Raw genomic sequence first — 144,179 nt, 5'->3', positions numbered from 1 at the left:
ATATCCGCAAAGACTTTTTTTTCCCTCAAATAAATTAACATATCCAGGCCCCAGGGATTAGGATATTGCTATCTACTGGGGAGCCATTGCCTGCCTATCATAACCCCGCATCCAGAAAGTTTTACTGCCAGACGCCATTTGGGATATAATCAAACTGCATAAGGGACCTGTATAAAAACCATCTCCAAAGTTTAGTAAATTCAACAAAGGGCCATCCCTCAAAACCTATTTTCTGCAAAGAAGCACTGGAATTTCAAAGGCTGCTCTGTGAGCCCCACCCAAGCACTCTGACAGATCCTTCTGTTACGGACTCACAAACCCAGCCCTGACCCACTTGGGGCACCTGTCAAACATCAGATACTCTGCCCCACCCCAGACCTGTGGGGTCCCAGTCACCAAGGGAGGGACAGGAGCTTGTGTTTTTAACAGGCAGGATCTGGTAATTCCCCTGGTGATTCTAACCATTAGACACAAGCGAGAAGCACTGCTTAGCCCAGCAGTCGTAGCCCTCACTGCGCATTACATTCATTTGGCGACATTTTTCTACAATACTGAGTCCTGGGTCCACCCAGACCAATTCAATCTGATTCTCTTGAGGTGAGTAATTTTCAAAGCTCCCTAGAAGATTCTGATGTGCAGCCAGGCTTGAGAACAACTGATTTTACCTCTCCAGGATCACATAAGTGAGTTAGCAGGGATTTCATAGACCCAGGTCAACTGCCCATTAAACTAAGCTGATCCGGGCTGCTGCCCTTTTCAGAAGATGCATCAAAGGGCCGTGCCTGCAAAGCACTGGGCACTTAGGAAACCGCTTTGGAAAATCAGGCCCCCGGGAGTTCCCACCCCCAGCTGTTGAGAGCTCACGCGCCCACTCTTGCAGCAATCGGCACAGCCATGCCAAGCCATCCTCTCCCTCACTCCACTTCCCATCCCCCTTTACCACAAGGAACCGATCTTCTTGTCTTCACCACCTCCTTCCCAACCCTCTACCCCCACACATATGGTACTTTCTTCTGGCCCCGTAATGCCAAAGTGATAAAGTTGAAGAAAGATTTTAATATTTATTTACTAATCAAAATGGTCCCCGCTGCCCCAGCTTTGAACATCTGAAAGTTCACATTTTTTATCTTTCCCACAAACAGGTTTTATTCAGCTGACAGCCCAGACATGGAAAGGTAACAAGACAAGCTAACAGTTCTGAAAGAAATCAGCAGAACGGACGTCAGGGAACGGAAGAGAGAGTCACTCTTCTCGCTGTGGAAAAGGACTTGTGCTCGAGGGAAAACTATGCGTTATCTATAACTCACTCTTCTGTGTTATCGGACTCGGAGTTTATGGGAGCTATTCCTCAAACCTGTACCACGTAGATGACTGATAGCCATGTGAAATAACCTTTGTCTCCAGTTTTGCCTCCACCTGCACATTCATGTCAACTTTCAGTCCATATAAATTTGTACTTTTTAAATTTTCTCCTGTGAACCATTTGTAGCCACATGAGTTCAATAAAATCTTTAATGCATGTTTATTTTTATAGCTGAGTCATGATTTTTATAGAGAGTCATGATTTCCCCCTTTTTTGAAAATTATCTTTTAACGTTGCTCATGACCACTTTAGATGCCAAGGAGGTCGAGACCCACTGTGGCCGCTCAAGCTTGCAGATTCCCCCAACACGGCCAGGAGAGGGCTGGGGCGAGAGGGCCCTTCTCTGGGAGTGAGCCTTCCAACTCAGTCTCTAGCTCCTCTTTCTTCCCTGCAGGTCAGGGAGCGGGGCTGGCAGTTCCAAGCTCCTAATCAATGCTTGGTCATCCAGGTGACCAAAATCCTTTCTAAAGCTACCTAGGGGCCCACTAAGAGTTGCCCCACTGTAACAAAACTCTCCTGTCACCCTTATCACTCAGGACATTTCAAAAGTTTTAGGAGCAAGGAATGGTATTTCTTACACCACAGGCACCTAAGTTTCACATGGTTTCTCCACCGCCCTACCAAGCACGTACTGGTGCTCATGAACCTGGACCTTAGGGAGAAATCGGAGGCCAGATTCAAATCCTGCCTCTGCCATTTATTGGCTTCTGTGACTATGGACAGTCTTAGTGTCTCCCAGTCTTAGTGTCTTCATCTCTAAAAATGCAACTAATAACTAGTTTGCAAGGTTCTATAAACATAAGAGAGAGAGCATAAAGTTACCACTCGTTCAACAAATATATACTGAGTCTATGGTGTGCAGGGCAGGAACTACCCTGGCGTCTGGAGATACATCGTGGGACAGAATGAACAAAAATCCTGCCTTCATAACACTCCGCTCCAATGGAGAAGACAGAAAATAAACTAATAAATGAGAATTCACACATCATGCAGCTGATGGTGCTATAGACAAAATTTCATCAGGAAAGGACAAGGGGTGGGGGAAGGAGAGGGGCGAATGCATCGTTTTAAATGAAATAGTGAGGAAAGGCCCAACCGAGCAGCGGGTATGTGAGCAGAGACCTGAGACCGTGAGGGAGGGACAGGCAGCTGTCTGGGAAAGAGCGGTCCAGGCAGCGAGGAGAGCAAGTGCGAAAGCCCTGAGCTGGAAGCTCGCCCGCTGTGTGTGTGTGCCAGGCACAGCGAAGAGGCCAGAGTGAGCAGAGGTGACTTACCGAGAAGTGATAGCCCCTGTTCAGAGTTCCAATTACACTCCCTGCTAGGATGGCCCGTCTGGCCTTCCTGCCGAGCCGCTGCTTTTCAGATGTACATTGCTTTAACTCCCCAACTGTGTTCTAATTATTTATCTGCTAATTAATTAACTCATTGCAAACAGAGCTCAGGATACTTTTGCAGATGCCATTCCTGTCCCAACCGAATGCCTCAGACATGGAAGGACAACTGTCCTCTGGAAACCTGACCACACACACACAGACAGATGCACATGAGAGCAAGCAAATTGCCAATTCATCCTACTTACTGAAATACTGGTCTCATTACCCCTGTTTTCTCACCTCCATGGTATGACTAAATCATTTTAAATTTATTTGTGTTAAGAAGTGTTCACTCTTGGGGATTCACTTTTAACCTGGCAATCTCTGCCCCATCTGCTTTCCTGAAATCCCTTCAACAAGGATACTGCTTACCTTGACTGCCTCAACAGTTAACCAACGCTGGTGAGAATGAACTCAAGTCCCACACACCTACACACTTTTTAGCATGCAGAATGCCTTATTGGCAACACATGATTTCTCTGAAGATCGTAAACTCCTGCTGTACCAAGGACCATAACTTGAGGAACGAGCTGCCAGAAATGCATGTGTGGAGATAGTTAGAAAAAAATCATCAGTCTTCATAATTGCTGTATAAACCAAGAATTGGCACTCCAGTTTACATCACTACCATTTACTGAGCATTTACTATTGGCCAAGTATTGTGCTTAGGGCTTCGCTTTCCTACCCTACATACCTGAATTCTTCCCAGTGCCCTGCAAGGTAAGTATTGGCCCCATATTACAGATAAAAAAAATGGCATTTCAGAGAAGTTAAGTCATTGGCCCCCAGTCCCGTAACCACTGAGGAGTAGAGCCAGGATTTGAACCCAGATCACCCGACAATGCAAACAGCACACCAACTGCATATGCAACCAAGACCCAACAAGTGATCTCACCCTGAGATTCAGGGCAAACTGCTTTTTCCACAGGTGGAAGGAAGGTCCTTTCTGGTAGCCATGAAGAGCTAGGGCCACATACCCGGCAGCACTGTGACCAATCCCTAAGACAAGAGGGAGAGGTATGCTGGGTGCCCGGACCCCTGTCACAGGAGCGAAAGGACAAACGAGTTATATTTGGGCCCACCGTGCCAGAGCCTCTGACCACAGATTAGCTGTGGGCACTCGTGTCGATGACTGAGAGCAGTTACACCACTCACAGCAGACGAGAGCGTGTGGTACCAGCCAAAATGAATCGACGTGTCGCAGCAGCAAGGCTCTTGGACAAGAGTTAGAAAAATGTTGTCAAACAATGATTACAATATTACTGGGGGGATGGGGCCAGCAATCCCATCTTTCAACCCTCATTTCTAGCAGTTGTTGTTTTTTTTACGCTTATCCAGTGGTCACTGTTACAGTTGCCGTTTACAGATGGAGAAATGGAGACACAAAGAGTTAAGTTGTTGGCAGAACCTGTGAGGTTTCGAGAGAGCCTAACAGAATCCCTTGTCCTTCTGCGTCTTGACCCCAGTAAGAAATAAAATAGCAGAGGCAGAGATGGAGCACAGAATAATACCATCTTCATTACGAATAAAGGTCAGTTGGAAGACAAATGCCCTGGCTACCTTCCTCACGACCAACAAGGACACGCCACCGGAGGGGACGCGGTGACGGAGCCACTGCCCTGCTACTGGCACGGAGGGAGAAAGGAGGAGAAACCCCTGATCTCAAGACCAACAGCTAGCTATGTCAACTCGCCACTGAAAACCACGGACTAAAGGCCACTGTCAGCCACAAGGTGACTCACTTCATCCAGTGATGACAAGACACTAGGGAGTTTGCCGATTTAGGTGTGTCACACTCTTCTGTGACCTTTCTCATCAGGGTCTTCGGGTAAATCTAAATTGCTCTAAGTGAGAGAGGGGCTTCCCCTGAAGAGAACTGTTGTCACCCCTGCCAATCATCCTGGGAACAGGCTGACCCAGGCCAGGAAGTAGGATGCAGGGAGACAGCCCTTGGTTGAGATGAGACAAAAGCCCTTTCTTTCTAGGACTGGAGGTGGTATCAGAGCTGAAGGTCCTGTCTGCAGGGCTGACACAAAAGAAAGTGCCTGTGCTTTCGCCTTGGCTCACTCCTGGACCTTTTTTTCCAGGCCCCGGTCTGCCAACGCTGCCTGACTCCACAGGGGCACAGGCCCGCCTAGGCCCCCTCAGTGAGGACAGAGAACCAAAATCTGACCGAGGGCCAGGCAACTCGAGTGGCCGTTGCAGCCCTGAGCGGACACCATCAGTCGGAGTCGCCAGGTCCACAGGCCGAGCCTCACCAATCCGGGCACCGCCCTGTCTCCTTAGCCTACAGCCTGCTGCCAAGACCCCTACCGAGACCTCATCCCAAACATCCTCCTCCAGGGTCCTCTCAGAGGAAAAGCCGTTTTATGTGCCTTTCCCAACCAAAATATTCTGTTCACCCAACTAGACGATATTCATTGTCACAGTTTACCCTAGCCAGGGGTGACCAACCCGTGGCCCACAGGCCGCATTCGAGGACTTTTTTGCTTATCTGTGGTGGTAGATATCACAAAAATTATGCACAGACCTTTGTTTTGCTCATCAATTTTCGTTAGTGCTTGTGTACTTAATGTGTGGCCCAAGACAGCTCTTCTCTTCCAGTGTAGCCCAAAGATGCCACAAGGACGCCCCTGCTAGACATTTACTTTAAACAGACAGTTAGCTTCCAGTTGCCTTAAACCTTTCTACTGCAGAAGAGATTCCTGCCTTTATCTGTACGTATCCAGTAGGCCTACTGAAGTATGGCTTTTGTTGTTAAAGAAGAAATCTTCTCTCAAAAGTCAAGTCAGACTTCCAGCTCCAGGAAATCAGCAAAAAATGCTGGCAAATTTTAAGGGCCCCACAGTAGATGAGTAAATAAAAATACCTATGATACAATTACATAGTGGAATACTATGCAGCAGTAAAAAAAAAATGCTTCCCTTTTGCACCAGCATGGATGGACCTGGCGAATATTACGCTAACTGGAATAAGCCAGTCGCTTACATGTTGAATCTAATGAACACAATAAAGAAATGAACAAAACAGAAACGGAAGCCTAGATACATAGAACAGACTGACAGCTGCTGGAGGGGAAGCGGGGGACTGGATGGAAGACTGTGAAGGGATTAACCAAAGAACATTTACGCACAGCCCGTGGACACAGACAACGATACGGGGATTGACTGAGGGAGGGAGAGGGAAGGGCTGGGCAAAGGCGGGAAAAGGGAGAAAAAGTGGGAATAACTGTAATATCATAAACAATAAAATTTTTAAATGCTGGCAAATTTTAAACAGCTATTGCCCACCTCCATCCCAGCCACTGCTTCTAGACCTCAAGGTCTCAAAAACTATTGGGGGGGGTCCCATCGAATACAATTACTCAAAGTAGAGTTCAGACACAGATGTTTTTCCTGTTTCCTTCTGACCTTGACAGAATCTTCCTATTTTTAGAGCTCTATCTGTCAACATTTTTTCTGCCCCAATACACCCAAGGAAGATAATAAACTCTGTCAGTAACAGCAACTCACAGACTCAAGCAAGGATTCTCATTTTGAGGGTGACATAGTAGAATCTTTGAGGGAAATAAAATGTGTACTTCGAAAAGGTAATTAAAATACCCCTCCATTCAATCCTCATCTCCCCCCTAAATAAGAATAATTCTTTGGAGGCTCTAACTTGCATGCTTTCTGCCCCCCATTAGATAATTCAACCGGAAGAGTATGTGTTACAGTCCTCGCCACTCCTTCCGCAGCCCAAGTCCTGGGGTCACACTAATGTCTTGCTTTCATTTTCCCTTATTCTCTGCCCAGCAAGTCTCTAACATCTAAGGTGCAGGGCCTCCATAGAGAAGCCTAATGCTCAACTCATTAGAACCAAATTTTATACACGTAAAGAGCAGAACACTGCCTCAAAACACAATGATCTGATTCCTTCTCTATTCTCTAAAGCCTCACAGGCATCCTAAAACCTGGCGCGCATTTGAAATAAGAGCTTGGAAGTGCGCTGCCCTCCCAAACTTAAAGCCTCAAAGCCTTCCTGTGGTTTTTCACCTTTTCACCTTGGGCTTCAGAATGATAGAGTCGTGTCGGGAGTACTCCTTCTTCAAACAAGGCCAATATATAGAAATTATACCCAATATTACCCAAAAGGAAAATAAGTGCATATTTACTTTGTCAAGTCATTTACCCACTGACTTTCTTTACTAGCAAGTTTCCCTGGTACTTATGAAAATAATTCCATTTATTTGACGTTTTGACTTATACACACAGCGGGGAGATAGCTGTATAACATGAAGTGAGGTACCCCTATACCCACCAAGAAAATCCTTCCTCACCAATTCAGCAACCTTCCTATGCATTCTGAATGTTTATTTAATGTTTGCTGGAGTCACGCATTGCCCAATAGATACAGAATATGAGTGACTGCACAGACACAACCGCTAGCTGCCATCCGGGTACCTGCTGCAGAACACCTCGGGTTTTTACCTTACATCAGAAAAAGACTGAGCTCAAATGTGCATTTTCAGACCCAATACTTTTTAAAAGATTTTATTTATTTATTTTTAGAGACAGGAGAAGGGAGAGAGAAGGAGAGGGAGAGAAACATCAGTGTGTGGTTGCCTCTCATGTACCCCCTACTGGGGACCTGGGCTGCAACCCAGGCATGTGCCCTGACTGGGAATTGAACTGGCAACCCCCTGGTTCGAAGGCTGGTGCTCAGTCCACTGAGCCACACCAGCCAGAGCCAGGCCTAATACTTTTAAGTGTCTGATAAGGTTGAGTTAGGAGTTAGTTGTCTCAGGGGGCCAAGAGGCTCTACCCTAACATTTACTCCTAGGAAAAGAAAACAGCTACGCTGGGTCACAGGCAGAAAGATGAGAAAAACACTAAGTTTTCAGACCAAGGTAGTCATTCATTTTGCAACTGTGCTCACTTCTGACAGCCTGGACAGGCAAACATTTGGGGGAAAACTCTGCATAAAGGGAACAAGTTGCCATTTGGAACTCTTGTGCCTGGCACCAGAAAAAAAAGAACCCCATCCTTATTCTGCACACAGCACTTCCTGCTGCTCTGTTCTTTATTTAGGTCTCTTTAAAGTTCAGCAGCATTTTAATTCTTTTTAAATTCTCCAAGATCTAAATCACTCCATACATGACAGAATTTTGAATAAATCCTCATTTTCTCAAAATATGAAGTCCTGGGCCACCACTGGAAACAGCAGCCGGTGGCTTAGTCAGGGCCCCACGTGGCAGGTGGGGCCCTGAGCACCACGTCTCCCTCCCTGCTGACCACAGTCGCCTGCCCTCACTCACACACGGGGCCTCCCGCCGCATCTCTTCAGGTTCTCAGGCCTCTCTCACGGCCCATGCTTATTAGTCTCACCACCCTCTCTTCTGTCCCAGCAGAATTTTTCAAGTACCCTGTCCTCCACTCAATCGTGAGTTTCAAGGAAGAGGGTGGGAAGTCTGAGCAAATGAGCACATTAACACTCAGAAAAGGTTGAGCTGAAATGTCAGTTTTCAGACGAACTGCTTTTCTGTGTCTTGAACTTACGAAAAGTTCAAGCCAAGCAAGAACTGGGTAAGAAATAAGGGCCCCCCATTTGTGTTTAAATTGCATTTGCCTGTTCCTAGCCCACCCTCCAGCGGGATAGCCGGGACTGCTCCCTCCTGCATCTGACAGAGCACACACAGGGCAAGCATGAGAGTGGTTACCTGTTCCCCAGGATCTGGGAGAGAACACAGCTGGAGCCCGAGGGGACAGGGACCCTGCAGACATACATTTGCCGTCTCTCCAAGTTCCCGTCACTTCGTCCCTGCTCACTTCCGCTTCTCCCTCATTTCCTGAATCGGACCTTCGGTTATGGAGCTTTTTCATTAATACCCACTAGACTGGCTCACCTGGAGCAGCAAACCCCCGTGTGGAGCCAGCAGGGTGGGTGAGAGGGAGCTCCACCTGGTTCAGGCAGTGTTTTCTTTCAACTGAGGGCAATTCTCAGTCCCAGCTTATGCTCCAGAGTAGAGGGAGGCCTCCTCACTTCCAGCCATCTGCCATCCCTGCTCTTTCACGTAGAAAAACCCAGGGCGCACAAACAATGCATTACACGTTTGGAATTATGCCCGGCAGCATCTCTGCCTTCCTCCCTGACTTCACGTCATAGCTGCCTCCCCACACCCACTCTGCCTCCTCTCTGTTCAACTGACAGACCATATTCTGCCCCCTTAGGTCTCCGCACACCCTGCTCCCTTTGCCCCTGGTCTCTGCATGGCTGTCTCTTTCTTGTCATTCACCCAAAGTGCTGTCTTGCCCTAAATGTCACCTCCTAAGAGGTAAATTAGGCAACCCTAACACGTTCTCCTAAAAAGATGGGGTGCTTTCTTCCACTTGCCATAGGCAGCTCTTGTGGGTTAGTGTGATAAGGTACTGAGACCAGACCTGGGGCTTAGAAATGTAATTCGCATGCACACACGCTGGAAGCTATAACCTACACTGTATAATTTCCTTCTCTTTAAGAGAGAAGTGCATATATAATCTATTTTATTCTGTTCATAAAGTTTATAAAGGGAGCAAAAAGGACCCATGAGGGTCCTTCTCAGGTACGAGATACCTTACATACATTCTAAACAAAGCTATTTTTTGAAGATTATATTTCATTATTTTTAGAGAGAGGGGAAGGGAGGGAGAAAGAGAAAGAGAGAAACATCATCAATCGGTTGCCTCTTGTACACACCCCAACCAAGAAACAAAACCTGCAACCCAGGCGTGTGTCCTGACCAGGAATCAAACCAGCAACATTTCACTTTGTGGGACGATGCCCAACCAACTGAACCACACTGATCAGGGTAAAGCTATTTTTTTTTAATCCTCTTTTATTTCCTGGTGGTACCAAGGGCATGGGCTGAGATGGAGAGAAAGTCCCTCCCAGTGTCAAGTTCTGCTTCTATGACACAAGTTTCCTGCACTTGACCTACTACAACTCATACTTAGCTGAATTTTTCTTCTTAATACCTTAAGAGAGAAAGGAAATTATTTCTAAACATTGTAGGCTAACAGGTTCACGGTCCCATAAGAAACAGCATCTTTCAAAGAAGATGGAATCAATACCAATACAATACATAGCCACACAACAGGGATGTAAAGCAAGAAGGCAGATTTCCCAAGATTCACCCAGCCTATTAGTTTCATTTCTGCACCTGTGCTTTATATGTCAAATGTCTCCAGGGGGGAGAACTGGTCACCTAGCGGCATAGTATCCTCACTCCTCAAGCCATAAAACATCTGCATTTACTATGGCAGGAAAGTACACCGTATACCAGGCATCACTCTCCCCTAAAGCTACTTGGTGGTGGGACATTGCGGGGAGGGCAGGAAGACCACCAAGTCCAGGTGCTGATATAGCACATCTTCCTTAAGTTTAACTTTACTAAGAGATTTGAAGAGGGGAAGGATGTGACCAAAAGTGGAAAGTAGCTAAAACCATAATTCAAAGTGTCCATGAATTTTAAAGATTAAATGAAAAAATATATGTGCACTTTCTAAAGACAGGAACAGGTTCTGACTGCAGCCCCTGTTCTCCCCGGACCTAACCAGGCTGGTGGTCATTCCACTTTGCCTTGGGGTATTTTTAAGCGGGAAAGCTTAAGAAGCATTGAATCCTTATAGATTTTCAGAAATATGGAATGAGGGTTAAAGCCAAAAGGGACGTTTGTGTGTACTTCAAATAGAAAATTCATCCAATCAGAAGACAGCATCTCTCCACTCTAGACCCTGTCCTCCTGTTTTCCCTGCTGCACCACATCACTACACCCAAGTCCTGCAAAAGACGCCCATGCACCTGACCCCCCCGGGCCCCCAGCGTTCTCAGCCCGCAACGCTTTCTCCGCACAAACGATAGTGTGCATTGCACATGGACACATCTATCTCTCCCCGCATCTAACAATCACTGGGCTGGCAACCTCTGAGGCTACAAAGAGGAGTGTGATGTTATCCCTACCCTGAAGAAATGCACAGGCCTGTGTGAGATCAAGATATCAGTTTTAAATGACTTCATAATGTGATAAATCCATTAATAAAGTGGCAAAGCGCTGCAGGAGCACAGGGGGATAAAGAATTACCTGCTCCTTGTGGGAAGGACTGTCAGGAAAGATTTCTCAAATGAAGCGGCATTCGGGGCTCCACAGTTAGAGGTGTTGGCAGCTGCAAGGGAGCCTCCATCTGGATGGAGTCCAGGTGTCTCTGGAAGGAAACCCCTCCGCCTGGCGGCCTTCCTCCCCACGCCTCTCCTGAGCCCCAGCCCTAAGTGTCTTCACTGCCCGCACTTCACCCAAAGACACTCTCCTACTTTTTAATCACTGCCTTTGCATAGCTTTTAGTCTTAACGTTTCGTACTCCCAATGACCATATTTTATTATTCGTACTCTACTCATGAGGAGATTGGGTCTCAAAGAGGTTAAGTTTCAAACTAGATCAGTCTGCACTTTTCATTGTACTCCTTCTCTCCCCTGGGCTACAAAGCTGCCCTACCAGCAGGTAGCTGGCATGTCTGCTTTCATGAATGAAACGCCAACATCTAGTCTGGCTCCTAAAAGGACTCAGGAAGAAGAGGATCATTTCTGATGAGAAAATAAAAAAGTTTTTACAGATATTTCTTCCACTTTTACATGTTTCAAAAAACTGGGTCTTTGTCTGAGTGTATATCCGTCACAAAATGGAAACTGAGCAATATTTACGTATTCATTTCTCCTGGAAGAAGTAGTGCCACACTCAAGAAGATAATAGAGAAACCGAGATTTGAAGGTGAACAAGGAGCGGGAGACACAGAACACGAGAATGAAAAACAAGAAGCCAGAGGTATGCAGGGAGGCCGCTCACAGGAAAAGCTCCCACGGCCCGGTCTCCGTGCCTTTGAAATTCTAAAGGCCCAGAAACCGTGTCCAGAAATTACCGATCTGATACCTGGAGGCATCAGACTACAAACAGAGCCTGTGGGGTGTCAGAAAAGCAAGGCTCTCTAGACGGGGGGGTGCAAATGGCTCAACCAAGCAACCCCTGGTGAGCAGAGCTCCCTGCTCAGAGTGTACAGTCAGGCTCGAAAGGGACACCAGCCTGGGGTGTCCTGCCCATAGTCAGATGTGGAGAGAGACGTCCCTTGTGCTGGCGCTGTCAGCTCCTCTGAGCCTGGATGTAAAGCCGGCAACATGACACCTGCCCGTGCCGACCCCAGAGCGGGATCAGCATTGCCTGAAGAGCGCCCAGCCACAGCTGTGGGGCCAGAGGTCAACAAGCCAGAGAGAGAAGTGCGGGAACACCCTCCCCTTGTCAAATCCCTGCCTTCTGTCGTGGGTCCTGAGGATGATGAGGGCAGCACTTCCACTGCCACTTTGGCAGGGAGCATTTCTCAATGAGGGTTTGTCGAGAGACCGAGGTGGGCTGTCTGCCAGAGCCCTCTTCCTTCTGCTGCTGGAAGGCATCTCCAGCCAGAGGCTCGTCAACAAGGAAGCTAAATTTGACGTTTTCAAATCTTCTTTGATTTCCACTCCATTTATGTGAGGTTGTTTTAAAAATCCATGCAGGTTCATTAAATGCTCGTTTAGCCCTATTGAAAGTTGAAGAGGATAAAAAGTCAGTAACCCAAACAGCCTCATCATTCCTTTCTCCCGTAGCTGCCACATCAGAGGGGGGCAGTTCAGACCTAGCTGCTATTTCCAGAAGCTGGTTATCACAAAGGAAAAGGCTTTTATTTAAAGTGGGGGGAAAGCCAGAAAGTAAACCAATTTATGGGTATCGGAAGCAGTGAATGTCAGGGGCTGGGTGCAGATAAGACTGTCTGAACTACAAGGGTGGCAGGGATAGCCCTTCTCCCATCCATTTCTAACTTTCTACCTACTGATAAATTGCCAATGAAAGAAGTCCTCAAGCGGGTGTCTGTCAAAAGGGACATTCAGTAGTCGGACCGAAAAACTCAGAGAAGAGGTATCAGCAATATTCCAGGAAGAAGATGAGAGAAGAAGTTATATGAATGAATACACACACACACACGCACACACACACACATGGCATCAGGGAGCAGCCCTGCTGGTAAAAACAGATGCGGAACCCTGCGGTATAATGAATGCCTGGTCCTGGAACCTCAGCAAAATGGAGACTGTCCTCTACCTAACCCTGAAAAGCCAAAGGAAACGAGTCGAAAAAAGAAAAGATCCACTTCTCCTGGTCGGGCGTGTCAGGTGCTATGTACATTTGATGCAGATGAAGAAGCAACCAGACGCAGAGTTCTCCTGACACCCTGAGCACAGGTCCCCTACAGGCTGCAGCTCCTGCTCTCCCCTCTGGTGGCAGGGACAGGGAGCGTTTTCCTCTTTCTAGGCGAACTTCTTCAACCGAAGGTGAAATACATCCTTCTCGACAGTCACGGCCCTGGGAAATGAGCCTTCGCTGTGAACTGGAGCCCATGGGATGGCCTGCGTGCAGTCACTCTGCCCTGGGATCCCACGCACAGCCTGCCCCTCCCACCCTGCACTCTGAGTGGTGCTCCCTGTGCTAATGACAACCTCTCGGGGAACAGTCACTTGCTGTCTCCTTTTCTGTGCACCTCTATCTAGCTCACTTTCCCACCTCTCACAGAGGACGCACTGCAGGCAGGTGAGGGTACAAAACTACCTCCCTGCAGCCCAATGTTTCCCCCAGGAAGCTGTTATCCTGGAACCCAGGTAGGGCTAATTCTAGAATGATTTTAAGGTTGTACCTGTGTTAACTCAAAGTGGCCTATCGTGGAGACTGCAATTCTACCATAAATAATTAATTTCTGGTATACAACTTAATAAAATGTACCCTTCTAAAATCCCACAAACAGAGAACACTTAAAGCATTATTAATGTGCAGTGATAAATTTTCCCAATTCTGCTGGATGGTTTTGTTGTGAATCTGGCATAGGGAAGAACAAGGAAACTCTCAGAACGGCTTCTGCAACCCAGAACTACCCTGCTCCAGCCCAGCACCTCCCAACTTTCTACCCTTGATGCTCAGAGGCCATGAGAGAAAGCTGAAAGTATCTTCACATGCAACATCAACTTTCAAACAGTTCATCTTTAAATGTCATACTAACCCCTCTGCAACTCTGCATGACCGCAGTTGTTCCTCAGTGGACTTTCGCTCCCAGCCATTTCCATTCTGAAACCAGGGAGCCCGTCCTGGAGAACCTTTCTTTGTCTTTGGCCACTCCCTAACAAGTATGTTTCTTCTTTCTCTTTCCTCCCCTCTCCCCGCTGCCCTGCACCACTCCTTCCTTCCCTACCCATCTCCAAAATCACTCTTCTTTATGTGACAGAACAGGATGAGTGACATTGTCAAACATACCATGGGAAGCTTCATCCCACATGGATTCCCAGGGAGTTATGAGAAACTCGGAGTTAACATATCTTGTGCTCCCACTGAGCTGAATAAAGCCCAGATGTTAAGAGTATGGAAACGGGGAAGCTGGTAAGAGTATAGGACCGGATGGACTGCACGAGGGCTGCATCACACCCTGCTGATAAGGAAATACCGTGGACCGGGCTGAGCTTCAGAGGCTGCAGGACGTGGGAGTCGGAGACAACTGGATTGAAATCCTGACTCCACCACTTAACAGCTATACAACTTTGCACAAATTGTTCAGTCTTTCTGAGTCTCATTTTTCACCTCTATGAAATGGGACTTTACCAGAGCTGTGTTAAATGAGGCAATAAATGCGAAGAAATATATTAAGTGTAAATATGTGGGAGTTTTTTAAATTCACTCTCTTCTTCTGTGGGTTTTTTAAATTATTATTATTATTATTATTATTATTATTATTATTATTACTATTATTTTGAGAGCAGAGAGCTTAGTTTCCAGTTCCATTTCTAGGATCCTGGGACTTCAGTTAAAAATGAAGCTTACTCCACCGTGCACTTCTGGGAGATGACACTGAGCATCAGCCTGCACACGGTCCATCGGTGAAACATCTCCCAAGGACTTCCTGCAGCCTCACTGGGGTGGACCACACCGGATATTGTGAACTAATCCCCGAGCTGCAAGGTTTAAAGGTACTGATCCATGAATTTGTTTTGTATTTTAAAAGACCCCCTAACTTGCACCTCATTAACCTAATTGAATACCCCAGCCAATAGACCTCAAGTTAATTACCCAGAGCTGGGCTTTTGCCTTGCTGGTTTTATGTTAAATGTCTTATCTTTGGGTCTGCATTTACCTTGCTGAAAGAGATAAGAAAAATGTTCTGTTTTGTTGCTATTATTTCTTAAGTAAATATTGCTACCATTTTTATAAATGGATATAATTAACTCAGACTGGCAACTTTCTTTGACATTTTCTCTCTCTTCTCCTTTCTGAGCTTATTCTGATCTCTGACTGTAACCTGTGAACATCTGTCTGTAACTGATGAAATGACCCCGGCTGGGTCCCAGCCAGCTCAGTGGCAGAGTCGGTTGTGCCGAGGGGCTGAGTGTCACTGATATGAGGCAAGAAGCAACAAACTGAAGTGCTGTGGAGGAGAAAAGCTCACGGGCAAATCCCTCTAAAGAGTCCATTTACCACAATCCTGAGACTTTCGGAGAGAAGTGTTAAAGGAAAATAATTACTAGAATAATAACTTATACATGTGATCAAAACACTCCATATACTGAAAGTAGGGAACTTTCTTCAAGGATTATTCTTAATATAATGTGCCGAAGGCTCCCCCTAAGTGTCCTCAAGCCTGCCTGCTTCCTCTGTGCTGCCGTAAAAGGATAGAATTGGACCCAATATGTCACCTCACCCTCTGTACCTCTGCAGAAGTCCCTTCATCTAGAGGTTCCCAAGTGTTTTTACAAATGTAAATCAACCAGCCTGGTCATCACTTCACTCCACAGGGATGGTTCATTTAAATAAGACAGACATTTACCTAAACAGCCTACTCAAGGTCCCCTGAGAGGTCCTTTGTGGAATGTGGAAATGGATGTTCAGAGTGTAAAATTACTTTGCAGCCTCACTGCAGATCCAAATGCACTGCATCCTTTGGCAAGTACTGCTGGAGGGAGGGACGAATCATCTCCTTTAATCTTTACAGAAAGACTCCCACTCTTTAGCCTTTCCTCAGCCTCACACACCCACTTACCTGGAGACCCAGATTTCAGCTCTCCTCTTGCCTATCTTATCTATTTTAAGAGCTGAGTGAAGATAGATGATGAATTTTTAAAAGATTTTTTATTAAAAAAATCTTTTGATTTAATCAAAGTCAGTCACTTTGATTAAATAAGTAGTTGGCCATATAGTCTTGTTACCCGACTCTCTTCTGTTTATGAAACATTTATTTTGTTGCCACTCACTGTGCAGACACAGGGAGACAACAGTCAAGCTGCTGCCTGCCACGGGTAGGACAGACAGTGACAAGAGTCAGGTGCCTGCGGTCAGTGCTGTGAAGATGACAAACATGATGGGCTGGGTGACGACACAGCAGGAACTGGTGGGTCAGGGAAGTTTTTCTCTAAGCAAGTGACTTTTGAACTATGACCTGGAGCATGAGAATAAGTTAGACTTTTCATTTTAATTTAATTTTATTTTTGCATCTTACAGATTTTTATTTCTAATAAAGGTCAATTTTCAATATCTCACGTAAACAAAAAGTTCTTTGGGGGATCCTTTTTTTTTTCTTTATTTCAGAGCAAAAGGAAGGCCAAAAAGTGAGAAAACCACTGCAGTTCACCACCAGCCATGCTTGGCCCATGTCTCACTCTGACCTCAGAGGGCACCACTGTGATGGAATCGCAAACCACTCCTACACGGGGCCCTGGCAGGGCTGACGTTTTTGTCCACTGATACCCAGGAAGCTGACTGTGGTGACCTATTGGACTTGGACTTGGTAAAAAGCTTTGTTTTTACCACTATTTTCTCATTTGCTTTCTTTTTCTTATTTTTTTTGTCATTTTTGTGATTTTCTTCATTTTCCCTTATGATTTTTCTTTTTATAATTTTTCTTGTTTTTTTCTTTTTGTGTCATTTTTCATTTTTACATTTTTTTTCTCATTTTCTTTCTTTTTTTTTTAACTCTTATTTTGAAGTCACTGTGACTAATGACCTTACCGCCATCTTTGGCAATAAGGAGCACCTTACTGGTGATTACATACACCTGAACACCATCGGCAAGCTAGCCTATGCCGAGATGTGTTTGGCCTGGCACATGATGGGGACAGAGGTGGCTGTCAAAACCATCATTCAGTAGGGCTTATCTAGACATTTTGAAAAAGTCCACTGTCTTAAGGGCTTCTGACCACCTTCTGTGGTGCCATACCCCATATGTCCCCAGAGATCTTGTGGCATCAAACCTATGATGGCCCAAAGCTTCATGTCTGGAGCCTGGGTAGTTGTGTACAGTATGGCGATGGGGGATTTGCCATCTGTGGGGAGCAACTCTGGGAAAATGAAGAAGGAAATACTGAATGGGAAGTTCTGTGTACCATGCTTTATGTCAACAGAAGGTCAGCAACTTAAAAAAAAAAAATTAACCTTCAACCCCAGCAAAAGACCAACCCTAGAAAATATAATGAAAAATCTGAGTCAACATGTGCCAAGAAGAGGAACCGAGGTCATACAGAGAGCCACCCTGGGGTGACCCTGACCCCCAGGTGACAGAAATAATGAAAGACATGGGATTTAAAAAGCACAAGGTCCAGGAGTCATTAACACAAAAAAATATATATAACAGGATAATGGGAACATACCTGATCCTTAAAACAATGAAATCAACATGAAGGGCCACACCATCTGGGTGAGGACCCACCCCATCAGCAGTGCTTCCCAAAGCCAGGAGATTCAGCCATCAGGGCAGAGGACCAAAGAGCCTGCCATTCCCTCAAGCTGCCCAGGGTCAAGGATGACCATCCCCCCACCTAGCCTGGCATCCAGGACTACCACTCCCGTACCCAGTCCAGAGTCCAGGATGGCCACCCCCAGCCGAGCCGTCCAGTGTGGCCCTGGTGGCTCCCCCAACCCGCAGCAGCAGCAGCAGCAGCCCCGGCAGCAGCGCTGGAGGAGCCCCAGAGGAAACCACCAATGAAAATGCCTCCAAGCTACGCAGCCTGATGTGGGGGCCCAGCCTCTCCCTTTGGCCAAAGCCAGGGCCTGAAGGGAGTGGCTCAGAGAGCCTTCAGGTTTTTCTTAAAATCCTTACACTCTAGGCCATCCACTCTCAAGTATCATCTCAAAAGGACGAGAGTCAAACAGAAATAATTTAAAATTGTGGATGGCCAAAGCAAGGCCACAAACTCCGGGGAAGTCAAGCCACACTCACCATATTTTAAATGCTGAACCTGAAGGTACTCAGCTCCAGGGAGGTCAGCCACATGGTGCAGGAGATGAGCCAGCAGCTGGATGCAAACAGCTATGGGTGAGAGCAGTGCCAGAAATACACGCTGTGTGTGCAGGCACGAGGACTTGGTTCAGTGGACGATGGAGGTGTGCAAACTGCTGCATCATTCTCTGCATGGGATTTACACCAGGAGGGGATCCAGCATCTCTGTCACCTTCCGAAGTATCTTCTGCAAAATACCTGCTGAGCCTGGAGCCCCCTGGGGGTCAAGAAGAGAAGCTGCCCTCTCTGAAGGTCTGCCCCTCGGCCCCCACTGGAATGAAACTTCAGGGATTGGACTGTTTTTTCTACTTTCCCTTCTTCCCTCCCCTACTCTCCTTTGCTCCGATGTGTGTGGAAGTTCTTATTAAAGTATTTGATTCTCCCAAATTTTATAATAAACTTGAGCCAGAAAAATAAATGAAGCTTACTGAAATAAACAAAAAACCAAAATAGAAACAGTCTTATAGATACAGAAAGCAGATGATGGTTTGCCAGAGGGGAGGGAGGTTGGGGGGCTGGGTGAGAAAGGTGAAAGATGAAGAACTACAATCTGTTAGTCACAAAACAGTCCTGGTGATGTAAAGTATAGCGCAGCACAGGGAACACAGTCAGTAATGTTGTCATAACTATGTATGGTGCCACAAGGGTACTAGAAATATCAGGGGGACCACTTTGTAAACTATATGATTGTCTAACCACTATGCTGTACACCTGAAACTAATACAAAATGATATTGAATGTAAAAAAGAAAATGAAGCTTATTATATGGACTTCTTTATTCAGATGAAATCAAGGTCAAATAAACAACATGGAATCAGATGAAAATTCTTGCTCAGGCTCTGCATCACATCTCTCCCTACCTTTATTTCCAGAAAAAATCTACTTGAGTCATCAAAACCAGCTAAAAACACCTTCTCCCTGAAGCCATTCAAAACTAGTCATTGCATGCCATTGCATGCCACCGTCCCCACTGGATGAAATGGAGAAAACAGAAAGTGAAACAGAGATGAGGGCTGCCCCCAGAAGCAAGGCCATGTTCATAGATGCACCTCATCCACAGCGCTCCGGGATCAGAGCCAGGAAGCCTTCATTTGGGGTCATCACACCCGTGTCGGAAAAAATGGTTGAATGAATGAATGATGGGTTAAACACAACCTCTTGTAAAAAGTTATGTTCTTTTAGAAAAAGAGGAGTCAGGGATAGTTTAACTATCATTGTTTGGGGTTTTTTTCACTTTCAAAAATGAGTAGGTTTATTCCTGATATATATCTAGTCGACTGGCTATGGTCTTAGTCTGCTGGAGCTGCTGTAACAAAATGCCATGAAGTTTTGGAGGATGAGTAGTCCAAGATCAAGGTGCCAGTCAATCCAGTTCCCAGGGAGGGGTCTCTTCCTGGTCTGTGGATGGCTGGCCACCTCCAGCTGTGTCCTCACATGGCAGGAAATGCAGAGAAAGGGGGCTCTGGTCCCTCTTTCTCTTTGCATGAGGACACCAGCCCCATCGTGGAGGAGTCCATCCTCGAGGCCCCCTCTAAACCGAATCTCCTCCCAAAGGCCCCTTATTCAAACACCATCACAATGACAGTTAGGCCTCCACATATCATCAAATTTGGGGGGCTGTAAAATACACCAGACCATAAGATGCACCTAGGTTTTAGAGGAGGAAAATAGAAAAAAAATTTGAAGCAAAAAATGTGGTAAAATATTTAATAACATAAATAACACAGGTCACCACCCCCATACCCCACCACAGCAGGCCAGGTGAGCTACATTCGGACTATAAGATGCAACCCCCTTTCCTCCCAAATTTGGGGGGTGCATCTTATAGTCTGAAAAATACAGTAATTCGCCGGTGGGGACACAAATATTCAGTACATAACAGTGCTAATCTTTCCTAATTTACCCAATAAAGGGCAAACAAAAACTTTGCAAGACAGATTTTTTTTAATAATTAGGTTTTTAAAATATTTTTTTAATTAAAAAAAAAAAGACATTTTCCCAGGGGCAGAAACCCCATTCCTTGGACTAATCATGCAGCAGTGGCAGATCCAAACCATAGTCATGTGACCATCCCTGTTGAATGCTGATCATGTCACCTCATCTCCTTGTTCCTGGATGGGATCTGGGCCAAGTGAACCCTGGGTCCCGCCCCAGTTCCGCCACACTGAGGCTCTTGTGGCACAGCCACCCTAAGCATTGTTTTTTAATTTGTGCATCTCGGTTGTTGCCTTTCCTCATCAATCTCTGATACAGAGTAACCAGAGTTCCACAAATGACGACAGTGACAACAGCTGTTTGCACTCAAGACCGCATCACCCATCACAGAAGCAACTGCCCTCCTCGCCTGTCCCCAATGTGAGTGGCCCCCACCCTCATTAAAGCACCCAGGGCCCTACTGGACGCAATCTGCGCTCACTCTATTTAGGAAAAAGACAAAAACAGAAACCAAACCGAAACTCTTTCAGAGGGTACCTTGAACTTGAAAAAAATACCTAATTCCACTTACATAAGAGATGCTCCTTAGGAGTCTGTAAATGCTTATATTCTAATAATTGACAACCCCCAAACCACATAACTTCTCAGTTTTTACAAAGATGAGGCTGATGCAGCACTGCCGTTGACACGCACTGCAGTTTCTATTCTGAACCCTGCAAATGTGTGATTGCAGTCAAAAAGAGATGTACCCACAGGACCCTCAAAGAACAGGAAGCCCCCCTTTGAAGGCCTGCTGTATGGAACGTTCACACTGCTAGTTCGGGTTTCCTCTCTGTGTTTCTCCCAGATAACCTGAATCTCAATTGCACATTTTAATAGAGGTAGATGAGTGATAAAAGTTAAAAGGGCTTCTCTCTTTCCCCCTGCTGCTTTCTATTAACAGTGCATTGTGCTGTGTTACTTTCCAATATTTACTTAAAACACCTCATCAGTATTAGAGAAATAAGCTAGCAAGAACAGTGACCACAAAATAATAAGCAGCTGAAGATCAGACGTCTGAAGGTGGAAAGTTCACATAAGCCACGCTCCCGAGCAGACGGGCGGTCCAGCCCCCTCCAGGGCAGTGCCCTCCGTGAAACCCCATGGGAGAGAAAAGCAGACTTACTCTCTTTTGCGCCAAATCCTACAGTCACTCCCTTCATGCTGGTGGAGAGTACCCTGCAGCTGTAAGTGAAAAGCATGAAATCAATGACAGGACATTACAAATAAGCAGTGTGTGTACCAATATGCAGAAGGCTCCATTCCCAAACACCCATCACCTGGCAGACCCAGGGCCAGAAGCCTCCATGTACACTGCCTCATGCAGCTCTTACAACACTGCGAAAAGGCAGTATCGTTTCCATTTTACAGGTAAGAGAATTTAGGAAACTTCCCCAAGGTCATTTAGTTGGTAAGTGATAAGCACCCAGTTCTCGTAGATTCCCAAATTCATGGTCCTGTACACTATGAACAGGGAGCATTTAGGGATAAAAGGACACTCTATACTATGGACTGAGTTACATCCCCCACCCCACCCCACCCCACCCCACCCCACCCAAAAATCCCAGTGTTGAAGTCCTAATCCCAGTGTAGCTATGTTTGCAGATAGGGCCCTAAATGGAGGCAGTTAAGGCAAAATGAGTTTGTAAAGGTGGGGCCCTGGTCCAACAAACTGTGTCCTAATAAAAGGAGACACTGGAGAATCCCCACCCCAGTCCCTCTCTCCAAGGATGCACAAAAAAGAGGTCATGTGAGCACTTTGCCAGAAGGCAGCCATATGAAAGCCAGGACATGGACCCTAACCAGACGCCCCATTGGCGGGAACCTTGACCATGGATTGCTGGCCTCCAAAACTGGGAGAAAACCAGTTTCTCTTTAAGCCACCCAGTCTATGGTACTATATCTTATTATGGCAGCCTGAGCAGACTAAGATCTCCTACATATCCTGCAAGGCCCTTCAGCCCTCTCTAACCCTCCCACCCTTTCTTCTCATCTGTTGCAGTCTCCTTGGCCACTCTTCTGTCCCATCACCAACATGATCTTCCCGAAGGCAAACCTTATCCTCAGTCTCCCTGAAAAGCCTACTTTTGCTGGACAGTTAGGCTGTTTGCAGGCTTTTTCTATTAGAAGCAGAGCTACAGTGAATAGCCTTGTGCATGAACCACTTCACACCTGTAACACTTAACCTCTTTGTCCACTGCACCAGCACGACAGGTGCATGTGACAGCATTTGCTCTGGGGCCTTCAGAAGTAATGCTGCTGTTAAACAATCCCCCTCGGGCCCATTTTCTGCCATTCCAGTATTTTTTCTTCTTTCATCTCTGTCCTAATCACGTGCCTGTTAACTAGCAACATTCCTCCTGTTTTGCACTTAAAGAAACCTGCGTGCGAACACGCAGCAAACTGCACACCTTGCTGTGGCCATCACCTCCCTGTTGAAGGAGGGCAGAGATGACGTGTTTTGGCTCCGGAGTGCAGCTTTGTTCCTGATCTGTGACTTCAGGTGCAACTGTGAGTAAAGGCTCTCCTACAACAGTAATACAGGCCATGCATTCTTCTGGACAGAGCCTCTAAATCCTCCAAGCCTGTCTAGGTTTGGCTCAGAGGCAATTCTAATGAATCAAGCCCTCTGGGTTCTCACCCTAGAGGATTAAGAGTAGCACATAATAAAGCCAGAACTAAACATTAATAATGGCCAGAAGTGATGACTGACAGTGAAGGTGAGGCATCTGACCTATAAAAACATAAAACAGCACTCTAAGACGGTTTAATATAGAAGAAATAGCCGTACGTAAGGAAACTGCTCCTGAGGGCGCCCCTTACAATATTACAATATGAGGAGCTGATGAAGCAAAGTCACTGAAATACGAAGTCATGATTACTCTGTTCTTTTTAAGAAAACATAAAAGGGGGGAGTGTCAATATACAAAACGATAGGGAACACCTTGAGAAGGATTTTCATGTTACATCACCTCATGAATCACCACTGCCTATGGGTAGACATTATCATTACCCTCTCACAGAACAGAGTTAGAGGTAATCACCCAGGGATACCCAACTACTCAAATTCAGGTCTAACTGATTCCAAACTCCTTGTTTCTCACGCAGGGTCACGCCCTTTCTTGCCATGCTCACTGCCACGTTAAGAATTAAAGTGCTGTGAGCCAACTCAGGAACCCAATGTCGGTTCACAGCGTCGTTTCAATGGGAAGAATCGGTGACCTGTGTCAAGCAACCTGCACATGAATTTTAAACACCCAACCTATCCATTTCTTGAGTTCATCCTGTAGGACATCTGTGAGCCCTGAAAGATCTACTCAGCCCAGTGCAGGAAGAGAAAGGGCCCCACAAATATATTGTGTCAGGTTTTTAGACAGTTTCCCATATGACTGTTCAAATAAAAATTTAATCGATTAATTAATTAATCATTAAGTGCTGAAAAAAATGGAAACACTTGAGTTGTGGCCAGAGGCCAACATGCGTTTTAGATGCATATTAGCATGAAGTCAAATCAGGAGAAGGCTGGGATCTGGCTCAGGAACTGAAAGTCTAAACAGATAAGACATTTCTGGGACACTTTTTCCACAAGCCTCGGATGGTTCCATAGAATCAAAGCCTGTTTGGATATACTCTCTATCCAAGGAAGTAGTGAGATGAAAAATGTAGGTTCTGTAGCTGCTCGGGCATCCACACTACCTTTGCAGAGAGCATTACAGAGGGGGAAGGAAACTAGTCTTAGCAAATTTTCAGATTTTTGATGGGGCACATCAGCAACAAAGAGAAGCACATCCACTTAGGAACTTACATTCTCTTATTCACTAATTCATTCAAAGAATATTTATTAAGCATCTACCATGCCTTGAGCACTTTTTAAAGCATTAGGATTTTAACAGTCAATAAGTTAATTCCCTACTCGTATGGAGCTTACATTTTTAGTAAATCCTTATTTTTATTTTTATGGAAATGACATATTTTCAATTATGTATTCTATACAGTGGATGAAAACATTTCCTTCTGCAGATCTATTTATAGAAAGTTCTCTCCTAGAATAGTGCCAGACACACAGTAGGTGCTTAAGAAATGGCCAGTGAATGAATGCCTAAATTAATGAATGCAAGCATGGCTTTCAAAAGGCAACTCCACTTTGGCAAACTTTTGACCGGGGAAAGTAAACGGATTCACTAAAAACCGATTCATGAATGAGCAATTTTCTGGTGTTACAGCAAAAGTGAAACAAACTGATGAATTGATTAACTGACAAATTAATCATTTGGTAAACTGACATTGTAACTCAGGTAAATGGGTCACCTGAAAAATCAGTTGTTTCTAAAGCACTTCTTGAGCAACAATGGAGCCTGGCATCTCAAAAGCAGGGGTGTAGCCCAGGAGGCATCTGTGGCAACGTCCCTCTGACCGGGTGTATGTCACAGTCTGTCCATCTCGGTTCTCCCTCCCCCAGCTGGGTAACCCTGCCCTTCCCTTTTCATGTCCTTCTACTTCTCCAGCTCTTGTCTCCTGTCACAGCACACTTCCCTTTCTCTCATCTCTGGGACATGCCTCCATCATTGCTGTCAGGTCTATAGCTCTGAGCACAAACTGGTGAATGTGTTTTTCCTTTCGGCACTCGCTCCTTCTCACCCTAGTCCCACCCTAACCCTCCACGCACATTATGGTGCATTTGAGGCAAGCATCTGGTGAGGGAAAAAAAGGAAATGTGTGTGTTGACAGAAAACTGCATTGTCTAGAGGCTACCCCTTCAGGCCACGTGATTCCAGCCTCTCACTGTTGAGCACTGCCTGCATACAGCACACTCGGCCAGGTTGTGGGATTCCAGCCCTGGTCCTTGTCTCTATTTTCCAGCTCTGTACAGATGTCTAGTCTTTAAATTCCCTTTCAAACCAGTTACAATGGCTGCCTAGTTCCTTCACTGAATGAGCTAAACAAAATCGTTAACGTGTTCATTGTTACATCTGTATGAGAACCATGACTTTACCTTTTCTTGAAAATTATCTTTGAACACCTTCCATTTTCGCTAGCTCACCTGCCTTTGCGCAGTAGTAAGAGTAGCATCACTGAGCTGGGAGTGGGGGCAATGCCTGTGTGGTTTTGTCGATGGTCTCGAATGGCCATTACAAGCCACGGGACCTTGGTTCACCGGTGGCCCTTGACCGATTACTTCTAGTGCTCATGGGGTTTTGTTTCCCTTTACTTTTTATCACAATAAAAATATTCGTAAATATTTGAAATGGAACCATGAGTTACTTAAAACGACTTTATTAGTATATGATTTATATACCATAAAGTTCACCCATTTAAAGTGTGTAATTCAACAGTTTTCAGCACATTCACAAAGCTGTGCAATCATTTCCACAATCAATTTCATCAATGAGAACATTCTCATTACTCCAGGAAGATTATCAGTTGCTCCTGATTTACCCACAACTCCCTGAGCCCCTGGCACCCACTAATCTACTTTACATGTCTACGGATTTGTCTATTCCAGATACCTCACACAGATGGAATCATACAATATGTGGTCTTTTGTAACTGGCTTATTTCACTTTACACAATGTTTTCAAGGTCAGTCCATATGGTAGCATGTGTCAATACTTTATTTCCTTTTGTAAACAAATTACCAAATTATATTCCATTATATGGCTATAGTACATTTATTTTTCTGTTCACCAGTTGATGGGTACTTGGGTTGTTCTACTTTTTAGTTATTACAAATAATGTTGATAAAAACATTCTTCACAAGTTTTATGTAGATGTGTGTTATTTTTCTTAGGTACATACCTTGGCCAGGTCACGTGGTAACCCTATGTTGGACCTTTTTAGGAGCTGCCAGAATGTTTTCCAAGGCACCGTTTTACACTCCTACCAGAAAGGGAGGTCCCCTTCCCTTCAAGCTCTGACAATAAAGAGTAAAAGCAAAAACTAATTCACATAACTACTGTATTTGTTTTCCCTCAAATTGAGAGAGTTTTCCCTCAGATTGGTGTCAAGTTAATAAAGTCACTTTAATCTATTATTCAAATCAGAACTGGCAATTTTATGGTCACTTAACTGTTCTTCATAGATGGTCCCCTGGCAATGACTTTGGCCTGAAAAATAAGCTTCAGCTATGAACTTTTTCTATTAAAGAGATCATATCACCTACAAAAATATTTTTATTAAAAAATTAAACATGCACAGAAGTTAAAATTTATCTCTTTACATGTATAGTGACTCTACCAGCCATTCAAGAAAACAATCTTCACATTTGAATATTATACAACATCTAATTTACCAAAATAGTTAAATAATGTATGGCTTGGTACCTAATATAGAGATATTTCATTTCTTGTACAGAGCTATCCCTCCACGTCACTTCAAGAAAACAATCAGGGGAAATACATTTTAACTCTGTCTAGAGTGTAAGCACAGTAAGCAGACTTAGGCAGAAATGCCGGAGCTGCACTTCATTTGGGGCTCTCTTGGGTATAGTCTTAGGTTCGCTGACCCCAAGATCAATTCATTTCTGCTGGGAGACACCACTTTGGGATGAATGGCACTAACAAGCAATTCTTGTCTCAGCGTTCTCACAGTTACGCCTTGTCTCAACAACCTCACTGAAGACTTCCTGGAACAAAGACTCATACCTCCAAGTGTCTCCAGCATCCATCCCGGCACCCCACACAGAATTCCAGTGATGGAAGTGGGATCCTTGCCAAACACCTAGTCTCTCAGGCCTCATCTTCCTTCCTCCTCAGTAAAAGAGGAATAACACTTGCACTTTACAGGGCTGTTGTGAAGATTAAATGAGATCATGTAGATGCAATGCCTACCACCCACCCTAACTCAGGCACTGTGGTCATTTATTATACCATAGCCTTCCATTATGAAGCAGATAGTGTTTCTAGACTTCAGACATTTTTAACACAAAAGGAGGTGAGAACTTAAAGCACTGGATCAAACTAACAACCAAAGTACATTTTGAGATAGACCATTGTATCAGGGTCTAAGGGTGACACAACTGTATTAAGCTCACCTGGGGCTGCCCTGGCCCAGGCTGTTCCTCTGCCCATGCTGCCCCAGGTCTGAACAACGGCCCTTCCCAGCATGCAAAAAACAAAAAGAAATATTTTTTCAATTGTACTAATTCGTAAGGAATCAAATTTAAAACGCCCTCTAGCATGATTTTAAACACGATGAAATAAGAAATAAAACTTACTTAATAGGGTATCAAGTTTATCAAAGACAAAGCTGAAGGTTCTTACAGCCACCCAAAAGAAATTACCCAGGTTTACCTACTAAAGCAAGTTATCATCTACTGTGGCTGATGATTCCGTGGGGTCGAAAGGATATAGTGGACATAAAATTGTGTGAACTATGAGTCCAACTGCAGAAGCTGATGCAAGCCGTGACTCAGGGACTCACACTAGTCTCAGCCAGCACTGGGTCTGCATCTTTCATGTCACCTGTCACAGCAGTTGCAACTGTGGGTACCAGTTGATTGCCATAACTAGAGCTGATGTCAGATAAAAATGAATCATGATGTCCAAGGAAAAGCAAATAAACATTAAAATATTAATCTGCATAATATCTTTGGCAGTTATAAAAACATAATGGTAATAACCTGAGTCTGAACCTTAGTAGGAAGTTGTTCAAGAAATATTTTATGCTTCTAGAATATCCATCGTAAAGAGCAATTTAATTCCTTCAGCAGTCATTAATCTTTCTACATAGTAATGATTAAAAACGGTGGGGGGGGGAATAGGGGAAGAGGACAAAGGAGAGAAAGGAGGAGGGAGAAGGCATGCAAAACAGGTAAGCACTATAGACATTTTCAAGAAAATGAAGGACAAGAAAGACCGTCAAAGTCAAAATAATCACACTAAAGAAAAATTATAGTTGCGATGAGTTTTCTCTGTACCAGTAAAAATCTGAACACTTCTATTTCCATGATTAATTTAAAACCTTCTGCCCTGGCTGCTGTGGTTCAGTGGATTGAGTGCTGGCCTGCAAACCAAAGGGTCACGGTTTGATTCCCAGTCAGGTCACATGCCTGGGTTGCGGGCCAGGTCCCCAGTAGGGGGCACATGAGAGGCAACCACACATTGATGTTTCTCTCCCTCTCTTTCTCTGTCCCTTTCCCTCTCTAAATTTAAATAAATAAAACATTGTTTTAAAAAATCTTAAAATTATCCTTTCAAAAATTGACAACATAAATGTACTGGCTGCATAACCCAAAACTTTTTACCTGGAGGCCATGGAGTAAGAAGAAACTCAAGTTCCAGGTAAGAGAAATAGTACCAAAGACTTTTTGATAATGAAATAAATGCATAACCTAAATTACTTCAGATATTAATGGAGAAATGTGCTAGATCCTCATTCAAATAAACAAATTTGATTGCATTTAAAACTTACCTTTACAAAAACCTTCCTTGCAGAGGTTTATCCCAGGATGCTGTGGGCCCAGAGCTACACCTGGTGGTCATACCCAGACTTACAGGAAATCATTCTAAACCTTCTGAAGGAGATTTGAAAGTTATTCTTCTGTTAATCAAAAGTAAGCATCTCTCAAGAAATATCACATTATTACTTGATAGCTAGGGGAAATCTTATACTTTAAATGAAAAAGAAGTAAAATGACTGAGATAGATAATTACACAGTATAGTTTATAACAACATGACAGTGGTAGAATGTAAATGATAATATATAGGTACTCCCAGTGAAATTCTTCTAACTTTGCTGTATATTGGAGAAGTGTTCTGTTGTTCTTTTTTTTTTTTTGAGAAGTGTTCTTAATAAAATATTGGATAAAATAATAATTTTTTAAATCTTATTTATTTTTATTGTTCAAGTACAGTTTTCTGTCTTTTACTCCCATCCCCGCCTACCCCCCAGTGCTCCCCACCTCCCTCCCATTTTCACCCCCCTTAGTTTTTGTCCATGTGTCCTTTATACTAGTTCCTGTAACCCCTTCCACTTTTCCCCTGAAACTCCCTCCTCTCTCCGCTCTGCACACTGTCAGCCTGTTCTCTATTTCAGTGTCTTTGGTTATATTTTGCTTGTTTGTTTGTTTTGTTGTTTAGCTTCCTGTTAAAGGTCATATGGTATTTGTCTTTCACAGCCTGGCTTATTTCACTCAGCATAATGCTTTCCAGTTCCATCCATGCTGTTGCAAAGGGTAGTAGTTCCTTCTTTCTGCTGCATAGAATTCTATTGTGTAAATGTACCATAGTTTTGGGATCCATTCATTTACTGATGGGCACCTAGGTTGCTTCCAACTCTTGGCTATTGTAAATTGTGCTGCTATGAACATTGGGGTGCATAGGTTCTTTTGGACTGGTGTTTCAGGGTTCTTAGGATATAATTCTAGCAGTGGAATTGCTGAGTCAACAGGCAGTTGCATTTTTAGTTTTCTTAGAAAATTCCATACTGTTTTCCATAGTGGTATCAGTCTGCAATCTGGTAATTTTTTAAAAATCAATAATTGTTTTATTACCTATATTTTTACCACAAGTAGCTTTTTAGGTATTTTTCCTTATGTATAAGTATAATGTGTCTGCATAATTCATGCTGTGTAAGAGTTTATTATATGATGTACAATGAATTATAAAACAAGGTACATGTTCTTCATTTAGTCAATTTCCAGTTGCACATTTACATGTGTATTTTTGTTTCTGTTAAATCATGTTTCTGAGACAAATCAGCTACTTCCTACTACATTTGTACTGCTTCTGTAAACGGAAACCTGCTCCAGTTTAACCAATATCATAGCAACCAGCCATTTTAAAATTGTGCTGCTCTACAAAGCATAAAAATATTACCCAGAGATTAATCTGCACCTCTTTTATTTAAAAAAATTTACATATTTATTTCTGTACTTATCTATTAGAATCCTATTATTTTCATTGTGTTGATTTTTCATATATTCTCATCTGTCAGTCTCATCCTTTGTGATTTCTTCAATCCATTCATAACTAAGAAATACCATATAATGTCACCTTTAAGTGGAACCTAATCAACAAAACAAACAAGCAAGCAAAATAGAACCAGAGACATTGACATTAAGAACAATCTGACAGTAACCAGAGGGAAGGGAGGAGAGTATACTGCAGGGAAGGGGGGAAGGGTTTTCAGGAACAACTATAAAGGACACATGGACAAAACCAAACAGGGGAGGGAGCAGGGGAGGGAGGTGGGGATGGCTGGGTTGGGGGGGGAGTGGAGGAGGGTAAATGCAGACAACTGTACTTGAATAACAATAAAACAATTTTAAAAAAGAACTAAGAAATACCATTTCTCCACAAGTACGGCAGATATTCTAAATTTTTTGTTTCAGTCTATACACATTCAAGCCAGAGAGTGAAGCTCCCTTTAAGAAGGTAAGAGGGGAAAAACAAATGCATGGCTGGGAAACTTGAGACTGGATTCTCCCACAGCACTACTTCTACCTGTGGTCCTCCCAGACCAGCTGCAATGGTGGAGATAGTTGGAGCACCTGTTATTAAACACAGATTCCCAAGCCTTGTCTCTGACACACTGAGGTAGAACCACTGGGTATGGACACTGGGAAACTTGCATTAGAAAAAAATAACCTGTATAGGCTTCTTTGCCTTGGCTGGCTATATTGTATCATTTAACAGGTTTCCCCTATTCTCTATTCCACAGTGTACTGCTCATTTTCTATAATCCACGCCACTTGTTTTCATTTAGCACACTACCCAAAGTTCTATATCCCCTATTCATGTTATCCAGATCACATAGAGTCTGTCATATGATTGTTGCTCTAATATTATTGTAAATAATAGCTGTTCTATACAACTGTAAATATTTCACAAAACATCTCCCGGACCTTAGCCCACTTCACAGTTTCCTGAATTCTATTACTGTAATGGTTAACTCTATTTGCTCACACACTACACCTATTTACTATCCTTTTCTCTCACCTTACCTCAGAATCTGACCTCCCGCAACTTCACTGCTTTCTAGATCCAACTCACAAGCCTTCCCTTCCCAACAAGAGACTTATCTTTTGTCCATCCTTTCTTAAAAGTGGCAAGTTGGGTTGAAGATTACAGTTAACACTATATGTAGCCTAAAGATCTCCTATCTCTTCTCTACTGGCTGTGACTGTAAATATCATAAAATACTCTCCGGCTGTCATAAACCATTTTGCCTTCCCCTCCAACTGATTACAAAAAAAAAAAAGGAGTAGGTGGAAACAGAGAACACCAGGATACCCAAAGGAGACTGCACCACTGAATTTCACAGGTATTCTACCACAGAAGTTCACACCATAAACCCAGGGAGTCAGAACAGATCAATTTAAGAAGCTGAGGCAAACAAGAAGAGTCTCACATTTGGGGAGGACAAAGAAACAATCCCCAAATGAAAGGAGGAAGCCTCAGAAAGAATGTTAGATGAAATAGAGGCAAGTCAGCTATCAGATATTGAACTCAAAGCACTGGTTATCAGGAAGTTCAAAGAGATCACAATGAGCTACCAGAAACTACAGGGGAGCTATAATGAACTCACTGCAAACTATATCAACATGAAAAAGGAAATCAAAACTATCAGCAAGGGCCAAGAGGAAATGAAGAATACAATTTCTGAACTGAAGAACACAGCAGAAGGAATCAAAAACAGGCTTGATGAAGCAGAAGATCGGATCAGCGAGTTGGACGACAAAGTACAAAAAAACTCCCAGAAAGAGCAAGAAAAGGAAAAGAGGCTCAGAAAGAATAAAGAGGGAGTAAGAGAAATGCATGACAATATCAAATGTAATAATATCCAAATAATAGGGATACCAGCAGGAGAAGAAGAAGAGCAACGGATAAAAAACCTATTTGAAAAAGTGATGAGGGAAAACTTCCCGAATCTGATGAGAGAAAAAGTCACACAAATCCAGGAATCACAGAGTCCCAATCAAGAGGAACCCAAAGAGGCCCACTTCAAGACACATCATCATTAAAATGGCAAAATTCCAAGATAAAGAGAGAATCTTAAAGGCAGCAAGGGAGAAAAAGGAAGTAACATACAAAGAGCCCCAATAAGGTTAGCTACTGACTTCTCAATGGAAACGCTACAAGGAAAAAGAGAATAGCAAGAAATATTCCAAGAAATGAGAACCAGAGGCCTGGTTCTCATGCAATCAAGGCTACTTTACCCAGCAAGGCTCTCAATCAAGATAGAAGGCCAAATAAAGAGCTTCCAAGAGAAAAGAAGTCTAAAAGAATATGCCTCCACCAAACCAGCTCTGCAAGAGATGATAAAAGGACTGCTTTAAGGAAAGGAAGGAAAAGAGGGAGGCAGAGAAAAACACAGGTACAAAAATGGCAATGAATAAGTACCTATCAATAATAACATTAAACAAATGGATTAAATGCTCCAATCAAAAGACACAGAATAGCTGAATGGATAAGAAAGCATGACCCACACCACACATATGCTGCCTACAAGAGACCCACCTCAGGAAAAAAGACCTACACAGACTAAAAGTGAGGGGCTGAGACTTCCGCCAAGATGGAGGCATAGGTGGATATCCGTGCCTTCTCACACAACCAAGTTTAGAGACAACTAAATATTAGCAACGGAAAACATAGCCAGAACACAGAAAATTGAACTTTTCAGAAGTCTGTTAACAACAAATTCTTCAGTCTGACCAGTAAGGGGCAAAACCAGCAGCTGGTGCACCCGGGTTGCACAGGAGGTCTCGGTCAGACGGACTCAGGCGCGGAACAGGAAGGGAGCAGGGCTGCGGGTTGACTGTGGTCACGCCTTTGTGCCCGGATAGACAAGCAAGGGAGTGGGCGATTGGACTGGGACCCAGCAGGTCCCAGCGGCAGGCGGCAGGGAGGGCGCCGCCATTTTCCTACTCTGACCCCACCTCCACATACAGCGTCATAACCCAGCGACTCTGAGTGGCCCGGCCCAGGTGAACCACCTACAGCTCTGCTCCTACCCAGCCACAAGAAACAGCAGAGGGTGCTGCCATTTCCCCGCTCTGACCACACAAACACATACAGCGTCACAACCCAGCGACCTGGGAGTCCAAGGCTCCGCTCCTCACACTTAAAGGGTGCGAACAGACCAAAAATGGCTCAAGAAGATCTCAAAGCCCCAGAGCCTATAAATCTAAGTGATGAAGAAATAGCAAAACTCTCAGACACACAGTTTAAAACACTGGTCATCAGGATCCTCACAGAACTGGTTGATTATAGCCACAAATTAGACAAATATATGAAGGTGAAACTAATTGAAATGAATGGAATTGCACAAGAAACCAATAGCAAAGAAAAGGAAACTGGGACTCAAATCAATGGAGTGGACCAGAAGAAAGCAAATAATGGCCAAACAGAAAAGAATCAAGAAGCAAGAATTCAAAGAAAGGAGGAGAGTCTTAGGAACCTCCAGGACATTTTTAAATGCTCCAACATCTGAATTATAGGGGTACCAGAAGGGGGAAAGGAACAGCCACCAGTGGAAAACTTATTTGAACAAATAATAAAGAAAAATTTCCCCAATCTGGCAAAGGCAATACACTTCCAGGAAATCCACAAAGCTCAGAGAGTCCCAAAGAAGTTGGACCCAAGAAGGACCACACCAAGGCACATCATAATTACATTAGCCAAAATTAAAATGAAGGAGAGAATCCTAGAAGCAGCAAGAGCTAAGGGGACAGTCACCTACAAAGGAGTCCCCATCAGACTGTCAGCAGATTTCTCAAAAGAGACCTTACAGGCAAGAAGGGGCTGGAAAGAGGTATTCCAAGTCATGAAATCCAAAGACCTACAACCAAGATTGCTCTATCCAGCAAAACTTTCATTTAGAATGGAAGGACAGATAAGGTGCTTCTCAGATAAGATCAAATTCAAGGAGTTCATCATCACCAAGCCCTTATTATATGAAATGTTAAAGGAACTTATCTAAGAAAAAGAAGTTAAAGAAACATGAACAGTGAAAGGACAACAAACTCACAGTTATTAACAACCACACCTAAAACAAAAGCAAACTAAAAGGACAGCTAGATCAGGAGTGGAAACATAGAAATGAAGATCTCAAGGAAGGTTAGCAACAGGGGAGTGGGAGGAGGAGGGGGGAGAAGGTACAGAAAATAAGTAGCATAGACAGTAGATAGAAAATAGATGGGGGGGGCAAGAATAGCATGGGAAATATAGAATCTAAAGAACTTGAGACACATGGTCATAAACTAAAGGGGGGTAATGGTGGGGATGGGGGGGTAGGGTGGAGGGTAATGAAGGGGGGAATAGAACAACTGTAACAGCATAATCAATAAAAAAAATTTTTTTTAAAGAAAAAAAAAGTGAGGGGCTGAAAACAAACTTTCCAAGGAAATGGATGAGAAAAAAAAGTTGGGGTAGCAATACTCATATCAGACAAAATAGACTTGAAAAAAAGAGCCATAAAGAGAGACCCAGAAGGTCACTTCATTATACTCAAGGGAAGAATCCACCAAGAAGACATTAACATCGTAAATATATATGCACCCAACATAGGAGCACCCAAATATATAAAGAAAATCTTAGAGGACTTCAAGAAAGATATTGACAGCAACACAATTATAGTAGGGAATTTTAACACCCCACTGTCAAAAATGGACAGATCTTCCAAACAAAATATCAACAAAAATATTGTGGCATTGAACTATGCCCTAGATGAAATGGACTTAACTGATATATATACAGCCCTTCATCCCAAAGAAGCTAAATAAACATTCTTTTCAAATGTGCATGGAACATTTTCAAAGATAGACCACATGATAGGACACAAAATGAGTCTCATCGAATTCAAGAAAACTGAAATCATACCAAGCATTTTCTCTGACCACAAGGGACTGAAATTGGAAACCAACCTCAAAGGAAAAAACCCAAAACACTCAAAGTCATGGAGACTGGATTGCATGCTATTAAACAATGAATGGGTCAAGAATAAAATTAGGGAAGAACTCAAAAAGTTTCTGGAAACAAATGAAAATGAACTCACAACCCAAAACTTATGGGATACAGTGAAGGCAGTCCTGAGAGGGAAGTTCATAGCCATACAGGCCTATCTAAAAAAGATAGAAACATTTCAAACAAACAACCTAACCCTATGCCTACAAGAACTCCAGGAACAACAACAAAGACAGATCAGAGCAAGTAGAAGAAAGTAAATAACCAAAATCAGAGCAGAATTAAATGACATAGAGACTAAAAGCACAATTCTAAGGATCAATGAATCCAGGAGCTGGTTTTTTGAAAAGATAAACAAAATCAACAAGCCTATAAGTAGGATCATCAAGAAAAGAAAAGAAAAGAAAAGAGAGGACCCAAATGAACACAATCAGAAATGAAAGAGGAGAGATTACAACTGACACCACAGAAATAGAAGGGATTGTAAGAAACTACTACGAGGAACTATATGCCAAGAAATTTGAAAACCTAGGTGAAATGAACAAATTTCTAGAAAAAAATATGATCTTCCAAAACTCAGTGAAGAAGAAGCAGAAAGCCTGAACAGACCAATAACAGCAGATGAAATTGAAGCAGTAATCAAAAAACTCCCATCACACAAAAGCCCTGGACCAGATGGTTTCACAGGAAAATTCTACAAAGCATTTAAGGAAGAGCTAACCCCTATTCTTCACAGACTATTTCAAAAAATCCAAAATGATGGAAGATTCCCAAACTCTTTTTATGAAGCCAGCATCATTCTAATGCCAAAACCAGATAAAGACACAACAAAGAAAGAAAACTTCAGGCCAATATCGCTGATAAAAATAGACACTACAATCCTCAAGGTAATATTGGCAAATCACATCCAACAATACATTAAAAATATTATACACCATGACCAAGTGGGATTCATCCCAAGGATGCAAGGATGGTTCAATATTCGCAAATCAGTAAATGTAATACATAAACAAAAGCAAAGACAAAAATCATATGATCATATCATTAGATGTAGAAAAAGCTTTTGATAAGGTGCAACACCCATTTATGATAAAAACACTCAGCAAAGTGGGAATAGAGGGAGCATTCCTCAATATAATAAAGGCCATATATGAGAGACCTACAGCCATCATCATACTCAATGGGCAAAAACTAAAATATTTTCCACTAAGATCAGGAACAAGACAAGGTTGTCCACTTTCACCACTTCTATTCAATATAGTATTGGAAATTTCAGCCATAGCAATCAGACAAGAAGAAATAAAGGGCATCCAAATCAGAAAGGAGGAAACAAAACTGTCATTGTTTGCAGATGACATGACAGTGTACATGGAAAATCCTATAGACTCTACCCCAGAACTGCTCCACCTAATAAATGAATTTGGCAGGATACAAAGTCAATATCCAGAAATCAAAGGCATTTTTGTATGCTAACAAGGAAAAAGCAGAAGCAGAAATCAAGAAAAAAATCCCGTTCGATATAGCGAAAAGAAAAATAAAATACCCAGGAATAAACCTAACTAAGGAGGTAAAAGACCTGTATGCAGAAAACTACACAACACTGAAGAAAGAAATCAAGGAAGACAGAAACAAATGGAAACATATATCATGTTCATGGATTGGAAGAATTAAACATCATCAAAATGTCCATACTACCCAAAGCAATTTACAGATTCAATGCAATACCTATTAAAGTACCAATGGCATATTTCACAGACATAGAACGAACACTTCAAAAATTTATATAGAACCATAAATGAGCCCGAATAGCAGCTGCTATTTTGAGAAAGAAGAACAAAGTAGGAGGGATCAGGATACCTGATACCAAACTGTACTACAAGGCCACTGTAATCAAAACAGCCTGGTACTGGCATAAAAACAGGCACATAGACCAATGGAACAGAACAGAGAGCCCAGAAATAAACCCAAGTCTCTACAGGCAATTAATATTTGACAAATGGGACAGTAACATAAAATGGAGTAAAAATAGCCTCTTCAACAAAAGGTGTTGGGAGAACTGGACAGCTATGTGCAAAAAAATGAAACTTGAGCACCAACTTACACCATACACCAAAATAAATTCAAGGTGGATAAAAGACCTAAATATAAGCTGTGATACCGTTAAAATCCTAGAGAAGAACATTGGCAGGAAAATCTCAGATATTTCATGCAGCAACATTTTTACTGATACGTCCCCCAAAGCCAGGGACATAAAGGAAAGAATAAACAAATGGGATCTCATCAAAATTAAAAGCTTTTGCACAGCTAAAGAAAACAGTATTAAAATAAAAAGAGATCCAACTGTACAGGAAAACATATTTGCCAATGATACCTCAGACAAGGGTTTAATCTCCAAAATATACAAAGAACTTACACGACCCCACTCTAAAAAGACAAGCAACCCAATTGAAAAAATGGACAAAGGACTTGAACAGACACTTCTCCAAGGAGGGCATACAGAGGATCCAGAGACACATGAAAAGATGCTCAATATTGCTAGCTATCAGAGAGATGCAAATTAAAACCACAATGAGATACCACTTTACACTGGTCAGAATGGCCATCATAAACAAAGCAACAAACAACGAATGTTGTAGAGGTTGTGGGGAAAAGGGGCCCCTAGTTCACTGTTAGTGGAATTGCAGACTGGTACAACCATTATGGAAAACAGTATGAAATTTTCTAAGAAAACTAAAAATGCAACTGCCTTTTGACCCAGCAATTCTACTGCTAGGATTATATCCTAAGAACCCTGAAACACCAGTCCAAAAGAACCTATGCACCACAATGTTCATAGCAGCACAATTTACAATAGCCAAGAGTTGGAAGCAACCTAGGTGCCCATCAGTAAATGAATGGATCCCAAAACTATGGTACATTTACACAATGGAATTCTATGCAGCAGAAAGAAAGAAGGAGCTCCTACTCTTTGCAACAGCATGGATGGAACTGAAAAGCATTATGCTGAGTGAAATAAGCCAGGCTGTGAAAGACAAATATCATATGATCTCACCTTTAACAGGAAGCTAAACAACAAAACAAACAAGCAAGCAGAATAAAAACAAAGACACTGAAATAGAGAAAAGGCTGACAGTGTGCAGAGCCAAGAGGGGAGGGTTTACAGGAAGAAGTATAAAGGACACAGGGGCAACAACTAAGGGAGGTGGAAATGGGAGGGAGGTGGGGAGCACTGAGGGGGTTGGCTGGGATGGGAGTAAAAGACAGAAAACTGTACTTGAATAATAATTAAATAATAAAAAAAAAAAGAAGAAAAAGAACCTGGCAACTTTTTCTTGATATTGTCCTTTAAAGCACAAAAAAAAAGTGCAATATAATAAATTCCAATATCTCTAATTTTTCTTCTCTTGCTTGGGTTTTTTACATCATATCTTTTAAAACCTTGCCTAACTCAAGGTCACAGACATTTATGTCTATGTTTTCTTCTAAGAGTTTTATAGTATTAACCTTCCCTTTAGGTCTATAAAACATTTTGAGTTAGTTTTTGCATACAGAGTGAGAAAAGGGTCCAGTCCTTTACATGTGAAAATACAGTTGTCTCCACATCATTGGTTGAAAAGACCTTTCCTTGCCGACCTGTCTGGGCACCCTTGTTGAAAATCAGCTGACTGTATATGGAGGGATTCATTTACATTTAAATTCATAAATAAAAATAAAATAGAAACTCAATCCTATTCCATGCATCTATAGTCTATCCTTATGCCAGCATCCACACTGGCGTATTGTTTTTTATAGTAACTTGAAATTAGGAGTGTGATTCTCCCTACTTCTTTCCTTTTTTTTCAGTGTCGTTTTGGCTATTCTGGCTGGGTCCAGTCCATTTCCACATGAATTTTAGGGTCAGTCAATTCCTGTAAAAGCAGCAGCAGAGATTTTGATAAAAATTGTGTTGGATCTCTAGATGATTGGGGCATATTACTCTCTGAACATTATTAAGTCTCCCAATCCATTCACATTTATTTGAATTTGTTTAGGTCTTCTTTACTTTCATTCTCCAATGTTTTATAGTTTTATAATTTACAAGTCTTATACTTACATTAAATTTATTCCTAATTATTTTATTCTTTTGATACTATTGTAAATGGAATTGTTTTCTTAGATTCTTTTTTGTTGTAGACCGCTCTGTCTAGTTTTAGGAATTGTATCTCTACCCCTTGTAGCTAAGGGCAAGAGACAACCTCTGGAGTGCCAGCCACAGGAGACAAAGCCTGTCTCTGGTAGCAAACGCTGCCTCAGTTCCTCTCCCTGCCCCCAGAGCTTGGTCGGAAGTCAATGACGGGTAAGACCCCTCACAGTGGGGGGCAACCTAAGCCAGACTCGATCACCTGGGAGGCCTTCATGGAAGGACTCAGGGGGCTGCAACAGAGAGCAATGGACTCTCGCCCCCCAGCTTTGTCAAAGCCCGAGGCCCCATGTTCTCTGGGAGAAGCGCTTCCTGGCTCTCAATCCCCTTAAGCCTGAATACCTGATGGGGGGAGATGCAGCTCCTTGCCTGGCCAGAGGGTGTCCTGGGGAAAAATCTGGCACCACAAAGACTTGCTGATAAACCTGTGAAGTCTGCTCTGCTAAGAGTGCTTTCATTCATATGATAAAGGTCCAAGAGGAAATGAGTATGTCTCCCAAAGTTTCTGCAACTCTCTTCCTGACAGACACTGAAGCCCTTCCTTCAGACTCTGAAGCCCTCAGATTTCTTTGAAATGTTATCTACTGTTTGATCCTTGCCACCCTGTATTCCTGTGTATTACAACCCAATAAAAGGCTATGGAAGAAGGCGCTTGAGGCCTTTTTCTCCTCGGAAAAACTGGCCGCTGCTGGTCTCTTTCTCCCCAGAGAAACTGGCCACAGCCCACTCCTCCATCCCCAAACAGATCTCATCTTGTCTTGGCCATATTAATTCACTCACGCGTGTCCGTGGCACTGGGGGGACCTCGTGAAAGTAGTTGCCCCCACACTTTTTCAGTTATAGAAATTTCTAGGGAATATAAATACAACTTATTGTTACGTAATGATCTCTTATCTGTAACCATGCTGAACTTATTAGTTATAAAAGTTTCTTAATGAATCAACTTCTTAAGGTTTTCTGTGTACAAAATCATGTTATCTGCAAATACAACTTTACATCTTCCTTTCCAGTCTGGATGCCTTTTATTGCTTTTTCCTGTCTGACTGCCTTGGCTAGAACCAGTCAACATTAAATAGAAGTGGAAAAAATGAACACCCTTGCCTTGTTCCTTATTTTAGGGGGAAACATCTAGCCTTTTACCACTAAGTGTGATATAAGCTTTAGGTTATTTATAGATACTTTACCAGGTTGAGAAAGTTCCTTATTATTCTTAGTTTATTGAGTATTTTTATCATGAAAGGGTGTTGGATTTTGCGAAATGCTTTTTCTGCAGGTATTAAAAGGATCATGGAGTTTTATCATTTGTTCTATTAATAATGTTACATTAATTGATTTTCAAACATTAATCCAGCCTTGCATTCTTCAAATAAATCCTAGCTCTTTAGAGTGTATGCTTTTTAAATGCGGCTAGATTTGGTTCACTAATATTTTGTTGAGGAATTTTGCATTTATATCCATGAGAGATATTGGTCTATAGTTCTCTTCGGTGTAATGTCCATGTCTGGCCTTGGTATCAGAGTAATAACGGCCTCATGGAATTAGTTGGGAAAGGTTTCCTCCTCTTCTATTTTGTGACGAAATGTAATTACCTCTTCCTTCAATGTTTGGTAGAATTCACCATAAAATCATCTTAATCTAAGCTTTTCTTTGTAAGAATTTCCCAATAACTAATGCTTTCTTTATTATTGATATATTTGGACTTTTTACTTTTTCTCATGTCAGGTTAATAGGTTTGTCTTTCTAGGAATTTGTCCATTTCATCTTAATTATCTAATTCATCAGCATACAGTTGTTCATATAATTCCTTTGTACTTTTCAATTCTGAAAGGTCTGTAGAGAAGTCCCCTCTAATAATTAGAGTAATATCAGTAACTGAAGTCTTTTTTGTCAATCTAGCTGAAGTTTTCTCAATTTTGTTGCTCTTTGAATATTCTCTATTGTTTTTCTACTCTACATTTCATTTATTTCTGTTCTCATCTTAACACTCTCCTTCCTTCTGCTTGCTTTGGGTTAAGTTCACTCATCTTCTTCTAGTTTCTTAACTCTAGAAATTAAGGTTGGGTTAGGCTAGGGCATTGATTCACATCCTATTTTTTCATTTTTATAGCTATGGATTTCCCTCTAAGCACTGCTTTAGCCTCATCCCAGTGGTTCTTTGGTATGCCGTATTTTCATTTTTGTTCACCTTGAAGTCTTTTCTAATATATGTTCTTTCTTTCTTTGACCCCTCAATTACTTAGAAGTGTGTTTTTTAATTTCCATATGTCTGCAAATTTTCCAAACTTCCTTGTTATTGATTTCTAATGTCATTCCACTGTGGCTACAATACATACTTCTTACTTAAACTCTTTAACATTTTTTGAGGCATGTTCCATCCTACACAATGTTCCGTATGCACTTCAGGAGAGTGTGTATTCTTCTACTCTGGGGTATAGTTTTCTAAAAATAATCCTTACTTTAGTGTTGTTCGTGTCTTCTATTTGCTTGTTGATTTTCGGTGTAGTTGTTCTATCTATTATTAAACATAAGGTAATAAAATCTGCAATTGTTTTTGTTGTCTGTTTCTTCCTTCAGTTCTGTTTTTACTTCTCTACTGCTTCAAGGAAGCAGTAATGGAAGACCTATTGGTATATGGGCATTCTGCACCAAGTATACCCTGGATGGCTTTATTGTCCACCATGAAAGTACAGTCTAAGTGCTCTATGATGGAATGAATGGTGAGGACAGAGTTATAAGACTGTTATATTTCAGCAGAGGAGATACTAGGGGCTAGGTATACAGAGAACTATAATTTAGTCTTCCTACTATATTCTATCAAGAGCCACTCTGTTAAAATAGATGTAAATCCTGATTCAACGCCTTCTCCAAAGTTTCAGAAAATCAAAAATCCCTGAAAATCCATTGTGCTGTTCTTTGGGATCCTCTGAAGTCCAAGGTCAACAATCTTGGACCACTCCCAAAGTAGTGAGGTTGGGCATAGCTGTGTGCAACATCCTCCTTTCCTCTAACAAACTGCTCTGGTGGAATGAGCGGTGGTACTTCTTTGTATGAGTCCCACCTGTAACAGCTGGTTCTCGGTATGAAAAGAGTGCTCTGGGCACATGCTGCCCAGCTCTCACCTCACTAAAAAGGTATCAAAACATGCATTCAAATGCTCCATTTCAGCATTCCCCCAACTGATCCTTTTTACTGTCTAGAATGATGCCATTTGGCTGGATTCCATATTCCAGGCAATCGGGTTCCCAGAAGCATCCCCACCCTGGACGCCAGCTTGGCCTGTGTACATGGAAAGGCACTCCCTCATGCTCCCCTGAACGTGTTGCTATTGCCCTGTGGAAATGACCCTAAATTGGGTCTCTTATAGATAGCACATAATTTGATTGTATTTTAAGTGTGTTTCCAATTTCTACCTTTTGACTGGAAAAAGATTATTATATTTGTATTTAACATTATACTACAGTAAGATTTATATCTTTCATTTTGATACTTGTTTTGCCTTACATATCATTTGTCTTTCTGTATCTCTGCTACTGTCTTCTTTGGTGTCAGATGTTTCTAGTGTACCATTTCCTTCTTGTTTCCTTGATTATGTTTTTATTTTCTTAGTGGCTGTCCTGGTAAATACAATTAAAATTTCTCAATAATCTAGTGTGGGTTAATAGCAACTTAATGCCGATAACAAAAACTTGACCCCAATATTCCTCCATTGGGCCCCCTCTCCTTTGTACTGTTATTGTCATACAAGTCACATTCTTGTATAAGTCCATTAATACAGTTTTATACTTCTTTATGTACTTTTTTAAGTCATATAGAAGAAAACGAGTTACAAACAAAAATATGGTTATATTATTGTTATTGTATTTACTTATATAGTTCCCTTAATCAGGACTCCATTTCTGTGTGGGGGCTGACGTTACTACCTAATGAGCTTTCATTTCAGCCTGGAAGATGCTGTGTGTGTGTGTGTGTTGTAGGGCAGCTAAGTGTTCTAGTAATGAATGCAATTTTCTTTATCCGGGAACATCTTAATGTCGTAAATTAAAGTCTTAATGCTGCCTTCATCTTTGCTCTTCTTGGTCAACAGTTTTTCAGCACTTTGAAAATGTCATCCAGCTGAATTCTAGCCTTCGTTACTTCTGATGAAAAGTCACCTGTTAATCTTCCTGAGCATGACTTGTACTCAGTGAGTCTTTTCTTGCTGCTTTTAAGATTCCACCTTTGGCGTTAGCTTTCCACAGTTTATGACATCCAGTTGTGAATCTCTTCAAGTTTACCCTAGTTAGAATTTGCTGGGTTCTTGAGTATGTTGATTCATGTTCTTCATGAAATTTGGGGATTTTTCAGCCATTATTTCTTCAAATAGTCTTTCTTCCCCATTCCTGCCTCTCCTGGGATTCCCATCATGTTGCTGGTACGCTTCATGGTATCCCACAGACCTCTTAGCCTCTTCGGCTTTTTTATCTTGCCTTTCCATTCCTGTCTAAATAATTTCAATTGATTTACCTTTAACTTCACCAATCTTTTATCAATCCAAATCTGCAGGCGAGTCCTTCTAAATGAATTTTTCATTTCAGTTATTGTACTTTTCAGCTCCCTCATTTCTATTTGGCTCTTTAATTTCTGCCTCTTTATTGATAGTCTCTATTTGGTGAGACATTGTTCTTATTCTTTAGATATGGTTTTAGTCCTTTGAACTTATTATAGTTGATATCAAGTCTTTGTGTACTAAGTCCAACATCTAGGCTTCTCTGGGGCAGTTTTGTTTTTGTTTTTTTAAGATTTTATTCATTTATTTTTAGAGGGGAAGGAGAGAGGGAGAGAAATATCAATGTATGGTTGCCTCTCATGTGTCCCCCTACTGGGAACTGGCCTGCAAGCCAGGCACGTGCCCTGACTGGGAATCGAACCACATTCATCTGGTTTGCAGGCCCGCGCTCAATCCACTGAGCTACACCAGCCAGGGCCGTGGGGGCAGTTTTATTCTTTAGTTTTTCTTGTGAATGGAGCATATTTTTCTGTTTCTTCATGTCTTTTTCTTTTTTTGCTCAAAACTGGACCATTTTAAATATACTAATTTCCAGCTATGGAAATCAGATTTCCCCCCCTCAGCCTAGAGTTTGTTATTACTGCTAGTTGTTGAAAAGGATGATAATAAATGTTTGCTGAGTGACTTTTCTGGACTAATACTGTGAAGTCTTAGCTTCGTACAGCTTAGCTTAGTGGCCAGCTGATAACTGAACAGGCATTTCCTTAAATTCCTGGACCCAGTAACTCTCCCAACCTTTGCCCAGAGGCTGTATGTTGGGGTGCATCTTCACCACTCTGTAGTGCACCAATCTGCCTTACCCTTCACATCCTGTGTCTGGGGCCCCAAGGTCATCCGGAGGTGAAAGATTAGGGCCCTCTGAAGGTCTTGCCTGTGTATGCACACAGCCCTGCTCATGTGCATGGTCTTGAGAACCCCAGTCATTTGCTGGAGTTTTTCAGTGCACCCCATAAACCTCATTCCCAGATTTTGCTACTAAACTGTTTTCCCCAACAGGTATCACCACCTCTAGAAGCTGTAATGTTAAATAGCTGCCATGACTTTTTTCAGCAAGAACCCTGGGAAAACTATTTTTCCCACTAAGCAAGCTCCAAGTCAGGTCAAATAGAGACAAGCCCTTTGAGTGGGGATTTCCCAATAGTGACAATTCTCTGGCAATAGGGTTTTTTGAGAAGCTCGAAACATTTGCCACTTCCACGGGCTGTTTAGGCCCCTGGTCACCATAGCTAATGTCGTGGCTACAGCAGAGCTGGGGGCAGGGGATGGGACTTGGGCACATTAAAACACTGCAAAGCTTGTAGCTCTCACCGAGATTCAGCTGTTTTTTCTTGAATAAATGCTCTTAGACTTGTTGTGAGTCCTTGGTTAATTCCCAGAATTCTAAAAAAAAGTTGATTTTGACAATTTTTGCCAATTTGCTTTTATGGAGATTTTCAGAAATCATTACCCCACCATTTCAGAACTGCTTGCCCATGTAGTTTTAATGGCAAAAGATATGGCTATAGCAACAATTAAGAAATAATAATACATGTCATTTGATGAGTTAAAAGAGATCCTAAGAAAAAATTTTACAAATGTTAACATTTAAATACACACTGAAATGACCTAACACTGATACTATGAAATGGATCAACTGCTGCCCTTAAGTTTCTTTTGAGAAAAGAGTTTATACTGGTTAATTCTCTCCTTTTTTTTTTTTTTTTCAATATCTTGATCTAAAATGAGACATTTTCTTTGCCTCAATTATTTTAGTGCAGCAACTTTCAACTGGTGTGCTGCAAGAATTTTTAAGACATTTGATACTGGACATTTGATGTAGTCGGGGGCACTGCCCTCTTCTCCCTTAGCTTGTCAAATTAAAAAAAATGACAACAGCCAGTACAATAGCCATCTGGTTTGAATGAATCAAAATTATACCTAGTTTTTGTCAGATCAGCAAAAGTATGTATTTTTGGTGTGCCACAGAATTTTAGTAATTAGTTTACATGGGCCATGAGATGGAAAAGGTTGAAAATCGCTGCTTTAGTGAAAAGTGCCATCTTTGACAGCTCCCTGACTCCATTGTGTGCCTATTCAAAACAGCCTCTCTAGTTAGCTGTTTCATTCTAAAACAGACAGGCCTGTGTGATCCACCTGCTTCCAACTCTGTAACAGAGCTTAACTGTTTATAGAGTGACTCACAGCCCACTGTTTCCAAAATACTTTTCCAAGTTTACACCTCAGCTCCCCCATGAATGTCCTATACTCCAGCATAATTTTTGCCCCTTTCTTTCCCAAATCTACCCTTTTAACTCTCTTAACTTGCTTAGCCTGGAGAATCTTCTTCCAGTTCCAAACAAGCATAATCCTGCTGCTCCTCCAAGTGAGTCTGATGTCCATTCCTCACCTTCATCAGTCCTAACTCTTCCCTCCCTCTTCTTTGTGGTGATATACATTATTTCTCTTCTTATAGTTTATCATATAATACACAGTGTATCACATCATTTACTCTCCTGTGGGCAGAAAACCCAGTTGTCTGCTTTTGCATTTCTCTTAAATAAGTACACACAAATATACTTATTTCAAGAAATATTTATGGCATTAAAAAGATAGTTAGGAATTTGTCTCTTTACACCCCACATTACCATTTGCCATTTTGACACAAGAAATAAAAATAAATATTAACTTAGTATGCTACAAAATCTGATTCTCTCCCTAGTTTCACAAAACAGAACTTGTTAGGTATTATGTGAAAAGGGGTCTCATTGTTAATTCTGGCAAATGCTGGCCTGAAATCTGAGCAGCTTCCTCTTCTAGAGAACTTGATAGAGCCTTTATCCTCTAATATGCACAGTCTCCAATTTAGCATCCATTACTTTTCAAATAACTAGTCATAGAATTCTTTCGTGCTGAACCTTCCAAGGAACTTGTGTTCAGCAGAACACATTTGGAAATTACAGGTCAAATTCTTTACTTAAAATAGTGTAAGTAAAGTGATCTATTCTTTGTTCCCTTTAATTAACCAGGTTTGCTTTAAACCTATTGCTGTGTCTCTATCACTGCATCAGCTAAAATTAAGTTCTATAAAAGAGCAAACCCAGTAGGTGGCAATGGCTTCAATGTTTGGCAATGGTTCTCTTTAATATATATTAGAATAACTTAAAGCTTTTGTTAAAAACACAGATTGCCAGGCTCTACCCCAGAGATTGTCATTTAGTAGGTCTGGGGCAGAGCCAAGAATCTGCACTTCCAATTAAGTTCCCAGGTGAAGTGAATGCTTCTGGTACAGGGACCACGCTTCGGTGTAATGGTTTACTCCCTCAGAAAACATGACATCTTGAGGCTAGTACAGAGACTCTGAAATGATTAGGGACACCAGCTGCTTCCAATGTGCTGCTCCATCATCCTAGTTCAGGGCTTTCATCCTAAGGACACTACTCGTACTCCAACCATCATGTTAACATGCAGGCAACAGGAAAGGGGCAAAGGCAAAAGGGCAAACCTCTCAGCAAAGTCACCTCCTTTCAAGGAGCCTTATTTTCAAGAACCTAGTCAAAGGCCTCAACTAACAGAGAAAATGGTCAATGTAATATTTTAGCCAAGTTTACTGTCACCCCAAATAAAGTTGCAATGTATTACTAAGAAGGGAAGACTGGATTCTGAATAGGCAACTAGAGACTCTACCATACTTTAGTGTACATATACTTTAGTCACCAAATTCAACTGATTTCCCATTTAATTACTTCATTAATTTGTCCCATGTTTTCTTATCATTACTTCTACTTCCCTATATCTCTGTTTCCATCATTTCTATCACTTACTTTTTTATAATAGCCTTCTAACCGGTCTCCCTACCTCCCAGCATGGTGGTAGGTAGAAGACAGATTTTAAGGGAGCTAAAGCTGTATAACATTCCTCAATGACTCCACATATCATCCTATAAAATGATTACGGTATAAGCCTTCTACTATTTCATACAAACCTCTCATCTACCTATATGACTACTCCCTGCCTCTGATTTTATACTATTAAACACCATGACCTGTTTCTCCCTTCAGTGCTCTCTCTGCTTATTACAATACTCTTTTCTCTCCTTGACCTTTAGCATTCACCCTTTAAGATTTAACTAAGGTGCAACCATCCTCCAGAAAGCCATTTTCCATAATATAAGTACCCCTCCTCCTTATTCAGAAAAAGCTGGCCAGAGCTATCACTGGATGTTCCATATTATATTATGAAGATCTGTTTAAATCTCTGATTTTCCCAATGGATTACGTGCTTTCTAAGTACAAGGACCTTGTTTTATTTATCTTTATATTCTCAGAACTGGGTATAAAGCAGAACCAAATGATCATTTATTGGACAAAAGTGTCACCCTTCATCATCAGTTGGCCAACAAAGAATCTACACAGGATGTTTCCAACTATCGAATCTAATACCCTTTTCTAGTACAAGTATCACAGTCTAATTATGCAATTTCAAAATGCAATATAATAGGAAATCCTTACCGCCAGTCCAATGAAATGTCAAAGTATACAACTTTTTACATAGCCAAACATCTTTTATTTTTTATAACTGGAATACCAAAGATACAAGTCAACTAACTACAGAAATTCCAGATTTTTTTTCTGTTTAACCTACAGAACTTCCAGATTTTTTTTGTTTAACCTACAGAACTTCCAGATTTTTTTCTGTTTAAACCAAACTAAACAAATTTCTAAAAAGGAATGCCTGCAACAACAAAAGAATCCTAATCTAGCAAGCAAAGTGGACTTCACCACTTCTTATCTTTTCCTTATATTTATCTGAGTTCTCCAACTTTAGTTCTTCTTCCTCTTTATATTGGGTATATTCAGTATCTTTTTCTGAGTAGGGAGTCAAGAAACATTCAGCATTCATAACTTGCTCAGCAGTCATTGAACTTCTACAACAGATCAAACTACAGAGGAGGGATTTGACATTATCACCCTGCAAGGAAAAAGAGATAAAAAATTAAAATAAAATAAAATAAAATAAAACAAAACAAGAAAAAGCACAAACCTGCAATAAGGAAGGAGGATTCAACTCAAAACTTTTAACCAATGACACAGAGCTAAAATCAATTTTTTCTACTGAGATTTTTTAAATTTCTATAAAATTCAATTAGTTTTTATTAGAAATGGATTACTTAGTAACAATAAAATTGAATTATAAAAAAAATCACAGCGGAAATATCTCAAACACAAGTGAATCTCCAAGAAAGGACATTGTATGACTTCCCCTTTTCCCTCTTTCTCAGGGCACTGGTCAGAGTTGGGCATGATAAAATTTTACACTGAAGCTCCTCTGTCTGGGAGGGCACCTGGCTTTACCTGGTCACCTGCTTCTGGTTTTAGACATGATGCGCTCTCCTCTGGGGAGCCCTTGCTCCACCACTGCGATGACCATCATCATTATGCGAGTCAGAGTTCATTATGTGTCATTATTTCAAAGAACTTTTCTAGTATTACTGCATGTAAACAACACTATAATGTTGCTCCTCTATTACTTCTATCTCCCAAATCACCCCAATACACCTTTCTTGGATCTAAATGATGACTCCAATAAGATATTTCTCACTGAATGAAAATTGTCTGTACATTGCTAGTGTCCTCATTAGATTCTAAGATCTTTAAGCTCAGAAATGCAGCTTATCACCTCATCCCCAACTAGCACAGTGTCAAGAATATACCAGACACTCATTTGCTAAATGTGTAAGTAAAGGACAAGTCCCACAATGCACTCTACAGAATACTTTCTTAAACATATTTAAAGATAGGTATAAACTAAAATAAAAAATTGCAAGAGCTAACTGATAAAAAATAGCACATGCTCTTGAAACCACAAAAGTAGATTTACAACAAGTGGAGAATCACATATTTTCAGCTAGAAAGACTCTCATCTCAAATGCATCAATTTTCCCTAAGTATATTTATAAACTTTGCATGATTCCAGTAAAATACAATGACCACCCCCACATTGGAACTAAATAAGTTAACTATAAAGATCTTTTAGAATAATAATAAGCAAAAAGAAACATGAAAGTTCTGATAAGAATAGCAGAGAAGAAAAAACTAGACCTCCTAAGAAATTAAAAGATGCTATAAAGTCTGTTGATTGAAAGAATATTACACTATAATATGAATAAATAAACCAACAGAGCAAAAATATACTCCTACACAAATGAAATTTTAGTATAAGAAATTATGGCATTATCTAATGGAGGGAGGGGATAACTTTTTAATAAAGTTATTAAAGGTATTGGGATAAATGGATACCCGATGGAAAAGATTAGCTATATTCTGCCAATCAAATACCAGGATAGTTTCAACTATATCAAAAATCTAAATTTAGGACTTCCGCCAAGATGGAGAAGTAGGTGGAGGTTCCACCTCACCTCTGTGCACAACCAAATCTAAGAACAACTATTTTTAACAGCAGTCACAACCAAGCCACACGGAAAATCGACAATACGGAGTCCAAAGGACAACTAGATACTCGGCTGGACCGGTACGAGGAGCGAGGCCAGCAGCGGAGCAGGTCAGCAAGAAAAAATTCCGGGGCGGTGCGCGCAGGCAACCGAGGGCGCTGATCGCCAGTGAGCTGGCTGCCGGAGCGCACAGGGAAGAGGCGCGGTGGGTCGGTCGCGCGCATTTACGTGCGGAGAAACCAGTGAGAAGGGAAACCCGCGCGGTGCAGCAGGCTCGCAAAATTAGGATCGGATAAGCAAGCCCGAGGCGTTTGAGTGACTGGTTGCGCTGGGCTAGCGGAGAGGAACGCCATTGCTCCCTCTCTGACCCCGCCCCCACACACAGCGTCACAAACCAGCGACCTGGGTCGCCCGTCCTGGTAAACAACTAAGGCTTCGCTCCGCTCACTTAACAGCGCGAATAGACTAAAAATGGCTCTAGGACAACTCAGAGCCCCAGAACCGATAGACCTAAGTGATGAAGAAATAGCCAGTCTTTCAGATGCACAGTTCAAAACACTGGTTATAAAGATCCTTACAGAACTGGTGGATTTTAGTCACAAATTAGAGAAACATATGGAAGCTAAATTAATTGAAATGAATGCTGATACAAAAGATATCAATAGTAATGGAAAGAAAATTGGGATTCAAATCAAGGGAGAGAACCAGACGGAAGAAAAAAATGACCAAACAGAAAGGAATGAAGAAATGAGAATTCAGAAAAATGAGGAGAAGCTTAGGAACCTCCAGGACATCTTTAAACGTTCCAACATCCGAATTATAGGGGTACCAGAAGGGGGAAAGGCACAACCACCAGTTGAAAAATTATTTGAACAAATAATAAAGGAGAATTTCCCCCAAGATGGCAAAGGAAATAGACTTCCGAGAAATCCAGGAAGCTCAGAGAGTCCCAAAGAAGTTGGACCCAAGAAGGAACACACCAAGGCACATCATAATTACATTAGCCAAGATTAAAATGAAGGAGAGAATCCTAGAAGCAGCAAGAGCTAAGGGGACAGTCACCTACAAAGGAGTTCCCATCAGACTGTCAGCTGATTTCTCAAAAGAGACCTTACAGGCAAGAAGGGGCTGGGCAGAGGTATTCCAAGTCATGAAAACCAAAGAACTACAACCAAGATTGCTCTACCCAGCAAAACTTTCATTTAGAATGGAAGGACAGATAAAGTGCTTCTCAGAGAAGACCAAATTCAAGGAGTTCATCATCACCAAGCCCTTACTATATGAAATGTTAAAGGGACTTACCTAAGAAAAAGAAGATAAAAAAGATGAACAGTGAAAGGACAGCAAACTCACAGTTATTAAGAACCACACCTAAAACAAAAGCAAACTAAGAGGATAGCTAGATCAGGAGCAGAACCATAGAAATGAAGATCTCATGGAGGGTTAGCAACAGGGGAGTGGGAGGAGGAGAAGGGGGGAGAAGGTACAGAAAATAAGTAGTATAGACAGTAGATAGAAAATAGATAGGGGGGAGGGTAAGAATAGTAGGGGAAATACAGAATCTAAAGAATTTGAGACACATGTTCATGAACTAAAGGGGGAAATGGTGGGGAAGGGGTATGCAGGGTGGAGGGGAAAGGAGGGGGGAATAGAGCAAATGTAATGGCATAATCAATTTAAAAAAAAGCTTAAAAAAAATCTAAATTTAAAATATAAAATTATGTAAGTACTAGAAATAGTTTAATTACTCAATTCCCAAAATAATTAAAGACAAAAAAGTTCTTCCTTAAGCTTTTACCTCTTTTAAGATTATAAAATTTTACAAAATTGTAAAACACAATTACAGAATAAACAGGAAATCAATCTCTTAAAAGCCAAACCCTAAAGGAAACAAAATTAAGCAAATCATAAGAACTAAGATTATTAGTATAAAAAGAAGAGGAAATCTGAATATAAAATTAAGTAAAAACCCTGTATCTTGAATTTGATTTGGAAATGTGTTCTACTTTAAATGTAAATAGATTAAATACCCTGCCCACAAAAAGAAACAGAAGGATAATGGAATAAAACAAACAGAAAAAACCAAACTGTATGCAACCTACAAGATGCTCACTTCACATTTAAGGACATACACAGGCTGAAAAATAAAGGAATGGAAGAAAATATTCCATTGCAAATAATGACAGAAAGGCACTGACATGAGTTGCCCTGCCCTGGTGAATACCTAAGGCTCTGCCCCCTACCACATAATAGGCACACTGAGACAAAAAAAATATGGCCCAAATGAAAGAACAGATGAAAGCTCCAAAAAAATACAAAGCTCCACAAAAAAAAAGCAATGAAGAGACAGCCAACCTATCAGTTACACAGTTCAAAAAACTGGTAATCAGGATGCTCACAGAATTGGTTGAGTATGGTCACAAGACAGAGAAAAAGTGAAGGCTATGAAAAGTGAAATAAAGGAAAATGTACAGGGAACCGACAGTGAAGGGAAGGAAACCAGGACTCAGATCAACAATTTGGACCAGAAAGAAAAAATAAATATTCAACCAGAACAGAATGAAGAAACAAGAATTCAAAAACATGAGGAGAAGCTTAGGAACCTCCAAGACAACTTTAAACATTCCACCATCCAATTCTCAGGGGTGAAGAAGAAGAGGAAGAGCAAGAAATTGAAAACTTATTTGAAAACATAATAAAGGAGCACTTCCCCAATCTGGCAAGGGAAATAGACTTCCAGGAAGTCCAGGAAGCTCAGAGAGTCCCAAAGAAGGTGAACCCAAGGAGGAACACAGCAAGGCACATCATAATTACATTACCCAGGATTAAAGATAAGGAGAGAATCTTAAAAGCAGCATGAGAAAAGATGACAGTTACCTAGAAAGGAGTTCCCATAAAACTATCAACTTATTTCTCAAAAGAAACCTTGTAGGCAAGAAGGGGCTGGAAAAAAGTATTCCAAGTCATGAAATCCAAAGACCTACAACCAAAATCACTCTATCTAGCAAAGCTATCATTTAGAATGGAAGAGCAGATAAAGTGTTTTCCAGATAAGGTCAAGTTAAAGGAGTTCATCATCACCAAGCCCTTATTATATGAAATGTTAAAGGGACTTATCTAAAAAAAATCAAATACAAACAGTAAAATTACAACACACACACACACAACTATCAACAACTGAACCTAGAAAAACAAACACAAACTAAGCAAACAACTAGAACAGAACAGAATCACAGAAATAGAGATCACATGGAGGGTTATCAGAGACTGGGGGAAAGGGGATAATGGGGGAAAAGGTACAGGGAATAAGAAGCATAAATGGTAGGTACAGAATAGATAGTGGAAGGTTAAGAATAGTATGGGAAATGGAGAAGCCAAAAAACATATGTATGACCCATGGACATGAACTAAAGGGGGGGGAATGCTGGTGGGAGGGGGGCTACAAGGCAGAGGGAAATAAGGGGGAGAAAAAAATGGGACAACTGTAATAGCATATCAATAAAATATGTTTTTTAAAAAAGAAGGCAACCAATTGATATTTCTCTCTCATCCATCTCCTTCCACCTATCCTTCTCCCTCTCCCTCTCTCTCCCTTCCTCCCTCTCTAAAAGCAATGAAAAAATGTCCTTGGGTGAGGATAAAAAAAAAAACTTTTTTAATTGGCCAAAGACCTTGCTAGACAACTTATCAAAGATATACAGATGGCAAATAAGCATGGAAAAGATGCTCCACATCACATCACCAGGGAAATGTAAATCAAAATAACAAAAGATATACTACACACCTAATTAGAGTGCCCAGAATCTAGAACACTCATTTATCACTGGTGGGAATGCAGAATGCTACAGCCACTTTGGAATAAACTTTGGCAATTTCTTATAAAACTAAACATACTCTAAGCATACAATACAGCAACTGCATTCCTTGGTACCAACCCAAGGAAATTAACTTATGTCTTCACAAAAACCTGCACTTGGATGTTTATTGCAGCTGTATTCATAATTGCCAAAACTTGGAAGTAACCAAGACATCTTTTGGTAGATGAATGCATAAATAAACTGTGATACCTCCTGGCAATGGCAATTCAGCAGTAAAAGGAAATGAACTAGATAGCCATACAAAGACCTGAAGGAACCATAGATGAATATTACTGAATGGAAAAAAACCCTACATACTATGTGATTCCAACTATATGACATCCTGGAAAAAGAAAAACTATGGAGACAGTGAAAAAAAAACAATGGTTATCAGGATCTGGGGAAGGCAGAGATGAACAGGCAGAGCACAGAGTATTTCTAGGGCAGTGAAAATATTCTGTACAACAGTGGCTACATGTCATCATACATTTGTCCAAACCTGTAAGAATGTGCACCAAGAGTGAACCCTAATGTAAACTATAGACTTCTCGGTAATAGGATGTGCCAGGTTAGGCTCATCAGTTGTAACAAAGGCACCATTCTTGTGGGGGATGTTGATAATGGATGGACTACACGTATGTGGAGAGAGGAAGTATGTGAGAAATCTCTGTACTTTCCTCTCAGTTTTGCAGTGATCTTTAAAACTCATAAAAAAATAAATTCATTAAAAACACTGGTAAAATATATATTTTTAAATATTTTCCTTTTTAAAAAATGGCATGAGAACTTTTTAACACCTGATCATTTTATTGTTATGTACTCATTTACTGCAGTATTCTACCTCTTAATATCAAGTCATACTAGACTGTTCCATTTCAAAAGAATTTAATATTTTCACGTCTTAGGGCAGACTATTATCTTTACCAGAAAAGCCTGTCACCTCACTCTACCTCACGTAAACTCCTAGTTCAGTCTGGAAGGTTCACCTCAAATACCTACTTGGTTATCTTTGTGACCTAGCTCTTCCCACCCACTTTCTCTGCAAAATTAAAAATTGGCTTCATATAAAGTACTTCTAAATACTCTATTTATAGACCTTGGTTGTTTACTCATTCACATTTCTAAATTATTAATTTCTTCAGTGCTGCAATCCTAGTAACCCAGCTCCTAGTCCACTTCTTCATATAGCACAGGTACTCCAATTATGTTGGCTGAACACACAGATGAATGGCAAAGCAAGCAATACAAATGACACACACAGATGTGTGCAACTGATACAGTCAGGTAGTTATAAAGAGAATAAAATATTAATTTAATAACAACCTTGGAAGACACAGCAAAACTATTTTTCCTTGGTAGTTAGATTATTCATATAATTTATGTAACACACATTCCAGTTGCTTTCGAAAGCAGTAATTCTCTGGCAGTAGTTTAAGTAGGGTACTTAAGGTTTTTAAAATATTTCTTTATTGTGAATATTACTTGGTATTCATACAAATACTAGAGGATGTTTTCAGTCAAATATCTAAGTTTACTACATAAAGACTACACATCTATTGTATACCACATTTCCAACAAGTAAATGACAAAAAAGTCACATACCAAATGAAACTGATCCACTTTCGGGACTCCATCTTCATTTGTCTCAAATTCCTGGTTTTGAACAGAAAGCTGCGAAAGAAGATGAGAAGGAATAAATTCCCAGTGTATCAATACTGACCCCGCAATAGAGTCAAATCTGGAACTCTTCAGAAGAGAAACGCTAATGCAAAGAAAGCACATTAACCCTTGCAGGATAAAAACTTTCATTATAGTAAGAATTTGTTCACAAGCAGCCAAGCAATTCCTGGGACCCCTAAAGTATCAATCAGAGTGGTCACACACAGTATAAGCACTTCTAATGCTTCTTCACTGCACACACAAGTTTATTAAAATTTAGAAGCTTATTTCCTGTTGGTTTCACCACTACTCTTATGTTGATCTACAAAGAAAGTAAATCAGGGCAAACTTTCTTCCTCCCTTACACCTAACCTGTGTTCGAGGAATACATATTAAACTTTGAAAAAACCTGTGAAATATGGGTAATTTCTTACACACTCACAGATAATCAGAACTGTATGTGCTTGTCACCAGTCTCAATGACAATCACCCAATGATCTCACGACACAAACTTATGTGTATCATTTTTCAGGCAAATCTCATCACTGTCATTTTATCCATAAATAATATGTATTTCTAAAAGATAGTCTATTCTAACATAATCACAATGCCACACTAAAAAATTAATAATTCTTTAATGTTAAATAACCAGCTTTAAAATTTTTAATCTCATAAATATCATAAATTATTTTACTTTTATACATTTTATTTCAATCCAGATTCAAATAAGTTCCAAACAATGAAATTCCAAAGATGAGCAGAAAAACTTATGGATTCTTTACCACTAAGAACAACTATAAAGGTTGGAAATAACATTAAAAAAAATGCCCTAGCAGATGTGGCTCAGTGGATTGAGCACCAGCCTGCAAACCAAAGAGTTCAATTCCCAATCAGGGCACATGCCTGGGCTGCAGGCAAGGTCCCCAGTTGGGGGCAAGCAAGAGGCAATCAACTGATGTGTTTTTCACACACCAATGTTTTTATCCCTCCCTATCTCCCTCCCTTCTCCTCTCTCTGAAAATAAATAAATAAAAAATTTAAAATTATGAATAAAATTACAACAAACTCACAACTGTCAACAACTGAACCTAAAGAAAACAAAAACAAACTAAGCAAACAACGACAACAGGAACAGAATCACAGAAATGGAGATCACATGGAGGGTTATCAGCAGGGAGAAGGAGGGGGAGAATGGGAAAGAAGATACGGGGAATAAGAAGCAAAAATGGTAAGTAGAAAATAGACAGGGGGAGGTTAAGAATAGTATGAAAAATGGAGAAGCCAAAGAACTTACATGTATAACCCATGAATGTGAACTAAGTGAAGGTGGAATGCTGAGGGGATGCAGGGTGGGGAGGGGAATAAAGGGAGGATAAAATGGTACAAGTGCAATAGTATAATCAATAAAATATATTTTAAAAAATTAAATAAATGAAATTAAAAAACAACAACACAACCAAAGGAGATCTCTGACAGGTTGAGAGAGGAAGGCACACGGGTTAAAGAACCCAGGACTGAAAGAACAACATAGTTCCAGGGCATCTTCTGACCCTCACCCATCCAAAACAATTACACAAATAAGACAGACTCAAAGAAATTGATAACACTTTTGAAACTATAAAAAGAGTTTAATCTTGAAAACAATCAAAGATAGAACGCCACCTTCAGAAGAACGCCACCTTGAGTGTCAGAGGACTTCTTATGCGGAGCTATGGAGCACAGATGAAGGGACATAACAGTTTTCAACTGGTGAAAAAACTCAACCACAAATTCTGTACCCAGTGAATCAATCAGAATGAAGGTGAAATCAAGACGTTCTAGTCGAAGGAAAACTAAAAGAAGACTTGCCCCTGAAGAATGTCTAAAGAAAGTAGTTCAAACAAAAATGAAATTAATGTTTAAAAAGGAATCCTGGAGCATTAGGAAGGAATAATAGAAAGAATAGAAATATGAGTAAATACCATGACTATCCTTCTCACCATGAGTTTCCTAAATCAAATAAAAGGATGGAAGCCCCAAAAACTACACAAAAATGTTAACTAGAGCTTTGATATAGGCAAATGCTAGAAACAATCCAATGTCCTTCAACAGGTGAAGAGATCAACAAATGTGGTACATACATACAGTAGAATACTACAGAGCAACAAAAAGGAATGAACTATTTGATACACTAAACAACTTGGATAAGTTTCAAAGGCTGAGTGAAGAAGCTGGTCTTAAAATGTATGATACCATTTATATGACATTTTTAAAACATCAAAACTATAAAGGAAACATCAGCAGCTGCCAATGGGTAAGGGTTGGAAGGGGGGTAACAACAAAGGGATATCACATACAACTTTTCTAAGTTATGGAACCATTCTGTACCCCAATTATAATGACGGTTGTTACGCTAACCGATACCTGTTAATATTCATAGGTCTATACGCCAAAAATAGTCAACTTATACTACATGTTACTTTTTAAAAATTAAATTTTTTAAAAACCTTAATCGACATTTAAAAAAAGCAAGAAATTGAATCCAACAATATATTTACTCATAAAGCCCTTTACTACCATTTGATGAAGAAAGAAAATCGCTGGAATAAAGAGTGCTATTGCTATACAGAAATGAATCAATTTAATTATTTCTATGGCTATGATGGCTCTAAAACCAGAAAACTTGAAATACCAGCACAGGACTTCCAGCCAAGATGGAGGTGTAGGTGGAAACACTGTGCCTCCTCGCACAACCAAGTTTAAAGACAACAAAGTTTTAGTAACAAAAACGCAACCAAAACAGACAAAATTGAACTGTATGAAAGTCCGACAACAACGAACCATTCAGCCAGACCAGTAAGAGGGGCGGAGTCAGCGGCTGGTGGAGTGGGGTCGCACAGGAAAAAGTCGCGGACCGACCCAGGTGCACAGGCAGCGGTTGGCAGATCCCAGGTGTGGGGTGGCAACTGGGGAACCCAGTGGGGGCACAAGGCAGTTGGCTGACCACCGTCAAACTCACAGATAAAGCAGGCAAAGGAGGAAGAGTGAGACAGACTGCGCGGACTAGGGCCCCAGTGATGGGAATTAAACCCTAAAAGCACCAATTGCAAAAACTTTCAGGGTCGAGGTGCTGAGAGAAGCTCCAAGGCTCACAGAGATTTGTTGGAGAGACCCACAGGGTCCTGGAGGTGCACAGGCCCACACACCTGCATTGCTTACGAGAAGCAGCAGAGGGGACTGAAGTCCAAAAGAGAGCGGAACAAATGCAACTGCCCCTCTCTGACCCCACTCCCACATACAGCATCACAACCCAGCAACTGGGTCACTCCACCCTGATGAACACCTAAGGATCTGCTTCTCATACATAACAGGCAGGAACACACCAAAACATTATGGCTCAAACAGAAAAACAAATCAAAGCCCCAGAGCCAATACTTCTAAGCAACCAAGAGATAGCCAACCTATCAGATGCACAGTTCAAAACACTGGTAGTCAGGATGCTCACAGAACTGGTTGATTATAGCCACAAATTAGAGGAACAAATGAAGGCTAAACTAAGTGAAATGAAGGGAAATGCACAGGAAACCAATAGTGATGGAAAGGAAACTGGGACTAAAATCAATGGAGTGGACCAGAAAGAAGAAAAAAATGACCAAACAGAAAAGGATGAAGAAACAAGAATTCAAAAAATGAGGAGAGGCTTAGGAACCTCCAGGACATCTTTAAACGTTCCAACATCCGAATTGTAGGGGTACCAGAAGGGGAAGAGGAAGAGCAAGTGGAAAACTTATTTGAACAAATAATAAAGGAGAACTTCCCCAAGCTGGCAAAGGCAATAGACTTCCAGGAAATCCACGAAGCTCAGAGAGTCCCAAAGAAGTTGGACCCAAGAAGGAACACACCAAGGTACATCATCATTACATTAGCCAAGATTAAAATGAAGGAGAGAATCCTAGAAGCAGCAAGAGCTAAGGGGACAGTCACCTACAAAGGAGTGCCCATCAGACTGTCAGCAGATTTCTCAAAAGAGACCTTACAGGCAAGAAGGGGCTGGAAAGAAGTATTCCAAGTCATGAAATCCAAAGACCCACATCCAAGATTGCTCTATCCAGCAAAGCTTTCATTTAGAATGGAAGGGCAGATAAAGTGCTTCTCAGATAAGGTTAAATTCCAGGAGTTCATCATCACCAAGCCCTTATTATATGAAATATTAAAGGGACTTACCTAAGAAAAAGAAGTTAAAAAAACATGAACAGTGAAAGGATAGCAAACTCACAGTTATTAACAACCACACCTAAAACAAAAGTAAACTAAGAGGACAGTTAGATCAGGAGCAGAACCAGAGAAATGGAGATCACATGGAGAATTAGCAACAGGGGAGTGGGAGGAGGAGAAGGGGGGAGAAGGTACAGAGAATAAGTAGCATAGACAGTAGGTAGAAAATAGACAGAGGGGAGGGCAAGAGTAGTATAGGAAATACAGAATCTAAAGAACTTGTGACACATGGACATAAACTAAAGAAGGGGGAATGGTGGGGGAGGGGTGTGCAGGGTGGAGGGGAATGAAGGGGAGGGAAATGGGACAACTGTAATGGCATAATCAATAAAATATTTTTTTAAAAAGAAATACCAGCACAAGGCTTCTCAAACTACTCCAAAATATTTAAGAGGAGGGAAGACTCCCAAGCTCATTTTACTAGGCCAGCATTATGCTAATCCCCAAACCAGATACGAACACTACAAAGAAAGAAAATTATAGGCCAATAACCTCATGAACATAGATGCTAAAATCCCCAAAAAACATAAGCAACCCAGATCCAGGATCATAAGAAAGATCAGACACCATGATCAAGTGGGATTTATTCCAGGAATGCAAAGCTGGTATAATATCTACAAATTAATGTGATACATCATAAACAAAATGAAAGATAATCACATGTTCATATCAAATGATCTTACCTTTGATAAGTTCAAATGCATATGATAAAATCTAGCACCCATAATAAAAACTATCAACAAAGAGTCAATAGGCAACTTCCAGCTGAGATGGAGGCGTAGGTAGACACACTGTGCCTCCTTGCACAACCAAAAGAAGGGCAAAAACAATTTAAAAACAAAAAACAACCAGAACTGACAGAAAATCAAACTGTAAGGAAGTCCAACAACCAAGGAGTTAAAGAAGACACATTCATCCAGACTGCTAGGAGGGGCAGAGATGAGCAACTGGGCAGAGAGGACTCACAGCAAGGTGGTGGCTGGTGGAGCATGTAGCCTCACATTCACTCGCAGAGGAACCAAGAGAAACAACTGGGGAAAGGGATGGAGAAGCAACCCAGGGCCCCAGCGCCAGGAAATAAAGCCTCAAACCACTCATTGAAAACACCTGTGAGGGCAGACTCGCCAGCAGGAGAAACTCCCAGCCTCACAGGAGAGTTCATTGGAGAGACCCACAGCATCCTAGAATGTACACAAAACCACCAACATGGGACTCAGCCCCAGAAGGACCCAATTTGCTTGGGGGAAGCAGGGAAAGTGACTAAAATCAGGCAGAGATCTGAACAAGTGCTATTGTGCCCTCTCTGACCCCTGCCCCACATACAGCGTCAGAATCTAGTGACTGGGTTGCCCCACCCTAGTGAACACCTAAGGCTCCGCCCCTCACTACATAACAGGAGCATCAAGACAAAAAAAAAAAAAATGGCCCAAATGAAAGAACAGATCAAAGCTCCAGAGCAAATACAACTAAGTGACAAAGATACAACCAACCTATCAGATGCACAGTTCAAAACACTGGTAATCAGAATGCTCACAGAATTGGTTGAATTTGGTCACAAATTAGATGGAAAAAATGAAGACTATGCTAAGTGAAATAAAGGAAAATGTACAGAGGACCAATAGTGATAGGAAGAAAACTGGGACTCAAATCAATTTGAACCAGAAGGAAGAAAGAAACATCCAACCAGAAAAGAATGAAGAAACAAGAATTCAAAAAAATAAGGAGAGGCTTAGGAACCTCCAGGACATCTTCAAACGTTCGAACATCCGAATTATAGGGATACCAGAAGGAGAAGAGGAAGAGCGACAGTGGAAAGCTTATTTGAACAAATAATAAAAAAAACTTCCCTGATCTGGCAAAGGAAATAGACTTCCAGGAAGTCCAGGAAGCTCAGAGAGTCCCAAAGAAGGTGAACCCAAGGAGGAACACACCAAGGCACATCATCATTATATTAGCCAAGATTAAAGAAAAGGAGAGAATCTTAAAGGCAGCAGAGAAAAGGAGAGTTACCTACAAAGGAGTTCCCATCACACTGTCAACTGATTTCTCAAAAGAGACCTTACAGGCAAGAAGGGGCTTGAAAAAAGTATTTGAAGTCATGAAAGGCAAGGACGTACATCCAAGATGACTCTATCCAGCAAAGCCATCATTTAGAATGGAAGGGCTGATAAAGTGCTTCTCAGATAAGGTCAAGTTAAAGTAGTTCATCATTACCAAGCCCTTATTATATGAAATGTTAAAGGGATTTATCTAAGAAAAAGAAGATAAAAAATATATACAGTGAAATGACAGCAAACTCACAGTTATTAACAGCCACACCTAAAATAAAAATAAAAGAAAACTAAGCAAACAACTAGAACAGGAACAGAACCACAGCAATGGAGATCACATGGAGGGTTATCAACAGGGAAGTGGGAGGGGGAGAGAGAGGGAAAAGGTACAGAGAATAAGTAGCATAGATGGTAAGTAGAAAATAGATAGGGGGAGGGTAAGAATAGTATAGAAAATTTAGCAGCCAAATAACTTATATGTATGACCCATAGACATGAACTAAAGGGGGGAATGTGAGTGGGAGGGGGTTTGCAGAGTGGAGGGGGTGAGGGAGGAAAATAGGACAACTGTAATAATATAATCAATAAGATATATTTAAATTTTTTTAAATAAAAAAGAGTCAATAGTCAAATATACCTCAACATAATTAAGGTCATTTATGACAAACACACTGCCAGTATAATACCCAATGGGCAAAAACTAAAAGCATTTCCCTTAAAATCAGGAACAAGACAGGGATGTTTGCTTTCACTGCTCTTGCTCAACACAGTACTGTAAGTCCTAGCCATACCAATCAGACAAGAAGAAGAAATAAGAAAGCATTAAAATTAAAAAGAAAGAAGTAAACTCCTTATTTGCAGATGATGTGATACTGTATATAGAGAACCCTAAAGATTCCACAAAAAAACTACTAGAATAAATGAATTCAGTAAATAGCAGGATATAAATAAATATCCAGAAATCAGTTGCATTTTTATACACCAATAATGAACCATCAAGAAGGGAAACTTAGAAAACAATCCCATTTACAATTGCTTCAAAAAAATACCTTGGAATAAATTTAACCAAGGATATAAAAGGCCTTTACTCAGAAACTATAAGACACTGAAGAAAGAAACTGAAGAAGATACAAATAAGTAGAAGCATATACCGTGTTCATGGATTGAAAGAATTAGCATTAAAATGTCAATACTACCCAAAGCAATATACAGATTCAGTGCAATTCCTATCAAAATACCAATGGCATATGAAATCTATCCAGAAAAAGTCCAGCCATTGTTAATATAGTAGTAAGAATGGTTTGTGTGACATTGATATAACCTGGCAGCCAAGGAGAGTGAGCTGGATGCACATGCATGAAAAATGATGACTCTTCACTGCACTAGTCAGTGGGGTGGTAGATGCCATTGAGTGACCATGTGCACTGTGTGGCTGTCACATTCAAAATCAGTGAGCAAGTAGAGCAATGAATCTCCATTCAATTTTGCATTAAGTGTGAACACTCCTCCACAGAAACTATTGGGATGATTCAGAAGGCTGCTGCTATGGGCAACTGGTGACTGAAGCTTTATCAGGACTACACATATACTCCTGCATCGTGTCTTGTGCAGTTTTTTGGTGAAACATCAAATCACCATGTGACTCAACCCCTCTCTGGCCCAGATTCAGCACTCTCAACTTCTGCCTTTTCCCAAAACTACAATCATCTTTGAAAGGGAAGAGATTTCAGACCATCAATAAGATTCATGAAAATATGATGGGGCAGACTGGTGAACTGTGTGAAGTCCCAAGGTACCTACTTAGAAGGGGACTGAGGCATCATTGTCCCATGTACAATGTTTCTTGTATCGTCTATCTTCTTCAATAAATGTCTCTATTCTTCTTCTTACATGGATGTACACCTTCTGGACAGACCTCGTATTTCATAGAACTAGAATATTCCAAAAATTTACATGGAAAAACAAAAGACCCTGAATAGGCAAGCAATCTTGAGAAAGAATAACAAAGATGGAGGAATCACATTACCTGATATTGAACTGTACTACAAGGCCACAGTAATCCAAACGGAGTAATACTGGCATAAAAAAAACAAACATACAGATAGATGGAATGGAATAGAGAGCCCCAAAATAAACCCATGCCTTTTTGGTCAATTAATATGTGATAAAGAAAGCAAGAACACACCATGGGATAATAGACTTATTCAATAAGTGATATTGGGAAAACTGGACATATACATGCAAAAAAATAAAACTAGACCACCTACTTACACCACACACAAGAATAAACTTAAAATGGATTAAAGATTTAAATGTTAGACTTGAAATCATAGAAATCATAGAAGAAACATAAAGAGTAAAATCTCAGACATTTCTCATAGCAGTATTTTTTCTGATGTATCTCCTAGGGGAAACAAAACAAAAGAAAAAAACAAAGGGTACTACATCAAACTAAAAAGTCTGCACAGCAAAGAGGACACCAACAATATGAGAAACACAACCTACAGAATGGGAGAACATATTTGCCAATGATACATCCAATAAAGGGTTAATATCCAAAATTTATAGAGAACTATACACTCAACAGCAAAAAAATCCAATTAAAAAAAGGGTAAATGACCTGAATAGACAATTCTCCAAGAGGACATACGAATGGCCAAAAGACATATGAAAAGATGCTCAACAAAGGAATATAAATTAAAGCCACAATGAGATATCACCTCACACCTGTCAGAATGTCAATGACCAATAAATCAACAAACAAGAATTGTTGGCAAGGTCATGGAGAAAAAAGAGCACTCTGCATTGTTGGTGGGAATGCAGATTGGTGCGACCACTATGGAAAACAGTATGGAGTTACCTCCAAAAATTAAATATGGAACTGTCTTATGACCCAGTGATCCTACTTTGGGGACTATATCTTAAGAATCCTGAAACACTGATTTGAAAAAATATATGTACCCTATTTTTACTGTAGCATTACTTATAATAGCCAAGACTTGGAAGCAGCCCAAAAGCCCATCAGTAGATAAGTTGATTAAAAAGCTCTAGTACATTTACACAATGGAATACTACTCAGCCATAAAAAAGGAAGTCTTACCTTTTGGATGGACCTGGTGAGCACTATGCAAAGTGAAATAAATCAGACAGAGAAAGACAAGTGCCACATGATTTCAGTTATATGTGGAATTTAAAAAACAAAGTAAATGAACAAGTAGACCAGAAACAGACTCGTAGATTCAGAGGACAAACTGAGGTTGCCAGATGCGAGGAAGGCTGGAGGGATGGGTGAAAAAAGTGTAGAGATTAAGAAATATAGATTGGTAGTTACAGAAAAATCCTGGAATACAAAATACAGCACAGAGAATATAGTCAATAATACTGTAAAAACTATGTACGGTATCAGATGGGCACTAGACTTATCAGGGTGATCGCTTTGTAAGTTATATAAATGCCTAATCACTGTGTTGTACACCTAAAACTGATAATGTATACTACTGTACATCCTGTAACTAAAAATAAAAAATTGTATTAAAAGTGAACTACCATGTACAATTGCATCTGTTCCTACTGTCTCTACTCTGCTCCACTGATACGTATGGCTAACTCTACACCAACATCTCACTTGCCTGACTTTTAATTTTATTAAGTCTTAAATCGAGATAGTTTAAGTCCTCCAATTCTATTGTTTCAAAATTATTTTACCTAACTCAGATCCTATGTATTTTCATGTAAATTATAGAATATAACGATTACTGAAAAAAAAAAAAAAAACACAGCCTACAAGCATTTCTGTTGAAACTGTGTTGAACCTACAGACCACTCTGAGAATTCACATTCATATAACATTGAGTCTTCTGGCCTGTGAGCATGGTACATCTCTCCATTGATTTATTTCTTCTTCAAATTCTCTAAACAATACTTGGTAATTTTCAATGTATAGATGTCACATATCTTGTGTCAAATTTATCCTTAAAAATTTTGCATTTTTGATACTTTGGTAGGTGATTTTTTTAACTTTAATGTCCTATTGTTATTTGCTAATATATGGAAACATTTAATTATCATGCTAACCTTTTTTCCTGCAATCTCACTAAACTTACTTGTTACTTCTGGTAGCTCTTATGCACATTCCTAAATATTTTCTACATGATGAAAACTGCTTTACTTCTTCCTTTTCAAACTGTGCATTTTCTGTTTCTTTTTGTTGTCTTATTAAACTGGCCAGACCGGGATCAGCAAACTGGGGCTTGCATGCCAAATCTATTCCACTGCTTATTTTTGTACAGATTGAAAGCCAAGAATAGTTTTTACGTTTTTCTATATTTAAAAGAAAATCAAAGAATACTATTTCTTGACATATGAAAATTATATGAAGTTCAAGTTTCAACATTCAAATTCAAGTTTGAATAAGTAATGTTCTATTGGAACAGAGCTACTCATTCATTTACATACTGCCTGTGGCAGCTTTCATGCTACAGAGACCATACAGCCCACAAAGCCTTAAATATTTACCATCTGGCCCTTTATTTTGCTGACCCTTGGGCTAGAACCTCTAGTACAATGGTAAAGAGAAGAAGTGAGAACAGATATCCCTCCCTGATTAATACTAATTCCTCAAAATTCACAGGAAGAATGGGTTTAAACCATGAATAAGAAATATAAGGGGGGACCTTCCAGAAAGATCGGAATTATCTTCTGGAGGCCAGGCCCCTTGTAGGACAGGATTCCCCCACTAGGTGAGTGTTCTAGGAGCCCATCTGTATCAGTGAACCAGCTGGCATTGTGAGAGGCTGCGTTCGGTTTCAGTGAATTCTTCTGAAGGCTCTTTCATCGCATTTTGCCCATTTCATGATGGGTGATTTACAAGTGCACCTGCCCACACCAAGATAAGTGTTCAGTAGTTTTTGATGAAAATCGCATGGCCCCCATGCCCTACTCACCCTCTCCACCCAATCTAGCCCCGAGTGACTTCTCTTGTTTCCCGGTACGAAAATGTTTTGCCAATGGGAAAGAGGTGAAACGAACAATAGCAGAAACATTAAAAGCTATCAAAATTGAAGAGTTCAAAAACTATTTTGAGTAGTGGAAAAACATCTCAATAGGTATATTGCATCAGATGGAGAGTATTTTCAGCAGGTGACTGAAGTTTCGAGATATAAGAAAAATACACAATATATTATAAATAAATTCCAGGGGTTTTCTGAGGTTCCCCCCTTGTAGCTGTCCGGTTTACACTGAAATCAGGAACATTTACTCAAGGCTCACTTAAAATTTATTTTCCACATTATCTGGACAAAGTGCTTCCCGATAACATAGGACAAAATCATCTTCACTGTTAATTTTGACTTTTAATAAACCTAAGACAAGAATATGGTATGTACATGTATAACAAGCCAATTTGTAGAGAGTACATTAACAGGTGATAGGAAGTATGTCAACAGTTTATCATAAAACTTTTTTAAAAGGAAGAAACCAACTTCTAAAAATCAATCACTGCTTTTTATGTTGAGGAAAATCACTTTATATATTGAAATGTGTACACATATATATAAATAACTGCCCTATTTCAATAAAAATAACATACCCACAATAAAATGCAGCCGTACGCATATAAGTCAGAACTCGGAGAAGCAGGCTTTCCCATTTTCACCTCGGGTGACATCAAACTCAAGTCACCAAGCATCACGTTCACTGAGGATCGCTGACTCTACAAAACAACGGGTAAATATCTGAGAGGAAACACAGTTGGGGTGGCTTTGGGTGAAGCACTCTACGTTTAATCAACACACCAAAAAAAAACCCAAATTTATTTAAAATACTCCATTCTCTTTTGCTATCAAGTATTTTTACTTAACTTCTGCTATTATAAATTGCTCCTAAAACCAGTTTCATAAAATTAACAGTGAGACATTGGTTACATTTCACATTGTAGACTCAAATAGATTCAAAAGTAAGAACCATTAACTGTTTAAACACTTGGTACTTTTTTAAATTTATAAGGGTAAGGAAACTGCTATCTTCTAATTCTGGAAAATTCTGAAGAGCTTTTTAAGAAACAGAAGGCCTACAAAGCAATCTTCCTTCCTCCCTGACCGTTTTCTGAGCACACCATTCCCAATGGGCCAAGGAGCATCTAACAAGAGGGGCATGAAGCCTGGACTCAGGCAGGTCTCAACTGTGACTCTTCCCTCCCACTTGTCTGCTGTGTGACCTCAAGCTTTCACCTCTTTGAGCCTAAATTAATTTGTAAAATGGAAATAACATCTACCTACAGAGTTACGGCAAAGTTAAAGGCAACACAATAACTACCTAGCACGTATCACAGTGAATTATCTCTTCTCCTCCTGCTCTTTACCCTTGCTTCTCGGAGGGTGGTGGTCCAAAGACCAGTAGCTAGAGCATCACCCAGGAGCTTGTCAAAGATGCAGAAGAACATCCACCCCAGCAATGCTGAGTAAAAACTTGCATTTTAACAAGGTCCCAGGGTGACGCATATGCAATTTAAAGTCTGAAAAACAATGATCTTAACCAGTCTACTTATCAAATTTCTCTTCCTATTTAAATACAAAGTCTGGCACAAATAATGCCCCGTTTTTATTACAAAACCTTTTATTACAAAATCATAAGCATGTAATTCTGCACCATAACAATATCACACTCAAGCACACCATATGACACTGCAGGTGAAACGTTCAATTAAAACTATAAATCATTGCACCCATATTATTACCCTACCACCACGCTCAAGCAGGCCTTACTTCTGCTGGACCCTGTACTTCAATCTGAGATTGGTGTGGAAAATGAAGCAAAAGGTGAACTTAATCAATATTTCACAGTAAATCATTTTAAATAAAGATTAACACAAGGTTTTGGTAATAATACAGTCGATGAATCAGTATAAAAGGGGAAGAATCGTTTTTCGGAGTAACCATGATGTCTACAGTTGTGCAGACAGTATACTCAAAATATAAATTAACCGCCCTGGCTGGTGTAGCTCAGTGGATTAAGCGCAGGCCTCCGAACCAGAGGATCTCGGTTTGGTTCCCGGTCAGGGCACATGCCTGGGTTGCAGGCCAGTTCCCTGCAGGGCAGTTCCCAGCAGGGGAAGCACTAGAGGCAACCATACATTGATGTTTCTCACCCCTTCTCCTTCCCCTCTAAAGATAAATAAATAAATATTTTAAAAATATATATATAAATTAACCAGGGTCCCTAAGAGATGAGTACTTTTTAAAATTATTTTATTTTATTTTATTTTTAACACTTTTGTATTGTTGTTCAAGTATAGTTTTCTGCCTTTTCCCCCCACCGCTCCCCACCATCTCAGCCCTCCACACCTCCCTCCAGAGGTGAGAACTTTTTAAAACTCATAATTTAGTTACTTTTCTTAAGACACTATCTTAATTTTCAGATAAATTAATATGATAAAATAAACAGCCCAGCAAATCTGCTTTGTCTTAATCCTTCATCATAATCCAGCATTTCATTATAGTTTTACTTTTGCATTTTAAAAATCTTTCAGAGCTACCATATGGAAACCATCGAGACTACACATTCACAGGTGGCAGGCATTACCCTATGACTTGCAAGTGACCAAAGGGTAAAGCATTATGACTCACACAATCAAAAGGGAACTTTTGTCCTGGCTGGGTGACTCAGTTTGTTGAAGCACTGTTCCGTGCACCAAAAGGTTAGGGGTTCAATTCCCAGTCAGGGCACATACCTGAGTTACGGGCTCAATCTCCAGTAGGGGAGTGTGCAATCAATGTCTCTCTCAATCAATATTTCTCTCTCTCCCCCCTCCCCTATCCCTACCTCACTCTCTAAAATCAATAAACATATCCTTGGGTGAGATTTTTTTAAAAAGGGACTTGCTCAGACAATAAAACGTTTGCAAGGATGTAGAGAAAGTAAAATGCTCATGTGAGCATGCAAAAGGATGTAGCCACTTTGGAAAACAGTTTGATTCCTTAAAACAGTAAAACAAGAGTTACACATAACCCAACAACTCTAGTCCCAAGAGAAAGGAAAACATATATCCACACAAAAACTTGTACACTAATATTCATAGCAGCATTACTTATAATAATCAAAAAGTAGAACCCACCCAAATATCCATGAACTGAAAAATGAAAACAAAATATGGTATATCCATACAATGAAATATTTGGGCAGTTTTTAAGAATGATGTTCAGCCCTGTCCAGTGTGGCTCAATTGGTTGGAGCATCATCCCAGCACCAAAAGGTCGCAAGTTTGATTCCCAGTCAAGGCACATACCTAGGTTGTGGGTTCAGTCCTCAGTCAAAGCACATATCAGAGGCAATCCATCTATGTTTGTTTCTCTCTCCCTCTCCTCACCACTTCTCTCTCATTAAAATCAATAAATGCAGCCTCGAGTGAGGAGTAAATCAAAAATGATGTTCAGATGTATGCTACAACATAGATAAACACTGAAGACATTATGCTAAGTGAAATAAACCAAAATCACAAAAGGCCACATATTGTTTGATTCCGTTCATAGGAAATGTTCGGAATAGGCAAATCCATACAGCAAAAAAAGTGGATTAGTGGTTTTCAAATGACTTGAGTAGAGGAAGAAATAGGAGGTAACTGCAAACTAGTACGGGGTTTCTTTTGGGGGAGATAAAAATCATCTGGAATTAAATAGTGGTGATAATGTACAACTCTGTGAATACATTAAAAACTACTACTAAATTATACACATTATGATATGTGAATTATATCTCAATAAAGCTGTGATCTTTAAAGAGAGAACTGCTCCTTCATGACCATGTATACTTGAAACTGCCCATTCAAACAAAAAGAAAGATCACAATATGCCCTTTAATTGTCTGATACTTGCTATTTCTACAAACTGCCTGTTCTGAGATAAAAAGGCACCAAATTAACAGCCAATGTAGTTGAACCAGCACTTAAACTAAATTAAAAAGTCCAAGGTTCCCAAGTTTCTAAAAATTCCCATTAATCAAAAAATCATGAAGTGTATGTATCGAAACATACTCTGTTGGGAGGGAGGACACGAACAGAAGGGCAAGCAGGAAACAGCCACCTAGCTCTCCCTGTGTATTTCCTAGCAAATAAATGTATCTTGATGATGATAAAATAATGATTGATGCTGTCAATGCTATTCACTACAATGTCAGCTTGCTTTTAAGGCTAATGATCTAAAGACACAATGCTAAAATTTAGAACTCCTATTCTAGCACCCAGCTGAGGCCAGTGAATTGCTTACACTACATGACACACCTTGAACTGAAGGAGATGTTATAACAAATTACCATATCATGTACAAGCGCTGCAATACTGCCTAATAATATTAAATGACATCTAGAACCCTCTTGTAAAATCATGACACTTTACCACAGACTTGGTGAAGTCAAAGTCTCCAACAATCCCTTGCTCGCGGTTTAAAGCAAACACGTTGTTCTGATGAAGCGCTCCATGAACTATGTCGGCCTTGTGCAACGTGTACAAGCCCTGGGCAACCCCCTTCATGACCTTCAAGGCTTCCTACAGACAAGTGCACACAAAAGAAGTCAAGTAGTAGGCAAATCACTTTAATACATGAACCTTTCCTAATTAAAAGAGTTTTCCAGAAGTGAGTAAAGCTTCCTCCAAATGAACCTTTCATGAGAATAGGAACACAGCATAGAGAAAGAATTAAGGCAGGAAGCCCTGGTTATGTAACTAGTGACACTCCTCCCCCCCTCTCTCTCTCTATATATATAAAATGCATAAAAACAAATACATAATTTAAAGATATCAATCTCTAAGAAGACTTAGATTACAAATAATGACCATATGAAGCATCTAGGAAAAAAAGAGATTGAAATAATGCTTCTGGGTAGGAAAAATCAGGCTGTCCTTTACTGGTATTAACTAATTCAAATTTATGATGAAACTGGGTCTTTTGGTATCAAGTCCCAACTCCGCCACTGGCTAAGGGACCCTACGCAAGTCATTTAATCTCTGTGAGCCTCATTTTTCTCATCTGGGTTTAATGGGATAACTCATATCATAGGGCTGATATGACAAACAGAGTTATAAAAGTTAAAATTTTACATAGTATAAAGTATGTAGTATGCCCTTAATAAATAGTAGGTGTTATTTTCTCCCTCAATATATCCATGGAAATAGTTTTTTTTCAAACTTACCTCTGAAGTTAGAGGCATACTGGCTTGAATAGCACCTAGGCTTGCCCTAGGATAATACGGGACCATCAAATAAGCCATAGGATCAGACTAAGAAGCAAAAGAAAGAATGAGACCCAAAGTAAGAAATTCTTCAATATATTTTAAGTATACAATGATTATACAAGATAACTGTTATTTTAAAAGAAATAAACTGCCTCTATAAATTGAAGCTGAAATTTGTTTTAATGAAATGTTTTCTGCAAAAGATTAGCATACAAACTTTACCTTACACAGAAATAGGAATATCAATGGCAGTAACCCAGACTCTTCTTTGGCTTTTCTGCAAGCTCTGTGATAGGCAGCTGCTCTCTGAATCACCCTGGCTTCCGTGTCAACATCCACAGAATAGCCCTTGCACCAGAAAAAGAGCACTGGTGATTCCAAGACAAAAAAAACCCACTCTAGTAATACATCGTTCCAACTTAAACATGATGATTTTTATGCAAGTTAAATTAAATCTAATTTTATTTTAAAACTTCATAAATACCTTTTCTATCTGCTTTGAATGCTATAATTTAGAAAGGAAAGAACAATTCTACCTGTGGCTTAATATACACTCCATGATGCAAAGCCACCAAGGCTAAGTTAATTACCCTGTGATGATGATGACAGTTTCCCAGATCAATGAAAAGAAGAAATCAAAGAACAGAAGACTGAGTTGGCAAAAAAAAGTAAAATTTCAAACAGAAATGTAAGAAAAACAAGAATTATAAAAGTTTACTGGATAGAATGTAGTAAGATAAATTCTACTGAAAAAGAAAAAAAGTGCATCCTATTAAAGAACATATATTACTTAGGGAAGCTTTAAATTCAAAATTAGTTCTGTCAGTAATCATCAAGCTAGTCAACTAATATAATTTAGAAAACAAACAGTGGGTTTTTACTTGCCAAAAAAGTAATACTACCACTGCCCTTAACATATGAGTCTCCCATAGTCAGAAGAACTTAAACTTACCTTTAAAAGAATCATCTGCCCATTAACCTCAGAACATACCAAAGGACGCTTGCTGCTAAGTTCTTTCATGGGCTCAGCATCAAGAAGATCCCGCTCCAAGCTCATTGTAAAAAGACCACCAGAGTTCTAGGCACAAGTTTTTGTTACAGTAAGAATCCAAACAATTCCAGCACTTTTAAATCATCAGCATAACTAGTTTACTTTGTATTAGCTGAATTGGACATAATCGACCTACTACAGAAGCCAATATAATAAAAATATTTAAAGTTTCATATTTTTTTCTGGTTCCTAGCTCTTGAACTACAACCCAAAGTGTTATCATCATACATTCAATTGCCACTACAGTTCTAGAACAGACTCCGAAGATGACTGGGATTAACCAGACATGCTTCCAAGGAACCCTGATGTTTACCTGTGAAACTTCTTATGTTTCCTAAAAATACTAAAACGATAATAAAAAGAAGGCTTTAGAATGGGAATAAGAAGTCTAAAAATTATGACTACTCTGAAGTAATTCTAATACTTTTGCATCTATTTGAAGTGGAATCCTCAAGAGTGAAAATGGCTTTCAAATATTTTAATTCTACTAAACATTTCGGCTACATTTAAAGAGAAATAATTTTTTCCATAAAAACCTGAATATCAACTATTTAGATCAAGCTAAGTTTAACTGTGGTGTAGTTTTAGTAACAGGGGTTGTACGATTTGTTTTGGGTTTTTTCCTTTAAAGTGTTAATACAAATAAGTCATCCACAACCTATAACTGATTCACAGGGGTTTCCTAAGTGTACATCACAGTTAAATATCTTAAAATCATTAAAGACATCTATAAGCCATGATTCAAACCTTTCAAAATCTCCCACAATAACAGGCCAGCATATTTCTTTAAATTACTTTTCAAGTCCTATATGGCACCACATATTCACTGACCCATCCTACATGAGATGTCTCTAAGGTAGTTAAATAACTGCAAGGACTAAATCCTAGACTTTTTAAAGTCTAGTCTGAAAAGATTTTACAGTAATTTCTTTAACAGGTCTAGGGACTTTAATCTTCACATTTATGAGTTCACAGGTCTACATGAATATCCCTTTCTGTCCCATATTTAAGGTATTATAATGGAATTAATCTCAATCTTAAAGAATAAGTATTGTATCTACCCCCACCCCTACCCCATCAGGCAACAGAAAACACAGAGCTAGGAGATTCTGCCCTGGCAGCCAGCGTTTACCAATCCTGCTCCACACTGCCCTTCTGTCTTGATACCAGGGTCTCCCAGGCTTTGAATCCTGCCTGCCTCGAGACCCACAACAACCTCTCTCCCTTAACCCACTTCTCTACAATTTTTTCCAATCTGCTTTAACATAAAAGGTACACTCTGCATACATTCCTCACGACTAGCAGTGTCCTGCTTTTATTCTAACTCATGGAACAGCAGCTAAAACTGCTTACTATTTCAAAAAATCAAACATCTGTAATGCAAATAAGCAAATGGGCATGAGGGGGAGAAAACAAAAGAAAATATGCAAATACAAAAATTTAAATACAGTATGCCAGCATTAAAGACAGCTTTGAGAAAATGTCTAATAATGCCCAGAAACTATTCATCAGAAACATTTTTACAGCAAGGATATTGTCAATTTAACACTGATACACATTATCATCTGTGATAAAGAGTGTTTTTAACACTCTTTGCAGAGCAGTAATGTCAGGATAAAGAAAGCTCACCATGTACTTGTGCAATCCTATTTCAGGGTAAAGCAGAGGCAGCTCAGGGAACCATTTCTGTGCCAAGCTATTCAGCTTCTCCTACATTTAAAAAATATATATATTCAATTGTGACATGTTGGTCTTCAGGAAAAATAACATACCAGTATCTCCCTTATTATCTACCTAAGGAGATGTATAATCTAATAAAATATATGACCTAAGATATATACTGATTTTGATGTCTACTACAAAAATAAGTAGCAAACAAAAACCAAGAGTCATCTTAGATCTAAATTATCATCTAACTAACAGAAGAAAAACTTAATTACCAATTTTAGGCTTGGTGTACATATATAGGCACAAAATCTTTTTTTCCCACAAAATATTGCCTAAGGTTAAATTCTGCACTCTCTTCAAAGCTAAAATGAAAAAGTGTGATGCTACACCAATTTAAATTGTGAAATTGTCATTATTCTCAAAAAGAATCCAGTGACATGTTTAAAATGACTATTTCATTTGGGAGGAAAAACACATAAAAGCCTCAAAATAAAAAAATATGTAGCTCTATAAAAGCCACTTGGAAGCAAATGTGGAAATTGAGGATCCTTAGAAAGTCATTTATCACATTTCTTAAGTGAAACTTCTAGACATTTCTCAAGTCACTGGAAGATAGCTACTTTATTCCAGGTGAATAATGAAGTACACAGTCCTATGATTTTGCTAAGTAAAACATAACCTTAAAACATCTACTATTTTCATAGTATTTTTATTTTTCAAAGCACCATTCTTAACTTACTGGCTTGGCTAAAAAGCCATATTGTTTTTCCCATAAAATAAAACACATTTTTCATTTTTTCCAATAACTTTATTAACTTTGATATTTTGAGTATTTCAGCTATTTCTTGTGTGGTAGAATGCTGACTGTTCTCAATTAATGTCTCCATTTGATTGTTATCAGCTTCGACTGGTCTACCTGACTGTGGAGCATTGCCCAGCAACACATCTCCAGCATGAAACCTGGCAAACCATTTTTGACACGTTCAATCAGGCACAGCACCTTCTCCATATATTACACAAATCTTTTTGTGTGTGTTTCAGTTGTGCTTTTACCTTTCTTGAAATAATAAAGTATAATAAGCTGAAAATGTTGTATAACTTTCTTCCAACTTCAGTATTAAAATGGCTACACAAAAATTCCCCAGTTTTGCTGTGGCTCAGTGGATTGAGTGCTGGCCTTCAAACCAAAGGGTCAGCAGTTTGATTCCCAGTCAGGGCACATGCCTGGGTTGCAGGCCAAGTCCCCAGTAGGGGGTATGGGAGAGGCAACCACACATTGATGTCTCTCCCTCTCTTCTTCCTTTCCCCTCTCTCTAAAAATAAATAAAATCTTAAAAAATTAAAAATTAAAAAACTCACCAGTTTTGATAAGTTTATTTTTAAATGTATGCTGCTATGACAGCTGTCACAAAACAATTTAACAAAATAATTTTGAATGAAGTTATAGACAATTAAGTGCTACTATAGCCATCTTACAGAAAAAAACAAATGAACTTTTTGGCCAATCCAATACCTCTTTCAGATAACACCCTGAAACATAAAATACAATACTGCTTCCATTTTAAAGAGAAAACATGCTGACTAACTCTCTCAAGGTCACAAAAATTAGAGGTACATTGGAGACTTAAGAGATGCAACTGCTCCCCAAAACCAGGTGTTTTGATTTATGCTGCCCTATTAACGCTGTCACGGCAGCATTATGCCAAAATGGTATTCATATAAATTTTAATAAAGGAGAAACTCTTCAGGCCTCCTGTTAAACCAAATATAAGCAGTGTACAAAGTGTTTATGCTATGATCTTGATGCTTATAAAAATAAGCAGAAAAAGACAAAAGAGAAGTTAATGTCAAAAATTAAGTGATTACTACTACTACACATGATTTTTCTTCTTTATAATTTTGTGTATTTTCTACATTTGATACAATAGTTATGAATTATTTTGTCATCAGAAATTAATTTCTAACTTTACATAAACATTACAATGCCAACATAACTATGCCAATGTAATCTCTATCCTTGTGATTATGGTCCACTTCGTAAAATGGATATATAATTCAATTTCTAGTACATCCTAATTCAAAACTTCAAAGAATCAAATACTTACATATTCCTTCTGCTCACGATAAATTTCCTGAAAGACACTATTGCGCAATTGAGTTATTTCTTGTTTTATTTTCTCAATTTCAGATTCCTCAAGGTCATCAGACTTTAATCAGAAAGAAAATAAGTGACCTTATATGCTTGTTGAAGTAGCCTGAAAATAAGTCTTCCTAGTAAGAACTGATTCAACTCTTACAGCAAATCACTCTGATTTCTATATATCCTTCTGTACCTAGCACCTAATAAACTCTCCTGACATTTGTTGAATTAATATTATTAGCTTATTCTAACACTTTCTAAAACCTACAATGAGGAATTATAAAAAATAAAGACATAAAATCAATTACATAGATTTCTCTCATCTCTTAATTTGCTGTAGAATTTATCTACAAGGAAGATGACCAACTGCCATCACAAAGTAAAAGTCAAGAAGAAAAACCAGAGTACAATTACATTCCTTGGAACTGTTTTCTACAAGAGATTTTGTTTTTAAAAAATGAAAGAGTGGCATGTATGCTGGAAGAAAGATAATGTAGAACTCACAAAGACTCCAGGTATAATAAAGAAGCCACCTTTAAAAGTACATGTTTTCAAAGTTAAATGTATTTATCCAAAAGTTTAAAAAAATAAACTAAAAAAGGCACCACTCCCCACAGCCCAGAATACAATAAAAATGGAAAATCTTAAATCACTATGTTAAGTTCTACCGAAGTGCTCCAAAGAGAAACAGAGCTAATTCAAGTTGGATTAAGACATAATATAAATTCCCTTTTGTACGTAAATTGAATTCTCAAGGGAACACTAAGAATCCCTAAACTTCACAAAGTTTCAAGCCTAACAAAGGAAGTTATTGCAGATTAGAATGTCCTAATTGTTCTAGTTCTGTTATCATATAAAAACAACATAAAATATTTACAAGAAATAGTATGTCCAGCCATTAAAAAGAAGTGAACAAAAGATGTCATGATTTTAAAAATACTTTATAACAAAATTCTACCTTTGGGTAAATACTCTCTCACCTGTAGGGTACATAGTAGGGTATGTAGTAGGCTTGTATTATAATAAACGTTATGTAACAGCGTAAAATGAAAAAACTTTTTCAAAGTACTCAGAAATATTTATGTTTACTGAAAGCTGGGGCAGCCATGTAAACTGTTTTTAAAGAACATTTAATGGCATGGGAAAATGTTTACAATATTAATGTAATAATTTTATTTACATACACAAAACAAAAAAGATAAAATATATAAAACAAAATATGAACAATGATTCTATTTTAAAGGGTGCATCCACGTATTACTTTTACGAAGCAGAGTCCTAGTGAAGTGAGGTACACAAAGACATTACGAATCAACTGTTTGCTTACTTCTTCCAAATTATTCTTTTCAACCAATTTCCATCTCAGTCGAGCTTTTAAGCTTTTCAGTGTCTTTTTAATGGATAACAAGTGATCCAGATTGGGGGTCTTATTTAAACATTCGATAATCTGCTTCTTGAACTGAGTAAGAGAAAGAGTTATTACATTTTCAAAACAGACAACACAGTCACTTATTAACCATTTATTATTTATCTATTAAGATTCAACTAGTATTTGGTGAATTCAGGTTGAAATAAGAAAGTCTAAAATTTTCAACAAGATAATTCTACCACTCAATTTCTTAATTATTCATATTGCTATTTAGAAGACTATCTGTTCCAATAAACAAAGTAGCAAAGGTAAAAAATATCTCAAGGTGATACATACAGTAAGCCATACTCTGCTAGAGAGGATGCAAATTGGAATTTCTAGTGAGGATGTGAAAATTACCTTTCTCAAAGTAATTTGATAATAAGAATCAAGTTTTAAAAATGTTTCTTCCTTTTGACTTAATAATTAATTTTTAAGGAATCTGAGAAAACAGACATATAAAATTATGTACAAAGATTATATACATATTAAAACGGTAAAAAAAATTGGAAGTAACCTTAATGTCTAATACAGTAACCTCTAAGGTTAAATAACATACATCTACACGAGGGATGATGGTTTAGTCACTCAAAATTTCTTACATCGGAAAATGCTCATAATACACCATTAAACAAAGAAAACATTTTCAAAACAGCTTACGAAATTATATAATGTACATACACACACACATAAGGTACCATACAAAAAGGAATCACAGACACACAGCGTTTTACTGCCTATCACCTCGCCACATTTCACAGTTACTGCGTTTGTTACAAACCGGAGGAGGTGGCAACCCTGCATCAAGCAAGCCTATCAGCACCATTTTTCCAAGAGCATTTGCTCATTCCACATCTTTGTGTCACATTTTGGTAATTCTCACGCATTTTCAAACTTCTTCATTATTATTACATTTGTTATGGTGATCTGTGATCAGTGATCTTTGACATTACCACTGTGATTGTTTTGAAGGAGCCACAAACCACACCCAGACAAGACAGCAAACGTAACCAATAAATGTTGTGTATGTTCTCACTGCTCCACCAACCAGCCATTCCCCCATCTCTCTCCTTCTCCTTGGACCTCCCTATTTCTTGGGACACAACAATAATGAAATCAGGCCAGTTAACAAGCCCACAATGGCCTCTGAGTGTTCGAGTGAAAGGAAGAGTCACATCTCTCACTTAAAAGCCAGAAATGATCCAGCTTAGTGAAGAACTATTGAAATCTGAGATAAGCTAGAAGCTAGGCATCTTGCATCAGTGAGCCAAGTTGAGAAGGCAAAAGAAAAATTCTAAATTAAGAGTGCTACTCCAGTGAACACATGAATGATAAGAAAGCAAAACAGCATTATTGCTAATATGGGAAAAGTTTGGTGGTCTCAATAGAAGATCAAACCAGTCACATTTCCTTAAGCCAAACCAAATCCAGAGCAAGGCCCAGCCTTAAACCTCTTAAATTCTATCAAGGCTGAGAAATGTCAGAAAGCTGCTGGGTGAATTTAATTATACAAAAAGGAACCCCAGCCCCCCAAAAAACACAGAATTATCTTCTAGAAAGTGGGTAGCTTGTAATACAGGCTTCCCCCACTACATGAGTGTTCTAGGAACCCATCTGTATCAGTGTACCAGCTGCCATTGTTGTAAGAGGCTGCATTCAGCTTCAGTGAATTTTTTTTGAAGACTCTTTCAGAGTGTTTGCCTGTTGCATGATGGGTGATTTACAAGCACACCTGCCCACATAGCACTGAGTGTTCAGTAGTCAACAGTTTTTAACCAAAAATGGCATGACTCCCATGTCCTATCCTCCCTATTCACCCAACTTGCTCCAAGAGACTTTTTTTCTCATTTCCCCAGATGAAAAAAGTCATCAAAGAAAAACATTTATTGATGTGGAAGAGGTGAAACAAAAATAGCAAAAGCACTAAAAGGCATCAAAACTGACACGTTCAAAAACTTCTGAGCAGTGGAAAAGTCTCAATAGGTGTATTACATCAAACGGAGAGTGCTTTCAAGGTGACTGAAGTTTCAACATGTAAGAATACACATTTTATAAATAAATTCCATTTTGAGGGGTCTGCCCTCATATACCAGCTAACAATGGTATGGTGCTTTGCTAGCAACAATAAGTAATTTACCTACACACTGAGTATTAAACTACTCGGGAAAAGTTTAAGTATAAAAAATATAAAGCATCAGTATATAAGACAAAACAAAGAACAATCCAACCTCAATACTGTTCTTGTACTTGGACTGTACTGTGGCAATGAGCCTTTCCTCTGAGTGGATCCTTTGTAGCACTTGACTATATGTATTTAAAATAATCTCCTTGTCTGCATCACCTTGCTCCTAAATGAAATCATACACATGGAATTATAGACAAGAATGCCTTTAATAAATTTCTATATCCATTTAAAACTATGTCTTACACACAAATCTCCTTCTGGACAGAAGGAAGACCAATGTCAAAGACGTTCCCGTGGGAAGTTTACTCCCATCACACTATTATTCGCAGGACTGTCTGGAGTGGAGGAGACTGCGATGCCACAGCGCTAAAGTGGGAACTAAACAATGCACACGCAGAACATAAACACTTCAACTTATTTTTAGAAATCATCTATAAACTATCACTTTTAAAATCAAGTCTGACAGCCCGGGCCACTATGGCTCAGTTGGTTGGAGCATCATCCCATACACCAAAAGGTCACAGGTTCAATACCCAGCCAGGGCACAGGCCTGGTTTGCAGGTTTGCTTCCCAGTCCAGGCACATGTGAGAGGCAACCAATCGATGTTTCTCTCCCTCTCTTTCTCTCCCCTACCTTCCCCTCTTAATTAATTAATTAAATTAAAAATCAATGAGTATGTCCTTAGGGGAGGATAAAAAAAATAATAAAAATCAACTCTGACAAAACCATCTACATAAGGACTAATTGGTAATAAAGGAATACAATAATGGTATATATTTTTTAATACCACCTCAATAAAATCAGAAAAGGTAAAATGAAGGACATTACCATGAGACTTTACTAAGCAGCTGAAAAACTGAAAACAGAGTCTCAGTAAGCAATATTAACATTACAAAATACTCTTTCGAAGAGCTACACTAATTTTTCACTTGACATAGCAACAGAAAATATACACAATAGAGAAATGAAGCTACTAATCAACCTTGTGTATCTGCTTCCAAAATTCTCGCAGATTCTATTTCAAATCTTCACAAATGCTAGGAGTCTTTTCTTACAATCACTGGGTATAATGAACTAAAGAATCAAATGATACAGAAAGCTGATACACTTAGATTAACAACAGCTTCCCTAGAATTAAACATTAGATTTTCTCTTTTTTCTTATGTGAAATGTTCCATTAAATGAAAATACCACCCTGTGAAAGAATGAGGTTTTGCTTTGTATTTGGATTAGAACTTGACAGTGCTACTATTTCAAATAAGCCCCTAAGAAAAAAAGCTAAAACCAGTCTTGATGCTAACTAGCAACAGAAACCATATCGCTTCAAAGGAAGCAGTAACAAACATCAATACTCACAATCAGAGATATCTCCAGCTCTTTGCAGACACTTGATTCAGTCTTCTCTAGGATTTCATCAATATTATCAATTGTGTCTTCAGAAGTGAGTGAATCTTCCACAGATAGATCAAAAGCCTCATTTGTAAAAATAAAAGCATGAAGTATCTCATTTAATCATTTCACTGAGTATTGTGTCCTTATAACTGGAGCAGAGCATTAGCCTCTGCACTGAGCAATGTGGGGAAAACAAGGATACATAAGAATGACAAAGTACTACCCTCATATATGTTATGCACCAGGAAAAAAAGGGTGCAGACTCATCACACACCCGTCCCCCCAAAAAAGCAGTTTTTTTAACTGTAGTTAGTGGTTAATAGAGCCGAGAAAACAATACACAGGAAAAATATGGGGAAAAAAAGAAAAAACAACCTTGGCTGGTGTGGCTCAGTGGATGAAGCACTGGCCTGTGAACCAAAGGGTCGCTGGTTCAATTTCCAGTCCAGGCACATGTCTGGGTTGCGGGCCAGGTCCCCAGTATGGAGCACATGAGAGGCAACCATACATTGATGTTTCTCTTCCTCTCTCTCCCTTGCTTCCCCTGTCTCTAAGTAAGTAAGTAAGTAAGTGTAAGTAAGAGGAAGGGAGGGAGGGAGGGAGGGTGGGCGGACCAAGATGTTTTGGGGAAATAGTAAAAGAAGCAGTCAGAGTAAAAACTGGTGAAGAACCTTAAATGCTCAGGTGGCAAGCTTAAATCTAAAAGGTGTTAGGCAGGCAATGTTATCTCTTGAACAAGGAAGGAATATGATTATACCTGGTATTTACTAATGACTTACTAGTATTTAGGAATCTGGAGATTAAAGACTAAATCCAAATGGTTCCATTTCATTAGGAAAACAAGGTATTTTCTATCAGGAAATAAACTTTATAATAAGGTGCTAAACAGAATAAAATCAGGGGCCCAAGTTATAACACAGAAAATGGAAAGTAGATTTTTTCCCAAAAAACAAAGCTACAAATTTGTATTTGGAAGTCATTCAAACAGATAAAATAAATGATCCCATGGGTGTCCTGACCCTTGCTAAGAAAGTTGTAAAGCAAACAAAATAACAGAGAATCAATAACAAAACTTGATTAAAATTTAATTAGAGTTCGAGTACATTATACAGACTCATATGCTCCACCCCTTTTGAAAAATTACATGCTGCTTTGTATAATAATGAACAATAACTAAAAAGAATGATACACAAAACATCTTTTCTAATCTCCAATATCAACTGAAACTAATATTCTCCATTTATTTTAGATATCTTTAAGATATTTAAGATGTCTAAAACTCAAAAGACTTAAACAATGCCAACTAACTTAGTTGGCATGACTAGTGCCAACTGATTTTAAGCATGAATAAAAAAAGGAAATAACTAGAAAATAAAATAACTAGTCATTTTAAGCATGACTAGTTAGCCAACTGATGTTAAAACATGTCTTGCTAAAAAAGAAAACAAAAAAAGAGGAACACTCTACTATCCTCTAAAGCAGATGTATTTTTACATACCCTTTTCTTTGTACTACAGCTGCACAATATACATGGCTTCCACTAAGCCCCAGTGGTGCCACCTCACCCCTACTGTCTGGCTGGAGTTGGTTTCCTGCGTGTCCCACTCGGAGGCCACCAACACGCAAACCCCTCGTTCCTCCATCCCCGCACACACCTTCTCATCCACATCCATTCTCCTTCTCACTCTTCCTCCTCCCTATTCTCTCTCAGAAAAGAGGTAAATTATGTTTGGGGGAAAAAAAAAAAAACCTTGTTTTAATCCCTGGTTTATGCTCCTGGCAAGAGCTCCCCTACCTTCAAGGCGCCCTGGAACCATTCCACCAGGCGGCACAGAGAAGCCTCTGTCTCGCGTCTGACGCTGGTGAACTCCTCTCTTTTCTCACACTTCCAGTCGTGAAACCTTTTCAGTATTTCTTCCGAGTTTGTCCCTTCATTTGCCTGCCCATAGACTGCTTCTAAAGAGGTTGACAAATCCTGAAGAGACAGATTTCTGTTTATTAAAGTTTATTAACTTCCTCCTAGGATTCAAGCACTGTATTAGAACCTGAGAGACAGAAAGGTAGTATGCTGAATTCCTGAGAATCTTATAAATAAGACAGAATAATTAGACAGGCATAAAAACATAAGACCACCTAAAAGCTGATTTATTTGGACTCTAATTGTAAAAGTTTATTAAGTGAATTAAGGTTACATACAAATAGAAAGCTTTCTATTTTTAGGTCTTTAATTAAGTAGAAAGGCCCCTTTCTTCTCTGACTTCAAATCAGAATCACTACTGTTCCATCCTGACATGGACGTTTCTACGTCCTACTGCTTAATAAAAATAAGCTACACATCAAAATATACAAATAACTGCAATCAAGAGAAAACACTAAACATATATATGTACTTATAAGCATTTTTGAAAGACTGGAAGAGACAAGAGAACCTACTGGATCTTTCAAGGAATTAAATGCTAGAAATGTCACAGATACAAGAGGGAAACTTGATTCCAAATTTTTTATCACAAAACTCTGAGAAACCCTTGGAAAGGCAGGGGATAGTTTAACACAAAATGAACAGTCAAAGTGGGAGACGGCCTGTCCCACTTATGGGAAAGGAGAACTTTCTTCAGATGCCCCCCCCCAATATCCCCTACAATGGCAGGAAAGCAGCCATACAAGCAAGAGGCAGTAGGTTTATTACACTAGCACAGTGCGGGAACCCAGACAAGGGACAACCAGTATAGAAGAGGTGTCCTATCCCTAAGCATTCTCTTTCATTCCTTTTCCTCTGAATGCCTGACAGCATTTACACCTCAGGGCAGCCCCTGGAAAAGAGCCATGGCCCAAGCAGAGGAACTGGGAGGCTCGCTGAAGAGTAAGATCATGTAGAAGAGAAGCCAACAGAAAGCAGAGCCCAGACCTCAACCCTAGAAGCTGAGCAACAACTCCACCCTATTCCTAAACCCACCTGAAGTCTTTGCAGCTTTGGTGCAAGCTCTCACCCTTCCCTGGGCTGCTCTACCACACTGTCCCTTACCCACACAGTAGCACAGGACTAATACAGCTTATAGCTCTCCAAGGGGAGGGACGTGAGCCCCTGAGGGGCAGTACAGGGAAAGAAGAAAGTTGTAACTAGTATAAACACTCTGAAAGAAATATAACAAACTAAGCCACCTTATAAAAAGGAAGCAAAATCAGTGACCCAGATAATAGCATTAACTCAAAATATGCATAACAAATATTCTCAACAAAAAGAAGGAATCTTGGAAACATAAAGCAAAACCAAGTAGTTATAAATAATAACCAACTGAAGTTATATGGCATAAAAGAAATAATGTTTGAGATAAAGAATGCAGTGGACTGGCTAAATAGCAGAAGGGATCAGCTACAGAACCAGTTAGTGAGCTAGATAGTTAAGTCAAGGGTCCCTTCAAAAAGACAAAGAAAGAGATCAAAAGAAAAAAATCAATAAATAATTTAAAATGTGGAGATGGAAGTTCAAGCATCCACTAACAGAAGTCTCAGAATGAGAAAAATTAAAACAAATGGGATGGGAGGGGAAATGGGAGACAGCATCTTAAATCATTATCAAATATTTCCTAGAGTTAAAGAAAAATATTAAAATCTCAGACTGAGTGACTTCCGCCAAGATGGAGGTATAGGTGGATGTGCCATACCTTATCACACAACCAAGTTTAGGGACAACTAAATATTAGCAACACAAAACACAGCCAGAACACGGAAAATTGAACTTTTCGGAAGTCCGTTAACAACAAATTCTGCAGCCTGACCGGTAAGGGGCGAAACCAGTGGCTGGTGGAGCGGGATTGCACAGGAGGACTCAGTCAGACGGGCTCAGGGGCGGAATCCAGAAGCGGAATCCAGGCACAGGGTTGGACCTAGTGAGCGACCCAGCGAGTGACCAGGCGAGCGACCGCGGAGGAGACAGCAGGGAAGCGGTGCTGCGTGTTGACTGGGGTCGCCTATTTGTGCCAGAGCGGACAGGCGAGGGAGTGGGCGGTTGGACTGGGGCCCAGCGTCCAAGCGGCAGTAGAGGGCGCCGCTATTTTCCCCCCTCTGACCACGCCCCCACATACAGCATCGCAACCCAGTGACCTGGGAGTCCAAGGCGCCGCTTCTCACACTTAAAGGGCCAGAACAGACCAAAAATGTCGCAAATTCTCAGAGTCCCTGAGCCCATAGACCTAAGCGATGAAGAAATAAGAAAACTCTCAGACGCACAGTTTAAAACACTGGTCATCAGGATCCTCACAGAACTGGTTGATTATAGCCACAAATTAGAGAAACATATGAAGGCGAAACTAATTGAAATGAACGGAATTGCACAGGAAACCAATAGCGATGAAAAGGAAACTGGGACTCAAATCAATGGAGTGGACCAGAAGAAAGCAAATAATGGCCAAACAGAAAAGAGTCAAGAAGCAAGAATTCAAAGAAATGAGGAGAGTCTTAGGAACCTCCAGGACATCTTTAAACGCTCCAATATCCGAATTATAGGGGTACCAAAAAGGGGAAAGGCACAGCCACCAGTGGAAAACTTATTTGCACAAATAATAAAGGAAAATTTCCCCAATTTGGCAAAGGAAATAGACTTCCAGGAAATCCACAAAGCTCAGAGAGTTCCAAAGAAGTTGGACCCAAGAAGGAACACACCAAGGCACATCATAATTACATTAGCCAAAATTAAAATGAAGGAGAGAATCCTAGAAGCAGCAAGAGCTAAGGGGACAGTCACCTACAAAGGAGTCCCCATCAGACTGTCAGCAGATTTCTCAAAAGAGACCTTACAGGCAAGAAGGGGCTGGAAAGAGGTATTCCAAGTCATGAAATCCAAACACCTACAACCAAGATTGCTCTATCCAGCAAAACTTTCATTTAGAATGGAAGGACAGATAAGGTGCTTCTCAGATAAGATCAAATTCAAGGAGTTCATCATCACCAAGCCCTTATTATATGAAATGTTAAAGGGACTTATCTAAGAAAAAAGAAGTTAAAGAAACATGAACAGTGAAAGGACAACAAACTCACAGTTATTAACAACCACACCTAAAACAAAGCAAACTAAAAGGACAGCTAGATCAGGAGTGGAGACATAGAAATGAAGATCTCAAGGAGGGTTAGCAACAGGGGAGTGGGAGGAGGAGATGGGGGGAGAAGGTACAGAAAATAAGTAGCATAGACAGTAGAAAGAAAATAGATGGGGGGCAAGAATAGCATGGGAAATATAGAATCTAAAGGACTGGAGACACATGGTCATAAACTAAAGGGGGGTAATGGTGGGGATGGGGGGGTAGGGTGGAGGGGAATGAAGGGGGGAATAGAACAACTGTAACAGTATAATCAATTAAAAAATAAAAAATTAAAAAAAATCTCAGACTGAATTGACTCAGCTTAATTAAATATAAATTTAAATATGTTTGAGTGCAATTAAGGAACAAAGTCAAGAGAAAATGTTAAACTTCAAGGAGCAAAAAAAGATCACAGAAGAACAAAAGTCAGACTGATATCAGCAACTATGGAAACAATAAGACAACGGAGTATAACTGTAAAGAAAAAATGGCCTCTGGACCTATACTTTATAGCCAACTCAACAACTGTTTAAAGTCTTCAATGCACACAACTGTCTAACTCATTTTAAGTAAGATACCCTGAGACACCTGAGAACACAATAACTTCAGCCACCCATACAAAGAGCTCTTTGAAAGCTCTCAAACAAAATACTCCAATACAGAGAAAAACCAAAAGACATCCAACAACTCATGAAGTAAGAATGAGAAAATAACTCTAGAGTTTGTTATGTAATTGAGTGAACACATATAATATCCATAACAATCTGTGACTAAAATCCTAGGCAACAACTTTGGTTGTCTGGTTAGCTGGTTTTTGGAATGGAGATACAGAGAAGAAAGACACATTACAGACACCTGAGAATGTTCTGCGATACTAGGGGTCAGAGGCAGAACGGAAGAAAAAAGAACCCACAAGAAACAGAACACACAATGGAACATGTATGAATGACAAATGGACAACGAACTGTGTGGGACTGACTGGGAGTTGGGGGGCTGGGTGGAGGAAGGCAGAACGGAAAAAAATTGGGACAACTGTAATAGAATAACAAAAATTTTAAAAAGAAACCAACATGGTCACAGAATTAAGTTCTAATAAAAGACTAATTATAAACATACAAATCTATTAAGTTACCCATTAAGAGACAGATTTATAGGTTGGATTTTTAAAAAAATTAATCCATTAGTATGCTGCCTGGGACATTTAAAAGAAGGGGAGGAAAATATATAAAGCAAATATTAATCAAAAAGACAGGAAAAAGAAATTTTAAAAGGAAAAAAAATTGTATCCTAAAACACCTTAAGGAAAAATAAGGTCACACAGTAGTTAAAAAGAAAACACTGTTTAAAATACATAACAATCATGAATACATTAGCACTCACCAATACAGCACTGAAATATTTTGAAGAATTTAAAGAATTAAAATATAATATATTAATTACAACATATAACAAAAATATCCCAGAAATTATAAACTGGTCAGGCCAAAAACTAAGCAAAAATACAAAAGATGAAAGCTTAAAATAATAGCTATATGTCAGGTACTGAAACCAAGGAAACCTAGAATATACTTTCTTTTTGAACTTACTAAAAAGCAGAACATCAACCATGTATTATAAGCCACAAAAGAAGTCTGAATAAATGCTGAGGAAATCAGAAATCATGAAATTTAATTTCTTTGGCTGACTTTCATTACTAAAGTTCTATTTCTTAATCACTTGAATATAAATAAAAATCAAACTATTTCCCAGCAAAACAAAGAGAAGTTTAAGGAATATTCTTGTGATCTAGGGAACAGTAGAAAGACAAACCAGATATAAGAAAAGTCTTTTTAAGATCAAACTTTAAAAAGAAAAGAGCTTTGAAAATGATCTTCATTGCAGACCCTTATGTATGTTTATTGACAGTTCATGAGAAGAAATAAACCCTCACAGGGCAAAGCACTGCAGACCACTGCCTTTCACAGGCAAGGCGCACTCCCCCATTCTGGAAGAACTTACACTACATATGCAACATAAGAATATGTTTCAGCCAGGGCTCCAGTGGCTCCTGAACCACACACAGGACCACCAAAATGACATCTTCATCCAGGCAAACAGGAAGACACAGTGCCCAGATGTCCCTGAATATTCCTCTCTCCAGCTCTCTAGAAAGCTCACTCCCTGCAGTCCAAAACAAGACAAGGAGACCAGCTAATATAGCTACTACTCAACTCAGTACTAACTACACTGACCAAAGCAGCATAAGTTCAAAGATACAGGAAAGGTAGAAGGAATACAAGAGGGTTGTTTTCCAATGATACAACCACATACAGAGCTTAAAGAGTATCAATAGAAAACTGAGAACCAAAAGAGAGTTCAGCAGAGTTTGCTAAAGAGACATCAATATATAAAAATCAATATTCGTATAAACCATCAAAAATAACTAGAAAATGGAAAATGAGATAATATTCACAGAAACAACCAAAAGTAGAAATATCCTGGAGTTAAAAAAAAACACAAGGCCTTTTAGGGAAAAATTTTATGCATCAATAAAGGACATTAAAAAATATCTGCACAAGTGGAGAGAAATATTATGTGTGTAGGTGGAATGATTAACGGCCATACACATTCACTACACATCATGGGCCTTGCTGAGATGTTGGAACAGGGCTGAAAGCGAGGTGCCACGTCACACAGCTGTCATACTCCAGCCCCTGAGCATGGATGTTAAAAACCCTGTAAGTGAAGGGTCAGGGTCCATCTCCCTAACTTGATGTTCTGCTGGAACGCAATGAGCAACGGGGGCTCCCATGCCTGCTAGTGCCCCCATGAGTGCTGCTCTGCAAGCATGACCAGGTCACCCTGTTTGCAGGACAGACACATATAAATACATTAACATGTTAAATACATTCACATGAAATTCTAATTCCATTAAGAAGAAATGGAAATTCAACAGAGAAGAAAAATGTTTGCAGCCATCAGTACTAACTGAAGTCTCAAGGAAAATGCTATATTTGCCTCTCTAATGATACATATGTATATCTCATGTGTAATGTAACGTATATTTAATATCTTTTTAAACTCCAACCTGCAGTGCTTTCAAGCGTTTGCTAAGAGGTAACTCATCTACTTCCAGAATGAAAATGTCCACTGCTGTGCACAGCTTCTGCTGCACTTCATTTCTCATGGCAATCAAAGTGCTCCCTTCATTCTGGAGGAGGAGGAAAAAGGAGTAACCATTATTAATGCATACATCCAGTGTTTTCTTACACACTGACCTATGAAAAGACAAATCTCCTAAAAACAGTAAAATTTAGCATTACATTCTCCAAACATAGTCGCCTTTACGACAAACACCTTTCTCCTTAGATCAACAAACAGTTCTGTTCCCTTATTTAGAGAAATAAGACATTTAAATTCAGCAATCCTGCTCTGCTAATCTTCCTTTTTCTTCCCCATTATTTCTTCAACAATGAAATTTTTGTCTTTCTTAAGAAAATTATACAAGTTCCTATTATTAGTTACACACTGCTTCCTTCCTATTCCCATACCACCCTCAATTCCTTCTCTACTTATCCTTCAAGATTCGGTCAGTCTCTACCAGGATAAAACCTCCCACCTGCCCAACGGGCTATATTTGGAAGCAGATATGTGAAAGATATCCAAGAACCCTATGCATTCATTACCTCTATTATAGTCCTTATGAACCTGCGTTGATACTAGCTATTCATATATCCCTCCCATTCCCAAGACACATGAGAGAGATTGTGTCTTAAATGTGTGTTTCTACAGCAAGGGAAATAAAATGTCAACTCTGAGTACCAATTATGACTATATTTATAGTCAATAATCACTCTGCAGCTATTGAATGAACTTTAAAATAATGAAGCCTAAAAGTAAGTCCTAAAACATCAATAGTAGCAGTAGCAACGGCAAATATTTGTTTTAAAAATAAACGAAAAAATAAAAACACCTTTGTTCTACTGAAATACCAAGTCCTAGGGCTCCATTAATCCCCTCCCCTCTATCGTGAATCACTCTTCCTCTGCTCAAGCCACAAAAACAAAATTTAGAAAAATGTAGTTTTTTCATCTTATTACATGAAATACATTATGAAATATTTTAATATGGGCAGTACAGTTTAAATGGAAAAAGAATAAACCTTGCAATCAACCATATACAGGTTCAAATTCCATATTAACATTTAGAACTAAGTAATCTTGAGCAACTTCCTTAATCCCTGTGAGCTTCACTTTCCTCATTTATAAAATAGGTGAAAATATCTACTTTAAAAGTTAGTGTTAAGAGACAAGGGTAAAGGAGAGATTTGACTAGGGTGGTGAACACACAATACAATATACAGATGTATTATGAGGAGGGACCCCAAAACACTAGAATTTATTTATAAAAAATTGCATTCATTCTTAAATGTTGAAACTTCAGTCACCTTCACAGCACTCTCCATTTGATGCAGTACACCTATCTATTGAGACATTTTTCCACTGCTCAAAACAGTTTTTGAATGCCCCAATTTTGATGCCTTTTAGTGCTTCTGCCATTTTTTTGTTTCACCTCTTCCACATTTACAAACTTTTCTCTTTGAAGACTTCTTTCAACCGGGGAAACAAAAAAAGTCACTTGGAGCAAGCCAGGTGAATAGGGAGGGTGAGACATGGGGGTCATGACGTTTTTGGTCAAAAACTGCCAAACACTTGGCACGATGTGGGCAGGTGTGCTCGTAAATCACCTGTCATGAAACTGGCAAACACACTGAGTCTTCAAAACAAATTCACCGAGCCAAGCATGTCCTCTCACAACGCCAGCTGGTGCACTGATGCAGACAGGTTCTTAGAACACTCACTTAATGGGGAAAGCCTGGACTATAAGGGGCCACCCTCCAGAGCATAATTCCAGCTTTTTGGGGGGATCCCCCTCCTATAGAATTGAACACCTGAAAACTACATAATTTTATTACCCAATGTCATCCCAATAAATTCAATTTTTAACAAAAATAAAACAGTATAAGAAAAATTTTATAAAGTACCTGTAACATTGCTGTGTTTCATAGAGATTCAAAAACTATTACTTATTACTTTTTCATTCCACGATCAGAAGTAGCCAATTAAAAACAGACAGCAGGCTGACAACTACAGGGATGAAAGTGTGGTTTGAGGGGCTGGGCGTGGGGTGGGAGGGTTGAGGGAGTGAAAGAGTAAAAGCTCATGGACACAGACAGCAGTGTCATTACCGGGGGAGGGAGAAGGGGAAGGTGGAGGAGGGTCAAGGGGTTGTAAATGATGACGTGACTTGGACGTGGAGAACGTGACTTGGGGTGGAGAACACACAACAGTGTACAGATGATGTAGAATTGTGCACCTGAAACCTGTATAATTTTGTTCACCAGTTTTACCTCAATAAATTCAATAAAAATAAAAAAAAGAAGTGACCAATTAGGCTTTAATATGTAAATTAACCCAAATCTAACCTTTCTCCAAATTAAACATCCCTGTCATTTCCAGTTATCCTATTACATGTTCATTTTGCTCATCCAGAGCCAGCTATGTTGCCAACTGACCGACTTAGGTATGAACAGGCACGACTGCGCTTTCAGAGTACAATCCCCAAAGGCAGAAACCACCAATACTTCCAAGATTGGACAGTTCCAAACCCAGGTGTAGAGCACACAGGCACTGTGGAAAGCTATGACTGTTGGGCCAAATATCTTTATGCAAAAAGCAGAGTTATGCTCAGCTTAACATAATAAAGAAAACTACAAGAGGAACTAAATGTACTAGGACCTACGCTAACAAAGAATGCACTTGAAATATTTCATTCTTCACACTCCTCCCCTACCCACGAATAACCACCTCTTGACAACGAGTGACTATGATAGCATTTAATAGTAAAGCAAAGTCCAAAGCGGCAGCATAAAACCCACCACTCAGACCAGCAGACAAGCTCCCATCGGCAGGTGTGGGAGCCACCCCAACTTAAGACGCCTCACGTCCCTCAGTATCTACATCTATCATAGGCACAGCCTCCAGGATCCCTCACCGGCTATGCCCAGTTGCAAGAGTTCCACCAAGTATTTGGAGTTCATAGCTCCTCCCAGTCCAGATACCATTTACCAATCAGGGTTTTGCCTAGTGACAATGTTGCCTAGCAACATGACAAATGTAATTTTATCAAATTACCAAGGGAACAGAGAGAGGAAATTAAGCAAAGGTCAAATTCTCTTGCAAAACAGGAAAAGATTTTCTTAACCTTTTGTCCACAATCACTATTTCCTATTTTTCTTACAAACAACAAAAAGAATCAAATTATGAATATAAATACACTATAAAAAATTAAGATTTCATGCAAAGTATCATTCATCACAGCATCTGCAGTCCTGCTTTCTCAAAAGATACTTCATGCTCAACACACAGAAATCATAATAAAAAATTCTTAACCCACCACATTTTGACAAGTTTTAATCTTCTCCTGAGCCAGATTATATTCTGCCCAAATTATCTCTAATTCACTCAAAGAAGCTGGGACAGTAAAATACTCTTCATCCAACACTTGTATAGCATCTGAAAGGTCATTTCCAAAACGAACACTGATGTTAACATGCCTAATTTTAAAAAAATAGAAAAAAGGAAAAGAACAAGAAATTTTTAAACTGGTATGAGAAAACATTGTGCATAAATAGTAATGGTCTCAAGTTACTCTTTACAAAACTCACTATTAAGAGGTACTTTTTAAAACTTTATATAAAATCATAAATAACTTTGACACAAACTTATAATTAAAACATATATTTGATTGAGAAAAATAAGTATTTTTTTAAACCTTTAATAAAAGGACTTCACAAGTCTGCAGAGTTTAAGTGGTATCAACGGAGCTTCAATTCTTGTCCTCAATTACATTTGTAAATACCTTCTTTCAAATTTTAGACTTAGTTGACCTTGCTTACCAAGACTGCAGGCACATAGCCCATGTGCCCTAATAAGCAGACTAGCATTTGGAGAATTTTAAAAAAGAAATTTTAAACGAAAAGCAATCGGAGAGGCAGGCCAACACTAGCAAGGCCTATCCACATTCTTCTCTCTAGCTTCCCGCTAGACTGCCACCTTCTGAGTAGTTCATTATCCTTTCAAACATGGACTGAAATGTATTGGTTTTGGTCCAACGTCTGTTTCACAACTTTGCCAGTGAAACTACTTAATTTTTGGTAGTGCATCAAAGGTGGATTAGCCTCTAGAGGGACCAAAATACTCAAGACTGTTTAGACACGTATAAACCACATGCCCATTGATGGATTTACTCTGGAGAATATGTTTTCACTGGACAAAAGAACAACATGCAGTATTCATTCAAGGCAACTTCCCAGTGTTCCAAAGCATGTGAGACAATGAATTACTGGTTTAAATTTTGTGTGGAGCATAAAAAGAGAGCTAGGTTGTTTTGAGAACTATTTTTTCCACATTCTAGAAAAGTGTAACAAATTATTCCTAATCAATAATGAAGCAATACTCTATTAAGAAAAAATACCCACATAATTCACATACAAAGTCTGAGAAATACTGAATAAACTCTACACAAGACTTGCTAATCAATTACTTTTCTTTGGACTCCATAATGACCACTTTTCTTCTGATTCTATAAAGACCACTTTTTTCTTTCTTTGGACACAGTATAAGTAAGTGATTCAGATTACTAAAATCTTTAGTTTCTGTACAGGCCTGAAAATAACATTAAGCAAAACAACTGGACATAGTAGTTTCCCATGTGTTGATTTTTTCATTTCACTCTCCTAGATGACTTTGGGACAATATAACTCTTTGCAGTAACAACGTAACACTGACAAAAAACACTATATTTTGACAATGCTGTTATGCTTTTACTCCCTGATTCTCAAGAAAGAAAGGATATACTGAAAAATAACTATTTTTAGTTTCTAAGTCATAAAAATACAAAGATTAAATTTCAAAGCAAAAAATGGTGGCATACAATTTAAACAGAGCACCAAATAATTATCCTTCTCAAAAATATGGCTTTACCTACCTAATTTCTTTCAATCTTTCAATCTTAGCTGCCAGGTTTTTCATTCTGGTACCCACACGAGTCTTTAGAGTGCTTTCTAAACGTTTAGTCAAATCCATGGTAGTTGCTTTCTCTTGCTAAAACAAAGAACAAGCACACACCCTAGTGAGACCCATCCAGGACACTGTATTTCTACTGTTATTTAAGTGTTTTTTTACAAATACCATATGATCTCACCTTTAACAGGAAGCTAAACAACAAAACAAACAAGTAAGCAGAAAAAAAAAAACCCAAAAAACAAAGACACTGAAATAGAGAACAAGGGGATAGTGACCAGAGGGGAGAAGGAAGGGAAGTTAAGGGGAAAAAGGGGGAGGGATTTGGAGGAACAAATAGGAAGGACACAGGGACGAGAACTAAGGGGGGAGGAAATGGGAGGGAGGTGGGGAGTAAGGGGCAGGGGAGGCTGGGATGGGAAAAATAGACAAAAAACTGTACTTGAAAAAATAACTAAATAAAATTAAAAAAAAAAAAATAAAAAATAAAAAAATTTAAAGGTTAAAAAATGTTAGGCCACAGGATAACAAACACTGATTTTCCTACTAGCTGGGATCTGAAAAAAATAATCTCTTCCAGTCTTCTGCCTTCACACAGATTAGACTCATATTTCATCTTAATTAAGAAGCCAAAAAGAAACAAAATTTCATGTACTGTGTGTCTTAACATTTAGATTTTAAAAAGCTTAGACAACTATGCAACTTAGACACTTATTATGTATAACGAGACAGATAAAAATTAAAATGGAAAAAATACACCTTGCAAACATGGCTTTATTAATATCAGGCAACCCAGACTTCAGTAGAGAGAGCACTCCAGGTGATAAATGGGATATTCCATAAAGATAAATGAGTCAACTCACCAAGAAGATACAATAATTCTAAGTGCATGAACCTGATAACCAATGTTAAAAATCACAAAGTAAAATCTAACAGAACAAAAGAAAGAACCAGACAAAACCACAACAATATCTGGAGATTTCAGTAACTCCTTGTTCAGTAACTAATGGAAGAAGTGAACAGAAAATTCATCGGATACAAAAGACTTGGACAACACTATCAACCAATTCAATCTAACATTTATAAAACACTCTGCCCAACAAATAGAGAATGCACATTATTTTGTAAAGTACATGGAACATTTCCAAAAACAAACCATATGCTGGGTAATAAAATAATAAGAAAATCTCCTTTAAAAAAAAATGAAACCAGCCCTGACTGGTGTAGCTCAGGGGCCTGCAAACTGAAAGGTCACCAGTTTGATTCCCAGTCAGGACACATGCCTGGATTGTGGGCTGGGTCCCTGTTTTGGGGCATGCGAGAGGCAATCAATCAATGTTTTTCTCACACATCAGTGTTTCTCTCCCTCTCTTCCTCCCTCCCTTCCCCTCTCTCTAAAAATAAATAAATAAAATCTTTTTAAAAAACTGGGTGATAGGCCCATAAGGATTAACTGTCCAATTCCCTCTCTTTTTGTAGCACTTAAAAATTTCCATAGTTAAAAGTTTTTGAAAGAACATAAGAGGAAATGTAAATGAAAAATTATTAATCTTTCAAATATCCAATGAAATCTAAAGATGATTAGTTTGGAGTGTAACAAAGTCATCTATAAACAAATGTAAAGAAAGGAGGGGAGAATGACAGAGAGGAAGGGAAGGAAAGGAGAAAAGACAAAACATTCAATGAGAGTAGATGAACACACAGATTCCCCAGCTGGTCACTCTTCACCTCACTTAGCCACTGAACACACCATACCTGCAGTTCCTGGGCAGTCTGTTCTACTTTCCATTCTAAAGCCGTGTAACTTTCGAGAAGCACCTCCTTCTCTGTTTTAAGCTTTTCATTCTCTTCAATCAGTTTCTGGTCCTGCTTAATTTTTGCCAGGCTGACATTAGATCCTAAATTAAAGTCACCAATAGCCAAACATTCCCTGTTAAAAACAAATTCACTCATTTTAAAAAACAAACTGTGGAAAGCTGACAGAGATCAGACATCTAAACTAAATCATTGTTGCAGGCTTTTTATACCATAATATATCTTAAAGTTAACTTTGGAAACTAATCTAAAACCTTTACATACTGCAAACCTTAACTAAAACATATTTTAATGCAAACTAGATTTTATAATGGAAGTCATGCTTCAGAAACAATGCTTCTAACTCCCAGAGAAAATGCCAACTTCCTCAAAGCAAGGCCCACCCCGGCAATGCAGCAAGCAGCACTCCTTACCGGTTTCTTCCACTGCCTCCTCCCCATCACCCCCACTCCACTCGACAGTCTGTCCCCGTCCCTGAGGCACTAATAAAATCCCAACAAACAGCTCCATCACCTAACACGTGGCCTCACGACCTGGGCCATGACACAGAATGGTCTCGGACTTGTGAACATCAAACGTGGCTTTCTGCTTCAAGTTATGATTCAAAATTATCTAAATAAACACTGAACTCCTTTTGTAATAATCAAATTCCATCACAGTAAGTTTTCACAGGAATAACAAAGAGCCTCTCATTTGATAAAAAGAAAGGTGATTTCCTGAAAACTCATTAAAATATTTCTAAAGCCACAGGGAAAACTTCAAAGCTTATCGGAAATTCTAGCTCTCCCTGAATAATTCAGATTTAGGGGTAGATTCTATTTCTGATAAATGTATTCAAGAGGTCTGGCATGCTTATGACTCAGCATCCACTTCTGGGAATATAAACCCAAAGCACTAACATAAAGGACTTTATGCACCCCTGTGTTCACTGCAGCAATATTTACAACAGCCCAGATATGGAAGCAACCCAAGTGCCCATCAATATAAGAGTGTTTAAAAATATTATACTGTTATTCTATTACAGTTATCCCAATTTTTCCCCCTTTACCTTCTTCTGCCTAATAGAAGAATAAGTTGTAAAAGTTGTGGTACATATATACAACAGAATATTACTTGGTCATAAAAAAAGAATGAAATTTCACCATCTGCGACAGCATGGATGGACCTAGAAAGTATTAGGCTAAGTGAAATAAGCCAGTCAGAGGAAGACAAGTACCATATGATTTCCCTTACATATGGAATCTAAAGAATAAAATGTCACAACAACTGAACCTAAAGAACAAACTAAATGAACAAACAAAACTGAAACAGATTCATAGATACGGAGAACAGACTGATAATTGCTAGAGGGGAGGGGGATTAGGGGACTGGTGAAAAAAAGGTGAAGGGATTACGAAGTACAAACTGGTAGTTACAAAACAGTCATGGAGATGTGAAGCACAGTGTAGGAAATATACTCACTAATATTTTAAGCAGTGACTATGTATGGTGCCAGGTGGAAATATCACAGGGAGCGCTATAAGATTGCCTAACCATGCTGTACATCTGAAACTAATACAAAATGATATTGAATGTCAAGTGTAATTAAAATTTTTAAAAAAATTTTTAAAACAGAGTTGGCATGAAGAGTTGGTATATGAACCTGAAACAATTCAGGAATGATTTTTTCTTTCAAAATGGCTTTTAATGAAAGCATTCTCACTAAAAAAGAAAATAATAATACATGTTTGAGAAAACCAGAAATAATTTGTATCACTCCTCAAAATCACTGACATAGCTGAGGACCCCAAAAACCTAAGCCCGTGACAAAAGCTCCTGCCCTGAATTAAAATATGTAAGACTAGACACCCCACCACAGACTTACTTTGGAAATGTCATATGATTTCCTGCATCATTTTCATCCTTTAAATCAAGAGTCTGCCTCCCACTTAACCGCCCCTTGGGCCTGCTGAAGGATGGCTGGTTTGATCTGTGCCCCCACAGAGGGGTGGGGCCTTTGAGATTCCTGAGAACGAGCTGCCCAGGATCCGGTTTTTCCTCACAGGTGTTAATGCTGGAAGTGAGTTTGCATTTTTCTGCAAATCCTTTCTTAGCCACCTCTTCCCCTATATCCACACTGCCATACTCCGCCTGAGCAATAAGTGTTCCATCTTGATAGGTTGCTTTAACTCTCATTTTTATTTCCTTTTCAAAAATCAAGCTCCCCAAAAAGGTTCTGCCCTAAGAAAGACAGGGGAAAAAACATAAACCGGCTACCACATGTTTTTCTTCACTTACTTTGTTTCTGCCCAGTTTTTCCAATGATTGCATTTATTCCTTCTCAAATCTCTATAGAACTGGTCTTACCTTGTTATGCAAATACACCTCCGCATGTGTAGGAAGAGATTCCAATTACACACTTGGTGAAGTAGAGCTAATACCTGTACGGGCACCCATATTTTAAAAATTTAAACATGTATCTAGTGAATACCCTCAAATAATGTTTTTAAACCAAGCAAATATGTTGACCATTTTGGCCCCAACCAAACATAATGGTGTCCTTAGAAGCTACAACACATAAAAATAAATTCTGGTACCTAGAAAAGGCACCAAAATTCAACAAAACTTTAAAAATATTTTAAACACAGAATCATATACTTTGGTTTTAAAGACAGACAAGAGCAGGAACAAAAAGCAGAAACTAAGAGCAAAAAATATCAATACTTTTTTTAAATCAACAAATTGGAATTACAGAAAATGAGATGTTAGAAATTCCTAACTTCAAAACTCTCTTACTGAATTTTGTCCAAGGGCGTAACACTAGTATAACCAGCATATGAGAAGCCATGTGAGTAATTATGTCCTGGCTAACTTTTAATTATTGATTATCCATCCTGTGCACCAAGCACAGATATATCTGAAACGTATTTCAAAGCGGAAGATATCTTGAGATTTAACTTTAATAACATCCTGCTTACACAGCTCAAGATTATTAAATTTCCTAAAATTACTTTGACACACTCTAACCACCAAGACAGAACCCAGAACTTAGAATACAATTTAATTAAATTGTAAGACTACCCCTGAAATTATCAATGTCTTCTAGAATTAGGTTGCTAACCCAAAATTTAATGGAAATTAATACAAACTAGAATCTAGATTAGTAAAACATCACTGTCAATCACCATATCAAATAGTATGAGCCTCTGTAAAAACAATAAAACCTGATGAATTTACAACCCCACTAATTTCAGATGTTTATGACCAGGACTAGGGTTAAAGATCACTTTTACTTAAATACTCTCTCAAAAGTCAAAGACAACAGAATAATTTTATTTATCATTTTCTCCATCACATAAGAGTCTCTCCTTTTAAGCTTTGACAAAACCATTTATATTATATAGATTATACACATATATTCCACTTTTATATGAGTATAAAGATGTTTCCCTAGCCAAAGATCAGCACAAATATATTATTATACAATTGCTTTTGAATTATTCTATAATTCATATTTTTCACTTATTTATACAGACTTTTATATTTCAAAAAATGAGTGGAATTTAACTACACTTATATTTTGTTTCAAGCACATAGTTCTACTTCTGTTAACAAAAAATATTTAAAATCTGTGACTTGCCTGATCAAACTGGGTAACTTCTTGGCCAGAAGGAATCTGTAGTCCCCAAAGTCTATACTTTTTGGCAACACTAGAAAATTGCAAATCCAAAGGAATCTCAACTATATCAGATCGATTTAGAATTTCAGTATTTCCATAGTCAATATATCTCACCAGACACTGGAGGGAAAAAAGTGAAGCAAATACTAATATGGAACTAAGATTAAATATCTCAAATAAACCACCAATTTGCTGCTTTCTATCAATTACCTATCAAGACAGCATTTTACCTCAAACTGACAAACAAGAGCTCCAGCAATATTCTCGAAATAAGAAAAAATTCCATAGTCCATGAGAACCCAGTGATTTCTATATTTGGTACCAAACGGTATTATTTCCAAGAGTACTATTTCTCATTTTGGATTTTTCTTTAAACAACTGGTATTAAATAAACATAAATTTATGAAGCTTATGGCCCTGGAATATTAAAATCAATCAACACCTGGAATGTTAAAATCAATCAACATAATTAAATTCAAGTTGAAAAGAAAGGCAAAGTTATCAAACTTTCTGTGATAAAATTAAATACAGCTCTGACTGGCTGGCTCAGTAGGTTGGTCATCATCCTGCAAAACAAAAGGTCACTGGTTTGATTTCCAGTCAGGGCACATGCCTGGGTTGTGAGCCAGGTCCCTGGCTTGGAGTGTGCAAGAGGCAACTGATCAATTTCTTTCACACATCGGTGCTTCTCTCCTTTTTCCCTCCCTTCCCCTCTCCCAAAAGAAGTAAAAAATAAAATAAAAATAAAATCTTTTAAAAAGTTAAACGCAGTCTAGCTATTAGACCTTGTAAATGAATAATTCACCTTTACCTCAAGTTCCATATCCATTTAAAAAGAAAAAATAGTTTATCCACAAAGTCTAAGGCCATCTTGCCCCTTAATTGAAAAAGTTAAATCAAAATCCAATGCAAAATATCATCTACAGTTGTCAAATTATGGGGAAAACGTCCATTTAAAAGGTCCACTTCATTAAGATAAACCACTATCTTTAAGAGTGATAAAACACGAGATTTTTTAAAAATGATGTTTGGAACATTACTTACATTGTTTCATATTAGCATCTCCCTATTAAACCAAGAAACATATTTATAAAATATATCTATTATGAAGTATTTTAGGTCCTGGAAAACCACCACTGAACAAAACAGTAAATAAAGAAAAGCCTGCAGAGATGCTTTTATACAGCTTGTAGTGTGCAATCGCTACCAAGCAGTTAGGCAGAATCTCTGCTCCACAAATCCCATTAAAAGCTCCCACAAATTCAAAACTAAAATAACTAAACACAAAGAAAATTCATCGCATTTAACTAAGGAGAAAGCTGCAAGCCTGTTTTCATTATTAACAATACGCACATCGACTAAGTGATAAACATAACTTCAGGATCAATAAAGTGTCATTTCCTACTCGGTCTTAATGAACTTAAATAAAAACTGTTCAGCAAGAATCAAACATAGGTATTAAAAACTGAGGTACAAAAAAAAGCATTTAGTCACCAAAAATTATTCTTGGACGATCTGGAGTGATTATATATGACAACTTAAATTCAGAAGAATACTCCTGAATCTGACCTGGATGTTTTTAAGCAAAACATGTTTTAATCAATTAATAAGTTTATTGAACCAAATTTTATTACTAGTTTAAATAAGCAATGAAGGAATAAATAAGCATCAAATTTTAGAACCAGAATAAATATTTCTCAGGGGGGGAAAAAGTGAACACTTATTCCTGCCTTTTCATCACTGATGATTTTCAGTACTTTGCATCTGTACCAACATTTATCTTCAGAAAATAATCCACCGTAAATCTACAAAGAAAAAAAGAAAGTAAAATCATTTGGAATTTCAATGACTCAAAATATGCTAAGTAGATAGAATAGTGGTTAGCACTTACTAAGCATTATTCTACATGTCAATAAGCACTTTACATATAACTTGTTTTATTCCCACAGCCCTATGAGGCAGGCACTCAGTTTTCACCATTACATACCTAAAGTCATAAACTAGTAAGCAGCAGAGCCAGGATTCAAACCAAAGCAATCTAACTGCAGAGTCTATTATGTTCTTATGCCTCCCCATGAAAAGGGGGCCAGGGGATGGGAAAATAAAAAACAGACAATTTAAAAAGGTGCCACAAATTAGTATTTTCATATCTGGAGATATATGCACCATGTTCACTGCAGTATTATTTACAATAGCCAATACTATATGGAAGCAACCTAGGTGTCCATCAATACATGAATAGGTAAAGATAATATGCCACATACATACAATGGAGTATTACTGAGCCATAAAAAAGAATGGCATCTTGCCACTTACAACAATATGAATGAACCTAGAGGGTATTACGCCAAATGAAGTAAGTCAGAGAAAGACAAATAGCGTATGATTTCACTGATACGTGGGATCTAAAAACCCAAATGAACAAATAAACCAGGAACAGACTCATAAATACAGAGAACAGAGAGTTGGGAGGAGAAGGGAAATGGGCAAAAAGGCTGAAAGGGATTCAGAAGCACAAACTCGCCATTATAAAATAAATAAGTCATGGGGATGTCAGGTACAGCATAGAAAATACAGTCAATAATATTATAATAACTTTAGCTGACTTCCACCAAGATGGAGGCATAGATGGAAACACTGTACCTTCTCACACAACCAAGTTTAAAAACAACAAAGTTTTAGCAACACAAACACAGCCAAAGCACAGAAAATTGAACTATACGGAAGTCCGACAACAACCGAACCCTTCAGCCAGACTGGTAAGAGGGGCAGAGCCAGCAGCGGAGCTGGGTTAGGCAGGAAAAATCCACCAGACCTACCCAGGCACGCGACCCAGGTGGGCAGGCAGTCGTGGGCAGATCCCGGGTGTGGAGTAGCAACAGGTGGACCCAGTGAGGGCGCAAGGCAGCAGGCTGATCATGGTCACACATTTGCGCACAGATAAACCAGGCGAAGGAGCGAGTAGTGAGACAGACTACACAGGCCCCAGTGGCGGGAATCAGCAAAGGGGACTGCCATTGCCCCTCTTTGACCCCGCCCCCACATGTGGCGTCACAACCCAGCTACCTGGGTGGCCCCAGGTCTGAAAGAGATCCCTTGGTGGGGGAGAATGCCTTAAAAGGGCATAATGAAAAAAGGTTGGAGAACACTGTTTTAAGTGACAATGTAAAATAAATTTTAAGCATATCACTCTGAACTATAGCAAATTCACAGATTTTAAAGCAAAAGCAATACAGAGTGTAAAACTTAAAATTCTCAATTCCCCAAAGCAATAAAGTACACATCAATTCAAACACACAAATATCTAACAAAGCAATTGCTACAAAGAATGAGTGTGTTCAAGCAGCCCTTGACTCTGGCTCCCTCAACTAACATCCAACCAGAAGGTGAGGGGAGAACAAATGGCATGGTCCCCTCTCCCAGCCACCTTATTTCACTTTTCAGCACGCAAACCAGGTTTACTAGCAAAAATAGCAGATAATCTGCAGCCCTACCCAATATCAAACTCTACAAAATGCTGAATTATCTTTTGTTAAGACTTTGTCATAATATACTAATAAAACAAACTATTGGAATAACACATGTGGCAGAAATGGTGTATCGTTGCAACCCAGTCTAGGTAAGAATGGGGACTTATCTCCAGAAATAGAGCTGGGACTGTCCAAATTGAGGAATCTGAAGTTATCATAAATAAAACTCTATTCCAAACAAATTTACTCGTCTTTAGAACACAGTCCCATTGTACCTGGTCCCAATCTTCTCTTACAATTCAACTATTCATAGCCCATGACCTGCCTACATACATGGTGAGAGAAAGAGAACTAGTCAATCACTGAGGAAAATTTACAAAGTCTCACCCACTCATAGTAACTGGAGATAATTGAGTAATCATTCATGTAATAAGTCTATTATTGAAACTGGCTTGAATTTTTTGTTAAGTAACTTATTTTGCATTCGACATAGAAAAAGCAGGTATGCTTTAATTTTTAACACTATTAAACACAGTCATAGACTACAAGAATGCTTTAAAAAAAACATAAAAACTACAAATTGCATTACTGTATCCATTCTGCTGCTGAACTCCAAGCTACATTGCTCTCTTCCTTCTAAATTTCTTCTTTTACACATTCTTATATAAGCCACTGGGGTTTTAATTATTTTAAAATAAAACCGATAGAGGCACGTTATTAGAAGAAAACAAAAGTATATCGACAAGGGTAAAGAATATTGGGGACTTCCACCAAGATGGAGGCATAGGTGGAGATGCCGTGCTTTCTCACACAACCAAATTTAGAGACAACTAAATATTAGCAACAGAAAACGCAGCCAGAACACAGAAAACACAGCCAGAACACAAAATTGAACTTTTCGGAAGTCTGTTAACAACAAATTCTTCAGCCTGACTGGTAAGAGGGGCGAAACCAGCAGCTGGCAGAGCGGGGGTAGCACAGGAAAACTCGGTCAGACGGACTCAGGCGCGCGGAATCCAGGCGCAGGGTTGGACCTAGTGAGTGACTGAGCGAGCGACCCAGCGAGCGACCAACAGCGAGGCAGCAGGGCTGCGGGTTGACTGTGGTCGCGCATTTGTGCGTGGATAGACAAGCGAGGGAGTGGGCGATTGGACGGGACCCAGTCGGTCCCCGTGGCTATAGGCAGCGGAGGGCGCCGCCATTTCCCCGCTCTGACCCCACCTCCACATACAGCGTCATAACCCAGCGACTCTGAGTGGCCCGGCCCTGGTGAACCACCTAAGGTGCTGCTTCTCACCCAGCTGTGAGAAACAGCAGAGGGGGTCGCCATTTCCCCGCTCTGGACACACCCCCACATACAGCATCACAACCCAGCGACCTGGGAGTCCAAGGCTCGGCTCCTCACACTTAACAGGCGCGAACAGACCAAAAATGGCTCAAGAAGATCTCAAAGCCCCAGAGCCTATAAATCTAAGCGATGAAGAAATAGCAAAACTCTCAGATGCACAGTTTAAAACACTGGTTATCAGGATCCTCACAGAACTGGTTGATTATAGCCACAAATTAGAGAAACATATGAAGGCGAAACTAATTGAAATGAATGGAATTGCACAGGAAACCAATAGAGATGAAAAGGAAACTGGGACTCAAATCAATGGAGTGGACCAGAAGAAAGCAAATAATGGCCAAACAGAAAAAAGTGAAGAAGCAAGAATTCAAAAAAATGAGGAGAGGCTTAGGAACCTCCAGGACATCTTTAAACTCTCCAACATCCGAATTATAGGGGTACCAGAAGGAGAAGAGGAAAAGCAACAAGTGGAAAGCTTATTTGAACAAATAATAAAGGAGAATTTCCCCAATCTGGCAAAGGAAATACACCTCCAGGAAATCCAGGAAGCTCAGAGAGTCCCAAAGAAGTTGGACCCAAGAAGAAACACACCAAGGCACATCATAATTACATTAGCCAAGATTAAAATGAAGGAGAGAATCCTAGAAGCAGCAAGAGATAAGGGGACAGTCACCTACAAAGAAGTTCCCATCAGACTGTCAGCAGATTTCTCAAGGGAGACCTTACAGGCAAGAAGGGGCTGGAAAGAGGTATTCCAAGTCATGAAATCCAAACACCTACAACCAAGATTGCTCTATCCAGCAAAACTTTCATATAGAATGGAAGGACAGATAAAGTGCTTCTCAGATAAGATCAAATTCAAGGAGTTCATCATCACCAAGCTCTTATTATATGAAATGTTAAAGGGACTTACCTAAGAAAAAGAAGTTAAAAAAAACATGAACAGTGAAAGGACAGCAAACTCACAGTTATTATGAACCACACAAAAAACAAAAGCAAACTAAAAGGACAGCTAGATCAGGAGTGGAAACATAGAAATGAAGATCTCATGGAGGGTTAGCAACAGGGGAGTGGGAAGAGGAGAAGGGGGGAGAAGGTACAGAAAATAAGTAGCACAGACAGTAGATAGAAAATAGATGGGGGGGCAAGAATAGTATGGGAAATATAGAATCTAAAGAACTTGAGACACATGGTCATAAACTAAAGGGGGGATAATCGTGGGGACGGGGGGTAGGGTGGAGGGGAATGAAGGGGGGAATAGAACAACTGTAATGGCATAATCAATTTTAAAAAATTAAAAAATAAAATAAATAAATCTGTAAAAAAAAAGAATATTTACATCCTGAAAATAATTTTACACTGATACTAATGCTCCATGTACACTAGGTTACATGTATATATTTTTATTTACACAAATGGGCTCATTATACATACACTATTTTGAATCTAATTCTGCATCAAAATACAGGAATCTACCTCCCCCAACTAAACATTCAGGGCTTGGAGCTGGATAAGACAAGCAAAGCGCCCAGCACACAAAGGCACCAGTCCTGCACTCGCTAAGCGCCTCCTTACATTTCACAGAACGACTGCTTTGCTCAGCAGTGTGTACTCGATGCTTAGCACAGTGCCTGGTGCACAGCAGACAGTCCATAAGCATTTCTGAAACAATAAACTTACTATGACTGTGGTTTATACATATTCTAAAATTTTGCCTCTTCCTTTCAAATATATCAAAAATTTCAAAAACTTTAATATTTAAGATACAGAAAAGAATGACATGACAGATGGAATAATTATATCCAAGAATACAGCTCACCTTCTTTGGATCAAGATTTCCAAAAACTGAATTGGCACAAGGACAAACTTCAGACAATGAGCAACCAATCTTCATAATATCCTTATTTCTACTGATACTCTAGCAAGAAGAACAGATACAGTGTAAGATACAGTAAAACATGACTTGACAGCATTATACAATTAAGGGTTCTACTAAGCATAATACTTCAAAGATTTTGGAACATCAGAAATTAACTCAAATCCTTATGTCAGTATTTTTCATATGCAAATGAGTTCTTTTTAAGAAATGGGACTAGGCTATAGAATATTTTTACTTTCCATGAACTTGGCATTCAAACCAAGATACTAAATATTATTAAATCATATGAAGAGATAACTTTAAATAACTGTCTCTGGATTTTACTTTAGATCAAATTCGAATTGCTCAAAATGGATAGCATATTTTGGTCTAATTACATGAGTCTTCTTGTGGATTTGTTCTTATGTCAAAGAAATGTGTAAAAACAATTTCAAAATATATACATTCCTCTGTACACAAATACTGTAATCTAGTTAGTAAATTCATTTCTCACAGGGTCATGAGTTAATGATTTGGAACTACTTAAGTATATACTAGGATTACACAAATAAGTACAATAAATGTACTGTAAATAATGAAAGCAGGTAGAAAGACATCAAAATTAAAGAAGGCTAAATAAACCTACAGTGTTAGACGAGAACTGGAAGGTGTCAGAGTGAACTCATAGTACGTTATGTATGCACTTCCATTATATCTGTAGTATGCATTCCCGCAGACATGAGAGAGGCACACAGAGACAGAAATGGAAGTATGTATGAGTGGGTTGTTACAGATACACCTGTCTTAGCTCTGTCTACTGAGAGGGCCTGAAAGCACCGACACTCCAGGAGCCGTACACACGCCTCGCATCTAGATCTTGATTTTTAAACACTGCTCTCCACTAACAGGACCAGGGTTCCTTGGAAAGTGGTTGGTTCCAGGGCTGGGAAAGGGAAATAAAAGATAATCCTGTCATATCTAGTGGTGCCAGAAAGCAAAGAAATGCTAAAAAAAATGGGGGTACCTTTAAAGGATACAATAGCTAACATGAACAATCTCCTAATGGCCAAAGCTGCAACAAATTAAATAATGACAATATAAAATAAATAATGACAGTATTTAGTTCATGGGATGAACTAAAATTAATATTAATGTAAATAATCAAATTAATATGAATATAATCAGAGTAACATAAATAATCAAATAAATAATGATGGAGAACAGACAGCTGTTCTTTACAGAACCCCAATTGATAAACGTAAAAGGAATGAGCCCTGTCTGGTGTGGCTCAGTGGGGCCACATCATCCTGCAGACCAAAACGTCGCAGTATGGATTCCCCATCAGGGCACATGCTCAGGAACTGCAGGCCCAGTCCCCAGTTGGGGCGCATGCAGGAGGCAACCAATCAATGTTTCTCTCACACATTGACATCACTCTCGCTTTTCCCCTCCCTTCCCCTCTAGATACAAATAAATAAAATATTTTAAAAACATAAAAATAATGTAGAAGAAGTGAGGGAAATAGAAAATCATCATTAGGTAAACACCATATTAAAAATAATGACATTTGTGGGTTAAAAAGTTGGAAAGAAACAAGTTTCAATGTAGCTCCCTCTAAAATATTTACTGATTACAAAAGGAAAGACAGTAACTTTTCAGTGAAGAAACCCAGGAGGCACCACTATAACCAAGTGGATCAAGGTTAACATCAATAATGAGACGTATCAACATCACAGATATGATGCACTGAACAGGACACTACAGCACCTCTGCCACATCACTGCCAATCTGTGAGAAACGATCAAACAAATTCAAACTGAGGGATACTCTATAAAGTAACTGACCAAAACTCACCCAACACGTCAAAGTCATGAGAATCAAGGACACATAAAGGAACTATCAAAGGTTGAAGGAGACAAAGAATACATAACACTAAATTAACAGTGCGGGATTCTGAACAGAAAAAAGACAATAAAAACCTGGAGAAATGTCAGTAAGGGTTATAGTTAATAGCAATGTTAACTTCCTGACTTTGATTATTGTACTCTGCTTATGTAAAATATTAGTATTAAGAGAAGATGGATGAAGGGTATAAGAAAGCCTCTGTACTAACTTTACAAGTTTCCTAAATCTAAAGTTATTTCAAAGTAAACAGGTAGGTTTTTAAAAATATATCAATGAAATATTCAGTAAAGTTGGAAAGAACATAATTATCTCTGATGACTGAAACATTGAAAGAGCAGACCCAAGGACACCAGGATGAGTACCAGTATCACTGTTCAGTAAAAAGGGAAACAGAATTTACAGACCCCAAGACACATTAGAAGTAGCCTGTGTCAATACAGCCCTGAAATTACCTAAGTAAAGATGGAAATATACCAAAATATTCTACATAATTAGATTTTGTAGCAATGTCAATTAAATAAATTAAAGCTCTTTCTTTCAAATAAAAGGTGGAAGTCCATCCATTGCTGATATAACCAGGATTATTTGCACAGCATCGATATAACCTGGAAGCTAAGAAGAGTGGACTGGAAAGTGCATGTGTGAACAATGATGACTTTGCTGCACTAGTCAGTGGGGGTGGTAGACGCCGTTGAGTAAACATGTGTACTGTGTGTCCATCACATTCAAAATGACTGAGTGAGTAGAACAATGAATCTGCATTAAATGTTGTGTTAAGCTTGAACATTCCTGTACAGAAACTATTCAGATAATTCACAAGACTTTAGGGGATGATGCAATGAGTGCAGCACAAACAAAAGTGTAGCACAAATGCTTCAAAGATGATTCAAAAAAATCTGTCAAAAGTAATCCACACTTTAGAAGGCCTACAACAGCAGGACACCTGAGAAATGCTGAATGTGTACAGGCTGCAATCAACAAAGATCAGTGACAGTGCGAGAACAAGAAGCTGATCTGGGGATTCCAAAAACCACCGTGTCTGAGATTTTGACACAGGATCTAGGCATGAAACGTTGTGACAAAATTCGTTCCGCACCTTCTGCTACCAGAGAAGAAGGAATATCCATGCAGCAGTTGCTAATGACTTGATTCAAACTGCTATCAATGAACTAGATTTCCTCAAGAAGGGCATAACCAGAGATGAATTGTGGGTCCACAGCTATGATCTGGAAACTAAGGCCCAGCCATCCCAATGGAAGTTCCTTAGTTCTCCATGCCCAAAGAAGGCAGGGCAAAGTCACAGCAAGGTCAAGACCATGTTAATTGCGTTTTTTGATTGGAAAGGGGCTGTCCATCACAAGTATGTACCTCCAGACCAAACAATTAATAAGGAGTACTACCTCAATGTTCTTCACTGGTTGAGAGATGTAATAAAACAAAAAGGGCCACAGCTATTGTCAACTGGTGATTGACGGTTTTGTCAGGACAATGTGACCACTTACGCATCAAGTCTTCTGCAGTTTTTTTGGTGAAACATCAGATCAGTCAGGTGACTCACCCCCACTACAGCCCAGATTTGGCACCCTGCAACTTTTGGCTTTTCCCAAAATTAAAATTGCCTTTGAAAGGAAGAGATTTCAGGCCATGGATGAGATTTAGGATAATATGATGGGGCAGCTGAGTGACTGAGAGAACTGTGTGAGGTCCCAAGGTGCCTACTTTCAAGGGGACTCAGGCATCACTGTCCTGTGTGCAATGTTTCTTATATTTGTATCTTCTTAATTAACTGTCTCTATTTTCCATAGTGCATGGCTGGATACTTTCTGGACAGACCTCAAGCCTTAAACTGTTTACTATCTAACTTTTTACAAAAAAAGTTTAATGACACCAGATTTCATGTGAAAAAAGAAAATACATGAAACAAGAAAAATATCTTGTTAATATAATTGTGCTGATTATACTCTGAAATGACATTTTAGACATTTTAAGTTAAATAAAATATATTTATTAAAATTCATTTTATCTGTTTCTTTTTACTTTTTATCTCTGCTGAATTTTAAATTACTTATATGGTACACATATTCCTACTGATAGCCTTGGTCTTTATAGAAAATCTTATTTACACTAACAAATGTTGTTCCTATTTAATGAACTTAAACATAATTTATCTTCCAACCTGGGACCCTGCTGAGTGACATAGATGCTATTAATACAAAGGACATAGAACCAGAACATGTGGACAGTTTATAAAACATATGCATAGGCAGAGACACAAATTTGCCACAAGTTTTCTATGAATACCACTCTTCTCCAATATGTTTCCTATACATACTCAGGTACTCTGGGTTAATCACATTCTTCTACAACTTTTCTTCTCATAAATTCTATTCCCACCTTTTCAATTCACCCTACCCACACAACAAAAAGGAGTTCTCATGCTGTAAAAATATAGAGAAATGCCACTCCATCCCCTTCACGTGTAGTTCACAAAAGTAGAAATTAGGGAACACTTGTGTTCGTTATAGGGACTCACCATCTTAAATTCTGGAACATGCACTTTGGTGCCTCGCTTTGTATTTAAACCTCAGTAAACTTATCTTACTTGAAGCTTGGCAATAGTCATGTTTCAGTACTGCCTCCGATTTTGTGATATCAAAAATACTGCATCTCCAATTCAAAATTAAACCATTAGAAAAATGACGAGGCTTTTAAAGTTAGTATCTTTCAGAAAACAGTCTTATAAAATATCGCTAGATGGAGCTGTAACCTCACAAATAAAAGTTTCTCAGACCCTTCAATAATTTTTGCAGCCTAGACAGCTGACACTAAATTGAGTGTAACTCTGAAACCACAACTACATTCTTGTTTTCCTACACCTGTCTTAGTGAACTATGACCACTACACTCATGGGTCAGGTGTTAAGCTCCAGCTGTAGCCATTTGTCTTCTAATGCCTGTGTCAAATAATGGTAAATAAAAACTAGAAATGGAGGATGACAATTTGATTTTCGTTTTTGTTGGGGAGGACCTGTGTCAGTACAGGAACAGATGGGAGAGAAATACCAGGCTGCTATTTACCTGGGCCCAAAACGTTACTGCATCTTCCACATGACTTCCGACCACATCTTCAACTAAAACCAAATCACGATGCAAAGAAAATTAGAAATTAATCAATATCACTTAGCTTTTACATCCAAAAATAACTTTCAGTGTCAGTACCTTTATTGGCAGGTGTATCTTCCTCCATTTGGGCAATTTCTGAAAAACTAAAACAATGCAATGTCTTAAATTAGGTTTAATAGTATGTCCATTACCAGAAGATTAAACCTAATGTTCAATTTCGTACAAGTATGATTTGCCCTACTAATCAAAATTCAAATTCTATATTAAAGACTTCAAAAATATTCAATTAATTCCTTCATTTGTTTTTAGTATATAGTATTTTGCGATTCATAAAAAACAAACACTATCTTCAAAATGATCTCTTTAGCCAAATTTCTGCAAATGTTCACCAAGTGAATAATTCATGCACATTTCGATGAGTTACATAAATCAATACTTCATAACGATGCATATATTCTTTTAAAATAACTGATGCCCTGCCCTGGCCAGTGTGGGTCAGTCAGTTGAAGCATCACCCCAGCACTTCATGCCTAGGCTGAGGATTCAGTCTCTGGTGGGGCATGTGTGACAACTGACCCATGCTTCTGTCTCATGTCCATGTTACCTCTCCCTCACCCTCTCCCAAACTCTCTCCCTCTGCCTCCCTTCCCTGTTTCTAAAAAAAAAAAAATCAATAAGCTTGTCCTCAGGTGAGGATTTTAAAAAGATTAAAATGATTGATGCCCTCCCAAATCAAGAGTATAACTTCCAGGACTTCCAGCCAGGATGGAGGTGTAGGTGGAAACACTGTGCCTCCTCACACAACCAAATTTAAAAACAAAGTTTTAGTAACAAAAATGCAACCAAAACAGACAGAAAATTGAACTGTACAGAAGTCTGACAACAACGAACCATTCAGCCAAACCGGTAAGAGGGGCGGGGTCAGCAGCTGGCAGAGCAGGGTCATGCAAGAAAAAGTGGCCAGACCGACCCAGGCACCCAGGTGGCAGCTGGCAGATCCCAGGTGTGGGGTGGCAACAGGCAGACCCAGTGAGGGCGTAAGGCAGCTGGCTGACTATGGTCACACATTAGTGCGCAGATAAACCAGGCAAAATAATGGGCAGTGAGACAGACCAGGCAAACCAGGACCCCAGCACCGGGAATTAATGCCTAAAAGCACCAATTGGAAAAATTTTCAGGGGTCAAGGTGCCAAGAGAGGCTCCCAGGCTCACAGAGAGTTTGTTGGAGAAACCCACAGGGTCCTGAAGGGTGCAAAAGCCCACATATCCAGGAATCAGCGCCAGAAGGGCCCAATTTGCTTGCGGGAGGCAGCAGAGGGGACTGATATCCCAGAGAGAGCAGAACAGACGTCATTGCCCCTCCCTGACCCCACCCCACCCCCCACATACAGCATCACAACCCAGCAACTGGGTCAACCCGCCCTGGTGAACATCTAAGGCTCACCCCCTTTATGTAACAGGTTTGAACAGACCAAAACATTATGGCTCAAGAAAAAGAACAGCTCAAAGCCTCAGAGCCAATATATCTAAGCGACCAAGAGATAGCCAACCTATCAGATGCACAGTTCAAAACACTGGTCATCAGGATGCTCACAGAACTGGTTGATTTTAGTCACAAATTAGAGAAACAAATGAAGGCTAAACTAAGTAAAATGAAGGGAAATGCACAGGAAACCAATAGTGATGGAAAGGAAACTGGGACTCAAATCAAGGGAGTGGACCAGAAGGAAGAAAAAAATGATCAAACAGAAAAGGATGAAGAAACAAGAATTCAAAAAAATGAGGAGAGGCCTAGGAACCCCCAGGACATCTTTAAACATTACATCTGAATTATAGGGGTACCAGAAGGAGAAGAGGAACAACAACAAGTGGAAAACTTATTTGAACAAATAATAAAGGAGAACTTCCCCAAGCTGGCAAAGGCAATAGACTTCCAGGAAATCCAGGAAGCTCAGAGAGTCCCAAAGAAGTTGGACCCAAGAAGGAACACACCAAGGCACATCATAATTATATTAGTCAAGATTAAAATGAAGGAGAGAATCCTAGAAGCAGCAAGAGCTAAGGGGACAGTCACCTACAAAGGAGTTCCCATCAGACTGTCAGTGGATTTCTCAAAAGAGACCTTACAGGCAAGAAGGGGCTGGAAAGAAGTATTCCAAGTCATGAAATCCAAAGACCCACATCCAAGATTGCTCTATCCAGCAAAGCTTTCATTTAGAATGGAAGGGCAGATAAAGTGCTTCTCAGATAAGACCAAATTCAAGGAGTTCATCATCACCAAGCCCTTATTATATAAAATGTTAAAGGGACTTATCTAGGAAAAAGATAGAAAATATGAACAGTGAAAGGACAGCAAACTCACAGTTATTAACAACCACACCTAAAACAAAAGCAAACTAAGAGGTCAGCTAGATCAGGAGCAGAACCATAGAAATGGAGCTGACACGGAGGGGAGTGGGAGGAGGAAAAGGGGGGGGAGAAGGTACAGAGAATAAGTAGCATAGACAGTAGGTAGAAAATTAGAGGGAAGGGCAAGAATAGTATGGGAAATATAGAATCTAAAGAACTTGTGACACATGAACATAAAGTAAAGGGGGGGAATGGTGGGGGAGGAGGTGTGCAGGGGGGGAAATAGAACAAATGTAATGGCATAATCAATAAAATATAAAAAAAGAACTTCCATAAATTATACAAAAAGAAACACCACAAATATATATAACAGTAGAACAAATGCTTCATACTGGTAATCAGTTTTATTTAAAAGGCGCAGTGATTTTTGCTTTTGAAGATACCCTCAATTAAAGACTTGCACAAAGAATCAAATTTTGCCCATTACTTCTAAAATAATTTTCATTATATAATATACTTTCCCAACTGCAACACATTTCAAAATAAATGCCTATTAACTTATAATTCTATCCTTAATACACTAGGATTGTACTTTATGTGCATAAATGTTAGTTCTTTGAAGGAAACTGAAAATATAGATTTAGGAAAAAGTTATCTAACAACATCACTATACCAAAGTTTAAAATGCTCTCTGAACTAGGAAGAGAAAAATAATTATTCTGTATCACAGGAGGAAAAGAAGCTCATAAAAAGTTTTTAAACTTTATTCTAACTTTTGTTAATTAACAAAAAAAAATCCATACACTAACCAGCATCAAAACATCTTCAAAAGAAGGATTCTTCCTCCAATATTGATCAAAAAGTTAATTTTTAGAGTGAGCAAAAATGTTGTAAAACCAAGCTGGAATCACCTTAAGAAGACCTTGGCTTAAATTTGGTTGACAAAGAAGAGAGACACAGAGAGAGGTAAGAAAAAGGGAGAGGAAAGGGGAAAAAAAATGAAAAATAAAATGTTTACTTTGGAAATCTCACCAGACACTCTACGAAGCTATTTCTGGAACAGTTAAGCTTTAAAACCGTTATTTTGAAGGGCCACGCCACAACTTTTCCGCGGTGACTTCGAAGAACTCATGCAGCACCCACTTTTTGCAAACCTGGAGCAGCAAACAGCACTTCTAAATCCCCAGTTCATGGCAAGGGCTGGAGTGGGGCAGTCCAGGTCTCTCCTAGACTATTCTGAGAGATTTCGAAGTGGAAGTAGCGCAGAAGAGAGAATTACACCTGTTTTCACCGTGAACCCTAGACCCGCGTTATCTGCAGGCCAGCTTCACCTCTCCTCCCCGAACTTCGAAGTTCGGGGCCTGCTACCCTCGAAAGGGGCCCCGCGGCAGAGGCAAGCCAGGAAACGGCCTCCCCATCCTGGGAGACCTCACCAGCACCCAGGGTAAAACTGTGGCCCCAGAAGTGACCGCCATCGTACCTACTAGAAGGACTACTACTGACCTCACACTTTCCGCCACAGAATCCCTAGGAAAGTGTCCCCAGCCCCACATGCTGAGCCCTCAGCCCTCTGCCCGCCACCAATGCTCACCGTCCGCCAGCCGTCGCGCAGGCGCAGACTTACCCCGCGAGCCTCAGCCGCTGGGACCCCACGCGGCCCTTGCGGGCACTGCCGGGGGCCATCATTGCCATCGGGTGGGTCGCTGTCTGGCTCACGTGGCCGCCGCTGAGGCCGGACGCGGTGGGGACGCACGCTGGGCGGGGCTGCGCACACGGACAGCAACGCACGCGGAGAGCCACGCACTGCGGAGAGCCACGCACTGCGGAGAGCCACGCACGCAGACAGCCGCCAGCACATTGAGTGCACGAGCCAGGAGTTTTGGGTGGGAGTTGCCCCCGACCTACCCGTGAAGAAAGGTTCCTTTCTCAAGGCTTCAAAGAAGGATGTGGCGTGAATTTCATGCTGTTTCCTCATTTGTTCACGCTTATTCGAGTTTTAAAACAACAAAATTAGACGAATCCCAAAATTCCTTTTTGCAAGATGGAAAGGAGAAAATGACATTGGTAGATGAAAATGTCACCCAGCCTCCTTGTCTGTCTTGTGTTGCAGCTTTCTTTCACGGGGGTGGGGTGGGGGGCTGTGGTGGGGAGAAGGACCCCGGGGATGGGGGTTAATAAAGCTTAGGTGTCCGGTTATGTGCAGGTAATACAATTTGTGGCAAATCTTGGACAACAGTTAAAATTATCTCCATTAATTTAACACCTTGATCGAGATATGATAAACTGGAGGTATTGGAAGTACACAATTGAATTAGAGCGGACATAACATACACACTATTGTAATCATCCTCGCAATCAAGAGAACAATCATTTCCTTTACCCCCCCAAAATTTCTTCATGCACCTTTAGCTCTCCTTTCCCAACTATCCCAAGTGACAGATCCTGCTTTCTGTCACCATATATTAGTGTTTTCTAGAATTCAATGTTAATGAAACCATACAATACGTACCTTGCGTCTGGTTTCTTTCGCCCAGCATAATTTTGAGATTCATCTAGTTTGTTATGTGTATCAATAGTTTGTTGCTTATTTGTTGCTGAGTACTATTCCATTGCATGATCATAATACAGTTTATGTACTTTCTCAGAGACATTTGGATTGTTTCCAGTTAGGGATTGTTTCAAATAAAGCCACTATGGACAATCAGATGCAGGCCTTTGTAAGGATATATGCTTCCATTTCTGTTAGGTAAATACATGGAAGTAGAATGGTAGGGTCATATAGTTAGTTGTGTGTGTTTAACTTCCCAAGAAACTACTAAACTGTTTTACAAAGTAGTTTTACTAGTTTCTATTCCCACCAGCAGTGTTTAAGAGTTCAAGTTGCTCTATATCCTCACCATCGTTTTATATATACGGTCAGTGTTTTTAAGTGTAGACATTTATGCATCTCTTTGTGGTTTTAATTGAATTTCTCTGTTGACTAAAAATATTGAGTGTCTTTTGGTTGAGTTTCTATCTATATAGCCTCTTAGGCAAAGTGTCTGTTCAAACCTTTTCCCATCTTTTGTTTTCTTGTTGATTTGCAATTCTTTATATATCATGAGTACAAGTCCTTCAAATTTGCAAATATTTTCTTCCAGTTACCGACTTATCTTTTCATTCTCTAAAAAAAGGGGGGGCAGGTTATTTCCAAGAGCCTTTCTTGATTTTGATGAAGTCCAATGTATCAGTTTTGTCTTTTATGGATCATGCTTTCTGTCTCATATCTAAGAAGTCTCTGGCTAACCAGAATACAAAAGTTTTCTCCTACATTTTCTCCTAGAAGTTTTACATACTTAGACTTCCCATTTAGACTTAAAATCCTTTTTGAGTTGACTTTTGTATAAGATACAATGCAAAGCATTTTTTACATATGAATATTCATGTCGCTTTCTTCTCTCAGCCTTATTTCCATACTCTGATCCAACACCCTCAGGATCCCTGCCAATAGATTTCAACCAGAACCTGCAATTCATTCAGATTGTAACCTGTCCTCCTGTGAGGACTGAATGTCCCTGCTCAGGTTATGATGAGACCTACTGCTAGTTATCAGTTTGAAGTGGCTGACAGGTGACAGGTGGGTATTGAGGAAGACAAGTGTCACTTCCAATGCAAGTGCCTTAGATAAAGTCTCTGTGGAGTCTCCAGGCAAGCACGGGCTGCTCTCCTCTAGCAAAATGGAGGAGGCTGCTTCTGCCAGTTCAAAAGTTCAAGAACACCTGAGGTCTCAAGATCAGGCTCCCAAACACAAATATCCCCATCCCATGACTCAGCGTTCCAGTCTTATCCTGCCAGCATACTGACCTTTGCTGGAAATGATGGAGACTGCATTCCGTTTCCTTTGCAGCTTTGCCACTTTACGATTAGATTTGGGCCGGTTGTCAGGACAGATGGCCTGCCTCTGTGCTAGTGAGGCACTCTGGCATTGACAGCATGCCTTGACTTAAGCAGCTGACGTGAACCTATGTCATTTTCTGTTTGGGATTTCTAAAGCAGTTAACAATAGCTAAGCAACTCCTCCATCTTTATAATTTCCATTAGTCCCAGTCTTCTGTAATGCCACAGCTACTGTACAGACTAATATGCCACCTTCTACCTGCAGTGCTACATGCCAGGAGTTAATCACTACCCCATTTACCAACAGCTGTGGGGTCTTTATTATCATCTGTCTAGTGAATGATCCAATCACAGAATCCCATCCTACAGAAGTTTTGCGTTCTAAGTGTGTTCCTGGCACCAATCTTAGCTGGGTTTACCACCCTTTCCTCACCCCCAGCAACCAAAAGCAAAGCCTAAGACAAGTATTTACATACAGGTAATTTATTTGGGAAGTGATCTTAGAGAACCTGTTTGTACTCACAGACCCAAGGAAAAGCTCCAAGCCTGAAAATCTATAAAACCTTCATAAATAGCAGGCAGGGAAGGACCAAAGAAAGAGGCAGGTCACTCCAGTCTGGCAATTAACAGTTTATTAAGGGAAACTTACCTACGAAGCGCATCTTGGGCAGCTGCAAAATGAAGTAGAGATCCTCCATGCTGCTTGGCAGGCACCAAAGAGTTACATAGAGAAGGGCAGAATGGAAGGGGGTCCTGGTATGTGATTGGTCCCTGGTGCAAGAACAATGTCCAGGTCAGGACAACAACCTGTCCCCGGAACCAGCAGGCCATGACATACCAGAGAGGTACTGGTTTAGGTAAGAAAAGCTTCCATTATGATCAGACATAATGATCATGATTCTGAGAGGGTTTACGAGAAGCAGTCTCTGTTGTGGCCCAGGTCCAGCTTGTGTGTCCAGCAGCAGTCACACCATGGAACGGTCTCTTCTCCACAGAACCATCAGGGAGTGGAAAAGGGAAAAAGAGAAAGCTACAATAAGGACAGATGATGACGTTGGCCACTATTTTGGGTGACCGAGGAAATCTGTGAAAGGCATCTCAGAATTGTCTTCCCAGGAGAGAGAAGGGGGAGTATATTGGCTTCCACCTGCCATTAGTCAAGGGTGGTCCCAGGGTCATTAACACCCCCACATATGTTATTCATGTATGATGCGGAGGGGTTCCAGTGGGCATCCCAAGCCACAATGTCAGAGGATCCCTAGAGATTAATGACACTGGCCCAATACAGAGTGCCGTCAAATGCTTCGTCAAATGCTTCCACGTGAAGCTGTCAGATCCTGTCTGGAGCATTTCACAGCAGTCCTGGAGGGTGGGGCAGGGCCGAGAGGGTCAGAAGTGGCACACGAGAGGTGTTAGTACAGCTGCATGCAAGGCAAGTTAACAAACACCTTAAAAATCCGCAGACACCATGAGAAAATGATATAATTTTTAAAGTTTTTATTTAAAAACAAATCAACATTACAAAGTTTAAAATATAAAAAAATAAGAATTTTAACTTCTTTGAATAAAACAGCAGCCCTTATATATCTATTCAAAAACATCAATAACATTTAAAAATTTTTAGATAGCTTGGGAAAAGTTAAATTATGACAGACCAAGGATATTTACTGTACTTTTGATTAATATGGAAATAACCTCATTTGTTAGGAGAGAGAAAAAAGTATATACAAAGTGGTAAATCATGAATTTTGATAAAATATAAGGTATATCCCATTTAAATTAAGGAAACATCCAAAAGGACATTTTTGTACACTAAAGAAGTAAATAAGTTGAGAGAAAATACACTATATTATTACATGTAAATAAACACTAGAAAGATATCTTTGGATGACGGCTGTAATTTCCTCAGTAGTCTTCATGTAGGTTTTGTGCTTGATGGCAATGGTGCTTTTCCTGCATGCTTAGCAGCCTTTTCCATTTTTAGCTGTAAATTTAAAATACAGTGATATAATAAAACTGTAAAATAGTCTAAAGAAACAAAGGTTGCCCGCACCTCATCTGAATTCGTGTTTTATTTGCCATACCACTTCACACTGACTTAGCAGTTATTAGGCTGCTAAACACTAAAGCTGAAATCTGAGAGTTGAAAGAACCTAATTGCATTTTTATTCCATGGCTTGAATTCAACTTTACAGAAGCATGTTACTAAAAATAATATATAATGAATCTTTGGAGAAAGTGAATAAAAATAATTTTAATTGCCACTAATTTTTTTTTTAAGCTGAAATTCCTAACCTCACATCAGCCCAAGCACATTCACTTACAGGATTACAGAATACACCTAAACCAGCCGGATTATCTCTGGAATGTGTCTGCTGTAAAGGTAGTTTCCTATAATTCTGGTTTCTATAGTTACCTTCCTGAAGTGTGTCCTCCACTGTAACTGCAGCAAAGAAAGTTGCACACCCTAAGCAGCAGCCTTATGATCTTTTAGAAGCACATAACCTTTTCCATGGGGGGGTGGGGGAGAGAACAGCAAGAGAAATACAAACAGAAAACATAAACCCACCTTGCCTCTCACTACTGCTCACACTCTCACATACCACGTCCCAGAGGCAGCACCACCGCCTTACCCCACAAGAGAAAGGCACAGAAAACGTGGGGCATGGAAGGCGGAGGCAGGGCCTCCTGCCCTCTGAGGTGACAGGAATAACATCAAGAAAGCAGACAGGCCCTGGTAAAGCCACACTGATTCCATCAAATCATAAATAACTTCCTAATCATAAAATTGTATGACTCTCATCTCTGTCTCATCCCCATTTTTTCTTCTCTCTCCTCTTTGAGTTGATTGAGAATCTCATTTAGAAATCATACACTCGCCCTGGCTGGTGTGGCTCAGTGAATTGAGTGCTGGCCTGCAAACCAAAGGCTGCAAACCAAAGGCTGCAAACCAAAGGGTTGCCAGTTCAATTCCTGGTCAAAGGGTCACTGGTTTGATTCCCAGTCAGGGCACATGCCTGGGTTGCAGGCCAGGTCCCCAGTAAGGGTTGCATGAGAGGTCACCACACACTGATGTTTCTCTCCCTCTCTTTTTCCCTCCCTCCCCCTCCCCTCTCTCTAAAAGTAAATAAATAAAATCTTCTTTAAATGAAAAAAAGAAATCATTCACTCATATCACTCTTGCATACTTTATCAGTCAACAGGTCGTCTAAGGGACCCCCAAAGTACACTCTATTCAAAGGCAAAGATTATAGGCATTGGAGTCAGAGAGAAGAGTATTTGAACCCTACCTCTATCATTTATTAACTATCTGAGGCAAATTATTTAACCAACAATTTTCTCGTGTGTAAAAAAAAAAGTCATAGTAATAGGTATATCCCAAGGTTGTTCTAAAGGTATAAATAAGATCATGTCTATAAAGATTAACATACTTAATAAGCACTAAACAAATGCTAGTCTCCTTTCCCCTCTCATTTAAGACCAAGTACTAAACTTACAGCAACATCAAAAAAGGACAAAGATGCTGAACAAACAAAAGTCAGGGAAGAGTTTGCTCACTTGAAATGCAGGCACACCTGGTTTTATTGCACTTCACAGGTCTGGCATTTTTTACAAAAGGCAAGACCTCCACCAGCAAAAAGAGTACTACTCACTTTACTGCAATACTCACTTTCTTGTGGTGGTCTGGAAAACCAAACTCACAATATCTCCCTCCGGGGTATGTCTGTACTAGCAAAACATCACTTTGTAAAGGCTCAGAACCCAACAGATTCCATTTCCTTATCACACCGTTTCCCTCAGTGGTGTACGTCCTGGTTTGGGAGTAACCGAAGGGTACTAGCAATGTGTATGGTACATGCCAGCTCAGTTGTTTAGGTGTGAGCTTCTTAGTTTTTATACTCTGTTAATCACCCGGCTAGAGAGCTTGTACGCTATATCTCATAAACCCATAAATCACACACGGCAGAGAATTATAAACTACATCTCGTAAATCCATAAATTCTAGGTCTGGTTATAATTAGCAATCCGAGTGGGCCAGGTGTATCCTCTAAAACAGCCACAGATAAGAACTCCCTCCATTATCTTCCCACAAGCAAATTCCATTGGCATGTTTTCAAGGCACTCAACACTACCTGGGCTTCCAGAGGAGGGGAGGAAGAAGTTCTAGAACCCTGTCCCTCGTAAGCCTATGAGGAAAAACTGAAATTCAGCTGTGACCATGTGTGTTCTAAGAACAGAGATTGATTTAATTAAAAGTTTATCCTTAATGATGTTGCAAAAACAGCCTTTTCTGTTCTCACTCTGACCATCTCAGCTTCCAGTGATCCTACCACCACTTCTTTCCCTTAGACCAGAATTTTCCACAACAGCATTCTACACTGTCCAATAAGGCAGCCACTACCCATTTGTGGCTACTGAGCCCCTGGATGTGGCTAGCATGACTGAGGAAATAAAATTTAATTTGTTTAATTTAGACTTACAGAGTCATGGCTACAACATGTCACTGCAGAAAGTTCTATTTTCTAGCTCTGCCTTAAATCACATGAGGACTCTCCCCTCTACTTCAAAATTCTTCATCACAAACACCAAGCCAGTCTCTGCCCCTACTCACTTCCTCTGCTCTTAGGTGGTGAATTTATTTAACGGTCGGTCTCCTTTTTCCAACCTTCAGTGACTCAACAAGCTCTTGTGTAAGAGTTGTAGAGGACATGACAAAAAGTGACAAGAGTATCTTTTCTTTCGTGGAACTTTTTATCTAGTTGGAAAGATAACAAATGCCCACAAACCAACTACAAAATAATCCCAAAGAAAGCACTTTGGGGAATGTGCTGCATAACATCCCCCATGCTTTATTAAGCCAACAACGTTTCATCAACTATAAACAAAAACAAAACTCTCAAATACGAGCACTGTATGAAACACATCAAATGTGAGGAAATAACATGTATGAGAGCAACCTCAATTATATCCGTTTATTTTTTCCCATAAGTATTTATTGAAAACATACTATATACAAGGCACTGCACTTCGTTCTGGTGAAAATACAAAGAAGAATAAAATACTACACATATCCCCAAGGAGACAGAGTGTGGTGGAGAGCTGCTAAACATTATCATTACTGAAATCTGGGGGCACTTCAGTACTGCAGTCACTGAGCCCTAGAAAGTGTTAAAATGCATTTATGGTTAGTGTTCTCTTACTTGAAGTCTATTGAGTAATTTAACTTTGGTATGAATATACCTAGAAGTTTCTAAAAAGAACTCCTACGTATTATGAATTCAACGTGTTATGAATTATGAAATGATATATATCATTTACAAATCTGCTGATGGTTATTACTAACCATTGTATTTGTATATTTAGTCAATCTTAATGACCTCCATAAATTAACCAGTGTATTATCATATTATTTATTAGTCCTCTTTCTCTCTAAATAATTATAAATAAGCCCCAAGGTCTAACACCGGCTATAAGACTTCATAAATTATTTTTAATGACAATCTCCAACCGATATATAATCGTCCCACAGTGTCTTTGTGACAAGTAACTCAATGTAAACAGACGTCTCCACAGACTTACCCTTTCCTGATATCGTCGTTCAAAAAAAGCCATATCATCCTCTTCAGGTCTCCTTAAAGAAGAAACTTGACTACTTGTACCTACTAATAAAAGGGAGAAAAATTCTAAGTAATCTGTTTCTAAAATTATAAATTTTCCTGAAATAAAAAATGAAAGAAAACTTCTCCACCTAGTGATAATATTTTTATTTTTCAAACCTGAAATGGTGTAAATGGAGAATTGATCCTACCACCTAATTCTGTTTTTAGAAAGCTGAGCATCATAAGACAAAAGTAATTTTCATTGTCAAACATTCTGCAAATATTCAACTGGTTCATACTGAATAACAACGTAGCCATTTCATAGAAGAGTACACTTAGCTTTGTTTAATTATATCTTACACTTCATAGCTAACCTAGAAATGCATGTACCATTATAACAGATAATACAGAAAGAATATAATTACAGAAGGAATTATAGAAGTGCTATGGTCTGAATGTCCTCCCAAAATTTCATACACTGAAATCCCAATGCCCACTGTGTTAAGAGGTGGGGCCTTTGGGAGCTACTTAGGTCATGAGGAGGGAGCCCTCCTGAACGGAGTGAGTGTTCTTCTAAAGGAGACCCCACAGAGATCCCTCAGGCCTCCCACCATGTGAAGACACAATGGGACAGCGCGGCTGTAATCAGAAAGAGGGTCTTAGGACACAACCTGGCCAGTGCCTTGATCTCAGACCTCTCCGCCTCCAGAACTGTAAGAAATAAATTTCTGTTGATTGTAACCCACTCAGCCCATGGCATTTTGTTATAGGCTCCTGAACAGACTAACACAGGCTGTGCAGGCAACCATGATGATGATTCTGTCTGCTTTGAAATTCTTCAAAACTAAAATAATTTAACCATTTTCCATGGTATTCATTTTTTTAAACTAGCCCTGGCTGGTGTGGCTCAGTGGATTGAGTGCCAGCCTGCAAATCAAAGAGTCGCCAGTTCAATTCTCCATCTAGGGCACAGGCCTGGGTTGTGGGCCAGCTCCCCAGTGGGGGGTATGCAAAATGCAAACACACATTGATGCTTCTCTCCCTCTCTATCTCTCTTCCTTCCCCTCTCTAACAATAAATAAATAAATAAAATCTTTTTTAAAAATTAAAAAAATAATCAAGCACTACTTTACATGCTAAAAGAAATTTTACATTGCCTCAGGAAAAAAAAAAATCTGGCTTTAGTTATAGGTACACCAAGAGCATAGTTCCAGGGAAAAGTTCACCTTCATTTCAGGTGAATGTTCGGGTTGGGTCCCTTCGTATCCAAAATAGACAATCAACCTGAACACCTGGTCTTGTTTTTTAAGCACATGAATTTACCCTCAATGAGCAACACAAAAATCATGTAACTCTGTCAACTCTCTAACAGAAGCCTTGTTGAGGGAAATAAGAAAAATTGCTTAGAACATATGCTACCTAACCATGCATCTGAAACTCGGGGCTGGTCCCTGAATCACATTGCACCAACCATCTGGGCAAAGCCTCTTGCAGGATCACCTTCATTGAGCTGCATTTCAATGAAAAAATTTCATTTATCTGGCAACGTGGCATATTACCACTTTTATCAAAGGTGACTATTAGAGATGAGCTGCATTTGCTGAAATACAGTTTCGAGGGACCTCGGGCCACTACATCATTGAGGATCACTGTGCAAGCGCCTCTAAAACCCCAGCACTTTGTGTGTGTGGAAAAAAGATAAAATGGAAGGAGGACTCATGGGCATGGAGTGTCACCATGGAGTGTAGTGACTGTGGGGGCGGGGGGTGTAAGGGGACTAAATACTAATGGAAAAAAATACAATAAAGATTTTTTTAAATAAATAAATAAATAAATAAAAACTACAGCTGTTACCCAGCACTGGTGTAACTTCCGTTAGCACAGAGGAATCCATGTTCCCTCGTCTCTAATAATGAACAGTAGTAAACTGATCACCTCTTCCTTTGTGCCCTGGCTGCCACTACACTCGGCCAAAACCGAAGCCTAACGCAGCAATTACAACCACCTGGAACATGGACAGAATTATATCCATTTTCTTGGTTTTGGTCTTCTTTCCCCATTTCATCACACTTCACTGTGTGTTGTTTTGTCAGTGGCAGCCCTAAAAAATCTCTTGTGGAGAAAGCAGGGGACAGGAAAAGGTTGTACGAAAATACAAATAAATCAAAGGACATTCTCATTTTAAAATATTTTTAAATATTAAATATCTAATAAATCATACAAATTCCTTTTTCTATGTTTTTATTCTTGCTTTCAAGGAAGAAAACGCAATACTATTGACTTTAAATGTGTGAGGAGGCACGGCACATCCACCTAAACCTCCATCTTGGCGGAAGTCCTCTAAATGTGTAATTAGTAAATGGCCAAACCTTGCTAACCTACAATTATCACTGGATCACATCCCCTTCAGGAGAGCCTCAAGGATCAAGGCCACCGACCCACTAAAGGGCTCTCATCCAGACATCAAAGCAATAACGTACTAAAATAAGGTTTTAAAACTTCCTATTAGTATATTAACTGAATCCTCATAATTCTCAGACTTAGCAATTTTTTCCAATAAAAAGTAAGGTTTCTTGCTGTTTCTCACTGCCTGGCCAATATAAAATACTCATAAGATGATAATTAAATTGTGGCAATACTGGGAAAAACAAGGGCCATCAATGAATCAATCTATATTCTTATTTTCTACCTCCAAACATATTTCTCCATTTCATTTCATTACCATCTGCTTGTGTTTCTGGAGAAGAACTAGTTGACGCTTGAAATGCTTTTAGAAATGGGTGGTCCAAGGTCACACCTGGAGAGTCTAAAAATTCAGCTGAAGGTGCACCTGGTAATAAAATACATGAAGAGTGAAAGTTAAATCTATATTTGTTAGGATATGAAGAAGTTATTTCAAATGTGCAATAAAATAGAAACTCATCAGAATCATTAGAAAAATCCTTTCTGTAAAAAGGAAAGTTTTATTTAGATTTTTACCAGTCATATAAAGTGAAAGAAAATGGGTAAAAGTATTTTTCAGAAACCTTTTTTAAAGAAAAAAGAATACATGCACAATTGTAATCATGTGTCATGTGTTCACATAATCATGTGTTAGCAAAGAATACAGAACATTATTAGCATAGTCATAAAACACTATCAAAAACAAGACATTCCTGATAAAAGAAGCTCTAGGTTAAGAGGGCAAAAATAAGTGTATATTTATTCCTCACTGGGAAAACAACTAAAAACAAAGTATGAAAAATAAAGAGACCTTCTTCAATGAAATGAGGGAACATCCACGACTACAAACTACAAAGACCAACTGCTGAATAATTGACTTTTGAACCAAAAGGAATGAAGTGCAGAGAAAATGTGTTTGTAAGTGCTCTATCTTCTTCACAAACCACCACCTCCCCACATCCTCCACACAGAGGGAAAGAAAATAAACTTTCAGTCCTACTGGGTTCTAAAGTTCATCCTTTCTTATAATGCAAACAGTGTGAGGCAACCGCTCCTTCTTTCAGACCCCTCCCCCCCCTCCCCTGTCCTTTCTCACATGGCCGGGAACCTAGGAGGGGAGCTCAGTCCAGCTGGGTCCCTGTGCTGTCCTCTGGTTGCTGAGTGCACTACAGATCACAAATGCTCAAGGCTCACCTAAGTGGTAAGGGAACCACGCAGCTTTTGGACAGAGTGGGGACCCTGCAGCTGCGGGTAGAGAGAAGCACCATGCGGCTTTTCAGAGAATCGCCACTCGCTTCTGGCAGAGTGGTGACCCTACCCTCTCCACAGTAATGTGAAGGAAAGAACCATGTAGTTTTGGCCAAAGAGCAGACCTCTGCAGCTCTGGTAGAAGAGGACTGTGCAGCTTTAGGGTGCTCTCTTTGGCCGAGTGGCCTGGGAAGAAGGAGAGACTTTGCCAGGAATAAGGGTGATAAGACTTTGCCTGTGGTAAGGGAACCACGTGGTTCCCTCTCCTTTCTCTTCTCACATGGCTGCAGAGGTCCCCACTCTGGCAAAGCCGCGTGGTATTCCCCTTCACATGGCTGCCACATCTGGGTTTTAAATCCCCACACCAGTCCTCCTCTGTATCCCCATTTCCGACTCCTCCTACAATTGGCTACACTTGCCAGCATTCCTGTATTATTCCAAGTTTACTGGGCTGCCACTGTGAGTCTGAACAGGTATGGCCCCATGGCGTGGAGCCAATCATCTCCAAGCTCTCAAGCAGGCGCTGTAACTCAGGGAACCTGCCCCCCAATTACATCTTGGGTGGAAGTCACTTCCATCCCCCTGGCTCAGAGCATAGCCACAGCTATTTAACAAACCTATGAAACCAGTTAAAGGTTATAGATATGTTAAATGACCATTCTAGAGGTTATCTGGGAAACTGTTGCTATGCAAAACAGCTCTCAATGGCCCTGCTCCATTTGTCCCTTCCCCAACTCACACCTGTGAAGGGAAGGGGTGAGGACATCTTAATATTTCCTGGATACCTTGAGTTCTGGACCCCATTCCAAATCCCTTTTTGGGGCTCCCCTCTTGGCTGCACCCTGTCACAGCCTCACACTGACTGACCAGAGTACAGGTCCCTCAATGCCTGCCACTTCCTCCACTGAATCCCCCAGGGCCCAGGAGACCCCTCTCTAGCTCTGTTCTGGGGTAACCCTTGCCCCTTGATAGGACAGACACCGTGGCAAGCCCACTGCCTCACAGCTCAGTTAAGAGCTGGGAATTCTGGATCCCTCTGCAGCATAAAGGAACCAAATTCCAGCAGGGGACCCTCTCTGTCCAGGACACTACCCGGTTAACAGAGCAGCTGTCCCTCTACCTCAGGCTCCCCAACCTCCGAAATCAAGACAAAACATTTAATGCTTCCTCTCCTCACTCTCGCCCTTCGTCGCCCCACCTTTCCTCAAGGGCCGAAAGAGGCAGGTTTTCTCCCCTTGTAAGGATGCTTAAATGAGAAAGTCAAAAAGGGCAAAGATGTCAGCTACAACCACTATTATTTAGCATTGTTCTGAAAATAGCAGCCATTTTGGTTAGTCAAGAGTAAGAGTAATAAATATTGGAAAGAAAGAGGCAAAAATATCATTATCTGCAAAATCAACTAAACATTTATTTAAAACTCTAAGTACAGTAATAATTAAGTATGTTTTATGCTGCTAGTAACAAAAAGCAGCATAAAAATTTGATTTTTTTATAAACAAACAATAATCAGCTAGAGAATATAAAGGAAGTAAAAGAGCTCATGTATGGCAGCTATAAAAAAAGATGACCTGGCTGGTGGGGCCCAGTAGATTGAGCGAGGGCCTATGAACCAAAGGGTCACGGTTCAATTCCCACTCAGCGCACATGCCTGGGTTGTAGGCCGCGTCCCTGGTTGGGGATGTGCGAGAGGCAACACTGATGTTTCTTTCCCTCTTTCTCCTTCCCTTCCCCTCTCTCTAAAAATAAATAAAATATTTTTTAAAAAAAGAAGATGAAATATCTATAGACAGAATGAAGAACCATGCTAGACTCTTATGAAGATAACTTCCGAGTTCTACTGAGCTACATAGAAGACAAATAAATGAAGAGACTCAATATTTTAAAATATCAATTCTTCCAACATTATTCAGTGTGATAACAACTAAAATAAGAATGTTTTTGTAGTAATACAATGTTTTCAAAAATGATGCCAGAGTTCTAAAAGAACGAAAAGGTAAGAACAGGTCAGGAAAACACTGAAACACTAGTATGAATTCATGAATACCGATTGCTTATGAAGCTGTAGCAATGAAAACAATGAGGCAGCTGCACAGGGCGGAGTGAGACGCTAGGCAGGACCTGGGCTGACCCCGACCCTTCCACTTGCTAGCTGAACAACACTGAACAAGATGTTTACTCCTCTGCTGAGTTTCCTCATATGTAAAACAGGATTAATAATAGTGCCCAACCAGAGTTGCTGTGAGGACTATATGAGGTAACAGATGTAAAGAGGTTGGAACTCCAGCATCATCAACATCATTAGCATTCATTATTTTTTGCTGCTGGTGATTGGGTTTTCTGTAACCTTTTCTGTACCTAATAGAGACATGCACCCATAAATACTGAAAAAGGATTTATTTATGGAATTTAACAAGCTACTTGTAAAATTAGTTAGAAGAGAAGCATGAATATATCGAGGCAATCTTGGAAAAAAAACACAAACAGGAGGAATACCAAATATCAAAACATACCATGAAGAATAACAAAAATAGGTATTATTGGCACAGGACAGAAAAATCAGCCAATGGAATGAAATAGAAAGCATGATAAAATATAGTTTCAAATTATTTGAGAAAGATAACTTGCCATCAATTTGGACAAAAACTGAAGTTACACAACATTTTACATTTACACAAAAAATAAATTTCAGATGTCTAAAAAACCAAAACATAAACACAAAATAATTACATATTAAAGTAAAATGAAGAACATGTTTATAAAATTGGAGCAGAGAAGTCCTGCCTCCAAAATTTAAAAACTGTAAAAAAAAAGAAATTACTAAAAGACAAATGACAGATTGGAAAAAAATAACAATATGTAAGACTTTTTATAAATCAATGAGAAAAGATAAATACAAAAATGAACATACTATATGAACAGACAATGCACAGAAAGTGAAATGGCCAATACATATGAGAAGATTTTCATCCCACTAATAACCAGGGAAATTAAACTGAAACAATAACATTATCACATATGAAGCTGGTAAAAATTATGCTTAATGATATCAATGATCAGCATAAATGTGAGGAAATGGGCAAATTAAAACATTACTAGATGAAGAGTTAACAAGTAAAGCATTTTTAAATGTAATTTGACAGAATATATTAAAATTTCACATATCACACACTTCAACCCCAAAACCCTACTTCTCTATATTTACCTTAGAGTCAAATTTGTGTGATATAGAAGGAAGCAAGTTCAAGGATATTTTTGGCAGGATTGTTTATAAGGCAAAAAAAGAGAAAGCAATCTAAACACCGGGAACAAGGAAATGGTTTAGAGAAACTGATATATCTACAGTGTGGAATAGTATGCAGTGGTTAAAAAGAATTATGTAGCCCTAACTGGGGTGGCTCAGTTGGCTGGGTATCTCCCACGGAGTGAAGGGTCATAGATGTGACTCCCTGTCAGGGCACATGCCTGGGTTGCAGGCTGATTCCCAGCTGAAGCACATGCAAGAGGCAACCTGTCAATGTTTCTCTCACACATCGATGTTTCTCTCCCTTTCTCCCTCCCTTGCCCATTCTCTAAAATTAATAAATAGAATATTTTTTTTATGTTTATAAAAGGATTGAGTAGACTTGTGTGTCCTGACATAATAGACTTTTTGAAAAAATAACAATAATAAAGCACTAAACTTTTTCTAGGTTAAAAAAGTACACATATATACATATATGCCTTATATATACACACATAAACATATAAGTAATATATTGCATAGAGAGTACATATATTACATAAAAGTAATACGTATAAAAATGTATGCCAAAAAGGAAAGTTTATTACAAACTGACCACAGCAAACTGCCCTCTGGAAAAGAACCTGGGGTAAAGACAATGTTCAAAGGGGCCATGCACTTCCTTTCCATGGTTTGAACCTTTTATAGTAAGAAAATATTCATTTATATTTACGTAATTTTTGAAATAAAAAAATTTTAAACATGCTTGCAAGAAAAAAAGTCCACACACAGAAGTATTTAAAGTAAATAAAAACCATATTCTTCTCCCTAATCCCACTTAACTCAGAATACGGTTACATTCAATGATTTGAGATATGTCCAATTAAACTTTTCCCTATTATTGCTTAAAACTTATATATGCAAGCAGATGTGTGTGTACATACACGTGTGCACACACATCTATGCACGTAAGCATGTATTACAGATGTGGTTACATGCATACACATGCATGTACATAACACATGGACATAGCCTATGTTTCCAAAATGAGGTCCTTATAATGGCAAAAATTGTATACAACAGGGTGATACCAAATAAAGGAAATATTATTCAGCTACTACAAACAATGTGGTATGGACTGAAATTGGGTGGGGAAGGGAAGGGAATGATCTCTTTTCTTGTGATTTCTAGATTTTCTCTAATGACCACCTATTGTATAGCGGCAGTTAAACCTTTTTTCAAAAATAAAAATCAAATAAGAGAATGTTTTCTGGGAAAAAATGAAGACTATAAAGTGCTAAACGAGCATGACTCTTCACAATTGTTAACACACATAAAAACACTGTGACCAGCTCACGTTTCCGCATCATCACTTACCAATCCCACTGTCATCCAACCGCATGTAGCCTTCTGCCAGCGAGCTGAAGCCAGTCAATCCTCCCATTGCCACGTAAGGAACATCTCGCCCCACTGGTTTCCCTTGAGCCAGTCTTTCTTGCTTAGTTTCCACTACTGTGTCATGGGCATAGGCAGGCTGACCACAAGCACAAGTGAAGCAGCTATGGAATCCTGAACACTTGGAACCTGAATCAAGGTGTAAAAGAAATTAAAAGTTTTTAAACATAGGTACTAAAAGCTCCCTGCCCTAAAAGTGCTCAGCTTGGCCAAAATCACCTGAATCTGGATCCCCCACATGCTATCCTCTAACCCCTATAACTGTTACCTCCAGACCTTGAACTCCCTCCTAGCCACTGCTCTTATTTCTAGAAGATTCTAAAGCAGTAATGAATAGTAGCAAGGAAGAAGATATTGGAAAAACCAATGAGGACTGCCCTGGCCAATGTGGCTCAGTTGGTTGACCATTAGCCCATAAACCAAAAGGTCACAGGTTTGACCTCTGTTCAGAGCACATGCCTGGTTTGCAGGTTTGGTCTGGATAGGGGAATGTGCAAGAAGCACATGATGTTTCTCTCTCACATCAATGTTTCTGTCCCTCTCTCTGCTCCTCCCTCCCTCCCCCTCTAAGATCAATAAATTTAAATTTTTTTTAAAAAAAGCAGTGAGGACTAAAAGAAAGTGGGCCGAATACTGGAGAACCAGGAAATGGAGGCTTGCTCCTCAAATACTGAGTTAAAAGCAAGTATGGTGGGGACAACCAGTGGCCAGGACGAGGGAAAGAGATAATTTTGATACCTCCCTATGGATCAATTCTCCATAAAAGCCATACTGGAAGGCCAACCAGTAGACAAAGAAAGGATGCAACAGAATATTGTTTAACAATAAAAAGGAGAGAAGTACTGATAGATGCTATAACTTGGATGAATCATAAAAACATGCTAAAAAAGATAATCACAACAGACCATATATTCTATGATTCCATTTACTTGCCGTGTCTAGAGAAGGAAAATCCATAGAGACAGAAAGTAGATTATTGGTGGCCCAGGACTGGGGCCGGGGGCAAGAGGAATAAGAAATGATGGCTACTGGACATGGAGTTTCTTTTTGAGGTGAAAAACACATTCTACGATGTATTGTGGTGATGGTTGCATAACTTTGTGAATATATTAAAAATTATTAAACTGTACCCTAGAAATTTGTGAGTTGTATGATATGTGAATAATATCTTAATAAACTTGTTAGATACCAAAAAAAGAGCCATATTGAGAAGAAGGCCAGAATACACCATTAATAAAGTCTTCACACACTCATACTTCGGACAAATATGTATGGGAACCAAGGCACAAAATAAGTTTTATCCAACTACTTCCATACTTAGCCAATGAAACACATTTATTCCTACCATGTCATTAAAAATGCTTTATAATATCTCATCATAAGATTTCTATTCAAGCTACTACAAAAAAAACTGGAATAATTATCTCCTGAAAATAAATACTAAACTAATAGCCTATTTCAAGAGATTTTTTTTTCTAATTAAATTTTTAAAAAGGATGACCAAGTGAAAAGGCACATGGGATGGGGACTGGGATTTGGGGACAGGCATTGAGATAAGGCTGCTGTCGCATACCAAATGTGAAAATGATCATGCTACATTTTGCTTTTCCCATGAACCTACAAGTATGTTTTAAGCCAGTGATTTTTCAACCAGCATGACTGGTAGGTATACTGGTGTGCCACAAGAATTTTTAAAACATGCAATACCTAATTATTTAGTCAGGGGCACCGACCTCTTTTCCTTTGGATTATTAAACAAAAAAAAAATGACAACAGCCAACACAAAAATAGCCAACCAGGGTGAATGAAGCAAAAGTAGACCTATTCTTTTTTATCAGAAAGAATTTTAATAATTAATTAATGCATGCATGAGATGAAAAAGTTTGAAAATCACTGTTTTGGGTTTGGTTTTTTTTTTCCCGTGGACTTGGCGGGGTCCAGGGGTTAATTTCTAAGCAATAACAAACATAATAACATACCAGCAAATTGTAAATTTTTCTACTTATAAAATCCTCTTTAAAAACCTGTAAAAGGCCCTGGCCAGTGTGGCTCAGTTGGCTGGAGCACCATCCCATAACAAAAAGGTTGTAGGTTCGATTTTGGATCAGAGCATATGCCTGGATTACGGGGTTGTCCCTGGCCCAGTCCAGGCGCATTTGGAGGCAGCCAGTCAATGCCTCTCTCTTGCATCGATGTTTCTTTCTCTCTCTTCCTCCCTCCAAAAGCAATGAGAAAATGTCCCTAGGTGAGAAACTTTTTTAAACCCTGTAAAAGAATTTAGTTGATAAAACTCCCATTATTCAAAAATTTTAATCAAATCACATCTAGTGATTATTTAAAATCTATTTGACTGATTTGAATTACATGAGATTAGGGTTTATGACTGTAAAGCATACAAAAAAAATGGAATTTTACCACAAAAATAAAATTCTAGAGCAAGCTACCCACCAAATTCTTCTTAGGTGTTTCATTTTGACTCGCCAGCTGAATAAAACTTGCACAAAGACACATTAAGTATTTAATAAATACAAACATTCTGTTGGTGTGTTTGTAATCAAGTAACTCACAGGCAGTGCAGGTAAAGCCAGGCGCCACACTGTGCTGATCTGCAAAGTGCTTGCACCTGCAGCGAACGGGCTGCGCACCATTCATGGGGACGTAGCTGTAAGCCCTGCACCGGCAGCTGGCCACTCGGCAAGGCAGACTGATGGGGCGCTGCTGTGGAATTGTTTCAAAGTCAGTTTTATGTTGTTTATACCTAGAAAAATAAATCGAAGGGAAGAAATAAAAACAATGCAAGAAATGCCCAAAACTACTATTCCTATTCTGTTAAATGCAAAATGATTCTTTTTTATTTTATTTTTGTTTCATTGTTCTTGTTAGTCACATGAAAACAAACTCCCCTAACTGCAGTATTTCTGGCAGCTATGTTGTTTTGGTCAGGAAAAATCTTGACTCTTAGATTTTTATTTTTAGTTATTACAGCAATGTACGAAGAAATATCATATAATCTTCTTAAAATACATACCACTGCAGATTCTTTAACATGGAAGCACAACCTAAGAGGATGGAATAAGCTCTTTATTAAAATGCTTTGTATTAAGGTACACTACTTAAATTTATTTTTACAGGTTTGCTATTTAAAACTGAAATAAGTTCAATAAACATGTTAGTATAAGTTATTTTAATATAATTTAATTTTTAACCTGTAACTTCAAAATAAATTATCGACATTTTTAAAAGCCAAAGCTCTCTTTTAAAACACAAAGTAATTTTCTTTTTTTTTTTTTTTTAGATTTTATTTATTTATCTTTAGAGGGGAAGGGGAGAGGGAGAGAGACATCAATGTATGGTTGCCTTTTGTGTGTCCCCTGCTGGGAACTGGCCTGCAGGGAACCAGCCTGCAACCCAGGCATGTGCCCTGACTGGGAATTGAACCACGATCATGTGGTTCACAGGCCCACGCTCAATCCACTGAGCTACACCAGCCAGGGCCAAAACACAAAGTAATTTTCTTAAATAGACTATTCCCTTCCATCTCATATGGTGATACTCAGTAAAATACTATCAAATTTATTATTCTCAAAATCTGAAAAATAAGCTAAAATAATAAGATACCATTTTTCACTTAGCAAAGAGAGCCAAAGCTTTCTTACAACTATGCACAATTCACAATGCAGCCAAGTGCTACAAAAGAACCAACCCCATTTAATGTTTTAAGGAAACTTAAATAGATCCATCCATCCTTTAACCCAGACAGTTTACTTTTTAAAATGTACCCTAAGAAAACAATTCCATGTATAGAGCTTTGTATATCATGAATAAAGATAGTATTAGCAACAGTACTTACAACTGCCCCCCCAAAATATACACACACACCCATACATATGTACACACGCACACCCTCCCCCCCATACTAATAACAAGGGAATGGTTAAGTAAATTCCAAGACAACGTTTTTCAAACTTTGCATCAGTGAAACCTATTTCTTCAAATAAGATCTTTTACAAAACCATAATATACAATATAAAATGAATATGCCCCAGCTGGTGTAGCTCAGTAGATTGAGCGCTGGCCTGAGAACCAAAGGGTGGCTGGTTTGATTCCCAGTCAGGGCACATGCCTGGGTTGCAGGCTGGACCCCCGGTGCAGCACACAAGAGGTGACCACACATTGATGTTTTGCTCTTTCTTGCTCCCTCTCTTCCCCTCTCTTTAAAAATAAATAAAATCTTTTAAAAAATAAAATACAATGGATAAAAGCAGAGTTGGTTGAAGCAAGGGAAAGAGCCAGAACTGCAGTCTGCCCTTTCCCTAACCTGCCCCTCCAGCTGGAACACCCCCGAGACACCCTCACACCTCTGGGAGCGCACAGTGGACTAACTCAGTAGCAGGCAGTAGTAGAGATCTTGCTCATGATTACTACCTATCGTGTGGAAACACATTTCCGTGGTCCTGCCATGAAGAACTGGTTCAATATTTATATGCACACATAATTAACTAAACAAACTTTGTAAACAAAAAATTACATGAAAGTAGTATAATGTATTAACAGCAGCTAGCTTTGGGTGGTGAATCTTTCTACTTTTCTATATAATCCTCATCTTCCTAATAATAATCCTTCACTTTTATAACATGGGGGAAAAACTGTGTACAGAGAGTTCACTGACTGACCAGTACTGAAGAATTTTCTCATCAAACTTCAGTTGGGTCCATTTGAAAGGTTAATTCTATGTTATATAAGCATACACAGGTAAGAGACGGGCATTAAATTTATACAAGAATAAAATGGAAACTAACACAATTTTATTCTGAAAGTGCCGATGTAACTAATACACTAATATCTTTCATTCACTGATAACAGTGAATGAATTCTGAAAAATATAGTATAACTCTTTCTCCTTCCCTCCACAGTGTTTTTAGGTGGAGTTGCTAAATAAACTTCAAGTCAATCTATATAAAACATTACTCATCCTAGCAACTGCCTAACAAACTTTGGCAAACAGCAGGTCTGTAAACAGCAACTATACAAAGAGTGTCTCATGAAAGAAGCCCAAAAACTATCACAACAGGGCGGGTTCTCCTTCACGGTTGCTTTGGAACAGAAAGTTAAATTTGTTCTCTATAGATTCAGGGACTTTTCCATGAAGCAGCTTTGTCCTTTTTAGCTTTACAGCTGTGACCTGTGATAGCCGTAAAATTTAAAGCAGAACACAGCGAACACTGCCAGATGCAAATCTCAGGTATGGGCAACAGGCACCGAGGACTGAGGCCTCCTGGCTCGGGGGCGCCAATGGTTAGAGCAGCAGTCCCCACCCTTTTTAGCACTGGGGACTGGTTTTGTGGAAGACAAGTTTTCCATGGACGGGGTGGGGGATGGTTTCCGGATGACTGAAGTACATTACATTCAAGCTCACCTCCTGCTGTGCAGCCCGGTTCCTAACAGGCCCAGACCAGTACCCAGCTGCCACCCAGAGGTTGGGGACCCCTGGGTTAGAGCCTCGACCTGATACACTGCAGATTCAATCCTCAGTCAGGCACATACAAGAATCAACCAGTGAATGCATAAGTGGAAGAACAAATCGATGTTTCTCCTCTCTCTTGCTAAAATCAATATTTTTAAATAAAAGAATGAAAAACAAGGATTGGGGCCTCATATATTTCCTTTGCTCCATGTGCTTTTCTTGGAAATGGGTCGTACGTAATAAAAAGCTGTGTGCTTAGTATTTTTATTTGTTTTAAGAAAGGTATGGACACATTTCCTGAAGAATAAAGCAAGATTAGAAAAATTGAGGAGAAATGCTTCTTTTTGTAGATTGAGAACCTGGTGTGAGTCGACTGAAGCAGTTCTGCAGTCTGACCCGCCTTTGACCACCTTGTCCAGCGGTGGGAGAGGCAGACCCTGTTCCCAGCCTAACTGAGAGACCCTGGCAAAGCCGCAGGGGCACCAATATCCTTTTAACCAATGGCAAGAGAAGAGATACTTAAGGTATTGGACTGTAATGAGTTCCAATAGGAAATAATAGAATGTTTTAATTATAGCAAAAACATTTTGGATCATTTCTAGTGCAAAATATCAAGGCCTATTTTAAATGCTCCTCAATCATCACAAGTAATATTATTTATAGAAGGAAGATATGCTCTCCTACAGTTTTACATTCTCTGATCACCAGAAAACTTAGCAATAAAACATCTTACCTGTGTGTACAAAAACACAGAGTCTCCGGGCCCACAAGTTTACAGTCTATTCCAGTTGGTGACCTCCAGCTCACAAACAATCTGTTCTGTAGACGCATAGGTAAAACTTTTCTTTTGTATTCTTCATATTCTTCAGGAGTAAAAAGTTTCCCACCATCGTCCTCACCCACAATTCTACAGCAAAGAAATACTTCTCTTAAGCCTTGATTATTTATTTTCCAGGTTAAAAATATTGCACTCTAAAATTAAACCATACTTATAGAGTCAAAGGAAAGGCTGCTATGGCTCTAAATTTTTACTTTAGGTTTGTGTTAATAACAAAACTACATACAATGATAATGAAGCTTTTGCTGCCCATATAAAAGAGGATAATAAATAAGAAAGTCAATGAAGTCATAAAATCTGACTTTACTGATTAAGGTTTGCCACAGGAGAACTGCCATATACTCACCTCAATTTCTCCTTTGATTCTAAAGCAAACATGCTCATTCTTCTCATTAAAAGCTGGAGCCTAAACTGCTAAAAATTCTAACGTTTTTCTCCTTTAAAAATACTAACATTCCCCCCCCCAAAATCAGTGCAGAAGACAATACGACTAACATCCACACCTGACCCTAAACCCTGGCCACGAATTCAATGTGGGACCCACAACCGCCCTGGGACCTGCACTAGCTCAAACCCACACCTGTTGCTGAGTAATCTGGTGCATCACTGTTCAATTCCAGAAGTCAGACCTCCAAATTTTACGAGAAAAAAATAAGTCACCGATATTTCTTAATTTCTTAGGAAATTGAGAGTTGGTCTCCATGAAGGAAAAGGAACCACAATTAAAGTATTTGTTCAAAATTGAAGAAATTTCTCCTTGAATATATCCCCTTTTAAAAGTCATGAAAAGTGTTGACTTCCGCCAAGATGGAGACGTAGATGGAGGATCCACCTCGCCTCTGTGCACAACCAAATCTAAGAACAACTATTTTTAACAGCAGTCACAACCAAGCCACACGGAAAATCGACAATACGGAGTCCAAAGGACAACTAGATACTCGGCTGGACCGGTCCGAGGAGCGAGGCCAGCAGCGGAGCAGGTTAGCAAGAAAAAATTCCCGGGGCAGTGCCCGGCGCGCAGGCAACCGAGGGCACTGATCGCCAGACAGCTGGGTGCCGGAGCGCACAAGGGAAGAGGCGCGGCGGTCGGTCGGTCGCGCGCATTTGGTGCAGAGAAGCCAGTGAGAAGGGAAGCCGGCGTGGGGCAGCAGGCTCGCGCAATTCCAATCGGATAAACCCCAGGCGTGCAGAGTGACTGGAAGTGCTGGGCTAGCGGAGAGGAACGCCATTGCTCCCTCTCTGACCCCGCCCCCACACACAGCGTCACAAACCAGCGACCTGGGTCGCCCCGTCCTGGTAAACAACTAAGGCTTCGCTCCGCTCACTTAACAGCACGAACAGACCAAAAATGGCTCTAGGACAACTCAGAGCCCCAGAACCGATAGACCTAAGTGATGAAGAAATAGCCAGTCTTTCAGATGCACAGTTCAAAACACTGGTTATAAGGATCCTTACAGAACTGGTTGACTTTAGCCACAAATTAGAGAAACATATGGAAGCTAAATTAATTGAAATGAATGGGGATACAAAAGATTCCAATAGTAATGGAAAGAAAATTGGGACTCAAATCAAGGGAGAGAACCAGACGGAAGAAAAAAATGATCAAACAGAAAGGAATGAAGAAATAAGAATTCAGAAAAATGAGGAGAAGATTAGGAACCTCCAGGACATCTTTAAACGTTCCAACATCCGAATTATAGGGGTACCAGAGGGGGAAAGGCACAACCACCAGTTGAAAAATTATTTGAACAAATAATAAAGGAGAATTTCCCCAAGATGGCAAAGGAAATAGACTTCCGAGAAATCCAGGAAGCTCAGAGAGTCCCAAAGAAGTTGGACTCAAGAAGGAACACACCAAGGCACATCATAATTACATTAGCCAAGATTAAAATGAAGGAGAGAATCCTAGAAGCAGCAAGAGCTAAGGGGACAGTCACCTACAAAGGAGTTCCCATCAGACTGTCAGCTGATTTCTCAAAAGAGACCTTACAGGCAAGAAGGGGCTGGAGAGAGGTATTCCAAGTCATGAAAACCAAAGATCTACAACCAAGATTGCTCTACCCAGCAAAACTTTCATTTAGAATGGAAGGACAGATAAAGTGCTTCTCAGATAAGACCAAATTCAAGGAGTTCATCATCACCAAGCCCTTATTATATGAAATGTTAAAGGGACTTACCTAAGAAAAAGAAGATAAAAAAGATGAACAGTGAAAGGACAGCAAACTCACAGTTATTAAGAACCACACCTAAAACAAAAGCAAACTAAGAGGATAGCTAGATCAGGAGCAGAACCATAGAAATGAAGATCTCAGGGAGGGTTAGCAATAGGGGAGTGGGAGGAGGGGAAGAGGGGGAGAAGGTACAGAAAATAAGTAGCATAGACAGTAGATAGAAAATACATAGGGGGAGGGTAAGAATAGTAGGGGAAATACAGAATCTAAAGAAATTGAGACACATGTTCATGAACTAAAGGGGGAAATGGTGGGGGAGGGGTATGCAGGGTGGAGGGGAAGGGAGGGGGGAATAGAGCAAATGTAATGGCATAATCAATAAAAATAAAAAAATTAAAAAAAAACAATAAAAAAAAGTCATGAAAAGTGTTGTTTGCAGAATGCTACAAAATTTTTTGTGCTATCCACACTTTTCCCCATACTTTCAAGCCTTTAGCTGAGGTAGATAAATAAAACCAATTCAGAAGCTAGGAAGCCATCACAGCCTTCTTCCTTAAATAATTTAGATACACAATAGTAAAAGGGGGGCATCTAATTCTGAGATAATTTTTAAGCCATTTCACTTTGATACCAAGAAGTATACCTACAGGTACTGAAAAAATCTTAAAATCAAGTCTTCAAAGAAAGAGATCACTTATATCTAAGTTCTAACCCAGTGCAGCTCTGACTTTATTGTATTTACACGGTCTTCAAGTGATCTAGTCCAAATGCAGATTCAAGATTAACCGTCTAGAGTGGGCCTGAGAGTTTGCATTTCTAATAAGTTCCCAGATGCTGCTGCACAGCTGGTCCCTGATTGCTACACTTTGACTAGCAGGCTCTAACTTTTAAATGGCATTGTTCCGGTTCTTCATGTTTGCAAAAATAATTTTCCACCACGCCCTACTATTTTCTGACCAGGCAAGAGTCTATGTGGATTGTGGAGGACCACAATCCACATATCTAAACATCTAAATACACAAGTTATCATTTAAGGTCAGGGCCCAGCAACTTGGTCCCAGTGAAAAGCCCTGGGGACTTGGAGGCTAAAGGAGCCAGCTCTGTGCAGGGTGAGGGCTGTGTGGAAGCTGTTCTGAGCACAGGACTCCTGGGTTACCTGGACCCACATGAACCCACGGTGAGCCCTGACCCATCAAGCTCTGCAACCTCACTTTTCTGGCTCAGAATTCCCAGGTATTTCTATGCATTACCCATTTACACCAGGAGACAGCCAAAGGAAATCCAGCCAGATAGAAAACACGTTTGCCCGAACACCTTTAGGTGATTTGAGGCTGCCACTTTTATGCAAGCGAACCCTCTTGCTCAAATTTCCCAGCGGGAACAGTTATTACGTCGCTTCCCGTTTATACACACTTTGCCCCAAACAATGCATCCTCCGGCCTGTTCCTCTCCAGTAATTCCCACTCGCCCAGTTCCCCAACCGTCAAAAACCTTCCTTGGGAGACCGAAGAAAGAAAACGCGCCGCAGGTGCACTAGATTTGGTCGCGGCCAAAGGGGCAGCTGCGTTGCTACTTTCGGGGAGGACTAGCTCCAGACTCACCGAAACTCCACCAGTCGGTGTCTTTTTCCCAAAACCAGCAGCTTGAGATTGGGATCGTCTGGAAGTTTACGACTCACCCTTCCGCTACACTAACATGCAAACTGAATGTCTGCTCACTTTTACAGGCCCCGAGTATTCCATGTTTAATTCTTCAAAGGCCGTTTAGGAAAAACAACTGGACCTTTGCATAAATTAGTAACTACTAATTCTTGGAAGGAGTAGGAGCGGGAGACCTCGTAAACAGACTCGGAAGAGACTTATTAGTACGGTATGGCGTTTCAGTACAATATTTAGTTCCAGAAAGACGAAACTCGAATTCAATGTAAGCCTCCCCCAACAGCGCGGGAACGGACTGCAGGGACCCGGTGGACCAGCGCCCCGCAGCCGCTGCCCCCGCCGCCGGCGCTCCTCTCGTAACAGGGACTGGCCTGCCCTGAGCGATATCGCTCGGCAGAGCCGCCGCCTTACCGCCGGTACTCCAGGTAGTCGTCCACCGCCGCAGCGCCACCGGGAGGCAACGTCAGCCGCTCCATGGCCCGCAGGGGAGGGAAAGGCTCGGGCGCGACGCGCTCTGAGCCAGCGGTGCACGCCGGTGGACGTCGAGGCCAGCGGACCCCAGCCGGCCCGCCCAGACAGGCCGCGCCCCCTCCTTCCCGCCTCCGGATTGGCCATCCGGAGACCGCGTGGACGGCGCTAGGCACGCGCCTACCGCCTGGGAGCGCGCCTACCGCCTGGGAGCGCGCCCACCACCCGGCGGCCCAAACGGGCGCGGGATGCACACCGTCTGCAAACGCAATCCGGCGTCACACGGGATGCTACTCGCGGCCATCCACAAACCTTGCCAATCTCCCTCCCTAGTTTAGCAGGTCTCCTTGCGAAGTGACTTACAAGGAGGGAGTGAGATTCTTCCCGTACAGTGGACGCAGAGAACACGACGAAGGAATCAGGCTGTCACTACCTGAACAATTCAAGCATTACCAAGTGTGAGACAGTCTGAAACTATGTAACTTTTGAGGTAATGAAATAATATCAACTCCGTAACATCACCTAGCGCAGAGCTTGTCAAAAGCTCGAAATAGGTCTTGACTGGTGTAGCTCCGTGGGTTCCATGTAGTCCCACAAAGCAAAAAGTTGCTGGTTCCATTCCTGCTCAGGCCACGCCGATCTATTAATGGATGTTTTTCTCCTTTCCTTCCCCTCTCTCTGAAAATAAATAAAATCTTTTTCAAAAATTTGAAAGAGTTTAAGAAAGACTTAAACTCTAGAGTTAAGATCTAACTTTTGGACTACAGGAAATACAAGGGGTGGAGAAGCAAATTAAACACCACAAGGATGCAATTAAGACATTCTACAGGACTACTGACCCGGTTACCTCAAGAAGTAAAAAGTGTAAGAGAAAGGAAAATGGGGCCCTCCTCCCGATGATAAGAGATCTTAGAGGTAGGTTGTAAAGACCAAATTCACTACATGGACCTTGTTTGGATTCCAATTTGAAAAAAATCATGGTAAAAAAACTTTTTTTAGACAATCATGGAAATTTTTTAAAGATTTTATTTATTTATATTTAGAGCAGAAGGGAAGGAGAGAAGAGAAAAAGCAGCA

At 39.7% G+C, this 144,179-nt stretch overlaps 2 protein-coding genes across 2 annotated transcripts; both read right to left on the bottom strand.

Moving 5' to 3' along the window:
- Nucleotides 1-48,402: 48,402 nt before the first annotated feature.
- STK31 (serine/threonine kinase 31) lies at nt 48,403-116,352 on the bottom strand. The gene is made up of 24 exons (XM_053663636.1): nt 116,287-116,352; nt 112,410-112,456; nt 112,269-112,321; nt 107,248-107,346; nt 102,341-102,415; nt 100,572-100,730; nt 98,817-99,172; nt 96,893-97,067; nt 95,103-95,218; nt 93,510-93,669; nt 90,142-90,264; nt 83,795-83,974; nt 81,964-82,080; nt 80,650-80,769; nt 78,341-78,472; nt 76,979-77,080; nt 74,835-74,915; nt 73,107-73,232; nt 72,377-72,502; nt 72,113-72,199; nt 71,319-71,468; nt 67,521-67,643; nt 55,572-55,640; nt 48,403-48,632 (listed from the first exon to the last, which is right to left on the bottom strand). Exons 1-24 carry the CDS (start codon nt 116,346-116,348, stop codon nt 48,420-48,422), a joined length of 3,051 nt encoding a protein of 1,016 aa, XP_053519611.1. The 5' UTR covers nt 116,349-116,352; the 3' UTR covers nt 48,403-48,419.
- Nucleotides 116,353-120,120: 3,768 nt separating this feature from the next.
- On the bottom strand, nt 120,121-143,209 carry FAM221A (family with sequence similarity 221 member A). Its single transcript, XM_037136297.2, has 7 exons — nt 143,046-143,209; nt 138,701-138,874; nt 135,071-135,261; nt 132,426-132,632; nt 126,861-126,968; nt 124,119-124,201; nt 120,121-120,522 (listed from the first exon to the last, which is right to left on the bottom strand). Exons 1-7 carry the CDS (start codon nt 143,108-143,110, stop codon nt 120,454-120,456), a joined length of 897 nt encoding a protein of 298 aa, XP_036992192.2. The 5' UTR covers nt 143,111-143,209; the 3' UTR covers nt 120,121-120,453.
- Nucleotides 143,210-144,179: the final 970 nt, after the last annotated feature.

The sequence above is a fragment of the Artibeus jamaicensis genome, unplaced genomic scaffold (genome assembly GCF_021234435.1).
Source record: "Artibeus jamaicensis isolate MK-2021 breed Jamaican fruit bat unplaced genomic scaffold, CSHL_Jam_final contig_3230, whole genome shotgun sequence".
Classification (NCBI taxonomy): Eukaryota; Metazoa; Chordata; class Mammalia; order Chiroptera; family Phyllostomidae; genus Artibeus; species Artibeus jamaicensis.
This window is presented reverse-complemented; position numbering and strand designations above follow the sequence as displayed.

Coding starts and splice junctions, on each gene's coding strand:
- STK31 (XM_053663636.1), bottom strand. CDS start 116,348: ATGATGGCCCCCGGCAGTGCCCGCAAGGGCCGCGTGGGGTCCCAGCGG. Junction 83,975..90,141: donor AACGCTTGAAAGCACTGCAG/GTTGGAGTTTAA, acceptor CTGTCTCTTCAG/GATTTGTCAACCTCTTTAGA. Junction 73,233..74,834: donor TAGGATTGCACAAGTACATG/GTGAGCTTTCTT, acceptor ACTTGTGCCTAG/AACTCTGGTGGTCTTTTTAC.
- FAM221A (XM_037136297.2), bottom strand. CDS start 143,110: ATGGAGCGGCTGACGTTGCCTCCCGGTGGCGCTGCGGCGGTGGACGAC. Junction 124,202..126,860: donor TCCAGAAACACAAGCAGATG/GTAATGAAATGA, acceptor CCCTTTTATTAG/TAGGTACAAGTAGTCAAGTT. Junction 120,523..124,118: donor AACGACGATATCAGGAAAGG/GTAAGTCTGTGG, acceptor TTAAATTTACAG/CTAAAAATGGAAAAGGCTGC.